Genomic DNA, 144,179 nt, shown 5'->3' on the forward strand with positions numbered 1-144,179 from the left:
AGCTAAAAGGATGACCAGGCAGAAAGAAAAATGTCCCACTAGCTGCTCAAGCTTACTGGCCAGTCAGACACACTATTAGCATAGATGATGAGCTACTCATGAAAGATGATGGCATTATCATCCCTCATGCACTACGACAGGAAGTGCTGAAACAACTTCATGTGGCACATCAGGTCATACAGCAGTCTCTGGCAGACGCTTCTACTGGACAGGACTCACTGAAGCCGTACGTAACATGGTGGAAGCCTGTAGTTGCTGTCAAGAGAGTCATCCTGAAAATCAAAAGGAGCCACTTATCTCACACCTAGTACCAAAGGGACCCTGGCAGAAAATAGCTGCTGACATTTTTGACTTTTAAGGACGTTCATTTCTTCTGATTGTGGACTACTTCTCTAAATATCCAGAAGTCCTGCAGCTGTCAGTCAAAATGTCAGGCCCACTGATAGCACAGTTGAAGGCAGTGTTTGCAAGATGCGGTGTGCCTGAGATCCTGATTGCAGATCATGTACCCTTTGCCAGTGCTGAAATGGCTTGATTTGCTGATGACTGGGGTTTCAACATCACACACTCCAGTCCAAACTTCCCTCAGCCCAACTGCATGGTAGACCGGGCCTTAAAAACTGTCAAGTCTATGCTGAAAGCTGCTGTTCTATCTGGTGCTGACCCTCACCTATAGCTTTATTGACTCTCCGTAACACTCCTGTCACTGTTCTCAAATACTCTCCAGCACAGATCCTTATGGGCAGAGTTCTACGTTCCACTTTACAGCCCGTAAAGCTGTTCTGCAACCTTCTATACCTTAACACATCCAGGAAGCGCTGCAGCATATTCAATCAAAGCAAAATAAATAAAATGATAGAACAGCAGCTCCTCTTCCGGCCTTAAAGGGGGACAGAGAGTATATATGAGAATCAAAAACACATGGAAACCAGCTACAGTTGTTATTATGTGAGATGAGCCCCGCTCATACAACTTTGTCACATCATCGGGCACAATCTACCGCAGAAACAGAAGTCACCTCAGGCCTGACAGGTCAATCAAACAGGACTTACAACCTGACTGTTCCATGTACAATGACACTGTTCCAAAACCTGCTTCAATTGAGCCACCTCAAGATGTGGAAAGGAGTGTGCAACGACCACAATGCACTAGACCTGTTTGAGTCGTGACTCACTCAGATCTTTCACCTGGATCTTTAAATTAACTCTTTCACCGCCATTGACGAGATATCTCGTCAATTAAGAGAAAACGCTTCCCCGCCAATGACGAGATTTTCCGTCTTTCCGCAATACCGCTATATACCTTCCGCAACTTTTTAAAACCGGAAGTATTGCCCTATGGCAAGCTGCTGCATGTCCGTGTCTGTTTTAAAGATCGCTCTGAATGGGATCTCTATGAAAAGTCCGTCACAAAAATGGAATTATCTCTGCTTTTTCCTCAAGATGTGGTGTTTTTGCAGAAACCTACCCATATTCAAAAGCTGATTACAAAAGAACTACTAAAGGTAGGATGAAACGGTTTTTTTGTTTGAAATATTGTATGTTAATATATTTAAAGAAGAACATTTTCTGGAAGGCATTAAACTTTGGTGAAAATCATGAAAAACGCTGGCGCTGGCTGGCAACTTTTTTTAAAAACGCTGGCAGTGAAAGAGTTAACTCATGAGTCGCGAGTCTCTAGTATCATTAACCCGGATCAGTTGAGTCCAACTACAATTCAATGTAAAACCATAAACAGCGCCACCACACACACAAACCTCTTTCAACATTATTAATGAGACTTTGCTCGCTCTACAGATCCACTCGTAACCACCTGATCTGAGCCGGAAACACTGCAGATTCGCAGATCTGCCGGAAACATTGCAGACTCGAGACTCTTCGGCTCTGACCCATAACATAGTAGGAACACTCACTATTTCAGATGTGGTATCGAAGTTTATGAAAAATAAACCCCTTTTCAATGTTTTTAAAATTGACTTAAAAAATTCTATAGATTGTATTTCTGGATTAAAGGGTAAATCAGAATCAAAATGTATGCAATACTTAACTGATTTAACTGATAAATAAAAATAAGAAATATATATATATTTCAGATGTGGTATTTTTTTGTCTGCCATGTCGCCAGCTTTACTATGACAGCAGTTTTCTGCAGTGTTTCATGAGTCCCATTGTCTGCTAACCCGGATCACTTTAGTGAGTGACTCACAATAACCCGGATCCTTAAAAGGAATTGAGTTTGCAAGGCCTACAATGCACAAGAATGCACAAGAGCCGGACGTATCGTCAGACAACCGGCACGGTTCAAGGATTATTTGGTTACTTAAGCATGCTAGTCTAGTGTTAATGTTGCTTGTTCATAGCAAATGTTTATTTTATACACTGGTGACGTTTTCAGCGTACTGTCCTTGCTTTACCTCTGATTAATACTTTGTTTAAAGCTTAAGAAGGGGGATGTAGTATATGCGGTGAATGGTATTGTCCAGGGCACCCCATACAGTGTGTGTAGTTGGTATGATCCAGGATATTTGGGTATGCTCTCAACCTGGGGTGCATTTCCCAAAAGCATCGTTGCTAACGGGAATTGCATTGCAAACAAAAAAATTGCTAACTTAGTTCAGTTCAACGATGCTTTGGGGAAATGCACCCCTCTTGAGTTGAGTTATATGCACGCTAGTAAAAAAGCTCAACGTGAATTCCTATGTGTACATGTCTTTATGTTAATCAAAGTTTAACAAAAACTACAACAATATCAGTGGTTTCTGGAATCTCTTTTCTATCATTAGAAAGTTAAAACAGACCATAATATTAAACCGCACAAGTGACAATCGGTCCAGTGCCAGGCAAGGCAGAAATATTGTGACTTTAGCTCGGTTCTTATTATCGTGCAGATCATTTTCATGTCATCTCCAAATGTCACGAACAGCTTACAATATCAGTTTTTAGCTCAACTCCAGACAAGATCACCACGACACCACCCTATTTTATATACATTTTAAAGTTATGTGTGAAAAAATGCAGTTTTCGGATGCTTGTGTTTGATGATCTCCGAGTCTGAATATGACACGCACAACCCCGTACAATGATTTAATGCACATCATATAAATAAACCTGTCTTACAAGACTTTTCAAATTTGTTTCAAACATTTCAATTTGCACAAACCTACTTTGTTTTGCAGCTATTACAGTGTTTCCTAGTGTTTGTGTGTGCTGTGTTTTATATTCAGCAGTATTAACAATGATACCTCACACAATATCTGCCTACTGTTAGCTGTACATTTTAAAACAGATACGATCATTTATAACTATAAAATACGATTTGCAATAGTTTTTCCTCTGTGTTTCATGCAGTGATGAGGTCACCTGTCAGTTTCTGATCCATCTACAGTATTACATACAGAAAACCTCAACATTCAATATCAGATCAATCAAGATCTTCACAGCAGCCCTACAGTATATGACATGACCTATTGTCCATCTGTATCTATCAACATGTCTGCTAATGTCCACATGTTCCTCATATTTTGACATGTTTCGTTTATTTACTTTACCAAATCAGAGATCCTTCCTGAAATATGTGATGCCCTCTTCTTGACATTATTAACTCATTGTTGGTATGATGTTATGTTCCTTTCAAACCAGAAGCCATTAGACATTTTCTTAAAAAAAAAACTGAACCCAGGGAGTTTGTTTAGTGGGCAGGAATATCACACACATGCGCTTTAAGCAAACTGAGTCCAATCTTTGCAGCCTTACATTCTGTCTGTCAAATAATGGCACAAAAGTATTTTTACTCCTCAACTATATTCCTCTCCAGAAAGATGGTGTCTGCGAGAACTTCCAGTCAGTTTTAGACCACATCATAGCACAGAGGAATCTGGGTGTTATATTTAACATATCATTTGAAAACCACATTTCAGCTATTTGTTCAGTTTTCATCTTAAAAATATATCTTAACTACGCCATATGCTGTGCGGTTGTTTGTGTGAATATTAAAGACGGAGTGATATGAATCCTGACGTTAACCCACAACATCAACACTGACACTTTAATTAAGAAAATCCACCATAAAAACACCCTTTAGATCCCCTCTACTCCTCTTTTCCTTTTCTCTCTCTCTTCTTCTCCTCCATCTCATCCTGTAGTTTATTTCTTCTGCAGTAAAGTACATGGCACTGGGGCATCATAACAGTGTTTGTATCATGATGGTTTGTGTTATTGTAGGGGTTTGAATGAATCTGACTGATGTTTCTCTTCTCTCTCATCCATTACTCCTGCAGAGATCTTCACAGCTGCCAAGCTGCATGCTGGGACACCACTGAGAGCCTCCAATACCAAAACACAAGTGTGGGAGAAATCTGCTGTTAGACTTAAGGACAGGTTTCTAAATGTCCTGCAGTGTATAATTATACATCATAAGACCAGAGAGAGAGGCAGACTTTGACACCTGTCACCTCATCACTGTTACCATAGAGACGCTCCTTCACCTCTCTGACTGACACACATCAGTCCTGCATCTACTCGCTCCTGACGGTTAATGGAGGGTAATTAGGCAGTTTTAATAGAAGGTTAATTGTGTATCAGAATATGATTCATGCTGCTCATTTATGTGTGTCATAAACCGAGAGGACGCATCAGAGCACCGATCAAAAAAATATTCATGGTAAAGTGAATGATTGCTTCTCAAGTATACTTGGTGGATTTTATTTCTCATGATCCTAAAAAGCATCAAGAGACAGTTCAGCATTATAAATGTCATAGTTTGAACATTCATTGGGGATAACTCTTTTTGTTATTTTGTCTTTTGTGTTAGCGTAATGGGACCATCGCAGCGTGTCGAACATTCCCGAACTTTCCCGCAGTAACACACAGCGGCGGGACGCGACCCACGCCTGTCCGCGCTCTGACGCCACCGGTAACGCGTCGCTCAGAGGAAAATGGAATTCACCTCGGACGGCAGAAGCAGATGAGACACGCGGCGGGAAAACTATCAATTTCACAGCGCTCGTGACTGACAGACACATAACGAGTTTCGCGCTGTGGAGAATTTAAACACGTTCACCTGCAGCCAACAGATCCTTCACAAAAGCAGAAGCAGGGGAATTAAACATGATAGTGTCATGCACTGGAAAATATACAAACATTCACAGTATTAAAACAAAAGTTTGACTTTGTAATATTTACACTTTCAAAGATTATAGTGATGAGTGTAAAAAGTGAACGCACTCGTCATGAAATGCCAGCAATCAGGAGACAAATCTGCTTCATTTTCTCTGATTTCAATGTAATAATTCCTATAATTGACAATTGTAAAACTTTTCATAATTTTCATAATGCAGTTTGAATGCAAACATGACAGTGAAAGACACAAAAGTGTTGCCATAGCAGATCTGAGGATGTGAAGCAGAGCTCAGAGCAGAACAACACGGGCTGTCATGTTGTAATTACCGTAATTACGGCTTCAACGTGGCCAAAATCGCTTTTACTGTGTAACCCAGCACCATCTAACCATCTCGCTACTCCAACCATTCAACTTCACTGGTCACCCCACAACCATTACACACGATCAATATCCTTTTTACAATATAGAAGAAAATCGGTTGCAAACCACAGTTTTTGGATATGAAACCAAATGGCAAACGTTTGTCACTCACGCAAACACTTCTGCTGTCAGAATGCAGATGGCAGCAGTTTTATTTTAAATTATTATTCTGTTCAACCTTCCAGAAAAACCCTGATAGAGTTCCAGCAGAGCTCCGGTATCAGCTGAAATTATGCCGAACTCCGAACGCCTCCGACTGCCACAGGAAATAAAAAGATCAGCACTTGACATCTTATTTGAATTAGAGTCTGATTCTGTCCCCGCAGGCCAGAGAAACTGTAAAGTTCCCGACTCGATTTTCCACAAGCCATTCCGGAGAATCTCAGTTTTCTCATTACAGCGGTTTGGTCACAGGCTTTTTTCAAGGCAGGCCATCAACCGAGGTGGAAGCGCGGGTCGCCGTGTTCTCGTTCTCTCCGCGTGCTCGGGCCAAACCGACTCTGGAACGCTGACTTGCCACATTTGGTCCCAGTGTAATGGATTTGCTTGCCGTTAAGAGGCAGCGGGTCTCCTGGGAAACGGGAAATAGCTTAACGCCGCTCACTTTCTGCTGGTCTGGTGATTTATTTTGATTAGGCTGATGAAGTCTTCGCCGTCGCCGGCCCGGAATATAATCGACACGTTGCGCCGGAGGTCAAAGCGAGCAGTGCCGGGTTTGTTCGGAGCGATGCGATCGGGTGTAAAGATATTTCCGCTGGGCTATTACTCAATGCTGCGGCGTCACGTGACGCTTTAATCAATCAAAGAACCCGACCCGTGTTACATTCGATCCATGAAGTGAACGTAACATCCGCATCACAGGATCTCAAACGTTTCGGTGGTGCAGGTGCCATTTTAAGGTCGATTTGAAAAACTTTCTCAAATCCCGGCTCAAGAAAGCCATTAATACTGTAAGTTGATTTCCCCAAAAATCCCAAAGTTTGTGGCTTTGCGCTGCAAGATAAAGTGCAGCCATAAAACAACATACATTTGCTTGATGCTAAAGCTAAAACTGTTCAACACAATATTAAAGCTGCACTCTACTGTAGTAAAATAAATCAATAAAAAACAATCTGTCAGATCCTGACCATGATTCACAACAGTTAGCTTCTAATACCCATTTATCATTAAAACTGTTGGGTGTGATTTCACTGAAAATCGACATCGATTCACTTCAACACAGATAAAGTCCATCAAGTCATTTGCAATTTTATGTTTCAAACAGAGAAACATCATTCAAATTTTCAAAGATGATATTATTTTGCTTACAACACTGAAATGTTTATTTACTTCTCAATTAAACTATTAATTTGTTAAAGTGTGGTAGCAGAGCGTCGGTCTATCTGTGTGGTTGACCAATAGCAGACAGCAGACGTGTTGTGATGTTGTGGAAATTAAACAGACTGAATGTAAATAAGAGTTTTAATCACACAGGCCCATGCGTCAGCAGCAAGGGATTGTGGGATTTTGGCACATGGCAGAGGTGAAGCCATTAACCTCACGTCCTCCACCTCTCTCCAACTTTCACTCAGTCTTTTAAAACTCATTTCTCTTTCATCAGCTCATTTACTGCGCCGCTCTTTCAGTTTGAGTCTCACTGACAGAAAAAATCCCACCAAGAGGAGAAATAACAGCGTGAAGTTAATCCACAAGATCTGAGAAAATCTCTTCAATTTACATCAAATATTCACATCGCTGGAGAAACTTACAGACGGCTTCATTACTGCACTCTAGAAAATCACATCAAAACAACATACTGTATATTCTTACTGTAACTTAACAAATTCAACTTGTTTCAAGTTATGTCAATGGATTTGAATTGATTGATTAAAGGTGCCAAAGAATGCATTGTAATAATCTGTTAAATTGAGCTCTGCTCTGATTGGCTGTTTCTCCTTCAGTAGCTCTGTGTGTGTGTAAACAGATCTTATGTTGGAGTCCGTATCAGACGAAGAGACAGATTTTGAGGAATAATCAATTGTTTGGAGATTGTTAATGGACGTTTCTGCAAAACGTAACTCTAACGTCAATAGTAGAACTTCAGCCTAAACACTAGCATATACAATTAACTACAATAACTAGCATATAGCATTAACTAGCCTATAGCATTAACTGTTGTGGCGTACATCTGGACTGTAACGTCACAGTTGGTGTTATGTTGAGATCGGTCTGTTTTCCAGCGCTCTTTTGCATGCACAAGGTTTACATAAGAAGGAGGAAACAATCGTGTTTGAGGCTTATGATATGTTATTATCATGTTATTATTATATCTATGTCTAGAGTAAATACAGTTTTACATTCTATGGCACCTTTAACTAACCCCAACCTGCTGCATCATTTCAAGCCCTTCACTCTACGCCAAGATTTTATGTTCTTTAAAAAAAGATACAAACAAGGATGTTTTGTGTGATTTTAAGTCTTGAGCGAGTGTCGATCATCAGAAGAGATTGAAGCGCATGTGCATAACACTTACATTTTTTAATAGAATTCATTTATAACAAATGTAACTTCAGTGTCAGTAAAGTACAGAAGGACGCTTCTCGTACAGACCAATCTTTTCACCACTGGAATCTAAGTAGGAAAATAAAAAGCACTTCATTCATTCAGAGAAAACAAAATCAAATCAAAGAACAGTTTACATTTACAACTAATCAGAGGTAATTTTATGATTTTTTTCAACAAGCCATTTTTTCTTTACAATTGAATTGAATTGAATTGAATGGATTATTTCAGTCTATGCATCCAGATGGTGAGATTAACAGGGAGCAAAGAAGTTTTGCGTTGGCGATTATTTCTTTTCTCTTCATCATCTCTTTTCGGTGTTATTTACATACACGCAATTTGAAGTTTGAAGAAGATTCGTACGGTGGGGTTCAAGTAAAATCTGTGATGGGGTGTGAAATCAGTAGGGCAGTGCATAGAGATACAGAGATAAAAAAGTGCAATTCGTCCTACTCGCCCCCACTGCAGCTGAACTCATGCATATTCAAATAAGATCCAGCAGAAGAGCAAAGAAACCGGTGAGGAGCAGAAGTGACCTCCAGGTGGCGCTGATACCTACTGTATATGAGCTACATAACAACCACACAGTTTAGTCGCTCGACGCCTGTGAGCGAATCAAAACAATTCAAACAAAATAAAACAATAAAACAAACTGAAATGAAAAGGGGAAAATGTCTGGAATGCACATCCACAAAACCAGTGAAACTTAAAAGTGTCAAAATAATACAAATATTTGCCAACATGTTGACCTCCACAGGACGATCAGGATCGAGTCGGGTTTTAAATGCATTTACTGCATCGTAATCTAAGACCCAAAGTCATTATTTCTCCAAAAACTAGCGCTGTACTCGTGCGATTTTATAAATCCAAAGTTATGAATTTCTAATAACAGTTTCAGGCCGAACAGCTTTCGTTTCTTTCAATCCATTTTCTCTGAGCCAGATTAAGGCCACAGAAAATAAAACAGAGGAACAATGGAATTACGTATTTGCATATATAATTTCATATAATATAAACCGGTACACGTGGGAAATCAACGGCTAAATGCTCGTATATGGACTAGTTAAAGTATACACGTGTTAAATGAATATCGTAAAAAAACAAGAGGCATAAATATAAGGCACTCTAAATGCAAACAAATGAAAACGTGGGATCGTCTCCGTACGCGTGGTCTAACGGACGGATAACCTTTGACCTCTCGAGCCGTCATCGGCCACACACGAGAACGAAACCCGTCGGTCTGTGAAACATCCATTTATTGCACAAGAAAAGATGCATTTACACGTGAATCTGCGTCTGTTTGTCCTGCTGATGTGCATTCCAGCGGAGAACCTCATCTATTCCCTCTTACGTCTACACATATATCCATCATTCCATATATTATAGATTTACATTTATATACTTCTTCACATAATCATCATGTAGTGTGAATATACATTTCATTCTTATATATAAATAAAGACATCATTTATTTTCATCATTTCTCTCTCTGCTCATGGAAGAACTGAGATATCTGATAACCTTTATACTCTGCCCCTCATAATTCAGCACGTGTGTGTGTATCTGTGTGTAGTGTGTGTGTGTGTGTATATTGTGTGTTTGCCACAAACTATCGGCCAAAGAAAGTGAGTCAGGTGGATGTCAGGACATCTCTAGTTTAAAAAAACAAAGACATGAGTTTAAACAAAGCACAGTCTTTTGAAAATGAAAAAAGTAAAATATGAGACATGGGTCAACAAAAAACAGATGTGTGTTGTTTTTTGTCCTGTCTAATGATGGGCGGGTGGGGAATTATTACTGTTAGCCGCATCCGATGGTTTAGTTTCTTCACTGATGATGACGATGATGAAGTTTCCTCTCTTTCCTCTCAGTGAAAAAGCTCCTTGTGCTGACTGAAAGTAAATCTCTTTACATCGAGCTCCCCGTCTCTCAGCGTCTGTGTAACTCCAGAACGTTTGTTTGTTATTTAGCTTTTGTATTCATGAATCCTCCAAGCAAAGGAAGAGACGATTAATCCACACGATGCTTCAGCAGTTCAGATTCACCTGTCTGAAATTCATTATTATTACTATTATTTATTCATTTATTTCTTTTATTGTGTTTCTTTAGATCGGATGATTTTTCTTGGTCCACCTGGATATTTGTCTGTTATTTAAGTATTTCTAGGTTGCACATCCAACACGTAATCGAGTCGTGGACGAACAGTTCTTTTCACAAGCAGGTATTTATGGCTCAGAATCGAATGACCTCTGGATGTCCGATGGCCGTTCGCGTCCCCCTGACGGCACGCCGAGGGTCTTACGTTGCATAGTGGTCGAAGCTCCCGAGGTACTCCAACCCGGCTCTGTAGCAAAACTGGTACTGGTCCTGGTAGATAGACAGACAGACAAACGATCAGACAAACAGACGGGTGATGTTGTAACGCTCCGTTATCATCATATTGAACAATCTCAAGCTAAATCAATCAATTCAGAAAGGCAACAGAGTTTCATTTGACATTACTAACCTTTATGAAGGTGCTGGTTAGTTAAAGAGAACTGATTGCTTATATTTCTACAAATATCCACTATTTAATTCTTATTTGTTTATAGATCAAAATCATGGTAACACTTTAATATTGTCTCTTGAGGAAAATCAATGCGCTCTTTTACTTAAAGATGAATTTTTAAAGATGTCAAACAAATCTTTGGTGTCTCCAGAGTACATATGTGAAGTTTTAGCTCAAAATACCCCACAGATTGTTTATTTATGTTAAATTGACACTTTGTAGGTGTGAGCCGTTTTTGGGTGTCTTTTAAAATGCAAATGAGCTGATCTCTGAACTAAATGGCAGTGCTGTGGTTGGATAGTGCAGATTAAGGGGCAGTATTATTATAATAAGATCCCCTTCTGACATCACAAGGGGAGCCAAATTTTAATGAGCTATTTTTCACATGCTTGTAGAGAATGGTTTACTAAAACTAAGTTACTGGGTTGATCTTTTTCACATTTTCTAGGTTGATAGAAGCACTGGAGCCTCAATTATAGCCTTTAAACATGGAAAAAGTCTGATTTTCATGATATCTCCCCTTTAAATGGTCAGTTTTTCAGACAGGGTTTATCCTCCTCCCATTTAAAAACATCTTGCACAAACATATCTTAACATACATCAGTGTCATTGTTTTGTCTGAAGATACACAGCAGTAATGTTTTTTATAAGGTATGTTTGTAGAAACTCTTTAAATGTTGTAATATAACTAAGGCCTAGTCCTGGATTAATCTAAACCCTGTCTAAGAAACAGACTGAAAGAGTTTACTGTATGTTGTTGTATTTGTATTTAATATGACTGATACCTCAAAAGAAAACTATTTCAAGATAAAAACAAAACAAAAAATGAAGGAATGGTTTATTCGACAGGGTTTAGATTAATCCAGGACTAGTCCTTAGCTATATTCGGACATTTAAGGAGTTTTTTTTGCAAACACACCTTACAAAAAACATTACTGGTGTTCATCTTGAGACAAAGCAATGTCACTGATATATATGTTGAAATAAATCACTGCAAGATTAATAAAGTGAGGTCAGCACTAGACTGAAACCGTCCTTAAAATCTTAAAATAAACTTTCTAACTGTTTTGATGAAATATGCTAGCTATTGTTTCCGTATAGGAGGGAGGGGCAAGAAATATACTCAGATTTAATGTGGTGTCGTTTCTAAAGCGGAGAATAAATGCACATCTCAGCGGAGAAAATGTGAAACAAGAAATCTATTGAGTACAAGCGCGTCTGTGACGTCCTGCCATCTTTTCTCAACAGGTTTTGTGGAGACGTTTACGGACGTGTGCACATCTCCATAGCAACAGAAGAGGCGACGGTGCTTGCGTGCGTACGTGCGTGTGGCTCTCGTGTGAGGTGAAGACGGGTGATTGTATTCTGCAGAGCCTCATCACCTCGCTGTCCGCATTGATCGCAGAAAATAATTTTCCCTCATTGAGGCGGGAAAGGGCCATTCTGCGGGTTAGCCGTGAAATTGCTTATCTGAGCCAATTTGCATGGCTAACCTGAAGGGTTTGTCATTATAAATGAAAATGAACGTTTGCGGGCCGAATAAGGCGGCGGCGCGTCCGACGCTTTCGTTTATTGTCATCGTCACAAATTCAATGCCTGCGTTTATTTATCACAGAGCTGCTGCATCAAAACACGCAGCGAATCTGAATGAATTACGGAAAAACTCAGCCAATCAAATTAAATGAGACTTTTTAAAGGGACACAAATGTATTATAGAAAAACAAAATGTATCATGTATTAGTATGGCTAAAGTCATCTGTTTAACGTGTGCATTATATTCTGTCTCCAAAAGACCCAAATATAAAAAGATTCATTAGATATCCATCATATGATGGGTTTGAAAGGACATGATGTTTATTTTTAAGTGATGTATAACTGATGAGCTGCTGTATGTTTATACAGTAATGCTTCATACTTCAGTTTGGACCATGGCTGGCCGTTGTGTCCGTAACATCTTGACCGTCTGGAAGATGTCCACCACACCTTCATACCTCATCCTCTCCAGAACGATACTGAGCGTGATGAAGACTCCGGTTCTGCCCACACCAGCGCTGTTACAAATACACATCATCATCATCATCATCATCATCATCATCACAGAACTGAGACGTCACACAGCACAGTTTTTACCTCCGGACAAATCACTTCTCTGTATAAACCTCTTTATTGTTTATATCGGATTATTACATCCAGTTGTTGGGTGTTTTCTTTACATTATTTGTTCTGGTTCTGCAGAAAGTGAACGCTCAAAGACTGCATGTAAATAAATAATAATATTACTCACACATCCACATAATCTCATCTATAAATTCTGTATTTGAAAGATTTGCCCAGCAACTCGCCTGGCTGTAAATCTTGAAACGTGTAAACATTTTTTTACTGCATTCAACGCATCTCCTATAATCTGACATCTTAAACCTTCTTCAGATTTGGGTAAAACGATCTTGAGATGACTTCAGTCGAAAGACAGCGCCACCTACTGGTGAAAGGTCAAGTGAGTCAGGTTTACATCTTTATCTCTCTCTCTCTCTTACCTGCAGTGGACAGAGATGGGTCCATCTTGACCAAACTGCTCTTTTGTTTTATGTACTTGGCCGATGAAGTCGATAAAACCTTCGCCTGATTTTGGCACACCCTGCTCCGGCCAATCAGTGAACTGAAACTGTCTGACGGTTCGCGATTGGCCGTCCTGAAAGCACAGACAGAAGAATATCAAACTTGACTTGTATGTACATGACAGATGTTGAAAAGAAACACTGATGCCAGCAGTACAAACACATCGACAGAAGAAACCACATCATCTGACAGAAGGAAGAAAACACGCTTAATGAATTAAATAACCATTTAATGAAAACGCCTCTCAATATTTGAAGTAAAACAACATCCACCTGAGGCTGTGCTATATTACAATTATAATGACTTCACTGCATTCAATGCCTCCATTATTAAAAAAATAACATATCAGATGATGATGGTAATAACAAGGTATTACCATAGTACATGTCTTAAATAATTAAAATAACATTTTCCTAGTGAGGTCATGTGTCATTTCATCAGAGTTCACATGACAATAACTCCTCATGTTTACCTGAATTGTTTTGTCCCATTGATCTAAAATCTTATAACCCTGAGAGAGATACAACACAGAAGAAAGAGTTTGTGTCTTACCCGAGCATCCGTCACTTTAAACTCTCTGAGGATATACTGAGGCATGTTATATTCAGCCATAGGATCCACCACAAAGTACTGATACCTGGCTGAACGCTCTGCTGGCCAATACTGATGACATTTCTCCTGACACACACACACAGAGAGAGAGAGACAGACAGACAGTTAGCTTCATTTCTCATCAGTTCTCTGTGATCCACACAGTTGTTTGTAAGTATTGCTGTATGGTTTTCATTGTCAGGAAACGTGACGTCTGAATACTCACTCTGCCCATTTCTCTGAGTTTGGTCAGCATCACCACTATGGTCGAGTTATGTTCCCATAACATCCGCCAAAAGTCTTCAGTGGTTTCAGCTAAAGGACCCTGTGTGGCGATGTAAGCCTTCTGTTGCCTGGCAACACACAAACAGAATCAACATCTACACGTTCGGACAGACGGACGGACGGACGGATCGAGGATCTTCCGCTCACCTGTATCCATCGATAAAGCTGGCGTTGATGTAGTCCGAGCCCTCCACTCCTCTGATTGGCTGCAGACAGACTCGCGTGGACTCGTAGGGCATGATGTTAACTAGTCGGTTTTTGAATTTGTTGCAGGGCAGGTTGGCACTGATGAAGCGTGAGGTGTGGGCTTTCGTGTTAGCTAACCGCTGTAGCAGAAAAATATAAGAAATATTATTCAAACCAAATCCCAATGTTTTGGCTTTTACCCTATGCTCAATGCTAAAGCGTTATGAGTCGTTGCTATAGGACATTACGTTTCTTTATGGTTGCTGAAATGTGCAATGCATTGCTAGGTGGTTACTCGTCAACCTCAAGTCTCATGACAGTTTGATCTCATACACCTCGGGTCTCTGTCAATGTCAGTGTATGATTCAGTGTCAGGATTTATTTACACACAATTTAATAGCACTGTAAAAGCACAGTAGTAAAATTGCAGCAAAAGCGCAGTAATGAAACAGTAAAAGCGCAGTAATAACAGTAAAATCACACAAAAAGTGCAGAAATAACACAGTAAAAGGCCAGTAATAACACATTAAAAAAGCAGTTATAACAGTAAAAGCACAGATATAGCGCAAAAATAGTGCAGTAATTACATTAAGCGTGCAGCAGTAGTGCAGTAATAATGCAGTAAAAGCACAGTAATAACAGTAAAAGCGCAGATACAGCGCAGTAATAACACAGTAAAAGCGCAAAAATAGTACAGATATAATACAGTAATAACAGTAAAAGTGCAGTTATAACAGTAAACAAGCACCAATAGCGCAATAATTACAGTAAAAGCGGAGATATAGTGCAGTAATAACACAGTAAAAGCGCAGAAATGGTGCAGTAATAATAATACAGTAATAACAGTAAAAGTGCAGTAATAACAGTAAACAAGCAGCAATAGCTCAGTAATAACAGTAACCGTGCAGCAATAGTGCAGTAATAATTCAGTAAAAGCTCAGTAATAACAGTAAAAGTGAAGTAATAACAGTAAGCATGCAGCAGTAGTGCAGTAATAACGCAGTTAAAGTACAGTAATAGTAGTGAAAGTGCAAAAATGGCACAGTACTAACACAGCAATAGTGCAGTAATAACAGAGAGCAATATCAGCAGAGCTCTTAGGACAGATGATTTTCAGTGCAGGACTGACTTATGCACCAATGTTTCATTCTTATGTCTAGATGCCACAGGCAACATTAAGAGCAATGGCTGACTTGTGAATGCTGTAGGAACAACTGCGTTTCACTTGACTGGATGTTTATCATCTTTATTCTCTTGAACATTCTTTGCTCATCCAACCTTCTCTTGTGGAATGTTTGATTTTGGTGCAGTTGAGTTTAGTGATAAATGTACTCAGAATATGTAAACGTGATGAAAAAGCTTAACAGAGCATAATAAAGAAGTGAAGTTAGCGTGAGAAAGGCAAAGGGTCTAGAGAAGAAACCACAGGCCCCACACTGTCTCCACAGCCATCATAAAGAGACGTCCAGCGGTGGGATGAATCCAGCCAAACCCCAGAGATGGGCAAGACTCCAGTGCTGGGCTTCTGGTTGGTGGCATGATATTTGATAACCTTCTTACTCTGGGTAAACAGATTTCTGTTTGACCGACTACAGGCCGTGTAAAATGAGGCGGTGCTGAATAACAGAAGAGAGACGGGGAGTTTCCCGCGGTGAAGCCAGCGGGTTGGCCGCAGTCATTTCTAGAAGGCGGAGTCAGAGCTAGCCATCTCCACAAACGACTTTGTTTTTTATTGACAGTTCTCATAATATTACCGTAAGAAAAGATGCTAACAGAAACGGTTGACTGCTCTTTTCATTTACAATCGACCAATTCTTTAACCTCATGGCATTATTTTGTGATGTATCCTATCACATGCTCTATACACACTACAATAAAGCCCATGAGTTTCACCCAATACTCATGAACTCTACAAATCAAATGCATACGTGCAATCTTCAACAAACAAACATTAGTATGTTAACTTACCTTAAATTCCAGCTCCATCCCGGTTACGTTCTCTCCGGACTCGATCTGTGTGAGTTTCTGGATGTAGGCGTAAAGATTCCGGGCAGGAACCTCTGTGGTGCCGCAGGTCACGGCCTCCTGAAGGGCGTCGTGAATAAAAACGTACTGATCCTCTGTCTGTACCATGTAGTTTCTCTGCGCGCGCATCAGCGTCACATGACCGTAGATGTCCACCGTTTTCTCGTGTTTAATGCGCTCCAACATGGCATCGATCACGATGAAACAGCCGGTCCGTCCGACGCCGGCACTGCAAAAAGAATCAGCGGAAAAATTAATCAGATCAGTGTGCATAACTGGGTTCATACAGGCACAACTTTATGCAACTTTACAACTAATAGCTCTATGCAGTGGTCTAGAAGACTCGTTGTCCATCAGTCCACTATGTGTGAGCATAAACTACTACTGCACATCTCTCAGCAGAATCAGACTTATGATATTCATTTGAAATTGCAAGGTTTATTTTCTCTTATGCCTTTGAGAAGCATTGCTAAATCACACAGCACAGAAATGTAGTTCTCTATATGTGTCCCGCCCTTACACGTACAAATCAAGTGAGCTGTATTTGGTTGTTTTTCATGTTAATCAAAGAGCACCGTTAAAAGTCCTTTACAAAAATGAAATAATCTCAGCTCAGCAGGACAATGATCCGAAACACACCAGCAAGTCCACCTCTGAATGGCTGAAGAAAAACAAAATGAAGACTTTGGAGTGGCCTAGTCAAAGTCCCGACCTCAATCCTATTAAGATGCTGTGCTATGACCTTAAAATGGCGGTTCATGCTCAAAAACCCTCCAATGTGGCTGAATTACAACAATTCTGCAAAGATGAGTGGACCAAAATTCCTCCACAGCGCTGTAACTCACTGCAAGTTATCACCAACGACTGATTGCAGTTGTTGCTGTTAAGGGCAGCCCAACCAATTTTAGGTTTAGGGAGCAAACACTTTTTCACACAGGGCCATGTGGGTTTGGATTTTGTTTTCCCTCCAAAATAAAAAACTTGTAAAAAAATTCTGTTCACTTGTGTTATTTTTATTAATATTTAAATTTGTTTGATGATCTAAAACATTTAAGTGTGACAAAAATGCAAAAACATAAGAAAGGGGAACTTATTTGTTCCAAAAAATGGGGAGTTTTTTTGTAATTGTTGCGGGCAAAAATCCTTGATCTTGCTGCACGTTTTCTTAAAAAATGCGATGGAATATGTGGGATATTTATGCAATTTTATGCTATGAAATTGCAGCAACTTCCAAAAGTGCGGGAACTTGCAAAAACTGCGGTTGGGGTTTGCAGCATTTCAATGATGTTCAGGTTGCATAATTACGTCACTTCATAATGTTCCCATAGCAACGATTGTGTGAAGTAAATGCAACATTTTTCAACTTTCTGCTAAGATATATGTGATTTTTTTTCTACGAAAATGTGAGGATTTTGAAATCATGCAGGCCACACGGAAATCTGCAATTTATGTGGCAAAAGTGCAGCGTATTTGAAAAAATTCGGCCCCCGCATAAATATGCGGACTTTGGCTGATTATGCATTGAATCATGCGATCGCATAATCACATTTTTCTGGAGAGACTGTTTATTGTACTTTTAAAATAATTTTCAGTATTGGTGTCATATTGTAACAGCATAACAATTCAGTGTTTCTAATGACAAGTGTCCTTTTAAACCCTGTAATAATGCTAAATGGTAACAAATAAATAAATGAACTAATGTTTGCACCATGAGAGCTGGAGTGTGTATCAGGAAAGTAAAGCATCATGACAGCCATATTATGCTTGACATTACAATCTACAGATCCTCTCTCTCTCTCTCTCTCTCTCTCTCTCTCTGTGTCCCATGTGTCATCAATCATGCAGTTGGATGGACTTTCTTTTTCTCTGCAATAACGGCTGACTGCACTCACTTCACGGTGACCCATGGGTGTAAAGGGCCAAAACCCACCTTGGAAAGACAGGAGGCACCACACTTCATCCACGAGACTCAACGAGAGCCTTCAACGAACTGTGTACCAGACACAATTAAACCCTCGCTTTTTCTGTGGCTCTTGAATAGTTTCACACCCAGAATGCATTTTAGAGGCTCATTTTCACTTCAGTTAATTACCCACGAGCGGCGAGGAGGGGCGGCTGAACCAGCGCTCTTTTGTTTTGCGTGACAAACAGCGCTATATAATCTCCTGCCCACACACGTCCCGTGACCCTTCCGGCTTAAAAAAACTTTCATTTCGAAAAGATGCGGAAACTTTCTGACATCGGCGACAGAATGAACGAGCGAGTTTTTATACCGGTCAGACGAGAGCTCTCGCAGGGCGGACGGCGTTTTCAAACGGATTAACGTCTAGCTGCCGGAGCGTTATCTGATTTCAGCCCAATGAATGATATTAATTCCCGGCATTCAGCGAGCGGGCCGGCGAGAGAGAAAAGAGAGGAAATAAGGATTTTTCAATTTCAAGCGTTCCGCTGGGAGCTCTAATTAACTGCCGTATGTGTTATTTTTAAGGGTTTACTAATCCTTGCTTTCTATCTGGCAGTTTTCCGATCGAAGCTCTAGTCTGCAGGTTTCTTTCTCTCTTATTTCTGGGTCTGTCTGCTTTTGCTTTAAGGGAAATATAACAGATGTTTTCATACAAAGGTTTACCATAAACACAACAAGCCAATCGTGTTGATTTTTTTGCGCGCACAAATTCATTCAATTAACCACATTTGTTAAGGTAAGTGGTTGCACGCAATTAAATGATCTACATTTAGATGTATGCATTTAGTTAAACCTACTCGATTGTTTTTAGTTACCGTAACACAATAAATTGAGTTGATCTGAGTAAAAATTAGTTAAATTCAGCAATGCTACTATTATCACGTTACATTAAAAAATATAAAGTTATTATATTACAGCAACAGCACACCAGTTAACCATAACTAGCACTCAACTAAAACAAAAGCTGATGATGGCATAAACATTTACAACATAAATGCTTTCAAATCAAGACCTTTACACTTACAATGTAATGCTTTCTGATCAAAACAACACTAAATAACAGATAGATGAGTCAATGAAACTGATCTCAAACAAATACTTGACTTGTCTGTACAATGGTAATCATTTAAAAACCCAACAACAAAACAGAAACTCTTTCTAATACTAATATAACAACAAACTAAACATTGATAAGTCCCACTTTTTTCTTGTCTTCATTAAAAATACATTAAATAACTCTTTATATTAATATTAAATCTCCAACACAAATTATTCATGTAGTCCCAACTTAAATAAATCATGTTCACATAGGTTGATTTAAAACACATGTGATACATCTAGAAACCACTTAATATTTTTCATTAAAACCAAAAACAATATTGTAATTGATTTTAATAATGTTAAATTTAATTAAGAGTCAGAATAATTTATGAGTATGAGTATGAGTTTTGGTTTACCCGATATCACTTTACTGATATTTATACTTCTGTTATTGTTTCTATATAACACAACAGCACTTTCAGCTGAAAGAAAATATACAGTTTTCATGAGAATAAAGCAAATCTTCCAGCATTCAGACTGTAGATTAGCTTAACTTAATGGCCTGCATGCACATTCTGTCAATACACAATTAAAAGCTGATTTGCATAACGATAATCGTACAAACGGTAAACGCTATGCACACAAACCTGCAATGCACCACCATAGGTCCCGCATCCGGAGGGTTACAGGATTTCACCCTGCGCAGGAAGGCCAGAAACGGCGTGGGATGTTCCGGAACGCCGTGATCCGGCCACGCGGTGAACTGAAACTGCCGGACCTCTCTCTTCTCGCTGGAGCCGTTCTGAATCAAAGAGTTAAACCGCATGAGGCTTCAGATCGCCGCCGATAGACTTTAATAATCATACACAGAGTTCATCCGGGTACCTTGTAAAGCGCAAACGTTCTGACGCAGTACGTGGCCAACTCCACCGTATCCAGCAGTGTGACCTGAATGAGTCCGTATGTTTCTGTTCCTCTGTTGGGCCAGTAAAGGTCACACTTCACCTTAAAAACAACAACACACCTCACCATTAAACCCACAGCACAGCAGAGAGGATTTCTGTCAGATATTATAATTACTATCTCAAACGCTCGCTCGCAAACCCGTTCAAGCTGAGCGCTTATTCCCATTATAGATGATAATAGGTTGGCGACATTCGGCGACCCTATAAAATACTGTTGCATTACTGTACAGATGCTGGCCTGTCAGAGGAAAGAGAATAAAAGCGTAACAAGACAGAAAGCTTCGTCTCACGTACGTGAACACAATCTCTTCGCCGGCATTAAACGGCGCGTGAAACCTCGAGGTTACGAGAGAAAAAAAAAGAATCAACGCCCGACTCGTATTCAATGCGGATCAGTCTGAATGCAAACACATGCAGGATATAAAAAAAAAATGATATTTGCTTAATAACATATTCATTTAGTTTTATAGCTGGGCTGTTGTGAGAGTAAATATCTCCACGTTGAACTCATTAAAATGCAGAGACGTTCACATAAACAGTTTCAGAGCCGTACGACCTCATCGAATCTTTGCTCCAGCCACAGAAATAACTCACATCACACATAATAAACACACAAACACATGCAAACATTTCAAATTGTCAAAAGAAATACACATGAAGTCATGAGAAAACTTGTTATTAGAGTAATTATTCTCCCAAAGAAATAAAGAAAACAACATTTTGGGTTAAAACAGCATGAATGAATAAGAACAGCACTGCGTGTCCGGTCCCTTTAATATCACATCTACAACTCTGTTAAAAACATATGTTGCTATAATAATAATTCATCTTATTTATCATTATCATAATGTACATTTTTGTTATAGTCTAATGATTGTTTACTCATTATGATTGTTTTGTTGTCGGACACAAATATCATTCAAAATATAAGTAGTTATATCACAAGCTGTATATTTCCTACCCTTGATCTTTCTTCCAGTTTGGTCATCATGACGATATTTGCACTCCGTTGCTCCCAGATCATCCGCCAAAAATCACCGAAAGTCTCCGGCAGCGCACCTTGTGTTGCGATATAAGCGTTTTGTTTCCGATAGCCATCAATGTAGTTGGAGTTGATGTAATCACTACCAGGAATACCTCCAGACAAAACACACAAACACATTCAACCTTCTGACATCATACTGTAATCTTAATTATTAACATCAATAAATATAATACATTAAAACCTTTTCATAGGCCATATACACATGGACTACAAGTTAATTTAATTGCTATTTTAGACATTAATGAAAAACTTATCAATTTTTACAAAGACAACTCATTTAAACATTACACTGATGCGGATTGGCTGTGATGATCAACGCTTTAAAAACTAAATAATGCAACTTAAGTAGATCTGTATGTAATGCTGTAATTACATTTTTAATTTTTCAATTTAATTGCATTGAAAGCATGCAACTTTTAAAAAACTATCCTATTAAAACATATTTATATAAAATCATTAGTTCAACGCATTTTAGCATGATATATTTGAGCTCAAAGTTTAAACCTTCATCTTTGTACACATGATAAACAGGGTTTGTGGTGGCGTTTTTAATTTGATCACATAACAAAACGCAGCACCAACGTGCACAATGATGGCACCAGCGCTGTTCTGGTTTTGTATAATTCATGAATAATTCATTGTCTCCAGAATGAAACACGTGATTAAAACAGTGAATATCTCAGACTGAAAAATTGCTGATATTTTGCCTATTAAACAAAGAAACAGATGAAAAGATGCTTCATTCATTTGAGGTTGCATGCAAAATCCACTTGGCTCAAAAATCCGAGAGGACACGTGCCCGCTCAGTTTGAATGGGCATGACGCCTCTGATAACAATCATCATTACTGAGTGTTAATATAAAAACAGAAGCAGATCTTCATATATATATATGTGAAGAGTTTTGTTGCAAAACGAGATAAATCCATTTTTTAACATTTTTGTCAAAACATGTTTATTATTATGTTATCATGTTATTATTTTGTTTTATGGTGCTACTTAGCTGTATTTTTTAAGTTAGGAAGGTTTAAATCACAACAAACCAACTGCAGATGAATTGAAATTAATTGGAATGCACAACCAAAAAACGAGATTTCTGAACAATTAACAAAACGGTGGTTATCTTGTTTTGCAATGAAACTCTTCAAATATATTAACAGTGTGAGTGAATGTGTTTAATAGTGCAGTACATCCCTGTCGCTCATCAGGAATAAAGAAATATATTCAAATCTCTGACTGACAGGACAGCAGGCCAATTCAATTTATGTCCTCTGTTCTGTCATAGACAATAAGAAATCAAATAAAAACACAGTATGTCTATTAAAGCACGAAACGTTTAATGCAATACTGAATGTGTCCATTATGAAGAACACAATCCCATAATGTAGAGTTGTACATAGTTAACTAATTCATTGAAAGTAAACTTAAAAGTATTATTGCTAATAGTTTAATATGTACCTTGTCAAAATGAACTATTTATCTACTTAGTTCTGAAGGGAAGATTTGATTTGTTGGACTGTCAGTGAATGTGTTGTTGTGTTGTGTTGAAACTAAATCACACCCATCAAGCGAGTTAAAGGCGTTTCCATCAGTGCACTATTTCTGACATATGTCAGCTGAACTCACTTTACTTTCATCCTTTATTAAGATCATTGATGCTGAAGTCAGCTCGGGCATTAATAAAACAATCTTGAGATGAAACTATCAGACATACCATCAATAGCAGACAGCAGAACTCTGGAGTGATCGTAAGCGATGACGTTGGCGTATCTGTTCTTAGGTTTGTTCACCTCCAGATTTGAATGCTCCCATGTGAACTGTTGACCGGGATCAATGGACTGAAGGAGAAATGATTGATATTAAACATTACACACACTGTACTGTGTATACTCAGATACAAGACTTCACACAGCCAATAATATTCACACTCAGAAATAGAGACGCCTGACCTACAGTACACCGCTATGTCAAACATTTCATACAGTAAAAATAGACCGACCAAACACGTCACAAGAAGAGTCACTGCTGCTCATCTAAAGATTACAGGACCAAACAAACACATTTATAAAGAAATTATACAAAAAACAACACTGAACAATTCAATGAATGAATGGCAAGGCATTATGGGTTATAAACACAGACCATATCTATTGAAATCCTCAAGAATGAACCGATGAATGAATAAATGAGCAAACAAATGAATGCAATCCATTTCCTTTGAACAAATGAATTAACTTGAGAAATGAATGAAGAAACAAATGAAGAAATGTGAATAACTTTATGTATAATGTAGGGAATACGTGAAGCTTATTGCAGTAATATTTCCTGAGGAGGCTTTTAAACGCTTAGGAACAGGTGTTCGTCTGAAAGCTGCAGAGCGTCGCTTGAATCTGTCAATGTGAAAGAGCTTTTGTGAACGATATGACCCCGACGTCAGTCTTATGTGCAGTTTGCAATTTTTCCCATTTACTTTAATAATGAAATTATTCAGTCTCCGCAGTGTCTTCTGAAAATGAAAAGATGATACGCATCTGCCTGCGAGCGGCTCTCCGCGTTGACAAATTTCAAATTACAGTTTTCAGAGGAGCCGTCGAATGAATGAAAATTGGTCCCGTAAGCGAAAAGGGGACAGTAACGTCTTCATGCCTTCAATAGATTTTAAAGGATCACGGCGAGATGTGCTCCCTTTCAAACGCCGTCTTTGTCCGCGGCCTCTCCCCTTTCAAACGACTGCAAACAAATCTGAGCAAATTACGCTCAAACAAAGCACGCCATAAACGACGTTAGACCGTGAAAACGGTGCGAGCGGATATTTCCTATACGTAAAGCACGCAGAGAGACACAGACGGTTTATAGAAAAGAATCAAACGCTGGCGTTTCAGCCGTCTCACTCGTGTGTTTGTATAACCTTTTAGCATGAGAAAACGCTCCCCGATATGAAAAATGGTAAATTGACAGCGGTGGTATTTTTCTGTGGGCGCAGAGCCGTAAGGCGTCACTAAAGATGACAAATCTGCAGTTAAGCCGCGTCGTTCTGCCCAAATCTGTTGAAACATTGCTTGTGAAGCGGCCCGCTCCATTGTGCTGCTGAAATTACTTTCTGTGGCCGTGCAAAAGCGCCTCAGAATGACAATTTGGTCTCGGCTCCGGCGGGCAGCTTGGCAGAGCTCCACGTCTGACCTCATGTTCAGTAACCGCAGACCGAGAGCCCGACGCCAGCCAACAGCTCTGAAAAGCGCAATGAACTCGCGCTCGGTCACGCTTTCTGAGACTCTCACGGTCTCTGTCGGAAGATCCGGTCCTGTCCCTGGCCCATCTGCTGCTCCAAAACACTAAATCTGTCAATCACACACGACTCCCCAATCCAACGGCCATTAGAAAAATACAAGATTTCAATTGAGAGGATGCTCACTTCACAGGATGTCCTGATGCATTTTACTTCTATGTCATTCTAAATGATTTCATGTGGAATATATTACAATACACTATTCATAAAATTATCATATTTAAACAAAGTCTGTAAAACAATCTCTACAGTAAAAACATCTACATACATTTTATCATCAAACTAAGTTATAATACTGTTGTGAATTTCTTTAACTTTGAAATGAACAGAAATAATCAAATCAAATGAATGTTGTTTACATTAATAATATAAATACTGATGACAACATTAATAATGTACTTGAATCAAAATACTTTTTCAAGGATTTCTTTTCATTGTAATTTTAATTACTCTCCAACTACACAAACTCTGCCCAATTTCAACTCAAATTCCAATTCAACATCCTGAAATTTATATCACATTTAAATGTATCATAAAGTGAGGCGTAGCCAATCAAAGAAAAGCAGTGAGCATGGCCAATGTAAGTTTAACAAGCAGGGGGAGTGGCCAAATCAAATAAAACTTAACTCATTCCCTGCCAGACTTTTTTTTCAAAAAGTTGCCTCAGCATTTTTTGTGATTTTCACAAAAGTTTCACAAAATGCCTTCCAGGAAAATTTTCTTCCATAAATATGTAAACATACAAATCTATCAAATGAAAGAACAGAAACTCTGCTTTCAAACAAACAAAAAAAAAACAACATTTCTTTCTAACTTCATTTGTTTTCTTTTTATAACCTCTTAAATATGGTGAGGTTTCTTCATAAATACCAAATTTTGGGCAAAAAGCTAAAATAATTGGATTTTCGTCAAGTAATTTTGTAAGAGATCAGATTCAGAATGATGGTCAAAACATACATAGCGTTTACAATGTTGTTGAATTAGCTGATGCTTCAGTTTTTTATAAATTGGGTAAGAGCGCCACCTAGTGGATAATAGCGAAATATAGATTACCGTAAAAACTCATCAGGGAAGCGTCATTGGCAGGGAAATGTTTTCTCATAATTGACGAGATAACTTGTCAATGGCGGAGAAAGAGTTATGTTTAACAAGCAGGGGGGTGTGGCCAATTCAATTCAAATTCCAAACATATAAGAGTTATTTCTTAACCTCAAATGTTTGTGCTCAACTCTAAAAGACAGCATGTGATACATGACCAATAGCATCACTGAACTGAGCAATGTTTTGGCTGTGTACATGTCTCTTCCATCGATAAACGGTGTACGTGACCTTTCTACAGTGCCGTGTTAAATGACATCTGATAGACAGCAGCAGATATGTGGTTGTTTTTTCTGGTGAGCTGTGTGGTATCATCGTGTTTGGCAGGTGAACACTTAATGTTTATCAGGTCAAAACCAATACAACTAATCCAGTTAAAGCAAGGATGAAAGAAGGAAGGAGATTTATAGAATTAAATGATAAATACTACAAATGTCACAAATAATGACTAAACAAATGTAATATAAGACATCTGTAAAAACACACAATGATTGTCAATGGGTTTTGCCCATTTTGTTTGGTAATGGGGTGTTTTGAGTGGTCCCTAAGAACAGCATTAAGGGGTGGTCTGCTATTTGTGTATGAAATGTCTTCATACAGGAAGAAATGCTTGACGCTTACCTCATATTCCTGTGAAAACTTCAAGTTGTCGTTTGCCTTCAGGCGCTCGATATGATCGGCTAACTCCATGACCGGAATGGGAGGGTGACTGGCCATCCCTGCAGAGAGAGGAAAAACAAACAGGGCCGACGTTAGCGCTGAAACATCTATGCGGACGCTACGACATGACCGTTATAGAGGATGGAGAATGTGAGGCTTTAATCGGCCTGTATGATTGGACGAAGCAGCCACATGCTCAGAGAGAAGAAACACTGAAGCCATTCCTAATGAAGAGAAGAATGTTATTCGCCCGAAAGCGTTAACATGGTGGAAAAACATGGCGACCAAATGGAAGATTGTTAGGGACTGGATATTACAATCTACAGGAAGTGACGTATCAAACCCCGCCTCCCGCGCTGCTGCGTAAGGCAAAGCGTCGTGAAAAATGAGCACATGAGTTGACTCAGATGATGGAAATGAACAAACACAGTGGCATATGTAGAAACAAGAGCGACTAACTTGACAAATGAAGGTTACTGGGGTAAACCGAAGCGGCTGAACCTGCGGAGGAAAAGGGGACGGGGATAAATCAAAGGTGGCTGACGTTAAAATCAAGCAAATGCGGTGATCGCTAAACTACCGAGGCAGTAGAAACAAAGGGCCAGATTTACTAACAGCTACCGTCAGCGCAAACCATCATTTCACCGTTAAATTACGACTGTTGGGATTTACTAAAGACACACAGTGCATAACTAGGACTGAAAAGGTGTGGTCTGGTTATTATTCGCATGTGCATTTCTAGGAGGACACAAAATGTATAGGAGGAGATTATTTAAATGATTCATGAAATGCGAATTACTAATGTTTGTGTGTGTGATATTACTGATATTAGTGCCATTGTTTAACAATGAAAAAATCATGTCTTAAATCTTTTTGCGCTTGAAATGTCTGCAATTGTTGGTGATAGGAGGAGACATCACAGAGATCAGAGAGCGTGTGGCACAACGTAGAGGATTTTTAACATGTAACAGTTTATTTGAAATGGCAGAGGAACATATTATTTTGAAGCCATGTCACTAGGAGAAGTCACACAATAGCAGGTGTTTCAAAACCTTTCATTTAATTTTCTAACTTACGCTGCTCTTAGTAGATTGCGTTGGTCATTATGGAAATTAGCTGTTACGTCTGTGTTATTTAATTTGTGCCTTTTTAGTAAATAACACGCAGATATTACCACTCCAACTTTTTTAAATTGCGCTTTATCGCTTATTTGCCCGTTTAGTGAATCTGGCCCTGAAATGTGGACGAACATCTTCAGATCTACTTTAATTCATTAGCAAAACAAACTGTTACATGCTAACGGATAACACGTACGATAACATGCGGAAATGAAGATGGTTGCACGAACACACAGAACACAACAGAAAAGATGTCATGCATGTTTATACGTGTTTTTGTTTTGTTTGGGTTATAAAATTCGAGAAATTTGGTAACGCGCGAGCACGTGTTGGAGAGACCGAAAAAAGTGTGCTTTTAAGTCTGTGTTTGCATTGCAGAGGACGCTTTTGAACAGATGAGAAGCAGAAGCTGCTCTCTGATAAGCGGTTTGCATAACAACAGCCTGCGTGCCGCAGAAAGAAGCCGTACGCGCGGACGCGACGCTGCAGTTCTTTCATCTCCGGGCTGATAGAAGAGGGCATTAGCTAATGGAGGCAGCGGGGGAGAGCTGCCATCCACCGCCTCTCAAGACCCATTACCAGCCACGGTGACAATGAAACTGCCATTCGGCGAAACGCGTCGATGCGACATCAAGCACCCTCAAGATGAAAATTGAGATGGGGGGGTGACCGCATGACAGGCATGGAGGGTTTGAAGAGAGACGGGCTAATGCAGAGGCCGTTCTCACTGAAGAGAGGGATCTTCACTCCACGAGAGCTCGTGTTTGGGCTGCCTGAAGGGAAAATGGAGGACGCCAAAGCTTTTCTAAGAGCTTGTTTGTGAAAGAACGAGAGACGAGAGTCTGCTAATAAAGAGGCGTGGACGGAAGGGATTGAGTGCATGAAAAATCGCTCTCTCGCACACAAACTCTTGTCATATTTACATCACGGCCCGTGAACGACACCGCGAGCTACAGCGCACGCGTGAGAATTGTACAGAATTCCTTAACTGCTTCAGTAAACTCATATGTAGACAGATCCTAAATCCAGTTTCCCATACGCTAAAGGTTACTTTAATCAACCGTGTTGAAGCGCACTTCATTTCAATACACATCTATACGCTCAATGTGATTTTTAAACTGAATATATGTTTCATGAGTATGTATGTACACTGATAATAAACCCCATGATATGCTCACGTAATGTCCTGACAACTGAACTACAGTAAGGTCAGTAGCAGAAGTAGTTTTATTTTTCCAGCAGGGTCCCTGACGTGGTCCAGGTGTTTCTGACAGACAGACTGAGTGTTTAGAGTCCATGCCACCAGCAGCAGAAACTAATGGAGCGACCCTCATTTTGCCCCTCAGAAAATAAATCTATAGGTGTTTACGGCCGACTGCTCTGGAGGTGTGTGTGTGTCTGTGTGTGTGTGTGTGTGTGAGTGTGTGTAGTTCACCTCCTTCACTGTAGGGTCAGAAGACACAACATTCACATGCTCCTCTGATACTCTTTCACACACACCACTGCTTCAAACACAACAGACCACCTCAACATTTGTGTGTGTGTGTCTGTGCATGTGCGTATCTATGTGTGTGTGCGTCTGTGTGTGTCTATGCATGTGTGTGTGTGTGTGTGTGTGTGTGTGTGTGTGTGTGTGTGTGCAGGTGCATGTGTCTCTATGTAGACGGTGCATTTGTGTCTGTTTACTGATACAATACACAATATTGTAACCCTCAGAGGTTTTAAGGGGTGTTATATGTGAATGTTGTAAATATGTTGATGCTCTAGACTGACTGTCCAGCTGGAATAAAACTGTGATGTGTGGAGTTTCTGAGTCTTAAATAACTTTGGTCCTGTGGGATTTCTTGTCTTTCCGATCAAATGTTGCACATTTCTATGTTATAGGAAAAATGGTAAAATGAAAACTTGAGGTTGGTGTTTTATGAAATAATGCAATTAAACTAAAGTCACGTATTACTGATCTCTGTTTGATGATGATGATGATGATGAAGATGAGGAGAATCTCACCGGGAGTCTGGAAGTTTAGTCGGCGTAACTCCACAGGGTCGGTGGGGTGATGGCAAGGCATTTCTTTACCGCTGGGCAAACTACCTTTCCTCGCTTCTGACTCCGCCCTTTTCCTGAAAACAAACAAAAACTGCATTCAAGTCATGAGTCGAGTCAATTTCATGAAAGTGAAGTTCAGTCGAGAGAAGAGAGCTACCGGTGGTCGAGTATTTGATGTGTATCTTGTGTGACATTTTAATGAGAATCGTTCTGGTGTATATAATGTGTCAGTGGGTTCAGACAGATATACGTCTGCTATATACAGTACTATAAATCTGTCTGTCTCTCTTACCTGTCTGGTTGACTGCTCCAGTGAAAGTGATAGGATGGAGAAGAGTGTTAGTAAAAGACAAACACATTAACAGATCAAACGCATTCACTTCTCATTCATGAACGTCTGCTGTTCACACGAGTTAAGTGTATGAACACTTATGCATGTCTGTATTTACATTTACATTTTTATACAACAACAAGATTTAAACAAAATGAAAATTCTCACATGTCAATTTCTACACTGTTTCTACCTTTTGTACAGCAGGATGGCAATGACGATGCAAATGATGAAGATTACAGCGAGCACAGGACCCACGATCCAGATCAAGCCTTCTTCTTCATCTATTATGGGCTGTGGATCGATGTCGGCAAACACCACAGGATCAGAATACGGACTCGCCGCGTACAACGTCTACAAATAAACAGAAAAAAAAAAAACATCAGAAGAAGAAGAAGAAGTGTGAGCACATCTCTCATAGAATAATACAGTCATCTGAAGGGTTTTAATGCTCAGCTTGTGTTTAAGTATCTAAATCATCCTTTATTGGATCCATTTCATTCTGTTATGCAGATGAAGTTGTTTTGTTTTAATGCAAACTGATGTACAACATATTCACAGTATTCATCAGAGTATTATTATTTCTCTCTTCTATAGACTTGCAGTGTAAATGCATGTTTACTATATACGCTTTAAATATGTTTTACTATGAGAACAAACAGGTTTAATGTGCAGTGCTGCTCAATTAAAGAAAATCATCTTAATATGATCCTATAAGAGCTTTAAAATCCTGTTATGACTGTGATTAATGCAATATTAAAGTAATCTTCATCAGTCTGTGTTTAGTCAGGCGACTTACAACTACATTAAATGATTAGAATCTCATTTAATCCAGAATCAAACACAAATTAAAACCAATGAGAGAGAGAGAGAGAGAGACACACACGTACATGCACGCACGCACATGCACCCACACACACACACACACACACACACACACACACACACACACACACACACACACACACACACACACACACACACACACACACACACACACACACACACACACACACATGCACGCACGCATAGTATTTTTGTGTTGTTTTCGGTACAAATATTTTAGAAATTCTTAGAAATACATATTTTTTCTTGAAGAGCAAGAAAATAAGTCTTTTTATACCGAAAAATATAACATTTAGATGCACTTTTGCTTAAAACAAGCAAACAAATCTGATAATGGGGTAAGAAAAACATTTCTCAAATTTCTTTTCTTAAACAAGAATTATTTTTACCCCATTGGCAGATATTTTTGCTTGTTTTAAGCAAAAATTCATTTAAATTGTTAATTTTTTGGTTTGTTTATTTTTATTTGTCTACTAACTAGATTTATTTTTTCAGGTAATTTTGCTCATCAAGAAAATGCATGTTGTTCTAAGAATTTTTAAATATTTCTACTGAAAACAAGACACAAATACTAAGTAAGAAAATATTTTTTTTTTAATCCTCTATATAGTCACAATCTCTCTACAGCACATAAACAAAGACTAAACTCATAATAGAGCGTTAGCATGTTGCTAAGCTAATAACACAATATACAAACACAACACATGAATCAGGCATCTTATGAGCGATTGATTTCAGTATGTCTATGTCTGTCTGACTGAACACCAAACAACAGATAGCTGAAGGATGATGAAACTCACATGATCAGATATCTCTAACACAGCCAGCACAAAGAAGATGTACTCCTGCCCATTTAACAGCTGCTTGTTCTCAAAGTCACCGTAGATCTTGGAGTCTCCGAGCGTAAACTCGGCGGGAAGTTCATGGAAATATGCAGCGATGTACGGCTTCAGTTCCAGCTGCCTGCGGAATCGAAGAGCGCCACTCGTTCGGTTGATTTCTCTCAATAACTGAAACAGAGAAAAGTGTTTGATAAATCCAGTAAATAATCTTAATAATCAATGTTCACGTTTGACTGATGAATGCATCTGATCAATGACTACCAACAACAAAGACAAAAGAGAAATCAAGATCAACCTATCGATTTATGAATTGGTTGCCTTTAGTTCAGTTTCTCTCATTCATACACATATATCAGGCAAACTACTGCATCAGTCACTAACACTAACTTCATATTGGTTTACAGTGACATTAACTAATGTAACTAATGTGTCATACAGCAGCACATCTGATTTTATCATGTATATCATGTTTGTGAATTAACTCTTTCTAATCTCTGGCCTATACATTTAAATTATGCAGTTAGAGAAAAATTTACCTGATATGCAAAAAAAAAATTAAACCTACAAAAGTAAATATTGAAACTGACATAATAATGTTATGATAAAATACTAAACAAACTGCTGGTTTGTCCATGTAAAGTCAGATATTGAATGTGATATTAACCACCAGGCCACACTGCAGAATGAAATGACCAAGGGGGCACGTCACATTTTTAAGGGGTCTTAACTTTAAACAAAACAAAACAAATAAAAAAAACACAGAGATGACTTGATTTGAAAGCGGGGTTCCCAAACACTTAAAGGTAAATTGCACAGCTAACTAAACAGACAAAACTAATCAAATAAAGTTAATATAATTAACTTTAACATTTAATTTGGAAAAATATACTTTTATTAATATCTCACCTGTAATCTTATTGATTTGACATTGAATTTTTAAACACAGTCTAGCTTGAATTTGCTAAACTAGTAGTGCATATCATAAGTCATAACACGGATAATAACGCTAATAATTGTTGAATAAAACCCTGTCCATACTAATTTAATTTTACAGGTTGTGTGCTTGTGCCTGTACACAAACACCTATGAGGGAAAAGGTCGCTCACTCACAAAAGATGATGATTATATTACACATATAGTAAATGTTACCATCAAGGTTACAATAGTTTTGCATTTACATTAATTTTTATGACTTTACACACTGAGCTGTGTTACATGAGAGGAACCCAACACGACACCCAGCCAATAGAAATTGTTATAAAGCCAACAGAAATCCATGTTTATCCCTTTCTGTCCAATCATCTTTTAGTGCGATTATTCATATATACTTCATTGCCAGTCAGAGACGCATAGCCACGTTGCATATTAATAATCAGAGATAACAAAACAGAAAAGGTATTTTCTTTATATTTTTAGTTTATTTCAGTTGGTCTTGTAAACACACAATGCAGTATTAATTAGTTATCTTTTTTGTAAACCCTCGTTTTTAAACCCTGCCAGAAATACCCAAATATAACCTGAGGGGACACAAATCTCGTGGCTTCAGGCCTGTTTACCACCCAACAAAATTTGAATGATGGAAAAATGCCAAGTAAATAAAATTAGTTATCAAAATCTTCTCTCAACTTTCAAATACCACTACAACCTGAATGGATGCTCGTGATTGTGTTAGGGGCGGGGCCATGTGCGGTGGCTCCAGTGAGTCATTGAGACAATGTTTTAACCACGCCCAAATAATCTTGAACTAAAAAAACTGTTTATCGATCTAACTCTGCAATGCACACAACTTACTTCTGGATTCCTGTTAAACATAGTGGATGGCTTTTGAATCTGTATCATCTACACTGACATGGTGCTGCTTTTATACATGAAGCCTTTAGGAGCAACCAAAGACGAGAATAAACAATGTCCAGTGGATATGCTCATTAACATCTTAAAGCTAAGTATAAAAAAATTACTTATTTTTTGTACACTTTATAGCTTTTGACAAATGCATTTTCTTCTGACACACATTCAGATATTAGAATTAAAAAAAAACACAACACAAATTATAATACCACAAATAACAAGCTACAATAGTACATACCGGCAACCAGAAGCAATCAACCAGTTTTCCGGTTTGGTCACGTGACGTTCAACATATATCGTATTCAGTACTACATAGTTCACAGTCTTTATTGTTCACAGTCTTTGTGGTGTATTTCAGTAATACATTTATAACAATGTGTGCAGAAACAATCATCAAGATTGACTTTACAGGGACTTCAAATATATGAGACCTTTTTACACAGTGCCTTATTTAACAATTTCTCTGTGTGTGTGTGTCTGTGTGCATGCGTGTGTGTCTGTGTGTGTGTGCTAATCCTCAGGTGTTGCCGTGAGAAGGACGGGTTCTCTGATAAAGGTTTCTATCATTCCCGCTGAAGCCGTCAAAAGTGTTTCAGTCTTTCTGCCCTTGAGTCACACTGAACAGATGACTTCAAATATTGACAGTGAAATAAATTGAGTGTGTGTTGGTGTGAACGCTGGAGGGGAAAAGACTTTTCCTCTTTACTAAAGCATTTGGAAAACAAACATTCTAGAAAATGTCTGCGTCGCTGCTTCATCAGCTCACGCTGGACAAACATTCCAGAGATTAAACATCGATCATTTCATCTCTTAATTAATTCAGCACATTAAAGGGTCAATAACCACCACGGGTCAGCTGGCAAGTAGAGGGGTGTGTCCAATGAAAGGTTGGGGTCATCCAATCAGAGAACAGATCTCTGTGTGACCTTCCTACTTTACATACAAGCCTTTTAAATATTTACTCTGCTTAAAAATAATATAACCCATGTTGAGTGTAGTCTAGTCCTCTCTGGTGATAACAACTCTTTAGAGAAAAATGTCTTTTGTACTCAATCCCATTAGCTGGAATCAACAGATTTGCATATGACTGGAAGTGATCAACTGTAATGTCTCGCTTTCCTTTCAAACCACCAGCTTCATTGAACCGCTCGTAGGGCCGCTGGGACGAATGCACTGACGTGGACTACTGCCATAATCAATAATGTTTGTAAAGCTTGGACTCATTTATTGACGGGAGTCTTGAATAAAACAGCGTTGGCTTTGAATCTGACTTCAAATCGTCTCAATCAGAGACAGATTACTTAAGTGTCCTGTCCACACAGTCCCATCTCATCTCAACCATCTGTATTTATGATCATAGTTCTCCACATCACGATTAGACTTCTTATAGCCATGTGTTATATACACTATATTTTATTAGTATCTTCTGCCATTCACTGTTTGGTCATCTGACCATAACATACCAATCAAATCTATACCATGTAATGCACAAATGTAAATGTAACATCCTACCTCTTCCAGATTCATCTCATCCGGATTGTCCCAGAGTTTGATAAACTTTCCAGGCCGCTGTTTCTTCAAAGGAACCACCACAATGTAATATCCCCTAAAGAGAGAGATGTTCGTTACAGTATGTCTTATTGTATGTTTCTTGCTTTATGTTTAATGCTTTGGTAATATATTGTAAGTGACACAATCATGCCAATAAAGTTAAATTGAGAGCAAGAGAGAGAGAAAGAGAGAGAGAGAGAGCAGATCAGTGGTTAGGTGTGACTGCCAGCAAAGGTTTTATTGACACTGTTAGGACATCCATCAAGATTAACCCCAATCAATCTGGACTTTCCAATCCACTTCAGATGACACTGGATTAACGACATGTTTGACGGAAAGAGAGTTCCTCTGTAAACACATCAATAATCTGCCAACACAAACTTCACCGCCTCACTTTTACTTCAACTCTACTGGGTTTGGTGTGGTGTTAACCCTCTCGGTGAAAGAGATATCTGAATTTAATAGACCAGAATCATAAAGACTGGACTTAAACTCAAGAGTATCATTACTTTAATAATCTCAGAGCAGACAGTACTGGTAAGTGCTGGTCAACAAGTAAGGTCATGCCATGCAGCTTAGTCTTTCTGGTTGTGACTGACACCTACTTGACTTTCTCTGTAGTCTGTACAGCGGGTAACTCCACCGTGACCGTGCCGTCAGAGCCGGTCTTGCCAATGAGGTACGGTTTGGTGCGAAGTACGTCGGGCGCCGTCATGGTGGAGACGCGGTGCTGTAGACCTCCAGCGCTGTTACCACGGTTGGTCAGCAAAAAGGAGTATTGAGTTTCTGGTTGTAAGTTGGTGATGAGCTTCTGCGTTAGCTTCCCATCCACTTCCACACTTTGGCCATTATCATACAAGATCTACAAAAAACATCCAAACCTCAAACCGCCTGTTGCTGTTGGTGTAAAAAAACATTGAAGGATGTTTTCTTTAAAAGCTGTAATCCTTCACTTTTTTAGTTATAAATAAACATAATTCATTGAGTAAGTTGAAAAGTGTCTTCTTAGCTTACAATGATTCACAAGGTTAAGCTTATAATAATGATGAAGAAGTTGAGCTGTCGGGTCAGATTATGTCAGTTGTTTATAAATACACGTACAGCTTGTAATGAACCTGCAATTTTATGTTTAAACAGAGATGGTGACGGAGAGGTAAAAAAGTTCAGTAAACAATCCCAGAATGCATCAGTGCAATCCAGCTGAAAGTCCAAGTTGTCCAAAAAAAGACTATATTGATGACATTTGTTATGTGAAATAAACTGAATTAAAAACAAACTGCAATTTGAATGATCTCTTTCATTTTTTTCTTAAACAGGACTGTACAGACAAAATTAATCTAATCAGTACCAGAAATAGTCAAAAAACATTGATTCTGAACAAAATTATTGGTATATTTATTGTAATAGATGATCATTGATTAAGCCTAATTTGCTTTGAATATACTGTTAGTGGAACTATCAAGTGTACTTTATGTGAAGAATGCTATGAAGGCAGCAGATATGGAGGCAGCTTTACAATGTTCTGGTAACACAATCTAGATGTTCAATGTTGTCTAGAATGAAATGCGGTGCATTTAAAAACAAATCTCTTACTGTAAACGGTTGCGCGGGATTGTAGTTCTCAGGAATCTCCCACGTAAGCAGCACTGAAGTCTTCATGGCAGCTTTCACGTGAAAATTTTTTGCAAACACTGCTAAAAGAAATGTGGGGCGGATGAATTAGGCAACAGTGTCAGTACAGTGTATTTAGTCAATAACAGCCTTACCTGTGACACTTTTGCCCCTTCTACCTCACGACTTAAGAGGACTATCCCAGAGCTCACATCTTACCTTTACCTTGTCATGGAGTCCCGCTGCTAAGCTTCCTTGAGGATGCTAACTCAAACACTTAACACTAAATATGCTAGGGTCTAATTTTAGATCGGCTAAATTTCAATTTCCTCCATCATACTCTCTCTGATCGTAGAAGAGGGCAAACAGGGCGATGGGGTGTTGCGAGCCTCCTACCTTGGTTGACAGGTTGTGTTCTGAACTGGACGCTAGGACTGTAAGGACCGGGGCCCTTACTGGTGAAGGCACACATTTTAATATCGTACGTCGTGTCCGCTTTAAGGCCGTCCAGGATGACGGCGGACTCGGGGGCGGTGATAAACAGTTCGGAAGGACTGCGAGGACTGTTGATGTCTTTGTACTGAAGGGCGTATTTGATAACGGCTCCGTTACGCTCCGCTAACGCCACGGGCTGCCAGCTGACCTGAATGGTAGTTGTCGTGCTACTTTCAGCAAGAATGCCTTGCGGGTAGCCAGAAGGCGTGTCCTCGTGCGTGGAGATCTCTTTGACCGTTTCCTCTCCGAATCCCACCTTGTTGCGGGCCGAGAGGCGAAACGTGTAGGTCGCACCCTTGTGGATCTCTTTGGTGGTGTAGTGGTTATCGCGCTCGGAGAACTCGATCACGGTCAGGGGTTCCACGTCTTTGCGGCCGAATCTGAGCCGGTAGCCCTGCAGAGGGCCGTACGTGTTGGGAGGAGATTGCCATTGCAACAGAGCGGTGCCCATGTTTGTCGGACTGACCATGAGACGAGGCTTTTCTGGAACTAAAAATTAAAGAGAGACGTTAATGCTGGGCCAAGCAATTCATTTAATAAACACACTTAACTTATCTTAAATTAAACCTGATGCCATTCACTTGGACTTTAGGCAAAAAGTAAATCAAGACCTTTAAGCTTCTTATTGAAAATTTGGTATACTGATTTACTTCACCACGGTCTAAACGAAAGACAATTACACTGCATCTATAAATGCACATAGATATATTTTTTTTCACGCAGCATAATATTAATAATAACATAACATAATATTTAGAGAATTTAGTCAATATAACAAGAATAAAGTCATAATATTTCAAGAATAACGTCAATATAATGAAAATAAAGTCAATATAATGAAACAAAGTAGCATTATTTGAAGAATGAACTCAATAAAGAGAATAAAGTCAATATAACAAGAATAAAGTCGTAAGATTTCGAGAAAGAAGTCAATATATTAAGAGTATAAAGTCAATATAACAAGAATAAAGTCGTAAAATTTCAAGAATAAAGTCAATATAACGAGAAGTAACTCATAATATTTCAAGAATAACATCAACATAATGAAAATAAAGTCAATATAACGAAAACAAAGTCATAATATTTCAAGAATAAAATCAATAAAGAGAATAAAGTCAATACAATGAGAACGAAAGTGTAATATTTCGAGAATAAAGTCAATATTACAAGAATAAAGTCCTAAGATTTCGTGAATAAAGCCAATATATTAAGAGAATAAAGTTAATATAATGATAATAAAATCATAATATTTCCAGAATACAGTCAATACAACAAGAATAAAGTCATAATATTAGAGAATAAGGTCAATATAACGATAATAAAATCATAATATTTCGAGATAAAAAGTCAACACAACGAGAATAAAGTCGTAATTTTCAATAATAAAGTCGTAATATTTCAAGAACAGAATCAAAATAACGATAATAAAGTCTTAATATTTCGATAATAAAGTAAATATAACTAGAACAAAGTCGTAACTTTTTGAGAGTAAAGTCAACGCTATGAGAATAAAAATTGTGAGGTTTTCGGGAATTGAGTTGTTATATTTTATGTGAATCATGTCATATTTTTACAAAGAATACAAAGAAGTACAAATAAAATTTTATTACTAAAATATTTGCTGAATTGGTGTTTTGAGCATTTTTTTCACGTTGCATTTATATTCTGAGTGAATTTCCCTGATATCGTTTTTTTTAAGAAAGCAAGTATGTCATTTGATGCTTGTTCACAAACACGTTAATGTAAAAATCTGACTTTATTCTTGAAACCTCACAACTTTATTCTTATAGTGCTGAATTTATTCACGAAATATTACAACATTTTTCCTGCAATTTAATCTGTTTTGACTTCTGTCTGGAAAACAACTAATTAAATCTTGCATTATGATGACTTTAATTTTGAGATGTTTCTATTTTTTTTATTTTTCGCTTGGTCCTAACCCTCCTTCATATAGAAGAACTGATCTAACAAACTGTAACAGTTTCTCCCAATGTTGAAGCCGTACATCTATTTTCTTCATTTCCCAGTCAGAAACGTTAAAAGTTTGACAGTTTCCAATGACACAATATCAAACAGAAATCAGCAGTGATAGCGTTTGCCTTTCACAGCCAGACACTCAAGAATAAAAGCAAAATGAAAAGCTTTTCAGCGAGCTGAATAACGCCACAATTAGAGGTACACCAGAAAGCGCCTGTACTTATAAAGCATTTCAGTGATCATCCAGATTCTTTTCTTCTGAACAAAAAAACATCTATTTTGCCATTTTCCTGACAGATTTCTCCATTATTTCTTTAACCCCTGCAAGCATTTCAAAGGCAGAGCCGTAGGCGAGTGGAATTACAATGGTCGTCGTCACCGCGAGGGCAATTACAGCCATTCACCGTTACTGGCTCCGGGCTAAAAGTCCAGACCACAGCGGCTACACGGGAACAAATGACTCTCAAACCTACCGGCTCCGGTGGTGGTGACCAGCTTGTGTTTGCTGCGCGCTCCGTCGCCTTTGGTCGTAAAAGCGGCGACGGTCACTGAATACGTGCTCTCGGCATGAAGGTCACTAAGAAGCAATTCCTAGAAAATAGACAAAAGCACAAACAACACAACTCAACACATTATAAGTACTCTTAAGAAAATAAATCAAACATTCACACAATTTCACCAATAAATCTTTTGACTTTTTCAGATAACTGAAGAAGATAGTTTTACAAAGATATTTTTATTATTAATGTGCAAACAGGGAAAACATTTCGTTTTCATGCTTGGAAATATAAATGAACCTCCTCATATTTGCTGGTTTTAAAATGATTGTGGGAACGCAAATGAGGCTATACTCATCTTCTTCTGCTGGTGAGGACAAAACAATATCAAATCTGACACAACATTAAACATCTATAGGCAAAAGTGAATGACATGTATATATTCATGAGAGCAACTGATGCCGCATACAGTGAGATCAACTGAATGTGCAAAGATGGCAAAATCAATTCAAATAGTCCAGAAAAGCTGAGGAGAGCGACTCACGTGTTCAGCAGAATCATCATATTCCCACTGAAGTCCACGCAGACACCATCAAGAGACCAACAGAAGAGAAACAAACACAAACATCTGACAAATGACCATAAACATTACACAAATGCATAGCCTTCATTTAAAGGTGCCAAAGAATGCATTGTAAGAATCTGTTCAATTCTTCTCTGATATCTACACAGAAGGTTTGGTGCTTTTTTAAGTGCAAAAATGATCCAGAGTCAGTTTTACATGTCCATTTACAACCCTTTATAATGAAATGGGCTATTATTATTATTATTATTTGAATAATAATGTTGAGCTCTGCTCTGATTGGCTGTTTCTCCTTCAGTAGCTCTGTGTGTGTGTGTGTGTAAACAGATCTTATGTTTGAGTCTGTATCAGATGAAGAGACAGATTTTGAGGAATAATCAATAGTTTGGTCTTTTGTATGCACAAGGTTTACATAAGAATGAGGAAACAAGTGTGTTTGAGGGTCATGATATGTTATAAGCATGTTATTATTCATCTATGCCTACATAAATACATTCTACAGAACCTTTAAATATAACTAATCACTCTTTTATATGAAACTGCATTAGACGGACATGTTGAGCTAAACATTCATATTAAACATTTCTTACAAACACTATTCAGGTTTAATAGAAATGTACAGTATATATAACCAGAAACATTTCTGCTGTGAATCCAGTGTTAGTTTTCAGGATTCATGATCATCTATGTAGATTATGAGCTATAACTGCTATTCGCTGATCAATAAGACTTCATTCATATTCATAATGTATTGATAATCGGCTACAACAACAATTTTTTTGACAATTAATCCAGTAATCCCCGATAATCAATGTTTATTACACCACAGACGTTTGCTTATAAATTTTTTTACAAACACAGTTTCTCTCATTGGCCTTCTCAGTTATCAAATACATTTCAATAAATATTTCTGTATTAATACAGGGTTCCCACACCTTAGTTAACTTCAAATAAATTCAAGGACCTTTCAAGGACTTTCCAGGTCCAATACCCTCAAATTTAAGGACTAAATGTGGGGACACATTTCAAGTGAGAGCAAGGTTACATCGTGTTACCTTTAAAGACACATTGTTACAGTTCCCTTTCGAGGGAACGCACGCTGTGTCACTGCAGTGACACTTTGGGGACGCCTCCAGGTATAAGTGCGTCTGAATTCAACCAATGGTGAGGCTTAACGACAAAGACAGGGTGACGCGGGAGTCAGGAAGTATATCGCTAGCTGAAATATTGCCAAAGATGGCGTTACAGGGACGCAGGAAGTATGACAAGGGAGACGCAGCGTCTCGTTCCCTTCTCAGGGAACAACAGTTACGTACATAACCCCAGAATCCTACACTACACAGGGAATAATATGGATTTTTTTTCCAGAAAACTTGTTGCATAAAATAGATTTAAGGACTTTCAATGACCTGTATCTATGTATGTATATTTTCAAAAACTTCCCAGGGCCTTGAATTCTTACCCAAATTCACAAACTTTCGAGGATTTCAAGGACCCGTGGGAACCCTGTAATATGACTGCTGTGTTGTTTAAACATAATATATCTTTCACATTTTACTACACAAATAACACTAAATAATTCAAAAGCTGACGTCGTCTTATTTCTGATATATTTTAACATGACATATCTACATTTCTAATTCATTTGTTTTTCTTTATCTCATACAGCAAACAATTGTAGTTCTCTCTCTCTTGTTGATATTGTATATTATAATCAAGAGTTTTTAAATCAAGGTCTTATATTTAAATCCTACAGTTCATACCAGTTGAACTGGTTTCTAAAAGACAATAACCAGTGACCAGTTAATATATCACACATCAATGATGACCTGACCTGATCTGTATTAAGGGGTCTCCTTACCTGAGCGTCTTCTATCAGGATGTCTTTGATGGCCGGGTGTCCGACGGGTTCACCGTTAACCATCCTGACGTAGTGCACCTGATATCCACGAATCTGTCCGTGCTGTCTGCTGGGCACCGGCGAACGCCACAACACTTTAACAGACGAAGAGTTGACAGCCTCCACCTCGACTTTACGAGGAGGGCCGCTGGGCACTGAGAGAATTATGGGATAGAAGACAAGATGGTCAAGCTCACTGAGGCCGACGGTCACCTCCCCCAAAACAAAATGGCGAGGTGGAGAAAATCTACAAAATGGGTAAATGTTGTTAACAGGTGCTGACAACACTAATATCTCAACAATGGCAAGTCAAAAAAAAGAAGAAGAATAAAAAACAAAAACAATCCCCAAAAACAGGTCATTCAGTTGACCTCATTTTTTTTTCAGAAAAATGGGCATAGTGGATTCAAGATATGAAATAAAAATATAATCGGTAAAAACGAGCACAAAAATAAGCCAAGCAGAGCGTTTCAGAGATTTGAAGCACTCTAAAGGAGCTTGGCTATGACAGAGTGATAAAAAGACAAAAAGAAAAACAAATGTCATTTTCATGGGACGTCGGCGAGAAAAAAAGCCCCATTTTTGAAGATTCACAGTCGATTCGGCCGTCTTTGTTCGTGTATGGAAATGAGTTTTACTCCATTAAAAAACCTATTTCATGTTTTATCTTAACAAGAAAATGGAGGGGAAAAAAACAAGAAGTCGTTTGGGATTGCTGAAAGCGTAAGGTCATCAGAAGAATATGCCATGTCATTGTTCAAGTCTGGATGAGGAAAAATCTCCCCAAAATTGTTGGAATGGGTCCGGATTAGTAGAGTTAACAGTGTTATGATGTTAAGACATTAGTAAAAGTGTGGGTAAAACATACCGTCCTCCTCTGTACGGATTAGTTGCGGTAAACTCTCAGGGCTTTCCCCCGCTTCGGTGTGGGCGCTCACGGTCACGCGATATTCCGCCCATTTCTCCAAGTTTTCCAACAGATACTGGAAGGTTTCCGGCGGTATATCTGTGATTCGACGTAAGGCGGTATCGTCTCCTTCGGTGGCCGAGTACTGGACGGTGTATCTGACAATAAGTCCGTTCTGGAGCTCCACTGGAGGCGGCTTCCAACTTACCAGGATACTGGTGGAGCTGGGACTAAAACACTTGACTTCCTGAGGCGGAGCTGAGGGCTCTGGTCACACGTTTGTGGGGTTCGATCGGTTTCACAGCGTGTCGTTGGAGGAGGGTTAGAGGATTTTTTTGTTTTTTGGTGGTCGAGGTGAAGATGATGGTGATGGACAAACAAACAAAAACAAACAAAAAAGAAACATAAAACGACATCAAATGAGGATGAATCATAGGGAGTGCAAAAAATGATGAAATGATTCAAAAAGGAAAAATACAACAGGACGAAACTCATAAAGGAGGTAAAAACAAACTGGCGAGAAACGGGTGTGTAGTAAAACAAACCCTAAAAATACAACGACCTACCTTTGAAATTCTACATTTCCTAAACTTTTCCTAAAGAACTAAACATACGAGTACATTTTGAGAAATCACTTAAACCTTTTTCTCATCCATGATCAAACATATCCAATCTTTAAGTTCCTCCAAGCAGTTACCATCAATCCAAAACATTAAAGGTTGATGTGTCAGCTCTGTAAAAACAGTAAAAGCGTTGCTCACCAACCTTTCCGAGGCCTGTTGGTTTGAGGTAAAAGCCTGCTTGGTCCAAGAGATCGTGACTGATGTTTGGAGACTCGTGACTCATGCAAAAACAACCCTCAGAGGTACTTACCTGCGCTATACCATAGTGCACAACCCTAAAGACCTCAGACTTATTTACATCCACAACATAAACTACAATCAGCAAACACAGTCAAGCTTGCCAGCATTAATTATGCATTAAATTCCTTGAGCTCAACTGATGGAGCGTGACACACTAACAATAGCCGGGGTCACGGGTTACACCGCACCCTATCGACCGAATAAATGCACTGTAAGTCACTTTAGATAAAAGCATCCTCCCAATGAACAAAAACAAGTATGAGGTCTTTTGGAAATGCAAGTCTGGCTGTATATCATTACATCTCAGCTTTAAACAAAGCTGCAAGAGAAATACTTTTGAAAGTCTCCAAAAACAAGCGTGAAGCCTCCACTTCATCAAGCTAACAAACACATTCAAGCTCATCGTTTGACTAGATTTCCTACGGATGGACCGTCTGGTATGACTTGCATTGAGCTGAAATCCTCCACCTCTCAAACCCGTTCAGGCCGCTGAGAAATGGAGGATGAGCGAGAGTAAAGAAAGACGACCTACGTGTCTGAGGGGTTTCAGCCGAGATCTCGTTGGTGTACGCGCCGACGCCGTGTTTGCTGCGAGCGGCCAGCTGAAAGCTGTAGGTTGTGAACGGCCTGAGATCCTTCAGTAAATATGTGGTGGTGGGTTCAAAGCTGACCCGCTTCTGTAAAAAAAACAGGAAATCCCCATGGTATAAACCACTGTACAGTGACACGCATGATGTTATGAGTGATTTCATTCTGACCTCTTCTTTGTCATCTCCGGTCTTATAGAGCAGCTCGTATCCGATGATCTGATTGTCCTGACCGCTCTGGGTTGGGGGATTCCACGATAAAAGGATGCTCGTCTCCGATTTGGCTTCACCTTTAAAGTCCGTCGGCTGAGAGGGCACTATAAAGAAGATTATTGTCCAGCAAAATTTTTTTACTCTTTGAATCACCTCTCAAATAGGGGTAGGTTTCTTAAAAAATACATTTGGAAAAAATATCAGAAATAATTGCACTTTTGTAAAGGACTTTAGTTAAAGATCAGATTCAGAGTGATCCTCAAAACATACACAGAGTTTTTACTGTTTTTGGATCAATGGATGCTTCAGTGTTTTATAGGTTGGGTAAGAGCGACACCTACTGGATAATAGTGGAAATATGGATTGCCGTAAAAACTCGGCGTTGGCAGGGAAATGTTTTCTCTTAATTGACGAGATAATTAACATATGGTGGGAAAAAGAGTTAAACAATTAGGTATAGATCACCTAAAAATAAAACTTTATTGGGCTGGTTTACCACAGAGGGATTAGCTTAAGCCAGGACCAGGCCTTACTAAAAACATTACTTGTGTGCATATTGAGGCAAAACAAAGGGCACTGATGTATTTTAAGTCAATTTTATGTCAGTGCAAGTTGTTTTCAGTTTGGACAGCTCTTTGGACTAGTCTAATCCCTGTCTGGGAAACCGCCCCTATAAAGCTTTTGTGTCCTTCTAAATTAATTTCTTTAGACATTCTATGTTTTCTACATAAACTCATCTTACATAAAGACCACAGAATGTGATATTTGATATCTTTAATATCGACTGAGTAAGATCATGTGAAATTAAACTGTGATGCTCTTAATCTCATCATTATATTATGAGACTTTAACCTGGATTTCACAAACAGGGTTACAAATACTGAGAAAATCTAGAAAGATGAGTTATTTTTTTGGTGCATTAACCATGAGGTGTGAAAACTACACCTACCTCCAGTTTTGGCTATGATCTGTAAATCAGATGAGAGAGGTCCGTCTCCTACAGAGGTAAAGGCCAGGACTTTGATGTAGTAAGTCTTATTGGGCGTTAGGCCTGGAATGGTGAGGAAGTTGGAAGTCCTAACGATCTGTTTCTCCCATTGGTTGACGTGTTGGCTGGGATCGGTGGTGAAGTAAACCCTGTAGCCTGTGATCTGTCCATTGGCCTCCTCGGGTTCATCCCAGTGGATGATGGCCGTGGTAGCGCTCAACATTCGTCCTCGGACTTGCCGCGGGGCCGTGCTCGGCGCCTGCTCCGCCGTTTTGGCCTCGATGGCTTCGCTCGGAGGTCCGCGTCCGATGTTGTTTACGGCGACCACTCTGAATTCGTAGTCGGAGTAAGGGCTCAGCCCCCCGACGCTGTATCGTGTGGTAGCGACACCGTCAATTTCTTTATAAGAGTCCTCTGAGTGTTTGGTCTTGTGCTGGATGATATAATAGGAAACGGGTTCGGGATTCCCGGAATCCCATGTGAGCGTGATGCTCGTCGCAGTCCGCTCTGTTACCTGGGGAACACCTGGTGGCTTCGGTAAAGCTGGACAAATGATAAAGACATAGGGATCGGTCAATTTTATTGATGAAACGAGCAACGTTTGTCATTGGTTTGTTGTTGAAATACATACTGTACATGTACCCCCTGCTGATGTGCACATAACACATTTTCATTTGTGCAGCCCTGGATTGACTAACGGTGTGAGTTTTTGGACGGGACTCTTGTTTGTTCGACCGATTTCAGTTTAAGAAACAATCATTATTTTTGCAGTATATTTTTTGTAGTGAAATGACACCCTTAGGTAACTCAATCTTAATGACTGCCAGAGGACGGCCTTCAAATTAATCACAGAAGTCTACACGCAATGAATGAATCACTAACACGGCGTGAAAGTAACAACTTTACTCTGGATTTATTTTATTTCAGCTTTATAGCGATGCCTTTGCTGTCTGTCTCGTTGTATGTGTGAGCTAAGTGAAGTCATTGGGCTTTATCATTAGCATTCATGGGCCATGTGCTCGATGTTCCTCTGGGATAGCAGCCGAAGGTTAAAGTGTCGGCTTAAAAACATGAACAGAAGATTCGTGTTATAGTGCTGTTTGCTGCTAATGTAGTACAGCAAAAGAGTTCAGACGACAGCTCGGCGATAAGCAGAAAAACACAGTTTCCCCGAGGTAAGCGAGACGCTCGGCTTTACTCGCACGTCTTCAATATTCTGCGGGCTGTAATTTATTGCTTTAATTCAGAGCGCATTAGGTGAGTTGGCTGATGGGACAGATAATGTTTAGTCTTTACATGCTGTCTCTTGGGGCATATTATGACTAATGTGATTTTGTTATGTCTGTTACAGACAAAGGCCTTGTGTGTGTGTAGTGTGTGTGTGTAGTGTGTGTGTGTGTGTGTGTGTGTGTGTGTGTGTGTGTGTGTGTGTGTGTGTGTGTGTGTTGTGAAAGAGCTGAAAGTGTGCCGGCCTGTTTAAATGCCAACAGTAGGAATCCGTTTCCATTTACAACTCACATTATTAACTATTGCACAATCCCCTGAATTAAGTTTTTTTTGTATCTAAGTGATTATATATTACATATAATTTCAGGAATAATTGGGATTATTATTCTTACCCAAATAACCATGATTATGATTTTTACCCAAATAATCAGGACTATGATTCTTAGCTAAATAATCGTGACTATGGTTTTTAAATCAAATAATCATGATTATGCTAAATAATAATAATACTACGAATAATAATAATAATAATACAAAATAATAATAATAATAATAATAATAATAATCGTGATGATGATTTTTTTACACCAAGTAACCATGTTTATGATTTTCCCTCTAAAAAAAAACGTGAATATGATTTTTATCCAAATGACCGTGATTATGATTCTTACATAAAATAACCGCGATCATGTAAAAATAAAACAAATAAATAAAATAATAATAATCGTGATTACAAATGTTCCCTACAAAATAAATACATAAATAAATAACCGTGATTATGATTTTTATTCAAATAACCGTGATCATGATTTTTACCCAAATAATCGGTATTATGATTCTTAACATACTAATCGGTATTATAATTCTTACCCAAATAATCGGTATTATAATTCTTACCCAAATAATCAATATTATGATTCTTACCCAACTAATCGGTAATATGATTCTTACCCAAATAATCGGTATTATGATTCTTACCCAAATAATCGGTATTATGATTCTTACACAACTAATCGGTATTATGATTCTTACCCAAATAATCGGTATTATGATTCTTACACAAATAATCAATATTATGATTCTTATCCAACTAATCGGTATTATGATTCTTACCCAAATAATCGGTATTATGATTCTTACCCAAATAATCGGTATTATGATTCTTACCCAAATAATCGGTATTATAATTCTTACCCAAATAATGAATATTATGATTCTTACCCAACTAATCGGTATTATGATTCTTACCCAAATAATCGGTATTATGATTCTTACCCAAATAATCGGTATTATAATTCTTACCCAAATAATGAATATTATGATTCTTACCCAACTAATCGGTATTATGATGCTTACCCAAATAATCAGGATTATGATTTTTACCCAAATAATCAGGATTATGATTTTTACCCAAATAATCACGATTATGATTTTTACCCCAAAAATCGGGATTATGATATTTCCCAAATAACCATGATCATGATTCTTTACCTAAATAATCGATATTATGATTCTTACCCAAATAATCGGTATTATGATTCTTACCAAAATAACCCGGATTATGACTTTTTACCAAATAATCGAGATTATGATTTTTTTTTACCAAATAACCATGAACATGATTCTTACCCAATTAATCGGTATTATGATTCTTACCCAAATAATCGGTATTATGATTCTTACCCAAATAATTGGGATTTTGATTCTTACCCAACTAATCGGTATTATGATTCTTAGCCAAATAATCGGTATTATGATTCTTACCCAAATAATTGGGATTATGATTCTTACCCAACTAATCGGTATTATGATTCTTACCCAAATAATCGGTATTATGATTCTTACCCAAATAATTGGGATTATGATTCTTACCCAACTAATCGAATTATGATTCTTACCCAAATAATCGGTATTATGATTTTTTTACCAAAATAATGGTAATTATGCTTTTTACTTACTGAATGCACTGTAGGTAACTGTGATTTTACTTTTTCCAGACAAAAACAAACTCAAACACAAAACGATTGCATTTAAAATATGATCTAGAAACAGGCCCTAAAATAAGGTAACTGCTGCAAAACCTCATAAAAAAATCCGCAACACTCTATTCTTTATATTATAATATTATTCTTTAGGCATATTTAAGACTTTGTTTTGTTCCCTCTTCATGGAAAGCTGGTAGAGTCAGAAGGTTTGGGCAGCGGTGATATAAGAGCTCAACAGAGGCTGGAATGTTAAACATGGTGTTATCGGTCAGATTCTCACCTTTGACTGTGATTTGTGCGACCGCCTCTATAACGCCCAGCGTTGACATGGCGACACACGTGTAGTTGGCCGACTGTCGGACGTCGGTGAGTTCCAGAACGTTTCGCCCGATGGGCATGTCATCCTCCGGGGTCAAATCTTCTGAGCCCAGCATCCATTTGACGTAGGGCATGGGTGACCCGACGGCCACGCAGGTAATGTTTACGCTTCCCCCAGGCATGATTTCATTGTCCGTCGGGGGAATGGAGAATCGGGGCGGAACCCGCCTCACTGTAAAAGAACATAAGCGCTGGTAACATCCCATAGAGACACAATGAGAGGGAACATTCAGAAATATTTAACAACGACAGTGAGTAACTGACATAGAAATAGCACACAAAGACCTGATGGATTTATTCGTTACATTGATGTAATAGATTTACACAGGTGCTGTCAAACGATTAATTGCGATTAATTGCATACAAAATAGTTTGTGTTTGTGTGTACCGTGTGCAATTATTTTGTATATACATATAAATGATATTATATAATATAAATATATATGTGTGTGTATTTATACATATATAATAATTACACAGTACACATGCATATATTATACAAATTCAAAGGTTTATTTTGTATGCGATTAATGGTTTGACAGCACTAGTAGACAGGGGGTGGTTTTACTCCTAATGGAGTTACTGCAGACCCGGACATTTGCACAGACACCATGCACAGGTGATCCACGTGTGACAGACGTGTCAAGACACGAGGAAACTGGAGGGACACAGCATGCGGGAGTTGACTGCTTGTACAACTACGATGCTGCGTTCTCTTCCAGTTGATGTGAAGGAATGTGGAGGATCATCACATCATCACATCATCACACACCGGCCGACGGCCAGCTAGAGGACCGCCGTTAAACTAACAATACGAAGCGGGTAGGAACCGGCTGTGACCGTCTGCACCTGCCATTCAAACAGTGGACATAAGGTGCGACAGAAACGGTGGCGTAACTGTGAGTAAAAACATTATGACAATGAAGAAACGTGAAACTGATTCAAAATGAGAATGTAAACAAATGAATAGATGATTACAAGAGAAATCCTCAGTGCAAATGGAGGGTGAGGGGGCATTCCTGAAACTGTGCCATGCAAACAAGCACATCGCTCGTTCCACAGGGAAACCGTGATTGAGAATCACAGAGGACAGAAGACGAGACGAGAGTCAGATTATCAGATTACAGGAAATCAACAGAGCTATTAAAAGCAGGAGTTGCCAAGAAACAGAGACAGACAGAAAGAGAGAGAGAGGGAAATACTGTGTGCCAGTATAAAAGCATGTCAGAGGGCTTATGGGACAGTTGGGGGGGGGGGGGTCACCGTCCAAAATAACTAATGTGATGTCAGAGATACTGCTTCCATCGTCTCACCCTTAGACAGCACGTCTAATGTATAACACGCTAAGAGTTTTCAGAAGCTCTGATTGGCTGGCGTTGCCGTGTCCATCAGCTACTACAACGTGCAGTAAGTTAGCAGCAAAAAAAAATTAATTGTTTATTCCCTTTGTATTAATGTCTTGTAAAATGGTGAAGTGTGATTGGTCGTTTATATGTCGCATCTAAAGTAGGTGGCTATTTGGCAAGAATAGCTGCCAAGTGGAGCAGATTTTATGCTGATGGTCAAGAGTTTAGTTAAGCGAAACTGCAGCTTATTCACCAAAGTGACTCAAATATAAATGGGGGGGGACTTACGTGACGTCTGATGAAACGTTAGATTTTCTTATAACCCCCCGCTAGAAACAAAGGTACAAGAAAGAGCAAGCGACTGATGGTGTGCATTCGACTGGAGATGTCGCGCCTCTCCGGAGATGAAATGTCTAATTATCGAGAACACATTTTCAATCCTATCGCAATTAATTTTCAATTGAAACGTGGTTGCAGGAGACATGATGTTTTCCTTTTCATCTGAAAATTGTTACATTGGTCGGGTCTGGAGAACGATGCACTACACGCTTCAATCTTCCTTTATTAGCGGCTCATTAAATGGAAAGAGATGTTCGAGAAAATGTCTGATCTCACGGTCTGAGCCACGCAAACCTTTCTCTACGGTCAGCGCGCCGAAGTAGGTTTCGACACGCCGTGGGACGAAGTAACGAAGCAGTAACGCTGACATCTGGGTGACGACGGACGACTCTGACAAGATCGATCTTCCATGCAAGCCCCCAACAAGCGAGGCACAACGGGACTGACATGCACCATTCTTTGGTCAAGCAGTAGAGAAGAACAGGGTCATTCGTTCAGGACACGACAAAGGGTTCATGATCATAAAACTCTGGACGTCCAAAACATAAAACATAGGGAACCAAAAGCAGATTCATAGACACGCAAATGCAGCTACATTTATTTGGATGGGTACTCTGGGGTATCGTCACTAGCCTTTCTAACGCACTTGTCTTACTTTAAAGATGGTTATGAAGAAAAAACACACCAACCTTCTCGCAGCTCTGAGGGAGGTGAGGGAATTGATGCGGAAACAAAATGAAACGAGGAGAAAAAACAAGGGAAACACAGAGAGAGTAAAACAGGCCAGAGAATTGCTGCTAGAGACTCAATGTCTAGAAGAAGAAAAGCACGCTAGATTTTACTGCCTTAATCTGCTGACTATATGAGACAGGTCCAGTTATGAGCTTTACATGCCATTACCAATCATTATGTGGTTAGGTAGTGTTGCTTTCCCATACGGTGACACACACTGATCAACCTTTCATTTATTTTACATGTAAAGCACATGACTGGGGTCTTGTATTTTAAGTGTTCGCCTCTAAAAATAAATGAAACTGACTGTGCACAATATATAAGATGTTTAAAGTCAACATGAACCCGACCCTTGTGATGTTACACACATTTCATTTCATCCACCTTGATGAATATTCAAAAATATAAAGTCTAATGGTTGTAAATGTTGTTTCATGTTGACTTTAAGCTGCTTACATGATTAAAAATACACATTTTATTCATATGGGTGATTCTTCAGTGAGGGTTACTATCTGGTCCAGAAGGCCTACAGAGTTTAGTCCTGTAAACTTTCATCAGTTTCTTTAGGTGTTGTTTTAAGGGTTGGAGTTAAACTCTTCACGAGCAGAAATGAACAGCCCCGACTTAAACACTTGAAATCTTCAACAATGAAACATTCACACTACATTGTAAAAAAAATGTTAAGTTATGTGCCTTAGTAGATTTAACCAAATAAAAAGAGAGTAAACTCTTGAATTTAATTCTTGTTTTTTTAACTAAATAATAATAATAATAATGATAAAATTTACTTTACTTAAACGTAATAAAAAATTAAAATGAAATTAATTATATTTAGTTTTTTTTCTGTGTATGCTATACTTTCTATTCCAGTGAATGTGTGACGCTATCAAATTCATAAATAATAATGGATTTAGTAATATCACCTAATAAAGCTGCTCTCAGATCAGTCTGTATTTGTCTATTTTCACTATATTGATGCTTATTATTATTTTAAACTCTACCGTATTTCTGTAAAAATGCATAATGCACACATACATTTCAAACATTAAATAAAAAATCACATCTACCTTCCTCAAAAAACATCCCACAAACAAGAGTCACCTTTAACCCTAGAAAGCGTTTTAGTGATGTTTTTATAATCATTGTGTAGAGAAAAGTTTCCCTTAACTGAAGCATCACCCAGAAATCTACATGACAGATGTTGTGTTTCTATTTTGCATTGAAAAATGTCGTTTAACAAATTGCAAGAATTGAATAAAAACTACATACTGTAGGCATATACATTAGTGTAAAATCAATGAACACGGTCAAATCAATGTTTTCTGATGAAAGTCAATCTATCATTCCTGTTAGCTGTAGGGTCAAATACACACAGCAAGCAAGTCAATAAAAGATTCAATCAAGTTAAACACATGAAACAAGCATATCCTACATAACCTTAGATTTATTTCAGATATTGTTTATATTTCTTCAGCGTTTAGCTCGTTCCTACCTCTGACATACAGGTTAGCGGGTGCAGAGTAACGCGTGCCGTCGTTGTTGGTCGCGACACATTCGTACTTCCCTTGATCCGATTCCTCGCTGGATTCGATCTGCAGCGCTCCTGTACAGCAGGACAAAAGACGCAAAAGAAATCTCAGCATCGTTCTAATAAAAGCAAAAGCCTTTCCCTTAACCACACGCTAGTCTTTCCTAACTTTACATCCCCGTACGGGTGAGGTTAAACGTACAGTACTGACTATGCTGAAGTTTAGCACGTTTGCAGGCATGGTCCACAGTAAGAGAGAGGTTCATATGGACTTTAATAGTTTATGCAAGCTAAGCTCCTGGAAGCTGGAAACGTTTCCCCTTCAAATGTCTAATGCGGTGTCTCATTCTCCGGGCCCGATGCATCACGGGAAAGCAATTTCAGCACTAAAGATGGATTTCACGCTGGATTCGCCATTATAAATGCATATTATGATTGGGTCAGGAACGGAGTAATTCCGTGTTGTATCCGGCCCGAAAACCGCTTGGCAGCGTGCAGAATAACACCGCAGTAGACATTTAGCAGGGTTAAACGGCTGGAAAAAACTTCACATGGTTAATCGTCTCTTTGACATTGTACAAGCACATTAATGGTGAGGAAACAAACAGTACAAAATACATGTTGCAGGGTTTCTCTAAAGGCACTTAATCGTAAGGCTGATTTCAATCGTACTACTGTAATAATCATAATCATAATCATAATGATGGATTATTATTGGTAAGATCTATAGAGGTGTGGGGAGGAGGCAGCCCTGCAATATTATTATTACACATCTCACAGGACTGTTCATTATGACAATGAGTGAAAACTGCAATAGTGCAGCATATGACTCAAAGAAAAAAAGGTTTACAGTATACGAAAGCAGCATAAAAAGGGGGAAGAGAACAAGTCAAAAGAAATTTGGATAATAAACTTTGTCAGAAATTCATTCCAAATCATCCAGATCAGTAAAATGGCCAACGATTTCAAGCGTTTTCTTTTTTTTAAAAAAAGGAGAAAAATCGCAGCACGTCTCAAAAAGCTTTTCAGAAAAAATGCTGCTTGAATCATCAAAAAAAATCTGTTGGGAGAATGAGCGTTACCAGTGCATAACCCTCTATCACATGCAATTCTTTCAAAGAAGAAGAAATGTGTGTCAGCACAACTTACAACCTTTCGACAACCCTTAGCTGAAAAATAAAATGCATTTGTATTAGAGCTCAAAATTCAAAACGGCTTTTGCCGACAAGAAAAACCCAATCACTGCCATAGCTTCGGTAAAGCTAATGATGACACCCATAAAAATCCACCAATGGGATCAGCAGTGTGGTGTCACATGACCCAGGGGAAAAAGTGGATTTCGTTTTTTTTTTTACAAAGCATCGAACCCCGGCCGCGGCTCGCTCGACAAAAACGTTTGACACACAAAACGGCCGTCTCGGTCGCCTCTGCCAGACTCACGCTTAGCTTTTCCCCAACCCTGAAGAATGACAAAATAAAAACGTCAAAAACAGCCTTCAACCCAAGAAGAAGCAAGAAGGAAAAATAGGTGGTAGAAGGAAAAAAGCACCGTAGAAACTTTATCAAAAAAGTAGTTGTTGGGCTTTTTTTGAGTTGGTTTTGAGAAGGTTACAGGAAGAGGAAAGCAGATGAAGAGTTTAAAAAAATAAAGAAGTTTGTAAAGATAGAAAGATGTTTTTTTGGGGGGAAAAATGGCGACAGAGAGTCTTCGGTCTCCGACGTCTGGGCTCATGTGCGTGCCGAACAAGAACAGCTAAGGGGGGAAAAATGTTTGGCTGTTTAAGTTGGACGAAAAAAGGGACACATGGTTTGCTATGGCCAAAAAGAAAATGAAATAGAAAAAAAACCACACGCATAGGATATGCTTCTTTGGGCTGCAGTAAGCATATCGCAAAAAAAACGTTTTTTTTTTTTATAACTGAAAGAAAGAAAATCAAAGTAAAGAAAAAGCGTTTAGGCAAAAGATGATGCAGGATGGATGAATGAATGAATGAAGGGAACAGAACGGACACGAAGTGAAAGTGAAAGAGAGAGAGAGCGAGAGAGAGAGATAGAGATATGATGGTGAATGACAGGAGACAGATGAAAGGACAGCAAGAATGAATTCATTTGTTCATTCTGTGAACTTGAGTTGAGCACTCTTACCTCTGATCGGTGTACCACCTGGGTGGATTATATGAATGCAAATAAGATTAAGAAAGAAGAATCGTTAGTACGAGAAGAGAGGCTGGCCGCTTTGGAAGAAGAATCAAATTAGCTTTGCTTTGCTTTCTTACACTGTGTGTGTGTGTACTGTACTGTATATCAATCAATATATAAGAATCACAGGAAAGACTTCCTCTAGTGGAAAAGGCATTGGTCACTTGAGAAGTCACACAGCAACTTTAACAGTGGATACAAAATAGCACAAGGGACACTGAGAGATCTACTGTGAGAGAGACTTCAAAGGGAATGATTTCTGTGATGTCAGTGTTGTGAGTGGGGGGGGTGGGCGGTTTGGGCGCCCCGGACCTTTTTCTGTCGGGCGCCCGTGTGGTTAAACTAGTGTGTGCTGTGTGCCGCTTTATCGACACCGTTAGTAAAATGCATGCCATGCATTTTAACAGTAGTTTGAGAAACATTAGTGGGAGACATGTGTGCTGTTTAGTACTACAAACTTACCAAAGGACTCTGGAGAATTACAAAACGGAGAGAAGAGAAACAGCATAGAAAATATCATTATATATTCCTGTACGGTTCTTTTGGTCAAACACTTAAATGACTCTATTGCACAGGAGAATCAGTTGCGTACATTCGTCACAAGGGTTAAGAGAGAAATCATAGAGAAATCAAAACAGGACGGGGGAAGAGCTCGGGGAAGACAGATCGGATCTGAGATTATCTACCATCGACAACTAGCCCGAAACATATCGACGCTATTCAACTGAACACGTTGTGATTAAATACCATTACGAGAAGAAACAACAAGCAGAGAGAAGCGAAGCAGAGAGGCGACAACATCTCAAACTTTACTGCGCCGCACAATTCGTCGGAAAAGAATCACCAACGTGTTGGACAAGTTTTGGCAAACACAAAACAGAAGTAAGACACACAGGGACTGACGTCACCAGGGTTCGGTTTAGTTTTGGTTCATACGCTGTGTGCAGCGCTTGCTATTTGCGCCAATCAACAATACAGCAAAACGACTTTGATGATTCTTTTGCTAGCACCGAATGAGCCAAATCTTCATCTTAAAGGAGGAAAAGAAAAACCACATTCATCGATTTATTATTCATGGTTCCGCTGCTACCAAAGGTGTTCGAATGGAAACCAAAGTAAAGCCCAATTAAAGCCGCTCAAAAATGCAGTGAGAGCAGTGAATCATGGGTAATAAATTAAACAGACAGGAGCACAAGACACGTCACGCACACACACACACACACACACACAGAGGGAACGTAGAGGACGATGTCGTTTCCTACAGGAAAACCAAAAGAGCTCCATGAGAAAGAAGATGAACTTAAACAGACAGAAAGAACTCGCGTGGCGTCGCTCTGGTTCTGGTTCGGCTAGAGCTCGTGATGAAAACCACATTACCTGATCGCAGCTGTTTGATTCGTCCGTTGTTGTTACTGGTGTTGACGGGGAGGAAGTCTTTGAACCAGGAGATGTCAGGATCGGGATTACCGCTGGCTGCGCACAGCATGGTGGCGGTCCGAGTCCGTTCCACCACCTTTAACTGAGGGCCCATGTCTATGGTGGGAAAACCTGCGGGCAGCTGATCCTCTGAAACACAAACACATGTGCCAATCAAATGACGGAGGAATCTTATTGCTTTTTAAACCTTGCAAAGAGGAAAAAAAAGGTTTTTCAGTTTCTGTCCGTGACATTTCAAACTCACACTATCCAAAACAAACCGTGCTGGTAACGTTTACCCCCAAAGCCCTGGCTCTTTTGACTAGTGCGATTGCTCCGTACCATCACCAGATGTGCTTTCACAAGTTCACATTAACATGTAATCAATAGGGAATGAGATGTTTGGCGTGATGTCCAAGGGGAGGGCTCAGAATATTAACCCAAACCCAGAGTACACACACACACGCACGCACGCACGCACGCACACACACACACACACACACACACGCACACACACACGTATATATTTAGAAAATATTTTATAAAAATATGTGTATATACACATGTTTATATTAACAGTATATATATATATATATATATATATATATATATATATATATATATATATATAATTTGTTTTATACATATATATAAATAGATTTTCTTCTTAAAAAAATTATACATTTGTGTGTGTGTTTATATACAGGTAATTATTATACACACAATACACACACATACATTATGTAAACAAAAACTTATTCTGCAAATGATTTGTTGCGACTAATTGTTAGGCAGCTCTAGACTTTTGGGTGCATTTTCTCTTATTAATGACAGCAAATGAATGTAAAATGATTAGTACTGGGCAAAGATTAATCTCATACAAAATAAAAGTGCATAAGGTATGAGTGTGTACTGTGTGTAATTATTATATATATACACACACACACACACACACACACACAATTTTTTTATTATTATTTATATATCAAATAGAATATATAAAAATATAAATAAATATATATACACATGTAAATGTGTTTCTTAAATGCATACATGAATGTGTGTGCATTTATAATAATTACACACAGTACAAACTCATATATTATGCAAAAAATCCCTTTTCTTTTGTATGCGATTAATCGCGATTAAAGGAGTGGATTCAGGTGTCTTGAACACAGCAATGAAACAAAAACAACATCATGTGTCAGTTTTACCATTTATTTACTGTATGTAAAATCTCATGTAGAGGATCTTCAGACAGGGTGTAACCACAACTGTACTGATAACCCATAATAATAATAATAATAACATGTTACAATAAACTGGTATAGATAGGAATATAAGACTAATAGTCCACTACATTGCCATCTTTTATATTTATTACATTTCTACAGAATTCACCTTTATCTTAATTTACATTTGATCTTTCTTCAATATCATCTTCAGACCATATTTTTCTTTTTGTCATCTTCAGCACATTAACATTTAAAAAACGACTTTTCTGCTTTGTAAAAGATTGACAATGGCTATTTTATAGGATAAAAACACACTTTTACTGACATAGAGGTTAAACTAGAGTAGCGTTACAGAGAGATGTAGCTGCTGGATTATTTCACACTTTCAGCTCATATTTTGACATTTTTTGGCCCGTGTTTCCAGGATTTGAATGAATGTCTGACAGACAGTGAATAATAACTCTGTCTAAACAACAGTGACTAAAGCCTGTGATTATAGCAATGAAACGCTTCTCATTGTCTCTGATATCATTAGATTCAATGTGAAGATGTCAACATGTGCTTCATTTATGCTAATGTATCTCAAACTGAACATCTCATTCAATGATCTCACATAATACTTCTACACAAAACCATTTTCAAATGATACTTTTCACCAAGAATGACATTTGAAAGATAAAGATTGGTTTGTAGATCCTGTAAGAACGTGATTGTATTCTTTCTGCAAATCCTCCTGTGACCTTCAGCTGTGGATGTCTAATTTTAGCTCATCTACATTGTCTGCTTAAAAGTACTGCAAACATTCAGCAGTTAAACGTACACGTCGCTCATCTTTCCTAAACGTACAGGGATAGAAAGAGCTTCAGATAGTTTTAATGTGATGGATCAGTTTAGTAATGTATCTAATACTGCTTCATTTCATTTGACAGGACGCGCACCTGAACTATTATTTGATGAATTATTTTATCTAGAGAGAAGAATGGAAAGTCATGAAAATAAATAATGCCACATTTATTCAGAGCTCAGCACAACTCTAATTGTGTATTTGTGAGTCTTTAAAGCAATGGCAAGGTCAACATTTGAGTCAAACTCTTAGTAATACGGCCTGTTGTGGTGATTTTTAGTGAAAGCGAGGCAATGCAGCTAATAATTATCTAACATGACAATCATCCGGCGGGGAAATCGATGCCTTTCACACTCCTGCATTGTTAGAAATCAAAATGTGCCTGTGAGATTATAAGTTTGTTCAGCTGAGAGAAATCGATCTTTGGTCTCGGCTGTTTCGCTCAAGTGATGAAAACCCTCTAAATTCAGCCCAATATGTTTGTCCTTTGCTATTCTCTCTTACGGGAAGGTCTTTCCTCGGGATATTTTTAGTAAAAGACTGCAGATGCAGATTGTGGGCCAGATTTACTAACAGCTTGTGCCAGCACAAACCATCATTTTGGCCATTTACTAAGGTTTGCGCGTGTGATATTACTGGTATTTGTGCCATTACTTAACGCAGAAAAAAGCATGTCTTAAATCATTTTGTACTTGAAATGACTGCAATTGTTGCTGACAGAAGGCTTGTCAGAGATCAGAGAGCGTCTGGTACAAGGCAGAGGATTTTTTAACAAATCAATGTTTATTTGTAATGCCAGAGGAACATCTTATTATAAAATATTGTTTGCCAAGCCATGTTATTTTTTATTTGTTGGAGGAAATAAAAGAGGAGTCACAAGGAGAAGTCACACAATAGCAGCTGTTTTAAAATCTTCATCTTTTTGTCCTTCAGTTGTTTTCAGTGTCGTATGGCTTCATTAGTTGTGATGTTTGTGGTGCTGAACTCAAGCTCATCAGGTGTTAGTAGATCACCTGCACCTCATCAGCTCTGATTATTTATGACCCTAAACTAATTTGTGCTTTTGTTAGTAGATTGTGTTGATCATTATGGAAATCTGCTGTTGCGATTGTATTATTTAATTTGTGCCTTTTTAGTAAATAACACGCAGATATTACCACTCCTATCTGCACTTTTTATGCGCTCTTACGCTAATTTGCCCCGTTTAGTAAATCTGACCCTTAATATGGACTTCTGCGCTCAGATGATTTTTTATTTTCAGATTCAATGCACTGAACATTTCATTTTGTAAATCTTTTGAAAAATCTTCTTCTATTTTGCAAAAAGACAATATTTCTTAAAACTTTTATTAACGTAGAATAATGAAAGTATTTATTTTCTTTCAACCATCATAAAGACAACTGTGAAGAGGACTGTAATTACCATTAAACTTAATGTATTATATTTCAAATTAAAATTCAGTTTGTTCTTTCTATTGATTTTAAGGTGAAATATGAGCCAGACAATTCTCACGAGATTCATTTAATAGGAAATCATTGTGCCACGGGATGCCATACGAAAGATTCAAAACATTTTCATCAAATTATTCCACTATATGAGCCATCTTAAAAAAATCCAAAAGGATAACCTCACACAGATTTAAAAACACATTACAAATCACACACACATGCACGCACACAAACATACCCTATATAGATTGTGTGTGTGTATAGACATAATGTTTTTTCTACAGTACACATTGTATCATTTATCCTCTTGACTTTACAGAAAGCTTTCAGTATTTTCACTGATAAATCTGCTCAGGATTTAAACATCAGCGGCATCGATGCTCCTCGACGGTCAGCACATCACCGCTGTTTATTGTTATTTCATTTCTGCTCTCAACATGAACGTAATCATTGACGGAAACATCTGAAAGCAGAAATGATTGATTTGATCTGAAGTGAAATAACTCACAGAGGACACCGAGTCAGAAAGAGATTTAGATTTAAGAACAGAATACGACTGGGAAAATTAAAAGTTAGAAACGCATGACATCATTTCTTTTCATAATATCTAGAATGGCATTTAGCACGCAGAGGGGCAAAAGACTTTAAGATGAAGGGCAAAAGCGTTCACCTGAAGTGTGATTATACACCGGAGTACAGTATATTTCTCTTGTCAGCGGGTGCAGGATAATGCCCTGTGAACAGAACCCCCCCGGTGACCATTTACCCACATTAATGATGTTCAGGTCATCAAGCACAAACCCAATCCAATGATCCCATCTCACACGAGTCCTGTCTGATCTGTAGCGATCCCTTTATCTTACGTAGCATCCCCTGAGGATATATATTCATGGTATAAACGACTCTGGTATCGCACTATCCGGTCTGTGATAAGTGTAAGGCGGCGCGGTGTGCAGTGGATAACATATTCATCTCATTACAGCAGAGGAAAAAAGGGCTAACACTCTCCTTGGGAGGACGCGCTAATTAAATAAAGCTAATTGAGTCTCTGTGGACCGAGCTAACATTCAATTGTGATTAGTTACTGTTTACCCGCTGAAGTTAGCAGGGTTTGTTTAACTGACGACGAGAGAAGCCAGAGGAGGTCGATTCTGAGCTAATACACACAAACACACGAGTGCGCCGCAGTGTAATTGATGCTCACGTTTATCTGCAGAAACGCTGCCAGCGAGATTGTGTTTGTTTTTTCTTGCTTTAAGCGTTTGCAGCGTTATTATCACTTTAAGAGACCCGCGGCCAGTTAACGGCATTCGGTTCAGAGCCGATGGCCGTCGCCTTCTCTTGATTTCCAATGACACACACATTAGATTGAGCTTTGCTTCTGCAGACACCGGATGAAGTTATTCTCTGTGAAAAATCCCCCCCCGGTCATAATAAGATATATTTGTTGGACGTTTGGAGCGGTCGCAATCTCCTTAGAGACGCTGTCACAGGTCAGCCGGCGTAAAGATGCTTTGTGCCGCGGTCATCCCTCCCGCCGAAAAAGCCCGATTACCAACGGAGACAAATAGCGGGAAACCCTTCAAGTATGACGGCTATCCCTGCCGCATTTTCCGCTTCCTTTGGCGCTTTTGTGTCGGGCGGCGGGCCGGAGCCGGTTAGGGTGGGTTTGTGTTTGCTTGGCTTCTTTCTAGATAAGTTTGCTTTGGTTTTTTCAGGCTGCTACAAAAGGGCAGAGGAGCGTTTTCTCTCCTGGACTGTGACGGGACTCGATGTCTGTGGATTCGTCCTGGATTCCCCGGAGATGGGCTTATGCTATATTGATCTGGGATTTACTTGCTCTGAAAGCAGCAGATAAAGGAGGAAGAAGCTTTAATAGAAGAGATGTTATTGAGCAGAAACACAACTGATGATCTACTCTTTCTAATGAAGGACCCATACAATACTGAGAGCCAACTGATCACAGAGAGAAACTCAATGACTGTCATAGTAAATCAATAATCATGCTTTAAAGTTGGCCATTTTTAACTCTTTATTGATTGTGAGGATGTATTGAATATATATTTATCATTATATCATTGCTAATACACACATGAGGAAAAAATCCATCACTACTGACATTATTGCAATAATTTACACACACACACACACACACAAAAAATACATTGTGTATCTTTTCTCATTTATTGTTTTCCAGTAAAATTCAACTAGACCAACAGGCTTAGGTTATGATACAGACTTCATATCTTCATAATAAATTTGACTTTAAGGTAGGCATGGGCTGGTTACCGGTTTCAAGGTATACCGAGGTTTTAAACAGTCAAGGTTTCAAAAGCACTCAAATGTTTTGTGATCCCGTCTCCAAGGTATGAGCTGTATTTATACAAAATTCTTTAAATCATTTAGTCATTTGATTGATTTGATGTTTACATTTAATATAAATTACAAAAATATTATATATTTTTTGAAAGCATATTATAATTTAAAGGCTTTATTTTTACCTGGCATTTGAAAATAACACATTTTAGTGTTGCAATTGCAAAACCGTGAAACCGTGGTATTTTTGCTAAAGGTTATCGTACCGCCAGAATCTTATACCGACCCATGCCTACTTTAAGGCAGGGCTTTAGATGAAATTTTTTAGTAGGTAGTTAGGAGCACCAGCAATAATTTAGGAGCAGATTCATGGTGGCCATATAAAAAACATTTAATGTTATTTTACACTTTTATTTTAAATTCCGTTTTTTATTTTCCCATTTTTTCTGTTTTAACTTTTCTGGATTTTGTATTTTTCACTTTTCATTTTTTTTAACGGTTAATTACATTTCACTTATCAAACAGCATATTTTATAAACCGAAATAATAAAATGTAATAATTTCTCTTTTCTAAAATAATCAAATCAAAACAAAACAAATTAATTTTTATCAAAACATTGCATTTTTATTTTTTTTGCTGCATAACAAAACTTTGTTTAAATTAAAAATGGAAGCACAAATCTTTAAAATGGTGATTATATATATATATATATATATATATATATATATATATATATATATATATATATATATATATATATATATATATATATATATATATATATATATATATATATATATATATATATATATATATATATATCATTCTTTTTATTATTTAAAGAGTAGTTTTTACTATACAATAATAATATTTTATGTCAACGTTATTACGTTGAATAGACTTTTATTTTGATGGGTTGTCAGTATGTATTTGATGATTGCATTTCTCAATGAAACAATGAATTGACTGTGAACTCTGACAGCTGCTCTGAATATGAACTGAAAACAGCACAAAACTCAGTGTCATCTGTTTAAAGTTTCATTGGTTCGGTAATTATTTCACAGTATAAGCAAAACGTGTCGTAAAGAAATAAAACAGGTTGCACTCACACAAATGCTCCAAAATATATTTTGAGGTCACATCAATTCAATTTCAAGAGCATGTGTGACCAAAATGGTGTCAGTTTTAAGATCTGCTTTAAGGAAAACTATATCTTCTGTAATGATGCAAATTTTGTATGAAATCTAAATGAAATATCTCAGTATGATAAAATGATATAAGAGTTTGTGTTTGCCTTTCTTTCTCTCTATGTGTTTGTATTTGACCTGATCCTCTCTGGTGTATGTCTTGTGTTGTTTTGGTTGAGAGTTAATTGTGTTTTTGTTATAAAGTGAAAATGTGTAAGAGAGCTCAGCTGCAGTACAACTACGTCTGCGCTTTCCTCCACTTTTCTTCTTCTTCTTCTTCTTCATGTGACACTTGTTCTGTGATAATAAAGGTTATCTTTTACATTCGGCCGCATCGTAAATGACAGGCAGCTAATCTGGCCACCGGCGTGTTTATCAGCGCGTTGCAGCCGCAGTATAATCTTCATACAGATACTCAGAGTTTTCATCCATCATTCCTCTGGTGGTGAGTCAGACATTTGACCCGTTCAGGATTGACGACCTCAGGCCGTTGGCAGAAACACCAGCACAGATTTCATCAGCGTCTATAACTGTCGGCATGTTTCTCAGGAGCTGCGCTGGATGCTTTCATGACTACCTGACTTAAATATGAAAATTATGCCTTCATGTTCTCATCCTCGTGTCGTTATAAACCCGTATGGGTTTTTTAGAAGAAGATGCTTACATTCAGCTGTGTGCTTACCATCATTGTATTCATTCATACAGATTTAAACAACATGAGGATGAGAAAATCAGCATTGAACTATCCATTTAACTGCGTACTGACTAAAACTATATAATAATGTAAAGATTGTGTTCTGGTTTTAGCAAACGCACTACATCAGCACATATACTGAGAGAAATGATTTATTTAGCTTAAAGATTTGATGGTTTTGTCTGAAGGGTTTCTTTAAAAGCAGCACATGTGATCCATACATCAGTTGTGCTAGAGAAACACATGACAGTCGTGAGCGCTGACAGATGTTATGGCCGTACATCATTATTTCTTCATGTATGTGTACAGTAAATGTGAATGTGTTTCCTGATGGCCGTGAAGCCCTTGACTGTAAACACTTATTGATCGTCTGCGCTGTCAAACTGATTAACATCTCCTCATCGCCTCTGATCTGACAACAGCCAATCCAGACTGAACTTCACACATGACACCGACGGATATCACAACCACTTACATTATTCAACAAGACTGAAAGTATTCTCAAGACATGTATAAAAAAATAAAGATCGGATTCCCATCCCAGTGAAGAAGTCATGGAGGGATTGAGAGAACGATTCCTGATGTGTGTCTGTCCCGAAACTTCAGCTTGGATACGAGTTTGTGTTGAGATGAATGAGACAACATCTGACCTTCATCAGCTGTGAACAGATTCATTTACTTCTCTTAACACTACAGCTGTTACTCAAATCACAGCCGTGTTAAAGGCCTTTGACCGAGGAATCATGGGTAATAACTCAACCAGTGACACACTCGCTGTGTGTGTGTGTGTGTGTGTGCGTGTGTAAGGAGTGGGTTTGTGTAGGGTGAACAGAGACAGACTTTCATCTTATTCCAGGTTTTACAGTGTGAGTAAATATATAAACCAGAAGGCTTTAAGCTGTATTAAGAGCGTCCAATAACATGATTCTGCTTTGAGAAGACATCTTCTAATCTATATACAGTATGAAAGATGAATCTGGTACTGCAGATAATGCTGATGAGGTTGACAGAGAGATTATAAATCCAGAGTAATCTTTCATTCTCCAGAAACACAAAGTTCATTTCAGTCAATTGCTCTGGATTGATCTGCTGGGATTGATTGTCAATGCAGATGTGTGGAGGTGAAGAGAGAAACATCAAAGCACACATCACTGAAGCTTTTGCTGACATTTGTGGGTTTATTTTGTGAGATCTCCTTCACACCTGAACGGCTTACACATTAATCATTAAAACATTGTGTGTCTGCGAGTGTGTGTTATGTAAGTGAGTGTTAAACACATTTGATGTGTTTCAGGATAAATCAGCTGTAGTTGTGTGGGTGGGGTTATAAACGGCTCTTTACAGACTCAACAGGACGTCTGCACATTTTCAATTGACTAAATGTGATGGTTTGGATTGCATTGCAACTTCACCAAACAGATGTGTACAGTCGCTTGTGTGTATATCAAATATAATATTATCACATTGAACTGTTATGTGATCACATCTTGTGTGCATATCTAAATAAAACTAAAATGTTTGACAGCATTGTGTGAAATATTAATGCTGATGTGTTTGTACAGTAAAGTGATAAATATACACACATACGCTCACTTTCCTGTGTGCTAGATGTAGAAGAGTAAAATATATGTGGTATATTATATTTGCAGATTTCTCATAAAAGCAGCGCTCTTCCTTCTAATGTCGCAGTTAAACGTTTACGGTCACAGTTTGTTCAGCACCGTGCCCTTCACCCATTCGCACTTTGCCCTGCAACGCTGCATTTGGACATAATTACACAGCGGCGTGGAGTGGTTCTCCTCTCAAGAGCATCATTAGCTAAATTAAGGGCGACCCGGAGGAGGCCGCTTCATCTAGCAGAAAATGACTCCAATATGCAGAGCATCAAAGCCATCAGATAAGAGCTCTTCACTCCCCCACCAAACCATTAGCACCTCCTCGCTCAAACGTTCACCTCCGTCTAAAGATCACGTGACGAACAGGATTTCGTTTCACAAAATTGTATTAAGCGAACACTGAGCAAATGTTAACACGGAAAACGTGGCAACCAATGTGCACCGCTTGTGTGTAATGAACGAGTCACGATTAATTCACCCTAATAATAATGTTACATCTAGCGCCACCTAGGAACAGAATTTGGCACCATGACAAAACTAATGTGAAAATTTCTGCAAAAACATTTATTTACTTCTTGTAGTCAATCACATGTCTGTTTAATCGCTCGAGCAACATTTCATAGAGCATAAAATATCAAATGAAGAAGAAACGTGAGAGGGTTGACAGAGTTCATGAAGCAAATTCATCCATGAAAGAAATACATAAATAAAGCACGAGCAGGTGCTGTCGGAGAAGAAGCTAATGAAGCGTCGATCGATATCTGCGCGTGCACTCCTCTGCCAACACACACGATCTATCAGCGTTTAAACATCTCTGCACAACGTTACGCTCCCACAACCAACTTCATCAATCTTCTCTGCGGACACTGCGATGTTTAGCTCAAGTTTTTTCTTTTTTTAAGGCATACTGTACAATTACAAGTTCCCTCGGCTCCATTAATTACTGACAGGGGAATTTTCAGCAGGCCAGATCAATAACGTCTAAGCACATTCGCTCCGTCTTTAATTATGATAATAAATAACTCGTCATTATCTGTTGTTCCATTTCTGTGATGAATGGTATCTGCGCTAATTTAAAACGGAAGGAGGGGGTCGTGCGGCACCATGGTCCCCGGAAACTTCTTCCAAAGGCGAGAATGCTTTGTGTGCTGTTTCAGCCCACGCTTGAATTTTCTCTACATTTCTATTTTTCAGCTCAAAGGAGAGTTCACCTGGGTCACGAGATAAGTCAGCACGTTTCCAAAGCGCTGGCGCGGTGAAAGGACCCTCGGAAACGTCTGAAAGCTCCGCCGGGCCGTTCGGGTCTCGGCACCTATAAGCCGGAGCCGCTAAACTAAAGCTCATTGTGCTCCGCTAGCTTTTCTGGCTTGGGCTTCCTGCGTTCATCTCAATGCGAAACAACAAGACCAGAAGCGCAGCTCGCTCAAAAGCCACGAGAGCGCTGAGACTGCGATTTCGCCGCCTTTGTTTTTGTGTCAGGACTTTAAATTGTACCTGGAGATCCCGAGCGACGGCCTCCCGAGCGACAGCCCGACGGAGACTGTTTGCTGAAGATTAGACATTCGGTCGCAGCAAAAGCACAGCGGAGTAAACTGATGTATTTCCGAGTGCTTTTAGAAAATGGGTCCGGCGTTCCGGCTTTGGCAGGGATTTTTGTGCATTATCATAAAACGGGTTTTGTCTAGACGCCTGAATGTAGAGAGAGCGTTTCCCTTCTCCACATCTCTGACAATCAGACTCACACTGTAACAGACCTCAACATTTCCCTGCACTTCTGAAAGCTTTCATTGCTAGATATCAATCTGTCCTTTAAAAGCCAGTTTCAACCGAGTAAACAAATACGTGTCTGGTTGTATAAAGACGAACGTCACAAGAGGAGTCAGTAATGATGATATTCAGATGGACATTCATTCACAGCACATTGAACTAAATGAATTCACTTCATCTCTCTGATGTTCTTCTATTCCCGGAGGTGAAATCCTGACGCTAATGTTCCTCCTGAGGCTCATTCAAAGCTTTTCCAGTCCTGTCAGACACTGAATGAGGACTCTTTAGTGATCCAGAGCTTTAATGCACACCGATTCCCCAACGACTATCAAACACCATCTTCACGCCATATTTCTGACCGTTCTTTCTTTTGTGCACCAATTTACAGTAAACTTGATCCGTCTTTACCTCAATCACACAACACGTACTGTTATTGTGTGCTACAATACTACATTAAATAAATGTTTTACCACAGAAGAGATATTCATGAATGATCACAGTTATGAAACGAATGAAATCATCTACAATCCAGTTTTACTTTCATTATATGACATACTGTACTGTTATTGTGAATAAAGCTGAACATTTAATCTGTGTTGTGACTTTTTATCCATTTGGAATTGAATTGGGTTTGTGTGAGTTTAATATTTAAGTGAACTGGTATTAAAGATTTATATTTTATAGCTGTGTTTGATATGATTTGTTTACTTTGATGCATTGTGTCTGTGACCTTGTTGGCAGATATCGGCTTGAAATTCCCAGTATGTGAAAGGAGTAAATGCACTGGTCCCGGTTCAGTGGATGCCTTAATGAATAAGACATGAAGCAAATTGGCAAAGAATGCATCATGCAGACGGAGGTTTTTATGAGATGAAAAGTGCATCAGACTGAAATCCAGCAAACACACGCTGTCATGTAAAGTCTGTATGACGCACAGCAGAAGAATATCTGTCAGCTTTATACTCAATAACTGAACGTGCTGTAATTACTGTAACCCTGATTCATTCGTATTCATAAGCAAACATTTCTTTAAGGTTTTCTGCTCATAACTTTAATTATACCACGGGTCTGATGAATGCTTTATTCTGATTGGTTGAGAAATGTTGATTATTTTTCTATAAACACACATCTGAGCTGTCAAATGTCTTAAAATAACTATCAGAGTAATGTTTGTGATAACTGTGCTATAAGAGGAATAATATGTTGAATTATTAAAAACTAGGGGTGGTTTCCCGGACAGGGATTAGCTTAAGCCAGGACTAGACCTTAGTTTTATTAACAAACATGCCTTACTAAAAACATTACTTGTGTGGATTTTGAGGTAAAACTGATGAATTTTAAGATGTATCAGTGCTAATTTTTTTCAGTTTGGACAGCTCTTACATTTATTTTAGTCTAGGACTAGTCTAATCCCTGTCTGGGAAACCGCCCCATAAGTAACTCCATTACTTGCATTACCACCTTGTGTGTGCATTATTTTAACGGCCCCTCATGAATTATTCCTTACGTAATAAGCAGACAGTTGATAAAGGTGAGAAAGTGCACGAGATACGTTTGCTTGACCTTCCCAGTGTGACAAACATACTGGAAATGACATCTGATTGGATTAAGATTAGAAAATGACTGCATGTACTTCTGATCAATGCAACTGCACAGCTTTACAAAATCAAATAAGAAAAGTGCACTGTAAAAATGTCTGTAGAAACGACAGCATTACTGCAGCCGTTTACCAGTAACTTACTGTAGATTTAAATGGATGTTATTTACTGGCAACAGTTTTTAGATGAACTGAACATTAAACATTTAAAGTCTTTATCTTTAAAGAATTCATCTAAAATATCAGCATCATGCAAAGCATTCTGGGAAACAAAATCTGAAGGAAAAAACAGAAAAAGGTTGATGAGGATTTATGGTTCCCAGAATGCTTTTTTTATAGTTTATTCTGTAAAGATAAATACTTGTTAATGTTTAATGTTGTCAGTAAATAACATTAATTTAAATCTACAGTAAGTTACTGGCAAACAGCTGCATAACTACAGCAACATTATTTTACAGTGTGAGGTCATCAGACAAAAGTGAATGAAAAGAAGCAGAATCATGGATGTGTAGTTGTTGTATTGCAAACATTGAAAGAGTTTGTTTGTGTGTCTTTGCTTTTGTATTGCAGGTTTATCAGACTGGAGCTGAAAACAGAAACATTTCCAGACTGAATCACACACTAAGTAATGTGAACTAAAACAAGAGTACATTTAACTTAATATTACTAGTAATTCCAATACAATTCAACTTTATTTTAAGTTGATTTACCTTTAAATAATGTTTAATATCAGTTGTTCTGTCCAACATCTCCACTCAGTTAATTAGGTTTTTCTATTTTTAATTCATTATAATTATATTACTTTTAGTGTTATAAATGATGTTATAACACACAATTCATGTCTGACTATAAGTTGATCATTGAGAAGACTTGATTCTTTACATAAACTGTGTTTTTGACAAATGCATTGTCAATAATGTGGACAACAAAATGTGCACGGTGACTTCACAAAATGATAATTTACAACAAAAAGTTCTTAAAGTTAAAGTTCTTATTCTTTGAAAAATAATCAAAATATTCAGGCTAATCCTCACAACATGTACTGACAATTGTCAGTTCTTTTAACTTGAATGTTTTAGTTTAATGAATTTTATATTCTCAAATGTTAAATGAACTAAGATTTTTTTAAAGGGACACTTCACCCATTTGCATTAAGGTTAGAACCCCAGTCATGTTTTTAAATGGTCATGCATCATTTTCTCAGTTTCCGCTGAGACAGGAAAAATACAGATTTCAGTGTTGCACTTACTTCTTTCAATGATGTAAAAATCATCATTTTGCATCATTGAAAGCAGGAAGTCCAATATCTTTGTTGAGGGCGTGAGACTACAAACACCCCTTTTCTCGGTCAAATAGCCACCAAATTCGGAATGTATGTTACATTAAGACTACAAATATGACACACTTTCAATAAAGATTAATGTTTCTACAGGTGAAATGCTCCTTTAAGTATATGTCCAAAAAAACTCAAAATATCAAGTGATGTTTACATGATTATGTTGGTTAAGAGTGCAAGAGAGACCCGACACGATGGAAAGGAGCAAACATAATGATAATGTTTGTAGGTGAAAATCACATTTGTATTCTTATTACTTCCACTTCAGGTCAAAACATCACAGCAGGTTGTTATATAACATCTGCTCAATGTTGTTTTTACTACCGACACAAATGTTCAGTTTGACTTTAGTGTCAGACCTTTTGGAGCAGTTACCAGGACAGGGTTTAGATTAATCCAGGACTAGGTCTTAGTTACATTAGGACATTAAAGTAGCTTTTACCAATATATCTTACAAAAAACAATATCAATGTGCATCTTGAGACAAAACAATGCCACAGATATACGTCAGTACGAGAGGTTTTTCAATTAAGACATGCACTTTAGTCTGGGATGAGGATAAGCGCCGTTTTGTTTTGGATTTAAAAATCTCTGTGATGTCTTTTAGGCATTTGTGAAATCTTCTACACACGCTCTGGCACGTCCAACAAGCCCTTACAAGGCCACTTTGTGAGAAATGTTGTAAATGTAGCATAAAATTAGAGTTATATTGATGATGGTGAAGCTAGCGAGCGGGAAAGCCCGTCTGCTAATTACAATATTAATCACCCGCTCCAAGGTCACGCCGGCCTTACAGAGCACTCGCAGACAGACTTTTCTTCAAATAAAAGGCAAGCGTGTCACTTCCACTCATACACAACGCAAACATCTGCCGCGCTGGCCAACTATTAAAACGTCAACATCCGCAAGCTGAGCAAAGGCAAATAAAAACATTTTCAGAAAGCAAACAACAATACAGACAAAAGAAGATCGACACATACCTGCAAGAGCTGGAAGGCAACGAAAAACAAATGTTAGCGCTTTTATGGTCAGTGTTTCGCCGCAGACTCACCACGTAAAACAGTGAGTCGTGTGGTGGCGCTCGTCTCCCCAACACTGTTGGAGGCGACGCACTCGTAAATGGCTTCATCACGCGGCGTCCGCAGCGGCTGGATTCTCAACACGGAGCCGGAGCCGTCATCAAACTCTATGACCTACAGGTGCGACAGACAAGATATGTTATGAGAGTTTTTTTGCTCACAGTTCACGATGGACATCCATGCACATATAGTCAATACACACAGACACACACTTAAACACACAGACACTACAATACATCCAGAAACAACCTTTACAAAACCCGATCGAGTGAAACAGTAAGAACAGCACACAGAAACAATCTGGTTAAAGAGCTCACAACAAGGCCAAATGTATGCAGACATCCCTGATCTTCACTTTAACAGGTTTGGCGTTCCCAGTAATTCCAGTATAGCACAAATTAAAACTCTTGAACCATAAAATGACATTTAGAGAATTTCTCTCCACCCGTGTTGCAAAGAACTGCTTCTCTTACTGACACTTACTAATCTTTCATCTTTAGTTTGATACAAACATGAATCTATAACAGCTTGCATTCTAAAAGACTTTAACTTCATCTGAAGAATAATATAAAAATCATCAAAACTGTTTTCAAATATAAAAACCTTTAAATTATGTATAATAATATATATTTCACAGTCATGTTTTTTTATATTTAACAAATGCTAGCATAAAATATAGTTAAAATAAAGCAATCAAATTAAGGTCCAAATTCACTAACAGCTCCAACACCCTTTTAGTCGTTTAAAACGTCATGATTTACTAAAGACACGCAGTAAAAAATCAGCTTGGACACAGTTGTTTTTGTGACTGATGTTATTCAATATGCATTTGTAGGAGTTTCCCCTTCAACGCTAAATTTATAGGATGAGAGCGTTTAAATAAATCACACAACACAATTTACTGCCTTTTGTGCTTGTCAAATGCTTAAAATAAACAAGACTTAAACCGTACTCAAATCTGTCCTGTTCTTGATAGATTGCGTTATGGAAATCAGATTCTTTCATTAATAGAAAAGTCCACTTCCATCTGTGATTTATTAAAATTAACCTCTCACACTAATCTGTTTAGTAAGTCTGGCACACATCGTTCTGTTAAATTTACAGTTATAACATTTTACTGTTATAATATATGATACAAAGTAGGTCTTTGTATGTAAAAAATGCTGTAAAAAATGTACAATGTGCAACCATAGCTGGCTGTTTTTTAAACTCATTGGAAAACAAGTCTACATGGATTTAGTTTTATGCATTTAATTCTGCCTAAACCCAAAGCACACTGAAAGCACACCATTCTCCAGATTGTCTTTGTATGGCAGAGCATCTTAAAGAAACTCCTGGAAGAGCCAAACCACTGAATTACATCCAAATGTGTTTTGTGAAAGAGCTGAAGTTTAGTAGTGTAATTCAACAGCAAACACTATAAGACAGAAGCTTGTATCCGTATCCCACTGAAAAACATTTACTCATTGAGTTTCTCTCGGGTGAAATGAACTGTCAGCTGTTCAGACCACAGAAACCTTCACAAGAATCTGTATCCACCTCACCAATCCTTAAACCTAAACTAAAACACTGATAACTAGTTATTATTAAATAAATCTCACTAATATCCTTACATGTAAATGTAGCTTTGTGCATTATGAATGTTGTTGGCTAAAGTGTTAAACGCTCGCTTATGTTTTATTGAATTGGATAAAAGCGTCAGCTATATGAATTAATGTAAACATAAACCTGTGACTTTAAATATTAACATGACATTACAGCTGATGGAAATTTATGTCTGAAATTGAAATGATCCGTTTTTAGCCAAAAGATAAAAAAGCCGAATATATGTCGCCTGTCGGCACTCAGAATTCATGATAAGAATATCCCAAACTCAGATGCTTTGATAGAGACTTTTACTTTGCTTTTGCTCTGTACATTGATTCATGTTTTTAGCCTAAATATAAGCTTGTTCTGAAATGCAGACAAAATAAAATCGGCCTCATAAATTTAAGTCAGCATATGCCATTATAATTTATTAAACACACATCACATTCAGTTACTGCAGTTCTTTATTATTTATACAAAATAAACTTACAAATAAATATAAATCGTGTAGTATATAAATCTTAAATACTAAGGTCTTCATACTGGTGCATTTACAAAGAGATGTACATCAATCTTGAAATGATAGGCTAGATATACTTATTATTGCCTAAAATATTCTCTGTTCCATTTCAATGTGCTTATTTTCATAAAAATTAGATTATTTTTTTCTTATTATTAGATTCTTTAAATTGATATATTAGTCTAATATTAATTCGATTAGTATGCTCAAAATGTTTGTTGCATAACTAATACACATTTCTGCTCTATACAACATTCATGTTAATCCAAATAATGAGGGTAAATAAAATGATTTGTGTGTAAAGTTGATTTGCCTCCCACGCCTGCTTACGTTTTGAGATGAAACGTCTCTCTATACAGTCAATCTTTTACAAAACATTTATTTTGTGTTTGAACATAAAAACACATCCCACTATGAAAGGAAAGCTCTCATGCAAGTAGAAATGCGAGAGCTGATTTTTGAAAGATCACAGTGTCAGGATCCTGCTTGAACCTTGTCTTGTTTTAATATTTAGTCAAGTATGGCAGGGTTCTTACAGTACAATGTTTTGTTTGGATAATGAATGGTCTGTAATGGTTATATACAGACTCCCTTAACTGTTATTATTTTTACCTGTTCCCTTCATTAGTTCTCTCTATTTAAAGTCCTTGTGCTCTTTGTTCTGTCTACGTTCGTTCTGATTTGTTCCTGTCAAGATATATCCAGCTAAGTTAAGTTCATTGTTTAAGTGTTAGTCTAGTCTAGTCCAGTTTACAGTTTTTGTTTAATATAGTCTAGTCTAGTCTTGTCAGTGTTCTGTTTATCCTGTTCGATGTTAGTTTTGCCCCCATGGTGGGTTTTTGTTTTCTGTTTCAGTATCAATAAAGTCTTTAGTGTTTTTCTACTTGTGTCTGCACATACTATTCCTTACAGACAGGAGGCGGAGCCTTTAGCCATTTATTCACTATCCATCCTATGACATCACACTTATGAATTCATTGGCTGATAAAATTGACAAATGTCTGTCTTATAGCATGCTCAACGACAAAGCCTTCACAATATCACGGCCACATTCAAATGTCAATATATATATATATTTTTGACATGAAATGTCTTAATTTTTAAACCAGATGTTTCAAAGCAAACCTTCTCAGTCATTTTAAGAATGGGAGGATTGTTGTGCCATCATGAGTAATCAAATGTGTTGATATAATCTCACCCACTCTTAAAGCTGACGTCCGAAACATGAAACGGTGAATGTTAACGTGAAATCACACGAACAAACGTCAGTCAGATAAACAACAGTGGACAGTTTATTAGATAAGCGTTGACATGACCGACTCACGCCAGACGAACGAGACAGACGACGTTCACAAACACGTTGGTTTAGTTGGTGGAACAGCTATCGGTAGATATATACTCACTTTTGACAGAAATACCAAGGACAGGTTCTCCGTTTTACAGATTTAAATACATCTGCGGTCATACGTTGCGTCTTTTCATTTATCGTCACTTTTCACACACACGCATACACACAAACTCTTCAAAGGCATGCGGTTTAATGCTAAGTGCATAATGCAGCTAACGTTATTAAACATTGAAATGTTTATTAGTGAATTATACAAATGAAGACATGTTTGTGTGGGTGAGTAATGGTGTTATTAGTATATTAGCCGGTGTGTTAGTAGTATATGTGATGAACGCTGATAAGATTTCATTTTAGCAGGCAAAAGACAAGGACACCCAAAAGGGTCCTTCAACTGCTAAATGTCTGTGGATTAGTGGCCAGTGCAAAACAGAAGAGAAAGATGACATCGAAATCTTATCAGGGCTCGACTGATGTGACGTGTTGATCAGTTTTGGATGAGATGGTCATTTAAAAACAGGACATGCGCTGAGAAACAAACCTATCAGAGCTAGAAGAAAATGAAACTTTTAGTTACAGTTTCAGCAATGCAAAGCAAAGTGCATGTTTGACAACTCAAATGAAGCTTGTGATCTGATGTCATGACATGAATGGTCATGCATGTTAATAATGGGAGAATATGACTGAAAACCAATGGGCTGATGAATGTAATGGGCGTGTCTATCATTTGCATTCACTTGTCGAGCATTTTACATCAGAACAATAGACCTAATACCTCAAAGCGCTGGTTGCTCACTCTCTTCCCCTTCTTGTTCCACACGATCTTGGGCCGCGGGTCGCCCGTCGCTTGGCATATGAAGGACGCAACGCCACCTTGAACACCCGTTTGATCGTTGGGTGTTCGTAAGAACTTTGGTGGTGCTGAAACAGAAAAAGGGAGGGTGAAGGTTACACGAGTGCTCTTCATAGATTCAGACGAGGTCTCAGATGAGCTTGATCATAGAGAGAGATCATCCATTCATAAAGTTGATTGATTAGAAATGCTGTATGTATTCACCGTGAACACCTTTAAATCTTCAGCCGGCAGTAAAGTCCAGTAGCTCACACATTTCATATTTCACGCAGAAAGCCATCGGTCGAGTTCAATACAATCACAGAATTTAAATCAAAATGTTGTCAAGTTCTTCTGGACTCGCCATCGATTATTGCTCGCATCTTCCCTAGCTGGAAACCCTGAGTGATTTTTTAAGATGGATACAGTGGGCCAGTTAAAACAGGATGTGACATATGTATCCCACAGTTCTCGTTTATAATTGGATCTGTGTCCGGGGTGTCACCATGACTACAAGAGGGATTTTACTGAGCGATCCAAAATATTTGCAGACGACTGCCAACACCCGACCGTCTGTGTGCTTCTCTCTCTCTCTCTCTCTCTCTCTCTCTCTCTACTTCAAAGCACAGTTTTCTCAGCATGTAAATACGTAAAATCGTATCTTCTCCGGCTGTCAGGACGGGTGTCATACATTCATCTTTACACACGCTGCGCCGTCGTGGAAAACCACATCAAAGATTCGCCTGTCAGTGAATCTGCTCTAATGGCATTTGGGGTCGGCAGTAAATCCTGCTTAAGCGCTCATGCTACACATCAGGACAAGAAGAGAGAAATTGCTTTTTGCTTAAAACAGAGAGAGAGAGAGAGAGAGAGAGAGAGAGAGAGAGAGAGAGATCTGAAATGTGTAGACATGAGTTCTTACTATAATGCAGCAGTTTTATTGTCAGCCTATCAGATGAGCAATAAATCTGAAGTGACGTCACGCGTGTCTGTCAATATACAGTAGAGCATAAAGACAGCAGATTGTATTTGATCAAGTATTACATTTGAGTGAATGATTTGACAAACAGGAATTTAGTTCAGAGAATGGACTTCAGAAAAAAGTATATTAGTGTCAGACAGATTCTGTATTTTATGTAAAAAGTTATTTCATATTGTAAGGGATTATGGGTATATTATCAGTATCACACAATGTCACGCACTCTACTTAATTCTGGCTTTAAAGGGTGGCACATGAAGTCAAATTTAAGCTTCATGATTTGTCTGACTGTCAAAAGTTAATACATTTACATATAAACCTAACTCAAGTTATTGAAGACCTGGAGGCTGTTTGAAATGTCAATCATGGAATAATGTCTACTGTTTCACTACTGTTTAAACCGGTTAGTTTTACACAATCTAATTGTACAGCATTCAGGGAAAGTTAAGAGTTCTGTGTGGAAAACAGCCAGATACTGCAGATCCAATGCATTATGGGAATTTAACATAGAAAAATACTATCATGCTGATCCCCAGACACCAAATACTTGATTTTATTAGCACACGCAACATTGTGCAAACATTTTGAACAGCAGCATAATGTGTGTGTGTGTGTGTGTGTGTGTGTTTGTGTGTGTGTGATTGTTAATTCTGTTTGAAGTGTCCTACAGGATATAGCGTCAGTTTTATCACAAGCACTAGAGCGCACCGGTGCCAGGACCACAGGTGTCACGCTACAGCACGCCTGTTGCTAGGAAACTAATAATGCCAAGTGCCGCCCACCTCACCACTCAGGTGGATCCGAGTCATGTGACTTCTGACCTCAATCTGAGATTAATCATACAGGAAACATACATACTGACAAGAGAAAAATAACACTGATGAGACCTGATAAAACCTGATCTAAAGTCATCATGAGACCTGATGAGACCTATCAAGACCTGATGAGATCTGATGAGACCTCACAAGACCTGATAAGACCTTATGAAAGTTGATGAGACCTTGCAAGATCTGATAAGACCTCACAAGACCTGATGAGATCTGATAAGACCTCACAAGACCTGATTAGATCTGATGAGACCTCGCAAGATCTGATAAGACCTCACAAGACCTGATGAGATCTGATAAGACCTCACAAGACCTGATTAGATCTGATAAGACCTCGCAAGATCTGATAAGACCTCACAAGACCTGATGAGATCTGATGAGACCTCACAAGACCTGATAAGACCTTATGAAAGTTGATGAGACCTCGCAAGATCTGATAAGACCTCACAAGACCTGAAAAGACCTTATGAAAGTTGGTGAGACCTCACAAGACCTGATGAGACCTCACAAGACTTGATGAGATCTGATGAGACCTCATAAAAGTTGATACGATCTGATAAGACCTCACAAAATCTGCAACTTATGCAACTTAAATGGGCGTGAATGCTGTGAGAAGAACAGCAGGGAGTATGCAGGGCACCTAATATAATAAGCTAGTGTAACAAATATAAAGATTAACTATGAATCGCAGTATTAGAGGAATAATTTTAACTGAATATAATATTTCATTAAAACAAAAGTTAAGTAAGACTGTTCAAGTTGAAATAAGAGCGTGTTTGAAGATAAGGAAAAGTCCTCAGGACATGGTAGCGCATGCTTGCCTAGACTCAAACTGCCTTCATGAGCAAAGTCAAAGTCCACTGGCATCTCAAAGCTTTCCTGAGGTAAATAGTAGTTAATGCGAGTCCCTGACAGGTAAAATCATCCAATGTTTTTAACACTGTTTCACCACAGAAACACCTGCGACCCATGAATGCCTCTCTTAATTATTATATGTTCTTACAGTGTAGTGTCACGGCACATTTGCATTTTACTATTCAGAATCGTATCCGAGTGCGATTGCCTCAAGCCCCCGAATACCCTGCTGGCCTTTCTTCATGTAACACTTGCATGTGCTTGCACGCGAAATGTCTTCTCATTGGATAAGAACACGCAAGCTTATAAATAATAACCAGACACTGACGCGTCATCAATGTACTACAGTCCTTTGCCATGTCACAGCATGTGATCTTTACACAAAATGGAGTTTGAAACCCGGAAGACAAAAATATCACAAAAAAGCTAAAAATTAACTAGTCTTCTCCTACTGGTAAAATTAACAGATGCTAACATTATCTTCTATGATGTGCAACACAACTAACTCTGTTAACATCTAAAAAAATGTTGGTTAGTGTTTCATGATGCTTTAAACAGTACAGTATAGGACACACACACACACACACACACACACACACACACACACACACACACACACACACACAGACACACACTGATGTGAGATCAGAATGACCTTTCACACTGCATTAATTTAATGGTGCAGGATGAGAATGTTTCAAACTCTTTTCACAGCACAGCGACTTTATAACAACCACAACAACATAAAATCTGCCCTGACAGAGGTGACCGGACCAGACCATGCACACACACACACACACACACACACACACACACACACACACACACACACACACAACGCACGCACGCACACACACACACATGGTGGTTTATGGGGACTTTCCATAGATTTAATAAACTGTAAAATTCAGCATCTAATCTTTCTGATCATAAGCCTTCATCCTCATCACAGGCCTATACAGGACAACTGCTGTATGGTCATGACTTGCAGTGCGGTGTTCACTATTCACTGGATGGGTTAAAATCAGAGATTACATGTCAAGTAGGGTAGGATACATTGTCAAATACATCACTTTCCCTTTCATTTCCTCTATAGGGCCCTGCTCTTCCTCATACTCTTCCTCCTCTTCCTCGTGGATTGTTTTCATTCATTGTTGGTATAAACAGACCACACACCTGTACACTCTGAGCTGATTTATATGGTGTACAATTGGTAAAAAATAAAAAAAAACTGCGTGAAGACTTTTATGTTGTTGTGTTTACTTGATGATAACTGTGTTGTAATTGTGCTTAATGTTTGCTGCCTGTGTTTAGAGTTTCTCACACAAACTTTGTTCAATGTTGAATTGTGTAAACTATTGCTTTTACATTTGGTATCTATTGACAAGGTTGGTAAATTGCTTGGAAACGCTTATAATGCTAATAAAGTACATTCATAGTTTATTTTGATTATGAATATTAACAAATGTAAATACTTACTGAAGATCAATACTAAGAGTTTTATGTGTAGTCTGTTTCAGTTTCTTGTTGTCTGCTGTGTTTGTGATGACCTCTGCACTTGTGTGTCTGTGTGAATGTCTGACAGCTCATGGCACCTGAGCGATGATCTCTCCTCGCAGCTTCTCCGTTTTAATGGCCAGATGACGACCTTCGATAAGAACGACATCATCTAATCGTGTGGCGTGATGCATGGGCCGACTATGCCAACATTCCTTATCACTAAATTATTGCTGACAGCCATGACCTCACAGGCGACCTACAGGATTTCCTTGGTGAGGTGTGTGTGTGAGACAGTTACAGTCTAATATTCTTCAGAGAAATTACACAATAAAACAGTTCATTCATTTGCAGAAAGATTTTGGACCTTAAAATCAGACTCATGTGGTGGACATATTGCCTGTTTTCCCAGCCAATAGCGGCTGTGACTTACTGAGCACGTTGATGTTTATGGACGTCATACATTCACATGTGTAAGCTGCGATGTGTTTAGTGCTGCAATGTGTGTTGGATATCGCCGTGTCCAATGGTGTCGTGTTCAGTATCAGAATGTCTGATGACGTTGTGTCCGATGTCTCTGTGTCCAATGGTGTCATGTTCAGTATCAGAATATCTGATGACGTTGTGTCCGATGTCTCTGTGTCCAATGGTGTCGTGTTCAGTATGCGAATGTCTGATGACGTCGTGTCCGATGTCGCGGTGTCCAATGGTGTCGTGTTCAGTATCAGAATATCTGATGACGTTGTGTCCGATGTCTCTGTGTCCAATGGTGTCGTGTTCAGTATCAGAATGTCTGATGACGTCGTGTCCGATGTCTCTGTGTCCAATGGTGTCATGTTCAGTATCAGAATATCTGATGACGTTGTGTCCGATGTCTCTGTGTCCAATGGTGTCGTGTTCAGTATCAGAATGTCTGATGACGTCGTGTCCGATGTCTCTGTGTCCAATGGTGTCGTGTTCAGTATGAGAATGTCTGATGACGTTGTGTCCGATGTCTCTGTGTCCAATGGTGTCATGTTCAGTATCAGAATATCTGATGACGTTGTGTCCGATGTCTCTGTGTCCAATGGTGTCATGTTCAGTATCAGAATATCTGATGACGTTGTGTCCGATGTCTCTGTGTCCAATGGTGTCGTGTTCAGTATGAGAATGTCTGATGACGTCGTGTCCGATGTCTCTGTGTCCAATGGTGTCGTGTTCAGTATCAGAATGTCTGCTGACGTCGTGTCCGATGTCTCTGTGTCCAATGGTGTCGTGTTCAGTATCAGAATGTCTGATCACGTCGTGTCCGATGTCTCTGTGTCCAATGGTGTCGTGTTCAGTATCAGAATGTCTGATGACGTCGTGTCCGATGTCTCTGTGTCCAATGGTGTCATGTTCAGTATCAGAATATCTGCTGACGTTGTGTCCGATGTCTCTGTGTCCAATGGTGTCGTGTTCAGTATGAGAATGTCTGATGTCGTCGTGTCCGATGTCGCGGTGTCCAATGGTGTCGTGTTCAGTATCAGAATGTCTGATGACGTCGTGTCCGATGTCGCGGTGTCCAATGGTGTCGTGTTCAGTATCAGAATATCTGATGTCGTTGTGTCCGATGTCTCTGTGTCCAATGGTGTCGTGTTCAGTATCAGAATGTCTGATGACGTTGTGTCCGATGTCGCCGTGTCCGATGTCTCTGTGTCCAATGGTGTCGTGTTCAGTATCAGAATGTCTGATGACGTCGTGTCCGATGTCTCTGTGTCCAATGGTGTCATGTTCAGTATCAGAATATCTGATGACGTTGTGTCCGATGTCTCTGTGTCCAATGGTGTCGTGTTCAGTATGAGAATGTCTGATGACGTCGTGTCCGATGTCTCTGTGTCCAATGGTGTCGTGTTCAGTATCAGAATGTCTGATGACGTCGTGTCCGATGTCTCTGTGTCCAATGGTGTCTTGTTCAGTATCAGAATGTCTGATCACGTCGTGTCCGATGTCTCTGTGTCCAATGGTGTCGTGTTCAGTATCAGAATGTCTGATGACGTCGTGTCCGATGTCTCTGTGTCCAATGGTGTCATGTTCAGTATCAGAATATCTGATGACGTTGTGTCCGATGTCTCTGTGTCCAATGGTGTCGTGTTCAGTATGAGAATGTCTGATGACGTCGTGTCCGATGTCGCGGTGTCCAATGGTGTCGTGTTCAGTATCAGAATGTCTGATGACGTCGTGTCCGATGTCGCGGTGTCCAATGGTGTCGTGTTCAGTATCAGAATATCTGATGACGTTGTGTCCGATGTCGCGGTGTCCGATGTCGCGGTGTCCGATGTCGCGGTGTCCGATGCCGCCATGTATGATGGTGTCGTGATCAGTATCACCATGTCTGATGATGTTGTGTCCGATGTCTCTGTGTCCGATGGTGTCGTGTTCAGTATTAGAATGTCTGATGACGTTGTGTCCAATGTCGCCGTGTACGATGGTAAATGGACTGCATTTATATAGTGCTTTTAACAGACCTATGGCCATCCAAAGGGCTTTACAATTTGCCTCATATTCACCCATTCAGTCACTCCTTCATAGACAGACAGCGGTGTCAGCCATGCAAGGTGCCATCCAGCTTGTCAGGAGCCGCTGGGGTTAGGTCTCTTGCTCAAGGACACCTCGAAACTTGGTCAGGTTGAGCCAGGGATTGAACTACCAACCTTCCAGTTTGTAGACAAACTACATGAACCACTGAGCAACTGCCACCCAGATGGTGTCGATGGTGTCGTGTTCAGTATCTCCATGTCCGATGTCGCCATGTTCGATGACATTGTGTCCAAAGTTGTAGTGTCTAATGTCACCATGTTTGGAGTCACCATGTCTGATAATGATGTGTTTATTGTTGCTGTATCTGATGTTGATGTGTCCGATGTCACCGTGTCCAATGTTGGTGTGTCCAATGATATTGTGTCTACAGTCGTAGTGCCCGATGACATTGTTCCAAAGTCGTAGTGTCAAATGGTGTCGTTTTCAATGTCACCGTTTTTAGAGTCACCATTTCTAATGATGATGTGTTTAATGTTGCTGTATCTGATGTCTGATGTCGCCGTGTCCGATGACATTTGTTCAATGTTCACATGTTCTGTGTCACCATGTCCGATGTCAGCGTGTCCGATGATGTTGTGTCCAAAGTCGTAGTGTCCAATGGTGTTGTGTTCAATGTCACCGTGTTTGGAGTCACCATGTCTGATGATGATGTGTTTAATGTCTTTGTGTCCAATGTCCTCATGTTGTGTGTCACCATGTCTGATGTCAGTGTGTCCGATGACGTTGTGTCCAATGTCTTTGTGTCCAATGTTGCCATTTTTGGTGTCACCATGTCTGATAATGATGTGTATAATGTTGCTGTATCTGATGTCGCCGTGTCCAATGGCGTTGTATCCGATGTTGCCATGTTCTGTGTCACCATGTCCGATGTCAGCGTGTCTGATGACGTTGTGTCCAAAGTTGTCCAATGGTGACGTGTTCAATGTGACTGTGTTTGGAGTCACCATGTCCGATGATGATGTTTTTGATGTTGCTGTATCTGATGTCTGATGTCGTTGTGTCTGATGTTGGTAGCTGACTGTTAGCTGGCTGGACAACAGCCAAAGATTCTTTAATAGAATGAACAAGAGAACTAAGGCTGGTTTACATGAAATGATCACTGTGCATTAGTCTGGGTACAGATAACTAAATGGATGTTTTAGAAAGAGATATAATTCATTATTGATTCATCGTTTCTTCTTTCTATTCACTTGTTTTCTGAGAGAAAGAGAATCACTGATTCATTTAGTCATCTTTTGTTCCTGGCAGTTTATTGGAGCTGATCATGTGGCTTTATAAAAGATGCTCTCCTCCTCATTTAGTGCACCAGTGTGTGTGTGTGTGTGTGTGTGTGTGTGTGTGTGTGTGTGTGTGTGTGTGTGTGTGTGTGTGTGTGCACGCGCGCATGTCAAGTACTTAAACAGGAAGTTGACCATCAACCAATCAGATGATGATCATGTTCTGACGCCCTGTTCTGTTATGCTGCCAAATGCTCTCAGTTTCATCGTAGTGACAATCTCTTTGATCTAGTTTATTCCGTTTAGCAGACATTTCTGGTCGTTCATCTGCATTTAAAACTCCTGTGTTAAAGAGCTGAAGATATATTCTTGTTGTGATGACACATGCGTCCTTACAACGACACGCCCCTTATGGCATTGTTTCTGCCTTTTGTTCACACAGGACGCGTTCCGTAAACGTTATGGCAATGTTACAAAGCCCCCTTCACGGGAGCGATCCCAGAAACAATTACAGGATGTGTTTCTGTTCACACAGAAGGCACGCTGGCAATTTTATGGGACTTTTCTGGCATCAACATGCTGTGTGGATGAGGTTTTTCTTTGCAGGGATGAACAGAAGCAAAGCAGGAAAAAGAAAACTAAGAACTGGACAGAGGCAGATGAAGAATTGGCTTCAATTTCTTTCTTCCCCTCATTTTCTATTTCTCTTGCTTTAGCCTACAGTCTTCACAGTTAGATGTCTGTCATTTATCACACTGACATGCTCTCTCTCTCTCTCTCTCTCTCTCTCTCTCTCTCTCTCTCTCTCTCACACACACACACACACACACACGCACGCACATACACACATAGGCGTGATGAAGAATGGTTGGTTTCTCACACACGCGCAAACAAACACACACACGCATACGCATGCGCATGCACGCACACACGCGCACACAGGCATGATGAAGAATGGTTGGTTCAGCGAGAGAAGTTTCACAGATGGCAGAGGAAGTGACTGTGTGAGATGCCACAGTGGGAAACACACAGACACACATAATACACACATATTGTTGCCAGAAGGAGAAATGTGTGTGTGTGTGTCTCAAGATGAATCTACTGTAGCATTTCAGCACAAACCCCTGTGTTTTATTCTGTATAGCTGTGAGTTCAGCGATTGTGTTGTGTGTGATTGTACAGGTAAAACCCTGCAGCACGTCACATTAAAGGGGACATTTTATGAAAATCTGACTTCATGTTTAAGTGCTATAATTGAGTACCCAGTGCTTCTATCAACCTAGAAAATGGGTAAAAGATAAACCCAGTAACTTAGTTTTGGTAAACCATTCTCTGCAAACATGTGAAAAAATAGATCACTGAAATTTGGCTCCCCTTGTGATGTCAGAAGAGGATATTATTATAATAAGATCCGCCCCTTAATCTGCACTATCCAATCATGATACTGCAACCACTGACATTTAGTGCAGAGAGAGAGAAAATAATTGACAGCACAATTGAGTTTCAATTTCAACAAACCACCATTATGGCGATCAGTGTTTGCATTTCATCAGCTCATTTGCATTTTAAAGACACAGCACATTTTTTTCTTTCACACCTACAAAGTGTCAATGTTGTCTTTGGGGTATTTTGAGCTAAAACTTTACACATACGCACTGGGACACCAAAGATTTATTTGACATCTTAAAAAAGTCTTATGAAATGTCATCTTTATAAGTCAGCAATGAACTTTAAGTGTCTGCAGAAAACTGTCATGGATTTAACTCTAAAGATGCTGCATCATTCAAACGGACCGGAGCAGATTTTTGGGCAGGTTTGTGTTTATCATCTGTCCAGCGGTCAGTAACTGGTCTGTTTGAGGACTACAGTTTTATTTGGTTTGGGATGACTGATGTAATGTATATGTAAACTCTTCAGAGATTTGGTTTGTTTGAGAATTGAAATGACCTCAGATGTCTGTAGCACAAGCACATTTCTATTTTATAAGGTGCTTTGTTAGTGCAAAACTTCAATACGTAAGGTATAATGTACAGGGAGCAGGTTATTATGGCAGAAATAAGACCCGACAGTGTGATGAGGACCCGATGTGCATTAAAGGTCTTATTTCACGTTAACAACCTGCTGTCTGTACATTATCATGCTTATTACACAGCTATTTACCTCATAAGTAAAGGAAAAAAATCTTGATTTGAAATGTTATATTTGCTCATTTTTAACCAATGCAGGCCTTCCATTATTTAAGATGAGACATGAACACACTATTTGGTTGAATCATTTGTAAATAAAATACTTTTTTATATTTAATTTTTGTGTAATATTAAACAGTACCTGTCAAAATGATTGGCAGGATCTGGGTTACCATGTGTTATTAGTTTTGAGCGGTAGTTATCGGACAAGAACGAACCTTGAAATGTTGTGACTGGCCAATCAGAATCAAGCATTTTAGAAAGCTATGTAATCAATTTCAATAAATACATGACTATCACAGGACAATGACAAAGGATTTTTTTCTCTTCTGGTTGTATTTAACAAAGTTGAAGTGATCCACAGGCTCGACACATCGACCTCCAACCCTACAGTATAGACCACACATGATTGTCCATGTCTTAATTCAACAAACCCAAGAAACGTCACTTCAGTCAAGAGCTTTAAGAAATGCAGATTCATGCAGAAGTTTCAGGACGTATTTTCCATCTCATCTGAGATCTGATGTCCGTGTCTCAGTATGATTAATGGCCCTTTAAAGTGAAGCAGCTGAAACGCTTGATCTTCTTTTATAGTGAATGTCTGATACACTGATCATTGTGTTTGTGATCTGCTCAAACGTCATGAGAGTATTTCATTTGTGATTATAAATCTATATCAAACAGAGAGAGAGAAAGTCTTTTCATTACGGTCTAATCAATACATCTTAGATGTAAGCACTAAAGGACCATACGGTACACACGTGTCCGTGAGTTTCAACAGCGATGGCCTACGTCGACCTCCGTGTGGGACGTAACGGTGAGGATTCCTCCTGCTCCGCCCAAACGGTCCCGCGTGAACGGACCGAAGACTTCAGCCAATTAAATCTGGTAATAAGCGACAGCAGTGCAGGAAGTGTGAAATTGCTGCTGAGGAGAAGAAAGAGTCGCACTCCTCGCCTTACTGATCCCTTCTTGTTTCTTTTGCCAGGCTTTTGGTTGTCAAACACGCAGGTCCGTGAACATGGTTAAGCGCTTTAGTGACTGAATGAACTATCAGTGCCATTAATATCTTTATTACATACAAAATATACATGAATACTTCTCAGGTGGGGTCAAAACATCTGAGAACGCCGAATCGATCTGAACGTTACTAAATCTGAAAATCAGCAGAAAGCGTCACAATGTAAAATAAAGATGAACTATTTCACAAAACAAACTGTAAATCTCAGATTGCTGTGCTGCATTTTTCTCATGCTGAAGTAAAGAAATGTGTTAATTCATATAAATGTAAAATAAAAGATGTTTACCCAAGTTATATGTTTACAGTGTTTCTAGCATACATATGCAATGAGGAAACATCTGAAGTCTAATTAACCGCACTCATATTCATCATGAATATTCATGAGTCATCATGCAGAGTGGACAATTAATTAGCATGCAGGTGATAATTACTATATTCAGCTAACACCCCCTTGAGAATCGTCCAATGACGTCTCAGTTCAGCCTTGATAGACGAGTTTTAGTCTTGCAGAGCTTCAGACTGATGGCAGAGAGCTAGTTTATAATAACCAAGCAGATATTTATAAACTACTAATACTCATCTCTCAGTAGAAACCCAATCAAAAGTTAGAAGAAAGTAAAGATAGGTTAAAATAAAACTTAAATGAATAGAGCCTTTTTGGGTGCCATTTTAATTCCCACATAGACGCAAAGGATTGTGGGCATTTGTAGGAATATCCATACATCTATGTTGACAGATAAAGGGATATATCAGAAAGAAAAGCAAACATCGTCTTCACACCCTCCTAACTGTGATGCAGTCGTGATTTTAGAAACTGATGAAATCTCATAGAAACTAATGAGGTTTGATCTCTTTAATTTGTTCCCGAGTGCTAGAATGTTTTGGAGTGTTTAATATTTTTCTTATTTTCCATGTGAAGAAGGATCAGTTGGGTTTGGCACGGATCTGCTGTGATGGTTTCTGAATCTTTTGCTCTGATGCTGCACTAATTAAAGCCTGAGGCTGCAAACAAGCTGACGGGATTTAACCGCGGTAAAACCTACGACCACACTAAAATTAAACACTATCACATAACCACATGTGACCCTACATACATATTTAACATTTCAACTCGCTTTTATGATCAGAGAAATAGATCATGCAATAAATACTGTGTGTGTGTGTGTGTGTGTGTGTGTACGCTAAGCAGTAGACATAGATGCATTAATTTAAATGACATTAACATACAAGCAAATTAAATGCAATGATGTTGATTTAATTGTGGCTATATAGAAAATGCAAAGTTCAACCTGCCTGCCAGCTATATGTAAACACTATTCTGACAATTAATCTTTATAAAACACAACACACATTAATCACTAAACTCAAGACATGTTATAAAACGGGCAGTTCTGGTCCTTCATTCTGATTGGTTGAAACGCATTCTAAGCTGTGATAAAATACCCCGGTAACCCCACGGTTCAGACGGCATTACACAGCTAAAGTTTACCTGCGCCAGTGTTGCTACATATACTGATTTATGAAAATAAACAACACAGTCTTTAATCATATTTTCATTGTGTCTTTGCTGCATCTGTGTTGATTGGGAACTGACTGCGCTTTGTTGCAGCCACACTTGATTCTGAGGAACTACTTTGTTTGGCGGAAGAGTAACCGTTTTATAAAATCAATAAGCCCCGCGAAGCAGTGGTGGTACAGTGCTTATTGCAGCAGATATTAAACTTTATATATAAATGTAATTAAATATAAATAAATATAATTGTAAAATATAAATGTAATGTATAATTTATATTTTAAAATTATATTTATTTATATATAAATATTAATATCTGCTGAAAAAAGATACTGAAAATAATTCATGATGAATCATTTTTGATAAATAAAACAACACTGGACTTCAGTCCTCAACAACAATGAACAAACGTACACTTACTGCATCTATTTCTCAATGACTTCAGATGGGTTTTATATCCTTAAAAAAATGATATTCTAAATTCTATACAGTTTATGCATACAATAATACTTTTCTACACCAAATTACATTTAAACTTTCTGTAGTACGCTCCTAACAAACTTTACCCATGGATGTGTGAATATTCAAGACATTTATAAATGTTTCAATCTCATAATAAGTTTGGTTGTAAAAGTTGATGATTTTAATTTCTTTAGAGTAAACACCTCAGTGTGCAAACAAACAGATTTACAGCTGTGAGATCTGGGTTTATATCTCATGTCTTTAAAATTCATTCTGGTACCTCAGCACGATTTACTGCATCATCATTTTTAAAAAACAGAATCTCAACTAAAATAACAAGTGTGTGTGTGTGTGTGTGTGTGTGTGTGTGTGTGTGTGTGTGTGTGTGTGTGTGTGTGTGTGTGTGTGACTTACACTCTGCGTTGCTGAGCAGTATGGTGGCGGTGAGCAGTAGAACTGAGTGTCTGATGGAGGGTAACGCTACACGAACATTTGGCACCGGCATGATGTTACGACTCGCCCACTGAGTGTGCCAGCTCACAACGCTCCTGCAACACTCTCACAACCTACAGACACACAAACACATAAACATTTCATATCCATCAAAGATTTCACTGCCAATCATTTCATGCACACAAAATAAGGTCTTCATCACTATTAAAGCATTATGAAGAAAGTCAAACTGAGATCACAGTGTGTCATGAGCAACATACATGAGAAACATTCATTACAAATCTTATCTATCAATTATTGCACATTATACCACATGTCTGTTGAAACCTTTATTCTGATTGGTTAAGAAGTGTTTCATGTATATGCATTGTTTTTCTATAAACACACACCTGGCCTATCAAATGTCTTAAAATAACCACCAAAGTAATATTTGTTGTAACTGTGATATAAGAGGAATAATTGACTGAAATAATTTGCTTCTTTGAAATATATGAAAATGATGCACACCCGCAGCATTAACACATTGGGTTTCCCTGTCATCAATAATTCATGAATTATTTAATAGAGAAGAAAAAATTATTATTTTAAAGTGTGTTTTGTGAATGTTTTTGGGTACATTGACCTAAACACAGATAGATTTGAATATAATAATGAGCTTTATTCAAGTCTAGAGATCCATGAGATGAGCTTTCTTTCTGTTGTAATGATGATTAATAATAATTTGCCTTCAGATATTCAAAGAGGCTCCAGATGTTTGAATGATAAATAATAACATGTGTATTCTATGTAAACAATCAATTATCTTAATTGTTAATTAATTGCAATTATGTAAATCAAGCAATGGTGTGTATGCGTTGATAATCCAGAGTATACTCATGAGAGGACCTGTTAATGTTACACAACATCTCGCTGGAAAAAAACTGCTTGGTTGTGTACAGGGTGGAGGCTCTGATCACACCTGACTTATGAAAATATTATGAACCAATCAGAGAGCTCCATTACTAGAGAGGCGTGTTCGCTCTCACATACGGAAGTTAATGTTGGCACGAGCTCGACACCTGCGGTCTGATGTCACATGCTTTCTATTTCCATCCATGATAACATTACTCACATCCATACTGAGCTCATCTCAGACACAATTATCAATCTGCTCTCTGACATGTGTGTGTGTGTGTGTGTGTGATTCATTATTAATTAACAAATATCAGCTGTGTATCACAGCAGCATGTAAATGCAGATTTATACTGTACAGAGCTCTTCTTCTACACACACAAACACGCACGCTCTCATCTGACAGATAAGTAATGCCGTGTGTCGCCCACGTTGGCAGGCGATTTGTAAATAAAGGAGAAAATGGCAGAGTGTTTTTCTCTTCTTGTTCATCATCTGTCTAACACTCATCCACAGAGAGAATTGAATATTAAATCAAATCTATTCAGACACACAATGTGTGCCAAACAAACAATAAATCTCTTTATGTGTACACACATTTCACATGAGAATATAATCTTCAGTTTAATTCTGTCCATCATTAATGTCAATCATGAGCTGTTATTTTGAGATGTTAATGCTGTTTCTATGAACACATTAGATTTCCAGTTTCTCTCAATTTTAATTTTGCTTTAGATGAATAGAAGATGTCTCCAGGTTGTGTGTCAATCACTCTACATTATTTTTTTCTGTTAAAATAATACAGGGTTTTTATGATAACACTTAGGGTTGTATTAGTAAACATTAGTAAATGCATTAACTAGCATGAACAAACAATAAGCAATATCGTTTTTTAACATGTATTAAGTCTTGTTATCTCATTCCCCGCAAGTCTTTTTTGAAAAGTTGTTTTTTTGTGATTTTCACAAAAGTTTACAAAATGTCTTTCAGGAAAGTTTTATTCTATAAATATATAAACATACAAATATATCAAATGAAAGAACAGACACTTAAACAAACAAACAAAACGTTTCATCCTATCTTCATTTGTTCTCTTTTCTCATCTCTCAAATACGGGTAGGTTTCTTCAATAATACAAAATTTTGAGCAAAAAGCTGAAATAATTGCATTTTTGTAAAGGACTTTTGTTAGAGATCAGATTCAGAGTGATGATCAAAACATACAGAGAGTTTAAAATGTTGTTGGATTAGTTGATGTTTTAGTTTTTTATAAAATTGGTAAATCACAGATTACCGTAAAAACTCATCAGGTAAGCATCATTGGCAGGGAAATGTTTTCTCTTAATTGACAAGATAACTCCTCAATGGGAGAGAAAGAGTAAAGGTTCGTTAAGGTCAATACAGTTAATTCATGTTAATTCAGGATATTGTCATTTAAAAAGTGGAGTTGCAGCCCTCAACTGATGTTTATGTTGTCATTTTGGGTATTGGCCACCAGTTTTGTGATTGCAATACCAGTTTTGGCCACAATCCTACATACTGTTCCTTTAAGTGTTACAACGCTTGTAAAGTAAAGGCTGAAATTATCATAAACTAAGATGAATAAATGTTAAACCTAGTAACAATGAATGTTTCTGTAAAACAAATATCAGTAAAAACAGAAACATAAAAGTATCCTTTTTATAGAAGACATCATGATATCTCATGCTTAACAGTCAACCCTGTTACAGTCCAACATACATTAGAGCAATTCCAGCATTATGAAGTTTGTCTCAATTGTGTTTTTATTTCTGCTCTGGTGTTGGGTTAAAAGTAAAGCTCGCAGTGGAGACGCTTCATTCAAAGGCCACTCGTAATTGAAATGCCAAGTGTCTTCTATTATCTAAATGTTAATTATGTGTGATAGAGTCGCAGTTAAATGACATTAGAGAGAGAACAGCAGGCATTTCTCTTTAGTACAGGATAAGCACTGCTGTTTACCTGCTGAAAGAAACTCAATCTGAATCTGATGAGAGACAACTGTGATGTTGCGTACTGATTTAAACATCTTATCTCATCTGAACTCATCTCATTCTCATCTCATCTGAACTCATCTCATCTCATCCTAACTCATCTGATCTCATCTGAACTCATCTCATTCTCATCTCATCTGAACTCATCTCATTCTCATCTCATCTGAACTCATCTCTTTCTCATCTCATCTGAACTCATCTCATTCTCATCTCATCTGAACTCATCTGATCTCAACTGCACTCATCTGAACTCATCTCATCTCATCCGAGCTCATCTCATCTCATCCGAACTCATCTCATCCGAACTCATCTCATCTCATCTGAACTCATCTCATCTGAACTCATCTCATCTCATCTGAATTCATCTCATTCTCATCTCATCTGTACTCATCTGAACTCATCTCATCTCATCTGTACTCATCTGAACTCATCTCATCTCATCTGTACTCATCTGAACTCATCTCATTCTCATCTCATCTGAACTCATCTCATCTCATCTGAACTCATCTCATTCTCATCTCATTCTCATCTCTTCTGAAATTATCTCATCTCATCTCATCTGAATTCATCTCATCTCATCTCATCTGAATTCATCTCATCTCATCCGAACTCATCCGAACTCATCTCATCTCATCCGAACTCATCTCATCTCATCCGAACTCATCTCATTTCATTCTCATCTCATCCGAAATCATCTCATTTCATTCTCATCTTATCTGAACTCATCTCATCTGAACTCATCTCATCTCATCTGAACTCATCTCATCCGAACTCATCTCATCTCATCTCATCTGAACTCATCTCATCTCATCTGAATTCATCTCATCTCATCTGAATTAATCTCATCTCATCTGAATTCATCTCATCTCATCTCATCTGAACTCATCTCATCTCATCTGAACTCATCTAATCTCATCTGAACTCATCTCATCTAATCTGAACTCATCTCATCTGAATTCATCTCATCTCATTTGAACTCATCTCATCTGAACTCATCTCATCTCATCTGAACTCATCTCATCTCATCTGAACTCATCTCATCTGAATTCATCTCATCTCATCTGAACTCATCTCATCTGAACTCATCTCATCCGAACTCATCTCATCTCATCTGAACTCATCTAATCTCATCTGAACTCATCTAATCTCATCTGAACTCATCTAATCTCATCTGAACTCATCTCATCTAATCTGAACTCATCTCATCTGAATTCATCTCATCTCATCTGAACTCATCTCATCTGAACTCATCTCATCCGAACTCATCTCATCTCATCTCATCTGAACTCATCTCATCTGAACTCATCTCATCTCATCTGAATTCATCTCATCTCATCTGAATTCATCTCATCTCATCTGAACTCATCTCATCTCATCTCATCTGAATTCATCTCATCTCATCTCATCTGAACTCATCTCATCTCATCTGAACTCATCTCATCTAATCTGAACTCATCTCATCTGAATTCATCTCATCTCATTTGAACTCATCTCATCTGAACTCATCTCATCTGAACTCATCTCATCTCATCTGAACTCATCTAATCTCATCTGAACTCATCTCATCTAATCTGAACTCATCTCATCTGAATTCATCTCATCTCATCTGAACTCATCTCATCTGAACTCATCTCATCCGAACTCATCTCATCTCATCTGAACTCATCTAATCTCATCTGAACTCATCTAATCTCATCTGAACTCATCTAATCTCATCTGAACTCATCTCATCTAATCTGAACTCATCTCATCTGAATTCATCTCATCTCATCTGAACTCATCTCATCTGAACTCATCTCATCCGAACTCATCTCATCTCATCTGAACTCATCTCATCCGAACTCATCTCATCTCATCTCATCTGAACTCATCTCATCTGAACTCATCTCATCTCATCTGAATTCATCTCATCTCATCTGAACTCATCTCATCTCATCTGAACTCATCTCATCTCATCTGAACTCATCTCATCTCATCTGAACTCATCTCATCTCATCTGAACTCATCTGAACTCATCTCATCTAATCTGAACTCATCTCATCTGAATTCATCTCATCTGAACTCATCTCATCTGAACTCATCTCATCCGAACTCATCTGAACTCATCTCATCCGAACTCATCCGAACTCATCTCATCCGAACTCATCCGAACTCATCTCATCTCATCTCATCTGAATTCATCTCATCTCATCTGAACTCATCTCATCTGAACTCATCTCATCCAAACTCATCTGAACTCATCTCATCCGAACTCATCCGAACTCATCTCATCCGAACTCATCCGAACTCATCTCATCTCATCTCATCTGAATTCATCTCATCTGAATTCATCTCATCTGAACTCATCTCATCTGAACTCATCTCATCCGAACTCATCTCATCCGAACTCATCTGAACTCATCTCATCCGAACTCATCCGAACTCATCTCATCCGAACTCATCCGAACTCATCTCATCTCATCTCATCTCATCTGAATTCATCTCATCTCATCTGAACTCATCTCATCTGAACTCATCTCATCCGAACTCATCTGAACTCATCTCATCCGAACTCATCTCATCTCATCTGAATTCATCTCATCTCATCTGAACTCATCTCATCTAATCTGAACTCATCTAATCTGAATTCATTTTATCTCATCTGAACTCATCTCATCTCATCTGAACTAATCTCATCTCATCTGAACTAATCTCATCTCATCTGAATTCATCTCATCTCATCTGAACTCATCTCATCTCATCTGAACTCATCTCATCTCATCTGAACTCATCTCATCTCATCTGAACTCATCTCATCTCATCTCATCTGAACTCATCTCATCTGAATTCATCTCATCTCATCTGAATTCATCTCATCTCATCTGAATTCATCTCATCTCATCTGAACTCATCTCATCTCATCTGAACTCATCTCATCTCATCTGAACTCATCTCTTCTCATCCGAACTCATCTGAACTCATCTCATCTCATCTCATCTGAATTCATCTCATCTCATCTCATCTGAATTCATCTCATCTCATCTGAACTCATCTCATCTAATCTGAACTCATCTCATCTCATCCGAACTCATCTCATCCGAACTCATCCGAACTCATCTCATCTCATCTGAACTCATCTCATCCGAACTCATCTCATCTCATCCGAACTCATCTCATCTCATCTAAACTCATCTCATCTGAATTCATCTCATCTCATTTGAACTCATTTCATCTCATCTGAATTCATCTCATCTCATCTCATTCTCATCTCATCTGAACTCATCTAATTTGATCTCATCTCATCTCATCTCATTTGATATCATCTCATCTCATCTTAATTCATCTCATCTTATCTGAACTCATCTCATCTCATCTCATCTGAACTCATCTCATTTGATCTCATCTCATTTCATCTCATTTGATCTCATCTCATCTCATCTCATCTCATTTGAACTCATCTCATCTCATCTGAACTCATCTCATCTAAACTCATCTCATCTTATCTCATCTAAACTCATCTCATCTCATTTGAACTCATCTCATCTCATCTCATCTCATCTGAACTCATCTCATCTAAACTCATCTCATCTTATCTCATCTGAACTCATCTCATCTGAACTCATCTAATCTGAACTCATCTCATCTCATCTCATCTCATCTGAACTCATCTCATCTCATCTGAACTCATCTCATCTCATCTGAACTCATCTCATCTCATCTGAACTCAAGGGTTTCGATTTTCGACTTTCAAAAGAATAAATACAAAAGATTTCACATTAGATTACTTAATATCAGGGAAATCCACCGAAACCTCCTGTCATGCAAACCAATTTATAAGGAGCCATTAAGAGTGAGATGTGTGTTTTAATGAATCCAAGATAACGAACACATGGACATGAACAAAGGCAAAAGATCAGAGCAACAACAACATTATAATTAAAAACATGAATTATACAAACATACATTACTCATGTCAACATAAAGCCAACCAATCAGATCAGAGCTTGTCATTTCACAAATTATTTATTACGTGTTCAGTTAAACTGAATTAATGAAATGTCAATTAAATTAAACTATGACAAAAAATATTTCAACGGCATTTTGTTATAACAAATATTAAATAACCAACACACATTTAGACAAATTTCTGTTGTCTTATTGCTTTTAAAATAAACTTATTGCAATAATAAAGTCTTTATGAATTCTTCTGTCAGATTCATTCTGAATTAATCACTGAGTCATTCTAATCAATTCAATAACTGATAAGATTCATCTGATCACACACTTTTCATTCTGTATGGACAAACATCTGATCTCTGGTGCTCTTTATCTCTCTCACTAAATATTCAGCAGAGCAAACAGAGATTGACAAACAGTTCCTGCTACATCCAACTAAATCTCAGAAAGAAACAAAAAAGCATCTCTCTCTCTCTCTCTCTCAGCAGTATTTAGTGATGAGTGAAGATCAGCAGTTTAAGTTTCCTCATGCTGGTTCATCAACTGAGCTGTCTGTGTGTTAGTTTTTAATGTGAATCTGTAATGTGACACACTTAACAAACGTTGTGTATGTGCAGATGTAAATCAGTAAGTGGAGAGTGACCAGAGAGAAACATTCAGCTCAGCTGCAGCTGCAGGTGTTGCACGTGTGCTCCATTTCACAGTCAAAGCAGATATGAGACGGATTTGGGTAAATACACCACAGACGCATCCACAGGTGCACAAACACACCTGAAACTAACATCAGTCTACACTCATACACACACACACACACACACACACACACACACACACATTATGAATTATTGAATTATTTAGATGTTTGTTTCTAATACATGCAAGTGATGCTACCAGATTGAACTCAGTTATCTACTCGTATGATATAAATCCCCAGATTACAGTGATGAGATCACATAACACTTCTGTAACACTGTCCAAACAACAGCAAAGAGATCAACAAACACAGTCACAAGAAAAACATCTTCCCATCAACACAAACCAACAAACTAAACTCTGAATACTGCTGCTAAACAATCACACCTGTAAAGCCATCACCTGTTTTATTATTTAACCCGGTTACATTTAACCCCCAAACATTTTGAATGTAACCAGGCTGACAAAAGGTTAGATGTCAGGGATGTTGTTTTGAATTATAATGTGTGATGTCCATAAAAACGAGGCAGAATTCATTCAGTGAGACATTCAATATTTCATCAATGATGTACTGAGCTCATGATGAACTCAAATGTTCATTTCAGTCACAGGAGAGCGTTTCTTTCTGTCAGCACACAAGACTAACAAGTTAAATGAATGAATTGGGTTTTGTTTGGCACGGCTCTGTTCGCTGTATGATATATTTCCTTTCACCTTCTCTTTTGTTTGGGCCAGTAAAGCCATTGTCGTCGAGTCGGTTCGGCTGTACGCGTTTCCTGCTGCCTCGCTGAGCAAATGAGTCTAAAACGCAGGCTAGCGCTATTGTCACAATGCAAATCCTGCCCCAATTCTGTAAACAAAAGCCAAACGCCTCCTTTCCTTCCAACCGTCTGACCTTCATATGTATGGATCTCTCCTTCTGACCTGCTGAGGTTTTCAAACCATCAACTCATGAAATGAACGCATTTGACACCGATGTGTGTGTGTGTGTTTGGTGTGCAGAGACTGACGTCAGCGTCAAATAAAAACCCCAGCAGCATGTCTGAAAGTGGAAACATTTACTAAAGGAGGAAATAATGAAGAGAAATCAGCTGTGGATTCTGGAGGTGTTATTCTAGCGTCTGCTGTTGTTTTTGGAGCTGCGCTTAGACTCGTGAAGAAAGTGACCTCATTTACCTCAATCTACTGTGGTAAACTGAGATCATGCACTCTTCACACATGACATGAGTTTCTTCTGTTCATTTATCAAGCTGAGCTCCCCATTCACAATAAATGCACAATATGTGAACTGTATGCATGTCAAACCCATATGACCTGTAGAGTTTTATAAAAATAAAAAACATACCTTACTGACATTTTACTCACAATAAATAATATTCAAAGATCATAAATCAACCTACAACACAGAGAAGATACACTCACAACAAGTGACACAAGACTAAACAACATTAACCAAATCACAAAACACGACTTAACAAGACTAATAAGCCAACCACAATAAGACACGTGCCATAACACAAACACACACAGCAGATTTAAAGTGGACCTTTTATGCAAAATGAACATTTGCATATTGTTTGAATATAAATGTGTGTCAGCAGCAGAGACAGACTGGGATATCCCAAATCCACCCGGGCCATCTGATGTGCCCAAATAAATATAGAAACCAAAGACAAGCTTATTTTCCCTCTTAATTAAATCTATTACACAGCATGACCATCATATTAAAACCTTTACAAGAAACCTTGAAGTAGAGCAGTCCTTCCTTATATCAGATAACATGCAAGCTTTATACCAGAAGTTCAAAGTGGCTATTTCCTCTTTACTTCTCACTTATAAACTGCAGAAAACTGGTTTCAGCTTAAAAAGTCTGATACAGTTAGTTAAGAAGAGAACTAATATTACTGGAAACTTAAACCAGTCATCTCAATGCCAATCATTCTTGCAAAACAACCATGTTATTGTAAATAAATATGTCTGTCTTTAATTATTTATTCATCTTAAATAATGACTTTAGATACCTAAACCTGATCAAAACAATACATTTCCTCCAATAAGTTAAAAGAAAAGATTTTTGTTTCTACTGATCTCACTCCCTGACTGAATCTGATGTGTGATCACTGCACCACAGCTTTACTCTCTCCAACTTTATGTGAAAGAAAGAAAAAGGAAAAAGTTTTAAACATCACAATTTTCTTTCTTATAAACTTGAGTACAATGATGACTACATCATGACACAATGTTTTTAGAAAAATCATATTAAAATGTTATTGCATTTTTATGAGTCATATTTGTTAATGTTTGCACTATAGCGTCTGTCTCCATGCTTTATTCCTGAAATAATCGGAGTATTCGTCTGCTAAACTGCTCATCTAACTTTACAACAAGTACTATTAATGTCTTTTAGGGGCTGCTGCTAATATTTCCTTCCAGTTCAATACTTGCAAAGAAAAAACAACAACAGAAATATTGCAATATTTCGCTGCTTCTTGATAAAGTGCTTTATTTTGCATGATGCTCTTTCTCTTTCTCTCCATCCTTGCATGTCTGTTTAATCGCTTTGGTGGAGGCACAGAGAGGATGTAAATCAGAAATGATGACTTTAGTACAATGGGTGGGGAATAATATAAAATAAAAATAATTATAAAAAAGTCTGTGTGGCAGCAGGCCAAATCAGTCACCAGGCCACCAGGAATCCTCTCGACGGTTAGTCCGGGCCTGATCGTACACAGTCACCATATTATGATGAAAAAAATCCACCAACTCTTTTTAATCACCCAAAAAACCTCAACTGTGTCACTGCTGTATGATCATATCTTCTGTCATGAGTAAGTTGAACACATTATCTTCATGCACTAGCAGCTGTAGAGACAAGAATCTCTGAAAGTGGCCATCAAAAGCACAGCAGACCACATTTATGTGCTTTATGATACATTTGTGACTTTTCAGAATCAATCCATGAGAATTTTAGCCATAAAGAGGCAGTTGTAGCCTTAAGGTTAAAGGTTAGAGAGTCAGGCTTGTAACCTGTTGGTTCTTGGTTTGAGTCTCACAGACAAGAGGTTGCTAAGTAAGGCACCTGTCCCCCAATACTCCTATGTGTGTGTGTGTTGTGTGTGTGTGTGTGTGGACCTGTGTGTGTAGTGCGTGTGTGTGCAGACACACAGAGACAAACACACATGCACACACACAGGGCATCAGTGCTGGATCAGTCGATGAGGTCTGTGACCTAAATAAGCATCATTGTGAAACAGCCGAAACACACACACACACACACACACACACACACACACAGAGAGAAAGAGATTTTTACTCTGTTAAGGAAATTTTTTAGAATTGACATCTGAACTGGAATCTGCTTAAAAATAATTCAAATGATTATAAAGTCAATGACACACTGTAGATGTGAGGTCTGGTCAGTCATAAACCAAAAGATCACTGAATGAGACAAACAATACAAACTAAATTATATAAAAATATTTAAAAGAAAAAACCCAAACAACGCCCACAGAGCAGAGTAAGGATTGTACTCAGTAATAATTAAAACACAGAAAAGAGCCTCATCTAAACAAACAAAGCTTTAAACTATCAGGAGTTCAACTCAGTCAACTGCTCTTACAACACAAAACATGCTTAACTAAACTCCAAACTCAGACAGACAGACAGACCGACCTCACCATGTACCATCAGACTCAGTGATCACAACCTCAACATAGAGATGGACGGACGGATGGACAGACATACACGAAATACAGACAAACAGACAGACAGACAGACAGAGACACAGACAGACAGAGACACAGACACACAGACAAAGACACAGACAGACAGAAATACAGACACAGAGACAGAGACACAGACACACAGACAGACAGAGACAGAGACACAGACAGACAGAGACACAGACACACAGACAAAGATACAGACAGACAGACAGACACACAGACAGAGACACAGACAGACAGACAAAGACACAGACACACAGACACAGACAGACAGAAATACAGACACAGAGACAGAGACACAGACAGACAGAGACACAGACACACAGACAAAGACACATACAGACAGACAGACAGAGACAGAGACACAGACAGACAGAGACACAGACACACAGACAAAGATACAGACAGACAGACAGACACACAGACAGAGACACAGACAGACAGACACAGACACAGACAGACACACACACAGACACACAGAAATACAGACAAATACACAGACAGAGACACAGACAGACAGAGACACAGACAAATACACAGACAGAGACACAGACAGACAGACAGACAGAAATACAGACACACAGACAGACAGAGACACAGACACACAGACAAAGACACAGACAGACAGACAGACAGACAGACAGAGAGACAGACAGACACACACACACACACACACACACACAGACAGACACACAGAAAGAGACACGGACAGACAGACAGAGAGAGACACAGACAGACAGAGACACATACAGACAGACAGTCAGACAGACAGAGACACAGAAAGACAGAGACACAGACAGACAGAGACACATACAGACAGACAGACAGACAGACAGACAGACAGAGACACAGACAGACAGAGACACACAGACAAAGACACAAACAGACAGACAGACAGAGACACAGACAGAAAGAGACACGGACAGACAGACAGAGACGCAGACAGAGACACAGACAGACAGACAGAGACACAGACAGACAGACAGAGACACAGACACAGACAGACAGACAGACAGACAGACAGACTTGACCATGTAAAGACTCAGTGATTATTACGTCACTAAAGTAAAATGCAATGTTAAAGAGAGATTATAGAATGGCAATCTATCTGTAAACAGTGACAAATAAAACACTGAGATCCATCTCGATGATCAGATCCAGACTCAATAGACTCAAACTCACTATAGAGACGGACAGACACAGAAAAACATGACGGACCAAATCCAGACAGAGCTGCACTTTCAGTACACATGTATACAGACAATCTGCTACACAAAAATAAACTACATAAGCAAAACATTAAACGCCTTTCAAACAATGAGAAACTGATCTTTCTGTTAGGAGAACACAAGAACTGCTGTGTGTTAGCAGCACAATATCATAATATAAGAAAAAATCTGACCTGACCTCATTATATGCACATACTTCATGTATATTACTGCTCTATTCCATTTTTTTACTTTGTCTTTAGCTTTTTGTTCTTATTCTTTATTATATTTATAACTTGCTATTCTACTTTTAATTTTGCACTACATACTTTGTTTTATTTTTATTTGTACACAATTGAGAGGAACTCCCCTGAGGAGTGTGCTGACATTGCCTTAACTTAGCACCCTCTTACATAAGCTACATTTTTACTACGCTCGCTAGTATGGTTAATCTTAACCGCTGTATTCTGCTGCTTATGTTTTATGATTTGTCTGTTTTTTCCTGCATCTATTAATGTAAAACATGACTGTTTTCTGTAATGTTAAAACATTTAAACAATTGTGAAATGCGCTATATTAATAAAAATGAATTGAATTTTCTGCTGTTTTTAAAACAGATAGTTACATGTATGACTCTTCACTTCATTAAATAATGAACAAACCCAGTTAACCCAGTTAGGATTCACAGAAGCAAATGACCTCTGACCAACCACAGTGTGTGAGTGTTTTCATGACTACTTAATATTTCCCTCATCAGTGTTTGCCATTTAAGTAAGGGCGGAAAAGACACTGGCATCTGATTGGCTGTTGGGTGAGATCCAGTGTTCATTCTCTCCCATGGTGTTTCTCATTTTTATGTAAATGTGAGAGTTGAGAGAAAAACAGAGCATTAATACTCAACTCATTAATCAGTTTATCTAAACAAACAGATGAAAGTGGTCAAAGTCTCTAGAAAATAAATACAAGATTTACTCCAAACTCACTAAACACAAACAGACATGTGGTTGATCCATAGAAATGTGAATTCTGTCAACTGACAATAAATACACCTTATATAGAAACTGATGGTGCTTTCAAACTACAAAAAGAACAAAAATATACACAAATGTATGAAAAGTAAGATTTATTAAGAATAGTAACAGCGGTATTACAGAAAAAATTCATGCAGCATACTTACACCCTTACACCATAAAAATCTTACTAGGGATGCACCGAATATTCGGCCACCGAAAATTTTCGGCCGATAAGACTTTTATCACCGGAACAATACGGCCGAAATGTTGTGATGACGTAAACAGAAACCGCGACCTGCACGTGCTTGTCTGAAGCAACATGTCTGCGGTGTGCATGTATTTAACCCCAAAAAGGCACTTAAGTGAGCATTTTTCTGTACGCACAGAGGCACACGCGGTTGAATGTGTCCGGTCCAGACTCAAAGATCAGGGCTGCGTTCCCCGAAACCTTCTTAGCTCTACGTCGTTCTTAAGTTGTACCTTAAGCTGTCTCTTATCGTTAATACGTGTTTCCCGAAACGTTCTTAGTTACGCATCACTTCTGTAAGTCGTTCGTTCGGAAGGTTGGTCTGGAGCACTCTTAGCTATACCTTATCCCACTTGACTCCGCTAGGGGCCATCACTTTGATAAAAGCTTGTGTGGATTGCAGTCTATATAACTAAATATTTGTAAAAAAAAAAAAAAAAGTTGAAGTACACTCCGTGCTAAATTATTACGCTGATGGTTGTTAGATTTTTTAATATTTTTTTCCAAAGGAACATCAGCTTCGAACTATTATTACAGGCTTAAGAAACTATTAAAAAAAGAGTTTGGGTGGAGGAGTTGGTGAAACTATGGCAGGCAGCTACACAGCGAATCTTACTAGTTCATTTGTGCATTTCAAATCCGTTAAATCTTTAGTTTACCGGCTATTTTGCTGCAAAAAAAAAATCAAGTAAAATCGCAGACCACGGGAGCACATTCATAACGAAATCATAATTGTTGATTTTCCTAAATATTATTATTGATGTTAAGTCGACTTTGCATCGAAGTTTTTTAATGTTTTCTAAGTTTGAGGCAGCTGCATGCCATATTCTCTATAAACACTCAAAAGAAAATGCTCCACTTGATTATTGCTTATAAGGTCAACAAATTTTCCACATTAAAACTAATCAAAGCTAAAACCTAAAACAATCATAATATATATTTATACATTATAATATATATATTTTTTTATGTTATGTTTAAGGTAAACAGACAGGCGCGGCTCCAGAAATGCGTACATTAAGCATTATCCGCATTGTAAACGCGCTGCTTGCGCAGTGTCCAAGCACATAAACGCGTGAACTAATGAACAACAATTTGTTTTTATATATTTTAAGTGTAATGCCAAGCCAGGTGACTTGCACGACCCACCTTATTTCCCTGTGCAACGCATTTATTGGGAACCCCTAATATCAATTATCCTTTAAAGTGAAGGAATAATGGATGCATTGGAGCAGTTTATGCATGATACTTTTGGACATGAAGTTGTGAGTTTTGCATGGGTTCGATATAAAATAAAATATACAAGGTTTATATTTAGTTGTTTGCAATTTGAATTTTTTTTACCAGATATTCCTAATAAATGTAACTTGAACTATTTCTGAAATGTTTCTTTAATAAATAACACCGCTCTCTCATAACGCAGCGAAGTACATAAAGTGAACAATTGATTGTCGAGCAATCGATATCAACCTAAGCACCATCGCCATGGACAGCACCTGGTAACGTCGTACGTAAGAAAGTATACCTTAAGAAACCCGCTAAGGTACAGTTCGGGAAACACGCCTAGAAAAGGTAAACCTGTAGTTAAGGTTTAACTTAAGAGTCTTCGTAGCGCAAACTTAAGAGAGAGTCGCGCAAATGTGTCTCATACTGTAGTCCATTAACATACATTTGCTGAATAAAGCAATGAAAAACAATGTAACGTTTTTATGCTGTGCTGTTTGGTATTCGCCCTCGGTCTCTGTGTGCGCACGCGCTTAAGTGCCCTCAATAGTGCACACACACGAGTGAGACGCAAACAAGCAAACGTAAAATCTTTCTATTATTGACAGGACACATATAAACAAAATTATCTCCACAGTTTTCTTTTTAAAATAAAAACATTTGTTTATGTCTTAAGTGCATGTATAGATTACAGTCAGAAACCAGTCTCTGCTTATTTGGTCTTAAAGAGACAGTAACCTCAATTAACCTAGTCTGTGTCATTAATGTTAACCAAACAACCCAAGACAAAGAGAAAATCACTTCTGTAGCTCTAAAAATAATAATATATTTAATTTATACAAAGACAGTGTTATGACTAATTTAATTTGATTTCTGTAACTAATGCTAATGTTAGCCCTTATTAATGTACAACTTTGTTCTTTTTTAAAAACTGTAACGTGATCCGAACCGTGAGTTTTGTAATCCGTCACACACCCCTAGTAAAGTTAGTACGCAGTGATAGCCATAAATGCATTTGTACTAATAATTGGCATAATAATTTATTTCGGTGTTTCGGTTTTTCGGCCTTGGTTTCCTCTTTTCCGGTTTCGGACAAGAATTTTCATTTCGGTGCATCCCTAGTACTTACACTCTTACACCACAAAATCATGCAGCGTACTTACAATCTTACGCCACAAAATCATGCAGCGTAATTACACTCTTATGTCGCAAAATCAGGCATCATACTTACAACACAACATCATGCAGCGTACTTACACTCTTACACCACAAAATCATACAGTGTACTTACACTCTTATGCCGCAAAATCACGCAGCGTACTTATACTCTTACATTGCAAAATCACGCATCATACTTACAACACAAAATCATGCAGCGTACTAGGGCTGCACGATAAATCGCATGTGTTTGTCACGCGCATCACGTCAGTAATGCCGGTTCCTTGATTAGTATTAAATCGCCATCAGCTGTTTTCAGATGGAGCAGCTTTAACTGCACAGAGCCGTAGTTCCCTGACAATCGGGGCAATTTCGCATTAATTATCGCGGACGTATCGCCTGCGATATGGCCCAAATTGTCAGGGAACTACGGCTCTGAGCAGTTAATGTCGCGCCATCTGAAAACAGCTGATGGCGATTTAATACTAATCAAGGAACCGGCATTACTGACGTGATGCGCGTGGTATCGCATGCGATTTATCGTGCAGCCCTACAGCGTACTTACACTTTTACGCCATGAAATCATGCAGTGTACTTACACCACAAAGTCACACAGCACAAAAACACTTGCAAGCCATAAACGCCTCTCTTAACTACTATGTGATCTTGCGATGTGTCTTCTCATTGGTTAAGAACGCACCGCCTCATGAAAAATTATAGGGCAACCAACACAACAATGATGTACTACAATACATCACCACGTCATGCCATGTGATGTCAACATGATGTAGACTTAAGATGCTGAAAACTACATAGTTTTTTCCTAGTGTTTAAACAGATGCTAGCATTGCCTTTTATTTTCCTTTCTATTGTTTGTGACCTAATGGTTAGAGAGTCGGGACTGTAACCCAAGAGTTGCCGGTTCAAGTCTCACAATTGTCAGGTTGCAACTGAGGTGCTCTTCAGCTGAGGTGCCTGACAACATTCTCTCTCTGTGTGTGTGTTCAATGTTCAGGGTCATGAACGAGTGTCCAACAGCACAACACACACACAACACACACACACACACACACACACACACACACACACACACACACACACACAACACATCTTTTTTTCAGTGATTTTTTGTGTGCTGTTTATATGTTCAGAGCTGACTATTGTTGACATCTAACATTTATATATTTCTATATTTCTATTTATATATTAGATAAGGCATGAGTTAAAGAGCTGTCAGTGTTGCAAACTAGTTTGTAGTTTTAATTTTATTATATTTAACTTAAAGTGTATTAACTTGACAGGCTTTTGTTCATATGGATTAAAAATCACAGTATGTCATTGTTTATCAGTAACTGAGTTACATTACAGCTTGAGCGCTTATTCAAATTGATCAGGCACAAATCTCACACAAACATCTCTGTTATTGAGTTCTGCTGTGTGGGACTTTCTCGTATTTTCTGTAAAGCTGTAAATTGATCCTTGAACACACACCTTCTGCATTACACACTGATTCATTTATTCATTTGTTGATTTGTTTGTTCATTCATTAATCAGTCAATCTGTGTGCGCATCCATGATAAAACACTACAGAATGATTCAATTCAAAAATCATTTTAACTGATCAGATCAGATTCACTGACTGTAAACACACCAACACACGAAAACAGCAACAAAGCCTTCAATACAGTCAAATAAAACCAACAGGCTAACCTCCAAACACACAGTATTAGTATTATGTCCCGTGTTATCTATTCAAACAATCATTTATTAAATATTAGATTAATAAAGTAATACCTTCTCTCAGATGATAAAATCATTTAAGAAATTAAAACCACTTGGCTTGGGTACAATACAGTCCAACCCCTGGTTTAGATGAACCCAGAAAATCAACCCATAGTTTTTAAACAAGAATAGCCCATAATAATGTAACGCACACAGAAGATATCCAATCCATGAATATGGAACATACATCATCAACACAAGTTCAGCTCATGTCTGTGCTTGTGATTCAAGTTCAGGGATATTTTGGGTGTAAACGGTGCTGTAACATTCAGACGTGTTCAGTGACATGAGGAAATCTGAGAACGTCTCAACACACACAAGTGCTCACAGCAGACACAACTCATGAGCAGGTGTGACAGCCATGTGTCTCGCCAAGACACATGTCATCACATCTCTTCTGATAAACCTAGAAAACTATTCAATGAATGTGCTCATATCATCTGATCTGAAACCAGAGGAGATAAACAGAAGATCATAGGGACTTTTCCTCAGAAAAAACACCAGAAGACAAGTTGTGTTTAAAAGAAACAACTGAGATAATAAAGAGAGCCCCTCAGTCATTTAATAATAGAAAGCGTGTAGAGAAGAAAGAAATACTGCAGGGAATTGTGGGTAATGCTCTCTCGATTCTCCATGCAAATGTCCCAGTGCGAGCGTGCGCATGTGTGTGTGAGTGTGTGTGTGTGTGTGTGTGTGTGTGTGTGTGTGTGTGTGTTCTCCTCAAGGGGAAGAGAATCTGACACAATCTGCTGTGGTGTCAATCTAGTGTTGGTGTCAAGATGCTGCTCATACAGATGGCACAGCTCATAGTAGAGAGACAGACAGACAGAAAACACAGACAGACAGAGAGAGAGAGAGAGAGAGAGAGATGCAGGGGAGTTTTTTATATTTTTACACTGACATTTGATACATTGATTCTAATGATGTACACCAGTAGCAGTGTTTCACGGGTATGACATATCATTTTCTCTGCCCATATGACATTCCCAAATAACTGAACCATAAAACCAAATAATATTTAAAGGTGCTGTAGAATATAAAACTGTATTTATAGGCATAGATGAATAATAAGAGTTGTTTACATGGTAATGACATATCATGAGACTCAAACATGATTGTTTTCTCCTTCTTATGTAAACTTCATGAATGCTAAAGAGCGCTGGGAACCAGACCAATCTCAACATAACACCAACTGTGACGTTACAGACGAGATATACACCCACAACATTAAATTAAGTACAATGTTGTTACAATAATAAAAAACTAAGCTGTAACTGCTGAGTTAGCGCTATATGCTAGTTCATGTTATATGCTAGTTAATGCTATATGTAGGGCTGTGCCGGTTTCAGAATTGGTGATGACGGTTATGAAGTGAGTCAAATGTGACGGTTCGTCACATAACCGTCTGGGGGGGGGGGGGGGTTCTTGTTTAAATGCTCGTGGATTGACGCGAAAGTGTCATTTTTCCATAAAATCATGAATGTGATGCCAAGTGTGTTTTAAACAGTAATGACTTTGAGAAATTTAACAGAAAGCAATTAAATATTTAAAAAACACACTGTTGCCAGAAGACTGCGCTGTCACTCTCTGGCCATCTATCATTATCCTAATAATCTTCAGAGAAACAGATTTGTGCCATGGGCTTTTAATGTCTATAATCTATATCTGTCATTACACGGACCAGAACAGCACGAAAACAATGTGGATTAAAAAGCGTCTTGAAGAGGTTTTGCTCACAAATGCATGTAAAATAAAGTAATGTGAACTTGAGATTGTTATACTGTTATTAAACTGCGCCATATGCATGTAAAAGCACAATGGCCACGCGCAGCAAACGCTCTCCGCATACGCGCTGCTCAGTGCTCATGCTTGCGATGTGAACCAGCATTTGAATAAACTAGACACTGATTAGCTACTTGCTCTACATTTATTTAAAATTAACAGCAAGACAACTAGCAGTGAATGTGCTTTCAGGAGAGTAAGTAGATTAACATGGGAGGATTTGAACTTGAAAAGCGGGGCGGAGCCTTTCCGCGGTTAAAACATCTTATGGTCGTTCATGTTTATTTGATTTTATAAATTAAATAGAAGGAAGAGATGATTTGAAAGGTGAGACTTTGTTTAATATGTTTAATCTCAAAAGTTACCAAAAAGTGCCCTGGTGTCTCCTGTATGTCAGCGCATTGTCAGTGTCTGCTCCGCTCTGTATTTTTTGCACTTAATAAACCACAAACCTTCTGTGTAGAACAATTTAACAGATTATTAACATGCATTCTTTGGCACCTTTAAACAAAAATGTGCCAAAAAATCTACTTTCTTGTACAAAATCTACCATACTAAAAGAACTGACAGAAATACACATGGATAACAACAACACAAACTGCAACAGATCTACTAAAACTGTACTATTATTATGATCAACACAAAACATTTCAGCATTGTAACAAATTGCTGTTTGCTATATAATAGAAGCCACATATGAAAACAAGTCATGGCTTTTGTCATTGTGTAGTTTGTAATTGCAGAACTGGCCATCATTTTACAAAAGATGCAAAGATGATTTTTAATTAATCTTCATTATAACTTGTATTACAAGTTAACAATAATGTGCTGTATCTGGCTCGAGCGTGACTGAGAAGAACCGTGAGACAATTACACAAAAATGACTGAAGTAGCAAAAACAGGTAAAGAACGACACTACCCGCAATCCTAAAGTGAGATCCAATCAGGATCATAAGAGCAGCGCTCATCACAACACCTCCTGCAGGGGGAATCCCACTATTATAAATCATCACGTAATCTTCACATCTCTTCTAATAAAAATATATCAAATGATTTTTAATGAGCATCATCTTTTCTTTCTGCCGTTTTGTTTAGATGCCAGGACATGGTGAGTGCCATACGCAAATGCCCACCCTTGATGCTGTATTACTGCAAAAGAGAAACAAACCATGCAGCGACATGAAATGATGATCTCGGCAGTATCAGACTTGTGTTTTAATAGCAGTGAAAATGATATGACGTCTCAATGACAATGATGAAAACTGACTAACGTGAAATCTAGCAATGTTTCCATTTACACAAGAGGATTTAAAAAAACTCAGTCATGTCTCATCTCACCTCTCAGATATTGCTTTTCTTAGCTTCTGATTTTTAGCTTTAGATTTTGTTTGCATTATATATCATCTCTGATTTATTACAAAAATCCTCTCCCAGGATCTGCTAACATTTTAAAAGTATACACTACTGTTGTGAAGATTCATTTTAATTCATTGGAAACATATACAAAGCAAATCAAAGTGAAATAATTTAAAGTCTCTTTCATTAAGAAAATAACAATCTAATCTAGAAACACTGAAATGTGTGTGTCGTGATGAATTGACACCCTCTGGAATGCTGGACATTTCTGGAATATTCCTGCAGGCCATTCCATCTGTTTGCGGAATGACTCCACAGGGACGCGTTCCGGTCACGGATTACAGGCCAGATATTACATTCTCTCATTCCTGTCTGAATCACTGCGTTACCGCCACTCAACACGCTGGAAATAAAACAACTTCTCCTAAACGAAGAAACATTGAGTTCATCTGACACATTTACACACACGCTCATTTAATCTGGAGAAATATTACAGAAAAATGCTTTATGCAAGTCAAACTAATATCTGATAGTTCTTTTTATTACCTTACAAATCTATACTTGTGAACATTTTTAGGCAAAACAAAGGGCACTGATGTATTTTAAGATATGACTAGTTGTTTTTAGTTTGGACAGCTCTTACATTTATTTTAGTCTAGGACTAGTCTAATATGTGGGAAACGTGTTTAGCAGAACAAAGAAATGAATACAGGCTTGAAACAGCTTGAGATTAAGTAAATGATTTTTTTTATTTTAATCAATAGTTCATGATGAAGTTAATGGATTACATGAACATCCTGAAGTTTTAAAGTGTGATTCCTGATGATAAACTGCACTACCCATGATCCTGTGGGATTACCGCACTACACATAATCCAGCCAATCAGAGATAAGCAGCAAAAACAAGTCAATCTTCATATACACTCCAACTACTAAAGGAAATAAAGACTGACATGTTGTGGAGTTGTCTAGTATAACTTCTATCATAAATATATTCTGTTTCTTTCCTTGAAATCCATCATGTTTTATTTGATTATGTCGTTTGCACTATTTCAAAGAATCATTTATTCCCTCAGTAAAGACTTTGAATACACTTTCCTTCATCTTTATCTTTTTTTTTCAGATGCTTTATCTCTTTTAATCATAAGTCTGTAGTCTGGTAATTTATTTCTGAGCTGACTGTTAGGCTTCATGTCTGTAAATCTCTATAGGAAATATTTCTGCTAGTGTCAAACATTTCACTTCATAACACTAATAAATCTATAATATAATCATTATAATGGAAATAATGCACATGAAGTGTTTATAAATTAATCAGTTATGATTGTTTGTCTAAAAGACCTTCTGGAATGAGTAATTCATTAAATAAGATTAGCACTGAAGAATTATTAATGCAGCGTTAAAACATATTTCAGTAAAGCTGGAGAAGAGAAACTAAAAGACTGAAGAGTGGAATAAATATAAGCGCTCGTATTATCTGCTTCCAGCAGAGTGTTCCAGAAATAAAGCCTGCATTCCCATCATGCATTGCAAATGAGTCTCCCACAACTTTATATATATATATATACATAATGAGAATATTTAGCTCTATTGTTTTTCTATGAATAATTATCAAAGTGTTAGTTAAATAGGGTGACTACTCTGATTTAATTTGATAAAGATCAAATGACTAATTTAATATTCTTATCTTTATCTACTCTTATGTTGTTCTGTCTGTAATTTTTTTATATTATTACTATTATTACTATTATTATTATTATTATTATTATTATTATTATTATTATTATGGTGCTCAGGTTTATATGTGTATGCTTTTGTGTGGTTTGATGTGTTGTCTGGATTAGAGTTCCTGTATCCTCAATAATCCATCAAATACATACACAGCCAGAGAGATTACAAGAAAATTGTGTGTATGTGTGTGTGTGCTAAAATCTTACAGAAACACACACACACACACATAGATAAGTGCAGGTGTGTGTCAGTGTGATTTGTGTGTTTTAAGTGAAGTCTCTTGAGTCAGATGTATGTGTGTATGTGTATGTGTGCTGTTCATGCGTGTATAAGTGTGGTCATATGTGCCTGTTAATGGATCTCATTCTTCATTTCACACTGAGAACCCTGATTCCCATGAGAAACATTAATCATTGTGTGTGTGTGTGTGTGTGTGTGTGTGTGTGTGTGTGTGTGTGTGTGTGTGTTGTATCAGAGGGTCACAGTGTTGAATTGAACTGCTCTAGGATTCACATCAGCTTTGACTCTCACAGTTCTGGAGAACCAAATCACTGTTTCTAATGTGAACGACTATTACTAAAAGACAGAAAGGACCGCCAAAATTTAGACAACATAATAATAATAATAATAATAAAACAATGCTAGCAGAAATTGTTTTGGCTAATTCTGTCCAGCTCTAGTAATAAGACAAATATAACAGTAAGAGTCGTATGATTTAGAAGATCAAATCTTTAAATATATTTTAATCATCTTGTCTTCATGTGTTTTTATTTCTTTATTCATTGCTGTCATTTCTTCATTCCTAACAGTGCCTACAATAACAGCTGCATTCATCTGTCTGAAGTCACTTTTCACTTGTGTGGTTCAACACGGCTCGGCACCACACGACTCGCATCGCTTTACTTTTACAGTGCCGCTTCACAGTGGGTGGGATTAAAGACTTATCGTTACAGTGGCTCCGCCTCTACTGCATGACATCATCGTAAATGCAAACGCAATACAGAGAAATGCTCAACACTGGAGCGACGGAGTATGTTGATGGAATGGTGTTCTTGATTCTCGCATGTGGATGTTTTCACCGCTAAAAGAGGACTCGTACAACAAAGCACAGATGATGACATCACTTGGTTTACTCGACAGAGTAAACTAATCCACGAGGGGAAGCTAATCTGGCATTTAGCAATGATGATGGTAGTAACGATTTTCTCTGACCAACACGTAATGTTTTAGTATCAGTACGACTCTCTTGGAACCTCAACCGAGGTGGTCCTAAAAACCTATCAGGTACTAGAGGGCTGTAGACAGTGGAAACCCCACCCCAAAAGTGAGACGTACCGCGCCATACCAGGCCGTATCCATCAAACGGAAAAGCACCATCATTTTAAATACATATAGATTTCATCCTATCCTGAAAAATATCAAATAAAAACAATTTGAACCAAGAAGGAAGTGATAATTTTCCCCACTGGATCTTATGACACTATCAGATCAGATCAGTAACATGGAAACACTGCGGCGGATGAAGAGCTGACCGACCGCTTCATGTGTTACGACACCGCCTCGGAAAGAAACTGCATTCAGCAGCGAGGGTTCAGATCGGAGACGGAGCGTCTTTACGTCTTCATTGAGCTCGACAAAATCACTTTATATCGACTCTCTTACCAATAAACCGGATTTATAGGAGCCATAACCTTCTCCAGTCACTCTTCTTTCTTTCTCCTGATGTCTTTATCTGAAGTTTCTCCTTTACCATCACACAAATCTGACTTCTTTCAGGGTTTAAATGCGAGACTTGAGCTGATCTGAGGTCAGCGGTGGTTCAGATAAGCAGACTGTTCCTGCCACGATTATTTCCAGAACCTTTGGCACCCCGTTTCTTTCAAGATTTGTTTTTCAAATAAGTTGGCGCCCTGTAATTGCAGCCTTTTTTATAGATTTCTCTCTGTCTTTGTCTCGGGTCTCTCATGTGGAATTTTCCCTCTAAACCTTGACATTCCTGAGGATTCAGTCATAGACTTCTGAAAATATTTCTCTTTTTCCCCCCTGTACTTCCGCCCCTCTTCTATTTTCCCTTCATGTTGGGAATCGAGCGCTCGACAACTGTATCGACACGGCTGAGGAATATTTCCTTCGTCTAAGCCAGATTCGGTATTCCCGCAGAGGTCATGGAAAGTCTGTGGGAAATAATATAACATGAACGAAAGACCGGCATCCTGAACAAACACGCAAAGAATCCGACAAATCTGACCTCTGGAAGAAATTAGTCTTCGAGTTGAGATTTACCTTCAGAAATCCTCAAGCAAATGCTTTCTCATTTCAATACCACAGAGGCAGACGGCCCCTCAACTCACACACAGCAGCCGTTTAACCGCATATGTGTGTGTGTGTGTCTGTGTGTGTGTGTGTGTGTGTGTGTGTCTGTGTGTGAGTGGCAGGGGTATGACTGGATCGCATTTCACCCAAATATGCGGTGCTCGGGCGTCACATCCACGCCGAAACCCTCAGCCCGACGTTCACAACACGTCTGCGACCGTGAGCACAAACTCTGCTACAAACAGCAAATTATTTTGTCTTCAGTCGCAAACGTTTTTCGTCCGGTTGTTGCAGCAAAATTGGAAATCGAAGGCGTTTCCACGGCGTTAATTGTGGGATGTCGGACTGCAGTGGCAAGCACTGATTGCTTGGGCATGTGTGTATGAAGCACACACACACACACACATTAGCAACACAAAGATATCTGGAACCAATGGAGTGTAAGTGCTGATCGACTGCAACACACGCGCACACACACACGCACACACTTCAGGCTCATTTTCATCACCTCACTGACTTTATCTGTGTTTTTATCGTACACTATTAACCCTTTCCTAGACATCGAGCAGCACTGACTGGCTCCTGATGAGATTCATGCTGAATTCAGTGGCTCATGCGGGGACATCAGGGGCCCCTAGCGGCTGCACACGAGCACCAACCCATCACAAAACACACGCAGACACCCAAAACATGTCAGATCAAATTAGATCTATACATTTAAAGTCTGCCTTGTGTTCATTTTCCATTTCCTTTTTTTTTACGTACAATACCCATGATATTATTTGAGAATAACCTAAAATCTAAAACAAATCTTTTAGACATTCATAAGCCTGAATTAAAATACACCATAAAGAAAGGCTTTTATAAAACCAAATAAAGATCTGAATATCTTGACAAAACAAACGCAGAATTCACACACAACTTACTGCTTGAATGATGCTTTAGTTCACGTGAAGAATATAAAATAAAATAAAAAACTATCAAGATCAGCGACACAAAAGGGACGGAGTTCAATCTACAACAAACGCTTTTCAATAATATGACATGAAAAATATGATGTTTGTGTAATCCAGTAGCAAGACGAGGTTTTATCAACTCACACAAACTCTTATATACTCACAAATCACTCCATATTATCAACCAAAATGATCAGACCCATCAGTCATATATGTGACATCAGACTCCTCCAACTATATATCACACACAATCCTGAATTGCCATATATTTTCATACACACACGGTTGTAAACCCTCATAAATTCATATGTGCTCATATTTACTACCCAATTATAATCTCTCAATGTAAAGCACAAAAAAACCCTCTGAACCATCATTTAAATATACCTATATATTTAAATGCCTATATGTTTGAATGCTGGTACACACACACAATCTCACACACACACGACTCAGTCTTCTATACTCCTGACCTGTCCTCACACACTTTCACCTAAATTCATATAGTACTGTCTATATATAGTTGTGCTGTCCCACACTTGTTCTGATGTGATGATAAAAGTCTTACCTGCTCATCATCATCATCATCTTCTTCATCATCATCATTATTATTTTACGAGCAGTGAGTTGATAAGAGACTTTAGTAACATCCAGTGATAATCCAAAAGGGGCTCTCGCGTTTCTCCCCCGCGTCTCGGTCTCGTCGCGCGGCTTCTCAAACACACATGATCTCCTCACGAGCTGTGAACGCGTGCGACGCGCGGCGGGTCTGTGCGGATCATCGCGGAGCGCACGGGAGCAAAGCGGAGAGCGCGTGGCGTCCGGGAGGCGCGTGCGGCCGGGACTGCGCGCTCGGGCTCGAGCAGCACCGAAGAGGGACGGAGAGAGCAGTGACGTCACCCGCCCGCACCGAGTCCCAGCGCTTTAAAGACACACGAGCCTCGGTAACACTTTAAGGAAGTTCTTTTATCAAAGTAAATAGACTTAAATTAATACAAAACTAATTTAACTTTATAAAGAACAGATTTAGTCGTTCTTGTTGTGGGTTCACGTGCAGAGGCAAGTGATCTTTCTAAAGCACAGCTGACAAACTACTTCATAAAGTATTATAGAAGTTAATATTGAAGTGTTTAAAAGTGAAATGATTCGTGTTGTAAGTGACAGAAAAGTAAATGTGACATCACTCGCTGGAGCGCGGTGTTGCTATGGTAACCTATGGACGCTATGGTGTTATTACGCGCTCTGACTGATCTGTAATCAGGCCTTCACAGTAATGTAGTAAGGTAATTATTAGGTACAAAATGAAAAAATAAAAGCTGCCCATTCTTTACCATTGTTTTTTCAGTCATGTGACCTACTGTAGCCTACCAGGGGGTTTGGAGGTCAAGAAAGAATTTTCAAGCCATAACTATACATTAAAGATTTGTATTATCTTGCTTTATGTTAAGGATATTATGCTTAAATATTTAAATACATTTATATGTGCCATGTGACTTTGAGAGTTGTGTAGGCAGAATAGTTATGAAGTAGAAGCAGACAGTCTTTTGACCGTGGAAATTACTATTTATCATTTTGGAACTTGACAAAAGTCTTTTTTTTCATCATTTGTATTTTGACAACAAGAAAAGTCTTTTTTTTGCAACACCCTTGTGTAAATGGTGAATAACAGAAAATAGTTTGGATTGCCATTACACCACATATATGTTTTAAATCACCTCTCAGCAGAAGAAAAATAAGATATAAACTACGAGTGATCCCTACACAGCACCTGATTCTATATTTTATAGTCACTAAAACTGCCAGATTCCTGTCAGACCTCCACTCTGGTGATGTTTACATCTATGTCATGGATAATTTCAGCAGTAACAACATACACAAATGACTTTAGTGGACCAAATGTAACTTCCGGTAAACTTCCACAAAGAATCAATAACAAGTCTCTCTAGAGTAGATTATTTCTGATAACAACCAGTAAATTATCTTAGTTCACATCATAGCTAAAGCGTATCAATCTTTACACTGAGCTAATCTTAGGGGGCGCGTGCACACCAAAGCTTTTATGCCCGCGGCCGGCGTATGTTTTCAATTGTTCCAATGAAAGCTCAGCGTTTTTTTCGAGGTCAGCACTGAGCGCCGAAAGTTGAAAAAGATTCAACTTTGGGTGAAAGCTCTGCTCGTTAATGTCAGTTCTCACACAGCCGTCCAATCACAGTGGAGGAGGGGCGGGACAAGTATCACAGCTACCAACCTGTACATCATACAATGTGATAAACAAAGCAGAATTATCACAGCTACTAAAGCACTCAGCTGAAGAAAGCTGGCGCTCAGCTAAAAAACAGCTGACATTCGGCGTCCTCCAGGAGTTTTCAGCCGCTTTTAAAAGCTTTGGTGTGCACGCCCCCTTACTGTGTAAAATTAATGTAAATAATGTTAACTACAAATCCTTCAATTCTTTCTTGGCTGCCAAATCCACACAGCAGTGATCCATACTCGCTGTCTTTAGGAAACTAAAACATGTTTTTCCACAAGGTATTTGTACCAGAGGTCAGTTTAGTAGCCTGACCGATAAACAAGCACAGACCGGAAGTTAACTTTGAGCCAGACGCGTAACCGCGGCAACATCCATGCGTCCGATGAAACGTCTATACTGCCACCAGGATTATATTAATATTATATCGTATTGTATTATATTATAATACATTAAATCCTATTAAAGGTGGGGTGCATGATCTCTGAAAGCCAATGTTGACATTTGAAATCACCTAAAACGCCCCTATCCCAATAGAATCTGGACCTTCTGTTGATAGACCCGCCCCACACATACACAACCCAGACAACGATGTCGGTTAGTAGAAACGCCCCTTACTGCTGATTGGCTACAAGTGTGTTTGGTACCCGGCCCGACTCCCTTTTCCCAAGTGTTTCTCAAAAATCATGCACCCCACCATTAATGAAAAGTAATAAAGTTCAGTCTTAGCACAACTTTAATACTCTTAAATGATCTAATATACATGCAAGCAAACACATGAAAACTCTTTAGTTAACTTTAGCAGTTAGTGGAACTAATCAATGTACTTGGTTGCAGAGATTTATGTTTAAAATACACTGATTAATATATCCAGTGTTTACGTGAGGTTACCTTTGATGAAGTGGTCACTGTAAATATGACTGTCAATGTTTCCCCTCACTGGGGACAGAAGCACATACATTTATGACACACATACATTCCTCTTTTCTGGGTTTTTGTCTCTGATGGCATTCTTTAGAAGCACATCACAAGATTGTCTCCTCATTATTTTATTGCACAACAACTATTCAAGTATTTAGGCTAAACTACAGAGTTTACTCACTTTTCAACCCGCGGACAACAGCATGCAGCGCTCTCTTGCCCACCAGAGGGGCGTTGACCTAAATGCCTGACCACACATGAAACTATCAATAAATACCACGTTCCAGTTTGAAACATCCCAATCTCCAGTCAGTAACACTTTACATCATTTGCATGTTTACCATGATGTCACGATGATATGCTAAGACAATTTTGTGTTCTTGTGCCAATTATAGCAAAACAGTTGTTCATGGTTCACATAAGATTGTGAAGAGCTGGCCAACATCTTGTCTATAAGGTCAAATAAAGCGTCTCTCTGACGTTGTTGTTGATCGATCTGCCCTGAGTTCAGAGGTCGGATATCCGACTTCGTTTACCGTTCCAAACATTTACTTCCACATTTGAGGAGGGGAATATCCAATATCCGCAGCAATAGCATGCAGCAGGGATGATATATTTTGTAGACCAACCCGGAAGTTAGGGGACAATGGTTCCAAAAAGCCCATTCATTTTTTCTTTTGTATTATATAAAAAATATGCCCTGTGTTTGCAAAAGTTTGTGACCCTTACGTGTTTTGTCCAACAAATAACTCTTCTAAGATGAACACAACTTTTATCAATTTTAAAGACTAAATGCGTTTACTAAAAGTAAAAATCTAACCTTATGCTACAAGCGAACTACACCACAGTCTCTCAACATCAACGTCATCACCATCAAGTCTTTTTCAAACTTTATTAAACACATTTAAAAACATGTTTCATGATAAGGATTTACTCTGTAGATGAATGTTTGTTGGGAATTGTGCCCATGTTTTTTTTTAGATTTAAAGTCCATAGTCCCACTGTTTAAAAGACATGTAAAAGCTTTAAAAAGTCATGAGTGGGGGTGTTACTGGTGTGTTTTATGTCGTGAATAAAACCGAGGGGCAACTTTTCGATCTCTCTGATAAAGCCAATACAGAAGTGAATAAAAGAGCAGTTCATCGACTGGCCGCTAGAGGCTCCAAAAGAGAGTCAATTCCCATAGACCTCCATGTTAAAATGCCATCTTTAGAGCAGAAAATAATATGTTTACAGCCTGATACAAAAAGTGTTTTTGGTCTATAGACCATTTCATCGGACGCATTACACGAATGGTCGGAACTTCCAGTTTCTGTTTGTTTAATGGTCTGACTAGTTGCTGAAAGTGAACTCTTAAACAAATAGCTCGTCGAAAATAACAAATGTTTTGGTTTCCTAGGTAATCTGCGTATTGTTTGTTTTGCTTGTTATATAAATAAACTACTTTAAACGGATTTTGTTGTTATTTATTCTTAGCAGAGTTTACCGGAAGTTACGCGTTTTCCTGAAAAGCCGCTTGTTTATGTTGTTACTGCTGAAACCATCTGTATGACAACTGTGAAGGGGTGTTTTTTGTAACTCATTTGTTTAAATGATATAAAACCTTAAAGTTTTGCATAATTAAGGGCGTGGCCACTTGAATGACAGTTGAACAGCCACTGCTGTCACTAGAGTTGAGCTAGGTGGGCGTGGTTTCAGCAAGCAGCCACATCAGCTTTAGCCACGTCCCGCCTCTTTATCTGTTTTCAGATAACTGCGAGTGATGTGCAGTGATGTGCAGCCAATATAGCGACGTCACTTTAAGCTTCAAAAACGATTGTCAGAAACCTAATCAGAAACTACGTCCATCTTTTTTAAAGACTATGATTAAAACGTAAAAATATCTTGGGCTTGTGTTAACCCAAGATCTTATTTAAGGTGTTTAATTCTTCTAGCATGTATAATATGTAATGGATAATGTAGCATACAGTACATCTAACGAATGTTATTGCAGATTAAACCATGCTGCTGCTGAATGCTTTAATATGATTGGTTGAGAAATGATTCACGGGTGTTGATTATTTTTCTATAAACGTACACCTGACCTGTCAAAAGTCTTAAAATAACCACCAGAGCAATGTTTGTTGTATCCGTGGTATAAGAGGAATAATTAGCTCCGCTCCTTTAAATATTTTAAAACATAATGCACACCCATGTGGCATCGTGCTGCATTACCACCTTAGGTGTGCATTATTTTTTAAAATATTCAACGCCCCTACATGCATACAGACAAAGCGGAGGATTATACGTTTTTTAAGTATTAAACTGCACCTGTCAAGATGACTCACAGTACCCAGATGACGCTGTTATCAGCAGACCTAGAAATAACAAACCTTGCACTCTGTTGGAGTAAAAATATTTTAGACGGCCCGGTTCATCACTAAAGACAAAAGTTATTTTTAGAAAGAGTCACAGGTAACGCAATAACTACTGTTTACTTTTGTGTTTGGTTGCAAATGGCTTCAAAGGTTTATAGCATTCAGAAAAGCAGAGCATTATTTTTATGATCTGTACATTCATATAGATAGGAAATATGTATTTATTATTAATTACCTGAGAGGACAAACTATGTGAAGTGACTCTTAGTTGTGTCAGATATTAGATGTGTGAGCGTCAGTACCGCTGGTGTCCTGATGGGTGCAGCACAGATAATTTGTGTCTTTACTGCCACAATTGTTATGTTCTGTGGTACTTCTGACCCAGTTTTAATACCATCTCACATGTTATTTTTTATAAAAGTGCTGTTAAATAAGACATTTAGGTGTATGATGGGTTGAAGTGTGTGTGTGTGTGTGTGTGTGTGTGATTTGACTGCATCATTAAACATACTGAAGATCTTGTGAATCCAGCAGCTGAAGCTCTGAGCCTCAGGCACTGAAGGTGTTCTGCTGAAGCTCGCCCGCCTGCCAGCGTCCACAAACAATCTGTGCAGCCTCGCTTCAGGACACCACGAGAGCAGACGGGCGGTCTGTCGGTGCAGAGACTCTCAGCAGTCACCTGTGCTGATGCCATCGCATTCATATCAGGGTCCTATCAATTACTTTCCATTACTTCATATACATTACTTGGAATCTGTAAAACACAGTAGACTTTTAAAATGTGCAGTTTATTCCATCACTTTATAGTTTCTCTCTGTTTTAAGTCCCATGAAATCAAAATGGAAGATTTATGGTTATTATAAATAGTTCAGTATGAATATTTTAGCCTTAAGGATATCTATAAACCACTGAAAAACATTGAAAATGTACAGTCTTTTATTTCTATCAATATAGATCAATGATTCTGCAGCTTTGATTTTTCTGATGCACACTTCGGGAAGCGGATGCTGCTTAACAGTGTCATTATAAATATAGTGAAAATGACGTTGGCTATGTCTGAAAGCTTATGCAGCTGACTTGTTGCCTTGCTGTCTCATGTGGCAATGACTTCGGCAGCATGAACGCAGCTCTGGGAAACACATTTAGGCAGCCTTCATAGGCAGCTTAATGAAATTTAGTTTGAAATATAAACAGAGAGCCTTTATGATGATAACTAAACCTATATTTGAAAACTACAATACTAATTTCTCACTAGAAATGCAATCAAAAGGTGTAAATTGAAAATATAACTTTATTGAAACTAAATTTCATTTTTTCAAATTCAACCAGACTCAATCAATCACATTCCACGCGCACACACACACATAGAATTGTGGAAAAAAACAATGAAGGTATCTCAGGAGACATGAAACCTAACATTGAATTCGAACGTGCCTTGATGCCTTTATGCCTCTGGAGGCAGCATTTTAGAGATTTCGAATGCAGCCGTTGTTTTCACCAGGTGTATTATCAACTCTTTCCCCCGCATTGACCAATTTAACTCATCAATTAAGAGAAAACGCTACCCTGCCAATGACGCGTTTTTACTGCAATCCATGTTTCCGCTATTATCCACTAGGTGTCGCTCTTACTCAACTTATAAAACACTGAAGCATCAACTGATCTAAAAACAGTAAAATCTCTGTGTATGTTTTGATCATTGATTTGAATTAGTGATGCGCGGGTCGGCGTTTTTTCCAACCTGCGGGTCCCGCTTTTATGAGATATTTGGCCAGCCCCGTAACACTGTATCTATTTTTACAACCTGCACCGCCCCGCGACCATTAAAATAGACATACTAGGCATTCGTAATGTAATTAAAAAGAGGCTTTATTTCATCCTAAAAGTGCTTGGAAACAGCCATTAGATTACATCGATATGCACCAACATACGCGAATAAACCATAGAAACCAGCATGGTCATATTAATATAGAGATAGGATAATGATAAAAATTTTCAACATTTACAAAGCAGCGTTTGTATTATCTATTCACAAATTCCCTACCTTCATTTCTCCTGCAGATCGTCTTTCATCTTTTAATTCTCCATTTGTTTTGTTGTTGTGGCTGGCAGCGGGAGCTACTTGGCGCTTCCTTGACGTGACGCCAAAGGTTTGGTGATATTAAGTTACGTTGTGGAAGTTACGTTGCCATGTAGGCCTACTAGATGCTATAGGGAATTAGACGCAACATATCTGTTTTTTTAATTTTGTTTTTAATGACGCGCCCCAACCCGCCTCGCATTAAAAATACAATTTCTTTACCCAACCCGACCCGCGGGTTACCCACGGGGCCCGCGAATTACGAGACGACCCACGCATTACTAATTTGAATCTAATCTCTAACAAAAGTCCTTTGCAAATTCAATTAGAAAAATTTGATATTTTTGAAGAAACCTACCCATATTTTAGAGGTAATAAAAAAAGTAGAAATGAAAAGCAGAGGGGCTTTTCTTTCATTTGATATATTGTATGTTTATATATTTATAAAGGAAATTTATCTGGAAGGCATTAAACTTTTGTGAAAACGATAAAAAATGCTGACGCTGGCTGGCAAACTCTTTAAAACAAGAAAAATATTGTACATGTTGTACATAAATTTGCCTCAAAATGTATCTTGTTTAGATAGTTGGGTTGGATAAAAGGCAAAAGACTGATTAAGAGAGCGAGAGCGTGTCACCAGTGGAGACGTCACATTGAATCCATGCATTAGGCCTTGAAGTGTGTAAACACTGCCTCAGTCACCGTAGTAAATTCACAGTGGGATCAGCGTAGATGTCTGGAGATCTTTACTGCGGTAGCTGCTAAAATCCCCCATGAAGTCTGATAGCTGCGCGAGTCTTCCTCTCCTCTGACTGTAATAGAAATACAGACGCCAGTGGATTTACAGTGGGAATTCGGGACTAAGCGCGTGTCCGGGCTAATACGGCAGCGGCCGTCTGATGAACGGATAAGAGCCGGAATCTATCAGGCACCGATATTATCTATCAGGAACGGACTCTGTCATTCACCGACTCTCGGAGGTCAATAAATGAGCCGTCTGTTGGGGTGATGGATGGAGGTCAGGCGTCGATACGAAAACTTGGCTTTGATTCCAAGGAGAGAGGCTGCGTTTGTGTGTTTTTATTTATTGCGATGTTTACCAGAGGCTGAAGCGTTAGCAGTAAAATCAGCAGGTGTTAAATCAACACCTGAACAGGAATATTTGAATCTGTGGGGATTAATGTAATCCTGGAGGAACAAGATGGATTGAGTAGAGCCGGTGCTCAAATGCAAAAGCAGGAACGGATGCGACGGTGGCAGGTTCGAGCCTCTCTCGCGACCCAACAATCACCAAACAAATGTTGGCTGACACGTTTGGGGAAATATCTGAATGCATTCTTTTGATGGATAGGTTATTTAAATATCATGTATGTTGATAAATTAACATCTTCTGATGTTAATCTAAAGGGTTTGAAAGTCTCCGATATCCGCATAGCATGTCTGACTCTTCCCGAAGGATTTTAAGAGCAAAGCGGCCTCAAGGTTGATGTGCGGCCATGAAGTATCACACCCACCGGGAGACTAATAGCTCCAATAATGAAGCGTCGTTTGACTGCGTGATTCATTCAAACAGCCAAATCTTTATTGCTGTGTTTGTAAAGACAGGCTGTATATTAGAGTCGCTCAGCATGGCCTTGTTTTCTCTCTCTCTCAAGGGCTCAAGACAACAGAACAAAGTTGATATGCACAAACCCAAAAAGCCACAGTTGTATGTGATTCAGCTTAAATGCACCCCAACACCAGGGGCGAAATCGGCTCATTTTACACCTTCAGCAATGTCACGAGCTACACGGGTGTTCATCTCACAGAATCAGACCACAGATCAAGAGTGGACTGTTTTTAACATCCCTTATATCTAGGAAGAGATATAATGAGATCCAAGTCATTCAGGCTTGATAAAATGAATTTGACCCAGAACGTGTCGCCACCTGGATCCAGATCTCATGAGGATGAGAGGCGTGTCAGTGCTGGCGTGTTGCCCCGGTCAGAGAAAAGCCTTCAAGCTCTCAATCCATCAGATGATTTAAGAAGAAACTGACAGGAGTCTCATGTACGGTCCTGCAGGACCATATCAAATGTGCTATCTAAAGTTATTCACTACAGAAGCTCTTTTCATACAGAAAGATGACACATCTCTGATTCATAACAGGTCTGTACTGATGCTGCTGGATGTCATTTACTTGCACTTAGGCATAATCATGTAATCGTGAAGTATTGAAAAATAAACTATTATAAGGTTTGGGTAGCCAGACTTCAGTACACATTCACACAGTTTCTGTCAAAGACATATTTTGTCCATCTGACTAAATTTATTCTGATTGTAGGTTATAGCAGTACAGTTTATTTGTACCCTAAACAGATTCAAATGTTAGTTTACATGTACATTCTGAACCAAACATCTGTGCAAGCACACAGCCAAGGTTGCCAGATTCGCGTATTAAAACCAGCTCAACTCTGTAAAAAATTCTGTAGAAATTACAATGTTATTGCAGCTGGGTTGCCGGTAATTTACCGTACATTTAAATTTATGTTATTTACTGGCAAGAGTTTGTTCAATAAGTTAAATACATTTGAAATATTTACAAGTCTTTATCTGTACAGAATAAAACTATACAATAACAGCCTCATGCAAAGCATTCTGGGAACCAGAAATCATCATCAACCTTTTTCTGTTTTTTTGCTTCAGATTTTGTTTCCCAGAATGTTTTGCTTGATGCTGTTTTACTCTGTAAAGACAAAGACTTGTAAATGTTAAATGTTCATTTAACTTTGAACAAAATGTTGCCAGTAAAAAACATACATTTAAATCTACGGTAAGTTACCGGCAACCCAGCTGCAATTTCTACAGATTTTTAGCGCAAAAGCATCCCAAAGACTATTCACAGCCCAAATACCAATAACAAATCAACAAAATCCTTTCATCTTTAACTCGCAGAAAAACAAACAACTGGTGGAAACAGTTTAAACACTAACCCAAATTTGAAGTCTGCAAAAAAGTGGAGTACTTGGCAACGCAGCGCACAGCATCTCTTATCGAGTCAACGCTTTATCTCTGGATAAATATACAAAGTTGAGTTGGAGAAAGTTGTTTTTAAGAAGTTTTCAGATATAGGCAATGAAAACACACTTTTTGAAAGGCACAACTCTAGTTTTTTTCTTTATGTATTAATGAAAGACATGAACATTGCAGAATTTACAGCACACGATCCCATTACCTTAATAATGTGTGTTTGGATAATAATGTGCTATTGCATGTTTCTGTGACGAGAATCACGTAAAAGACGTAAATAACAGAGTAAATATAAGACGTGAACTTAAGCACAATTCTTTTGCACAAAGGTATTTTTGCATCAGACTGACAAAACACTACAATTCACGTGTTTACATGCATACTTTTCTCCTGATAATCAGATCACAGATCAGACTACACCACCACCTTCAATATGATTGAAATTTGCATCCAATCGACATGAAGGCTTTTCAATCCGATTGAGCCATCAAAACGATTACAAACGGATTATTTGGTTGCATGTAAACTTACCTATTTTAATTACTTACAGTATGATTTAAATTTATTACATGTAGGTTATTTATTTCAATGAATTATATTTGAACAATGTCAGGCAGATTAAGTTATCATTTAACATTTCCCTTCACTTTTGTATGCCATGTTTTGTAGTGGGTCACCACTTGATGTTTACTGTAAAAGTCCATATAAAAAGTTTATGAGTAAACAACACTGAGGGGTGCTTTCCCGGACAGGATTAGACTAGTCCTAGACTAAACTAAATATAAGAGCTCTACAAACTGAAAACAACTTTCAATGAAATATCTTAAAATACATCAGCGCCCTTTGTTTTGCCTCAAAATGCACCCAAGTAATGTTTTTAGTAAGGCATGTTTGTTAAAACTAGTTATATTTCATAATTAAACTAAGGCCTAGTCCTGGTTTAAGATAATCATTGTCCGGGAAAGTTCAGCATGAGAGCACTGCCCATATCAACAATGAAGTGTTAGAAATAAGTCTGAAAATGTCTTGGGCGATAACAAATACATTAGCATTAAATCTGATCAGGCTTTACGATTACAGTTTACAATAATTTACTGTTTGTCTGAGAAACATTTAAATGAATCTGATGAGGCAGAATGGAAAGATTTTATCTGATGAAACTAATATTAATACCTCAACATCCCATACAAATCTTGCATAATATTAAAGTGAGGCTTAATGTGAAAGATTGATCAAACAACACTTTTCAAAGTTTTTTCATTAAAGCAGATGAGTCAAGATTTAAGATAAGATTCAATGAATAAAACCGCCTCGCGTAATCGTTGTGTTTCTGAAAGAAAGGTAAGTCTTATAAACTCTAGGGCGCGGAAATCACGCATTTCATTTCCACCTTAAAAGCCTTTTTAATCCAGCAGCAGAGCCGAAAACAGGGTCCAGGAACAGATTGTTACGGACCAGAAAATTGGCTTCGGACAGTCCCGAAAACACATCGGTGTCCAGCTACACAAGATCGCTCCCATTATGACCAATGAAGCTGCCCACACTGATGTGTCCTGTTTTCAGACGGACATGTTGTGCTCACATGTACTCTCCCATTTCTTCTTGTCTGTCTTAAACTAAACGATTTTATTCACGGAAATCACATGCACAAAGTGACATCGGTTGGTTAAAAGCTGGTATATAGATGACACGTCAACACGGGTCAGTTCTGAGGTTCATGAGGATCCAGAGCATCACCTGCTCGTCTGTAGTTTGCATGGCTCTCTTCAACTGTGGATGTGATTGATTGACAGTTGCCACAGTGACAGCAGCAGTCGTCGAGGAGACAGAATCGCCATGCATAACGAGAGACGGTCGCTTGTCGTCGTGGAGACAGAAATTCAGGAGAAAGAGTCAGGCCGGCGCTGACAGTTTTCAGCACCGCGGTGACGGCTCGATCCGACCCAAAGAGCAGGAAAGATGGAGAAATTAAGATCGGAAGGGAAGCTGGTCGTGTCACTGTCGACAGACTTAAGGGAAACACTAATGCTAAAAACATCCACTGTTATTTCTGGAACACATCGGCCCTTTCAACAAAACCTAAATCCAAGTCTATAGTGTGTTGAGATAAATCAATCAGCAGTTGATTGTCAGATTAGATCTGAATGTGTGTTTCTGTGAAGATCTTTGGACTGTGAGAGTAAAGCCACACTGACACAGGAGAAGATGCAAACCCTCACAGTGATACCCACTCCTAAAACTTATTCAGTGTGGCATTTTTAGGTAAACAACTTTTCCCTTGTTGACTAAGAATGATTAAAAACAAGTCATCTGTCTGTCTGAGTGAATCTTCATAATTCAAACATAAATTGGGCGTATTGAAATCAAACGCACAGAGCCGATCACCCGACACCCCAAACAATCACCTGATTTCTGCTCTGTAAACACAAATCACTTTCAAATAAAAATCAACAAGCATTCAACAGATAAACAATCTGATTGAAATCATAATGAGATGAAGGCAACGCTATATTGGAGAGTTTCCATACGTCACTCTGAGTTTCTACTGGTGAACGCTCAGACGGCAGAATAAATCAATGATTTCTACCTCTAAAGGCTTGTCAGAAATATGCTGAGGTGTAGAAATGCTTTGAAAAGTGGAGGCACATAATATAAACCTTATCAATGAGGCTTATGAATAATGATTTCTCACAGGCACATGTACAGATGAGACTCACATTTACTGTACTGACAGCTACTCAAAATATGCCATCAGAAATTTTGATGATTTTTGGTGGTAGTCCAAAAAATCTATGATATGTTACCATAGTGAATGAACTTCATTATAAAAACACAAACGTCTATTAACAAATGATCACTAAAACACTGATGACAAACTGAATTTATACTTCAAAATCAACACAGTGATGAAAGATTCATATTTCACTATAACAGACTTTCTGCCCAGAGACTTTATTCAATATAACATGTGCTTACTCCATACTTCAGTTTAGCTTTCTAATACAAAACACACTTTATAAAAAATAAAAACATTTATTTACAGAGACATCCAATAAAGTGTGGCTAAAAATGACCTGAGTATTTCCATTTCAACCTTTACTAATGTTTTCCATAAACAAGACTTAATATTTCTTTTAATTATCTATAAAATGAGATAAAGTTACTTTTGAAGTGAATTTTTTGAGAAATCCCATTATGTATTTTTTACTCTTTATTCAAAAATGTCTCTTTGAAAGCATAAACTTTAGTAAATGACATTTGAATTTACCTTTAAAACAGCCAACAGTGTAAAAAAGTTAAATATTATATAGTTATCTGTGTTTGTTCATTTTCTGCTAGGTCAGATGGTCTCCCAGCCTGAACAGCTAAAAAAGCATGCAAAACCACTCTTAAACCAGCCTGCTTACCCAGCTAAAACCAGGCCGCTACATATCTAACCCAACAAAAACCAGCCTTCCGATGCTGTCTCACCCGGCTACAGCTGTCTCATTTGGCTTAAACCAGCCCGCTACATCATCTCACCCAGCTTAAACCAGCCTGCTACACAGTCTTACCAATCTAAAATCAGCCCGCTACACCTTCTTACCCGGCTAAAACCAGCACACTACATCATCTTACCCAGCTTTTTTTGTGATTAATTTTTTATTATTTTCCAATATTGCATAACAATAACCAAACAGACACAACCAAATACACCAGGGTTTGTTAAAAATAAAAGATAAATAAATAATTAAATAAAGGAAAGGGGAGACATACATTTACACATCGTCCAAAGAAGGAAAAAAGAAAAAAAAGAGAGAGAAAAAGTACCTCATCTAACCCAGCTTAATCCAGCCCACTACATGGTTTTACCCAGCTAAAACCAGCCCATTACGCCCTCTCACCCAGCTAAAACCAGCCCGTTACACCTTCTCATCCAGCTAAAACCAGCCCGCTACACTGTCTAACCTGGCTAAAACCAGCCCGCTGTATCATCTCACCCAGCTTAAACCAGCCCGCTACACAGTCTTACCAATCTAAAATCAGCCCGATACACCTTCTTACCCGGCTAAAACCAGCACACTACATCATCTCACCCAGCTAAAACCAGCCCGCTACACCGTCTCATACAGCTAATACCAGCCCGTTACACCTTCTCATCCAGCTAAAACCAGTCCGCTACACCGTCTCACCTGGCTAGAACCACCCCGTTACACCATCTCACCCAGCTAATACCAACCCGTTACACCGTCTCATCCAGCACACTACATCATCTTAACCAGCCTAAACCAGCCCGCTACACCGTCTCACTCGGCTAAAACCAGCCCGTTACACCATCTCACCCAGCTAATACCAGCCCGCTACACCGTCTCATCCAGCTAATACCAGCCCGTTACACCGTCTCATCCAGCTAATACCAGCCCATTACACCGTCTCATCCAGCTAATACCAGCCCGTTACACTGTCTCATCCAGCTAATACCAGCCCGTTACACCGTCTCATCCAGCTAAAACCAGTCCGCTACACTGTCTCACCTGGCTAGAACCACCCCGTTACACCATCTCACCCAGCTAATACCAGCCCGCTACACCGTCTCATCCAGCTAATACCAGCCCGCTACACCGTCTCATCCAGCTAATACCAACCCGTTACACCGTCTCATCCAGGTAAAACCAGTCTGCTACACCGTCTCACCTGGCTAGAACCACCCCGTTACACCATCTCACCCAGCTAATACCAGCCCGTTACACCGTCTCACTCAGCTAAAACCAGCCCGCTACACTATCTCATCCAGCTAATACCAGCCCGTTACACCATCTGATCCAGCTAAAACCAGCCCGCTACAACAACTCACCCAGCCAAAACCAGCCCATTACATCACCTCACCCAGCCAAAACCAGCCCGCTACACTGGCTTACCCGACTAAAACCAGCCCGCTACATCATCTTACCCGGCTAAAACCAGCCCGCTACAACGTCTTATCCAGCCAACCAGGTTAAGAGTTTTAATCCTTGTAAAGTGAATGAATGTCAAGAGTCAGAATGATTGTGAGATATAAAGCCACAGATCTGTAAGCAGGTGAGAAATGATCTGATGATGAGTTCTTCTCATCTGATGGTTGTAATGCAGGTGTATTAAACACTCCCTTTGTTTTTTTCTCTCTCTCTCTTATACTCTCTGTCTTCTGTTCAGTGTTTGTATTAATGACATGCCAGCATCTCAGCGTTCCCATCATGCTTTGCTCTTGCTAACAGAGCCGATAGGAGCGGGGTGGGCATTTATCACTGTCAGTCACAGCTCAGCGATGGTTCTGATTGGATGGTCAAGATTTAGAGAGAACAAAACTCAGCAAAATGATTTAAGCACGGTGAAGAAGTCGACGTGTCTCTGTGTGTGTGTGTGTGTTTTTGTTGTGAAGTGTCTACACCTGCACATTGTCAGCACATCACTACACACTCATACAGTAATGCTGTATATTCTAATAGTGTGTGTGTGTTACCTCTAAAAGTCCCGCTGAAGATCCTGAGGACTCTGAGCTACAACACAAAGAGAAAACAACACAGTCAATTAACAACTACACAAACATACACAACACATGTGATAGACGCTTCTCATTCTAATCAGAGGAAGCAGGCGCTCTATAGTTCATCATAGCTTCAGCGAGCGGTTGAACGCGGGACATGTTCGCTCCTGGCAAAATGAAGCTGCAGGCGGCTGAAAGGTCAGAGATTATTGGACAGCTGCCGGTTGAGGAAAAGCTGGTGATTAATGTAGAGACAGAAAGAGAGCGATTCCAATGATGCCAAACCGCTAATTTAAGACATAATCAAGTTTAGAAAAGCAGAACTTTATTTAAATGACTTCCTCGTGGGTTTCAATGGATCAATAGGCCAACAAACGGTACTGAGACAGAGATTACTGTTGTCTCAGGTCAATGTTAAAAGGGCAGATGAGTCCCAAATAATGTTGACAGAAGAGTAAATAAACCTTTAAGAAAATGGCCAAAAATGACATAATAAATGCTTTATAAATGACTATAATGCATGCAAAAAAAACTTAATTGAACTGAGTCCAAATCCACTCCACCACAAATCTGAATTCAGTCCACATCTGCTCCGTCCAATCTGTTTTAACTAAATTCAATTCAGGGGTGCGTTTCCACCACGTAACACTCTGCTTAACTACAACAGTATAATGCATCATTAGCAATGGTAACTAATTAACTAGTCATGACTGTTTCCTGAAATCAGAGTAACTTTTTCTCACATCCGTCAATCGAACCATGTTTGTTTAACAACATAGTTAATGATGTCACATACATGTTAGAGCCAACTAATGAAGCGTTTAAGATCAAATAAATGTCACATGCTGTCAATAACGAGCATTTCAGCCACTCAGGTTTACGATGATCCGCACCACAATTTGGAGTGAATGTTTGTTGGAACAATGGTTTAGTTTCGGGAAATTTTGTAATGGCAGAACTTAATATCAATTCTTTACTGTCATTGTAAGAAGGGCATGTACAACACATTTAAATGAGTATGTACTCACAGTGGGGAAAAATATGAAATAAACTACACACAGATATTTACACTTGAGCACCACAGAAATATTGCACAGGGAATGCAGATGAACAGATTCACGAGAGAGTATTGCACACATCAAATATTGCACAGTTCTTGATTCTTGATACAAACACTGTGTCATTCGGCATTTAAAGATTGTATGGCTACTGGATTATTTTAATTTATGGAGAAGTACAGATCTGTAATATCAGATGATAATTCACTTCTGGCTATTTTAGGTTGAAGACACATTTAATTGGGTTGTGAGTTGCTATTAAATCCTCAACATTATGACTACTGCTTCATGAACAACTCCAGGCTCTACACACACGCACACACGCACACACACACACACACACACACACACGCGCACACACACACACACACACACACACACACACACACACACACACACACATTCTGACAAAGTCTCAAGAGCAGATATACCATCAGATGGAAAAAGGAAAAAATAGCATAATCTCTGTCTGGTTTGTGGATGGCGCTTCAGTTGTGTGGAAATGATACTGAAAGAAGAGGATTAGAGATTCAGATGGGCTGAAAGTGAACAAGTGTGTGTTTGTGTATGTGTTTTTGTGTGTGTGTGCGTGCTAATATCTGCTCTCTTAAAGGAATAGTCTACCCTTTTGCCATATTAAACTATGTTATTACCTCAACTTAGACAAATTAATACATGCCTATATTTATTCAACGCGTGCACTGTACACACCCATGCATTCCTATGGTACCAAAAAACGTTTTATTTGTGGCACCATACTTACTGGTATAACTTCTCATGTAACAGTCTTTAAATAGGGAAAACACGGAAGAGTTTGGTGGCTTCCCTGTTTGCTACCATAGGAATGAATGGGGCTAGGCTAAATGCAAACACATTCACGACGCGCTGTACAGTGCACGCATTAAAAAAAGATAGATATGTATTAATTCGTCTAAGTTGAGGTAATAACATAGTTTAATATGGCAAAAGGGTAGACTATTCCTTTAAAGTTGATGAGTATTTGGCCTCTAATGCTAGCGTGATGTGTGTCATTTTATCAGACATAAATGAGCACAAGTACTCGAATGTGACATCAATGATTAATGATGAAAACAATGATAATGTGTGGGTTTATTTATTTTTTGTGGTAGTTTTGTGAGTGGTTAATGTCTGTGGTCCATAGTAAAGATTGGGGGCATGTTTTACAAGTGATTTAAAAGCATTCAGAGAAGTCCGCTCTCAAAGTGCACCCGCTAACACCCCATCTGGCCCGCGCAACACTCGCCGTACACACCTCACATCACTGACACACTATATGGTTTCAAAAGGGCGCAGTGATTTTCAGCTTTACTTTGATAAGACAAAAATACAGTCAGTCAGGTGCAAAATGTACACGGCCGTCACAAGTTGAATGCGTTATCATCTCATATTTAGAGAAAGTCTGCAGACTGTTCTTCTTCCTTTATTTGTACAAATTAAAAGTGAAGAAAAGATCTTCATCAGGCTTTCTGATGGAAACACTGGCACTTTTATTTGTTCAAATAAAGGGAGAAGAACAGTGCTCGTTTTTCTCTTTATAATGTGATATAGACATTTTGATCCAGCACCTGGCAAAATATAGCCGATGTGAATCCTTTAAATTACTCTATCATCTCATATTTAAACCTCAAATGTCAAGAGAGCCATACGAACATAACAGCTTGACTGAGAGCAGGTGAGAGCACGACACAGCTAGTCGCTAAAATGATAGCAAAAAAAACTGCTTAATGTTATGAATCCTTAACTGAACGTGTTTTAAAGCACACTGTTATGATGGTGCACATCCACAACAGGAGTTAAAGCTCCCATCTAGCGGTGAAATTCTATATGACAACCAACTGAATATTACTTTCTAGCCCCCCCCACTCAGAGTGCGTTTTAACTTGTACGGTGGCTGTGTCATACCAAGGTTAACATGGCTTCCAGTAGCTACAAAGCAAAAGCAATGAAAAATAATGAACAATTTGCAATGTCCTTTGTCTGTGATCCATCAAAGCACACAGATTTATGTTTAACATGGAAAAAGTCTGATTTTTCATGATATGTCCGCTTAAAATCACATACAAAAAGCAACCATATACGTAGCTAAGACACTCCTTTTTTATCGACGCGAGGAAAATATCCCAGGGGCTGTTACACTTGGTATTCGGATCACAAGTGGACAAGAGAGACACATCACGTTTACTCTTGGTGTTTAAATCCGTCTCTTTTTGTTCATTTTGACCGCTTCTCTCCAGATTACTGAGGAGATGGTCTGTGGACGAGTCCCTCTCCTGTCATTTAATCATGAGCTAGAGTAATGACGGGTTTAAATGGACGCGAACTAATATTATGTCAGAGTTCAATGCTTATGTTTTAAGTAAACGTTACATGTCCGTGTATATGTAAGAGCTTTCTCTGATATTGGTGAAATAAGATCGCTCAACTTTCACACGCTTGTACATGAAATGAAAGACGCGCAGATCAGATGCTTTAATCAATGACAGGTTAAAAATAACGCTGTCACCGTGTGTTTGTGTTAGAGGTCAGAAAAGATGAAAAACATTTATCTCAGTACCTCAGATTACATAAATGGGCGGAGAGACGGCGTGTGGCTGTTCGAACACATTAAACCACATGCGTGTTTACACTAACTGCATAACCATGCTATAGTTAGCCAAGGAACTATAAAACTTCAAGTTTACAACATAGACTGTATAGATGTAAACGAATATGCTGAATTACCTGTGGTGAAAATAGAAAGTAGGCAACTTCGGTGTCCCTTGAGCCTCATCTTGGAAAACTAACATTACTCCAATATTGACTTTGGTCTTGTTGTTTTTCCTGTTGTGTTGTCGTTTTAAATCCCCGTTTCGCTTCCTTGGCGACTTGTTTTAATGTCCTCGAGAATAGTTCTTCAACAGCCTTTCAAATCTGCCTCAAATCAAAGCATTAGATCGCGGGATCATCACGGTGTGCGGCTGTTGTAAAATCCGAAGGATTCAGTCTACGCAGGTCGCAGGCTGCATACGTCATCAAGCCTGGTTTATTTAAATTAACTGAGCCTTTCATTCGCAGGTCATAAGCATATTACATCAATTTACAATTAACTAAGAATAATTGTCAGCTTTATAATTGTTAATATATTGAAATAAGACTGTCTCGATGACGTATAGCACCTACAAATGCAACCCCCAGAGGCTTCAGCTAGCGGCCAGCGTGAGTGCAGTCTGAAAGCGCGAAAGGCGGAGCTTGAATTTCCGGAATGTCCCTCGTCGGTGAATGTATTTTAAAGATGGAGGCACAACATGGATTCAGCCAGTCGAGCGACTCGACCGTATGTATTTTAAATAGCAGATTCTACACTTACGAGAATACTTTGATTAGTGGGGTGGAAGTAATAACACATAAATGAGCACATACTTTTGAAAGAACACATGGGTTTTTGCTAAGAATTAACTCAAAAAAGTACACAGTGGAGCGAGTACTTGTATTTCAGACCTATAGATTAATAAAAGAAAATTGCAAAAATGCACATCCCTAACATGAATAGGTTGAAGTTTATTTCCAACAACACTGTGATTTTCAAACATTGCTTTTTTGTCCTTGACCAATAGCGTGAGATTGACAGACTGAGAAACGTATTCAAAAATGTTTGCAACACTCTCACCTTTCACACATAAATGACCAAGAAGAGATGATGTGTGAACAGGACCTTTAAAAAAATACAGTGGCAAGAAAAAGTGTGTGAAGCTTTTGGAATTTTGGAGTTGGGTTTTCTGAATAAATTTGTCATAAAATGTGATCTGATCTTCATCTATGTCAAGGGTATTGACAAACATAATGTGTCTAAAAATAATTAAACAAAAAATTCTGATCTTTCATGTCTTTATTGAATACACTCATTCAACATTAAAAACGGCAGTGGAAAAAGTAAATGAACCCTTAGAAGTAATAACTGGTTGACCGGCAGCAATAACCTCAACCTCAGACCTGCACATCGTTGAGAAGGAATTTTATCCCATTCTTCCTGGCAGACCTGCTTTAGCTCTGTCATCATGTGAATGGCCTTCTTCAAGTCAATCCATAGCATCTCTATTGGGTTGAGGTCTGGGCTCTGACTTGTCCACTCCAGAAGGCAGATTTAGTTTTTCTGAAGCCATTCTGTTGTGGACTTGCGCTGGTGTTTTGGGTCATTGTCCTGTTGCATCACCCACCTTCTACACAGTCTAACATTATCCTGAAGAATTGTCTGATATTTGGTAATTCATCTTCCCCTCTATGATTCCAAGCTGGCCAGGCCCCGATGCAGCAAAGTAAGCCCAAATCATGTTTCCTCCACCACACTTTAAAGTTGGGATGATGTTTTCAAGATGTTATGCCGTGCCTTTTCTACGCCAGATGTAGCGCTGTTTTTTTCAAGTAGTTCAATGTAATTTTCATCAGTCCACAAAACATTTTTCCAATACCACCGTGGAGTGTTAATAAGCGTGTTCTTGTGCAGAGCAAACTCCAAAAGTTTAAAGGTGTTTTTATCAGTCAAAGTAGCTGTAGTCCACACCTCCAAAGGTATTATCTGAACCAGACTCCAGGTGTGCTAAAACCTGTCTCCAGTAAGCTGTTTCGAGGTCATTAACTCCAGCAAGGGTTCACATACTTTTTCCACTTGTTCTCAATAAAGACATGAAAATCGGAATTATTTTGTGTTATTATTTTTAGACACGTGGGCCCTATTTTAATGATCTAAGTGCATGGTCTAAAGTGCACAGCGCAAGTTTAAACAGGCGTGTCTGAATCCAATTTTGCTAGTTTAACGACGGGAAAAATGGTTTGTGTGCCTAGCACACAGTCTAAAAGTGTTCTAATAATTCTATTCCTATTCTATAATTCCTATTCTCATAATGAGTAATGGGTGTGTTTTGGGCGTAACGTGCAATAAATCAATGAGAGTCTCATCACCAATCTCTTTTAAAAGCCAGTTGCGCTCACGCCATGCTGATTCCCTATTTAGATGGTGAAAAGTTGTAAACTGAAAAACTGAATGAAGGAAGAAGAACACCAGTTTAAGATTGATGAAAAATAGCATTGTTTTATTGAATTTGTTTTTGTATTAAAACCTCTTTCAGTAAAATGAACAGGCTTTTAATTGCTGTAAATGAATGGATAACCTACAATAATCGGTGTTATCTCAAAAAATAATTTACAAATATCCAAGAAAAGGTTTGTACTCTAAAAATACTTTATTTATAACAAACAAGAGATAAAAAAAAATGTACAAACGTGTGGAGAGCGTTTAGCACTGGACAGCGCCATGAGTGCTTTTAAAAGCATTGCATAAAAACGGTACCATGCCATCATATCCACAGGTTCAAAGTCATCATATACAATTAATCCATGGGGTAGCATTTAAAAAAAAACAGCATTTAAAAATATATTCAATATTTGCAACATTCAATTACTTACCAGGCTACAGGTGAACTTCTAAAGTCAATGGCCCGTCGTCAATTTTTCCTTACGTAATCGATCCTCATTTATGTCCAAGAGACTCAATAATAATCATTTACATTTTAATCCTTTAATTTTTATATTTAAAAATGTCTGTATGCTGCTGCGCATCCATGTGTGTAATAAGGAAACAGATGTTGTCGTCCCGTTAATAGGCGCATATTACTAATGCTCTCATTAAATAACAAAAACAATATTGCGGCATTGACTTTAGAGCAGGTTTTTGTTGGTCAATGGTGTAGTCTATTTTAGTTTAACAATGCGCCTGAAAACACCTCATTTTCAGTCCAGAACGCCCATGGGCACAAAATTGGGCACAAATGCATTTAAACGACGTGGCACTAAACGTGAAAATTATCATTGTGATCAGGTTGAACTAGCAAAAGACACATGCATTGTGCTGAATTGCACCGGGTGTAAAGCCCTTTATGTTTGTCAATTCCCTTGTCTTTTATTACAAATGTATTCAGAAAACTTTGAAATTCTTGCCACTGTGTCTGTTAGGTGTGTTAGATTTGTACAGTTTTAGATACACACACATACATGTAAGACATTGAAACAGTGCTGTATAAACATTAATATATACGGTCTGATCTTTTTCTAGAGCTGCTGGACAGACAGCGGAAAAAACATCATTCACTCCATTGTGAATTTACACTAAACCCCACTCATCTGTTAGAAAAGACACACACATGCACACACACAGACACACACAGTGGAGTGCAGTGGAGGGTTGTGATGATTTATTCTGTTATAAAACTTTAGCGCTGGTCGTTGGCAGTGAGTTTATGCTGCTAGAAGCTCCTGAGGTCAGATGAAGATGTTTCAGTGCTTGTTAGGAGAGAATAAAAGCAAACGTTCACAAGCATCAGGTTACTGTTGGCTGTTATATCACTGACCTGCGGTCAGTCCAGCACAACCTTCACCAGGTCATCATCACTGCGTGTGTGTGTGTTACATGACTGATCTAATGTTGTGACAAACTGGACACAAATGTAAGGAGTTACACTTCATGAATTAATAATCAGATGCTAATGAGATGTTCACATCCGCAGGGAAACATGAAGTTATTCAGAATATTAATTACACGAGAACAACACCAGAGCAATAACAGAAACATAAAATGAGGATGTCCTTCATACACACACACACACGAGATAATTCATAAATAATACGATTTATTAATGGTAATAATGACTATAGATCATCAGTATAACTTGCATTTGTATTCTTTGAAAGCGTTTGTTGATATTATAAAGCGTAGACGAGGTCTGCGTCAGACACCTGTGATGTGACAGCACAGATGCTGTAAAACACTTGCGTGATCTCCTGCTCATAATTCCAGAACATCTAACAGTGCTGAGGAATGGATGTGTCACGCAGCTGTTAGATCTGCCCTGCGCCGTTACTATTAGAAGCAGATAAAGCAAACCAAAGCGTACGGGAGGGAATTAGAGCACAAGACGAGCAAACCAGCGAATCTCGGCCCCAGGCGGAGAACAAATGAGGATCCACCCGTGTGGAAGTTTCCCGCTAAATATTCAGCACAATGAAGAAGCTCTGAAGATGCACAAACTTTGATGAAATCAAGTGTTAAGAAACAGCTGAGATCACAGGAGCCATCTGGAGTTATTTATAGGCTTTACATTCATTTAGACTTTAATAAAGTCTGCCCGCAACATCCACACAGTTTTCCGGCCTGATCAAAAGAGTCTCCGAGGGCTTTTCTTCCCGACGCTTTTTATAATGAACGGCGTCAGACCGTAACGCCGTTTCCGCCAATTGCGCGCATTAACTTTAAATACGAAGCATTCCTTTAATTGCAGAATTTGATCGACTAGAGAAATGCAAGTCATTTAAAATCAGATTCCTGCTGTATCACGTGTCACGCTGCAAAAAAATTTTTTCTTACTTCGTTAAATCAAGATGCATTTTCTTGATGAGCAAAATGACAAAAGAAAACAAGTTGTGTTTAGGCAAAAAATATACAATTTAAGTGAATTTGTGCTTAAAACAAGTTTGTCTTGAATTTCAAGTTCAAGATTCTTGTCTTACCCCATTGGCTGATTTTTTATGATATCTTGGCACCTGGCAGCACTGTGTGATAGTTTGGTATTCATCAGTATTCTGTGCTACTGTATATACATTAAGACATCTTCTGAAATAAGTCAATTAAAGCTCTTACTTGATTTGTTAAGTATTAACTGTGAAACCGGAAAGGGAATTTACACGTTTTAGTCATTCAGTAACACAGTCATGTGACTTTTTCTTGTGAACATATATTTTATGCTGCATTACTGGTCACATATACAGTATATATGTTTTCTAGCACTTATGAATCAAATGTGTTTTGAAACAGCCAGTGATGGGTTAATACACCATACTAGTGTTAAAAACATCCTAGCGCTCATCTCGATGGACAGATGACGTTATGTCTGAAAAAGGTTGAGCGATCACAGATGGATCTCTGTTTTATGATGGAAACACTGCGCGGTTCCTCTCGTGTAATTATTCAGACCGAACGTCGACCCACACACGGAGGAGGCCGGACGCTTAAAAAAGTGATGTTTATTCATGAAATTTAAGAGGGCGCAATTATGTGAGTCTGATACAGGAGGTGATTGGCTTCATTTGCATAGAGAGCAGCAGACCGTGTATTATTCACATTATTATTATTATTGCGTTTATTTCTTCTTCAGTTCACATTCAAGATGCTTTGTTGTCTTTAATATTACTGTCAACACAACAGAGACAGAAACACAGATCTGTGTGTGGATTACAGCAGGAATAACATTAGATACTTTACTGTATGTGAGGACACAGAGAAAGTCAGCTTTAGACAGAAGAGCGTTTCTAAGAGTATTCACTTTGATTTACAATTTACACATTGTCTCTCTCTCTCTCTCTCTCTCTCTCTGTCATTGATACAGCTGTCAGAAACAGATGCAGTGTTTCCTCTCAAGTGAACAGAACACACACACACACACACAACACAGTCTTGTCTGGCTAATGCTAATAGTGTGACAAGAGAGCTGAACAATTCAGTCCGAAAGCTTCCATCAGCCGTAACTAACACACACGCACACGCAAAAAAACACACACGTACACACACGCAAACACACACACACACACACACACACACACACACACACACACACACACACACACACACACACACACACACACACACACACACACACACACACACACATAACCACTAACATAACCATTTCAGTGTTTGTTAAATGTATGTGTTACAGTGTATGTGCTTTCATGAATTGAGTTGAGCTTAATAACTATACGTTATGAGAAGCTTGTAACTTAACAATCTAAAGTTTCAAAGTAATTTTCCCAATACTGATCTTTTAACTAATGACTTCATCTGGAAATTTTGATTCAGATTTGACACGAGTTTCTCAAATATCACAAAAGCGCCGGCTGATATTTTTAATGGTTTCTGTCATTATTCATAATCAGGCTCTCATGTGAAGCTCCTCAGAGAGACCTCATTTAGCCTGATACTGCTACCTCATTATGTCGAGGTCCTCAAACGTTTGAAATATCAGATTTGAAGATGAGAGAGGTTGACTCGTGCCCGCTCCTGTCAGAACTAATAGAACAGAAAACATTAACAGAGAAAATTAAAAGGGCTTTGTGATAGAAATGCATAACTCTTTATGGCTCCCTGTTGTCAGAAATCTTGATCGTCGATGATTACGGCTTTATTAACATGTCTGACCTCCAGCTAGTTTGCAAACCACAGTTTGTGTCTGTGCATCAAATGAACAAACAACAGGACACTGGAGAGCGACAGCTGAGTAACACTAAATGAGATGGGACGCTGAAAGAAACAGGAAGCTGAGTTTACAATAAAGCTGAGAAAACAGGAAATTAAAAGAGAAACAGAACGCTGACAAGAAAGCACTACGAGAAAGGGAGAGAGAGAGAGAGAGAGAGAGAGAGACAGAGAGAGAGAGAGAGAGAGAGAGAGGAAGTTAAGAAACTGAGTGAGACATGAAGGTGAGACAGACAGGAAGCTAAAAACAGACTGGAAGTCAAAGAGGTGAATGACACAGGAAGATAAGACAGACAGGAAGTTGAGGAAGACAGGGGGCTTAGGGAGACGGAAAGATGAGAGAGACAGGGAACTGAGTGAGACATGAAGGTGAGACAGACAGGAAGTTGAGGGACACCGGGAGCTAAGTGAGACAGGAAGTTGAGGGAGACAGGAAATAGTGAGAGACAGGAAAATGAGTGAGACATGAAGATGAGACAGACAGGAAGCTAAAAACATTCTGGAAGTTAATGAGGTGAATGACACAGGAAGTTGAGTGAGACAGGAAGTTGAGGAAGACAGGGAGCTTAGGGAGAAGGAAAGTTGAGAGAGACAGGGAACTGAGTGAGACATGAAGGTGAGACCAACAGGAAGCTGAGAGAGACAGGAAGTTGAGAGACTACGGGAACTGAGCGAGACAGGAAGTTGAGGGAGCAAAGAGGTGGGGAGATATAGGAAGCTGAGAGAGACAGGAAATTGTAAAGGACAGGGAAGGTGAGACCGAAGGTGTTTCTCAATGTCAAGGAAGGATCCTCGAAAGCCAGAATTTCAAGGATGCTATGTCATCGACATCCGTCAAAGGACTGTTCCAATGTCGAGGATCCTCGGAGTCCTTCATTCGAAAAATATCCCATATACAGGAAAGGACGCATATGTGTAGCCTTCGCGCTCTCAAATCACCCACAATCCTATGCGCGCAGCGCCAAAAGCAGACCTTTCACTGACATAATGACACAATGATGTGAACTTGCTAGCCAGTTCCATTTACGTGTTCTCCGAATGCTAAAGAGGAGCCTCGCCTAGCCTCTGAAGGAAGTGACTTGAAAGGACCAGTCCTGCCAAGGAAGTATTCTTGACATTGAGAAACACCTAGGGCCCTATTTTAACGATCTGAAACGCAAGTTCGAAGCGCAAAGCTTCGAACTTGCGCCGGGCGCAAATCAATAAGGGGTTGGTCTGAAGTAGGTTCATTATTCATAGGTGTGGTTTGGGCGTAACCAATAAACCAATCAGAATGCTATATAACATTCCCTTTAAATGCAAGGCCGCAAGTTCCATGGCGGGTTGCTATTATTATGACGGATTTGACAGGCGCACGCCAGGAGCGGTTCACAGCCGAGGAGACCGACGTTCTTGTAAGAGCAGTCAAAGACAGAGAAGTTGTTTTGTATGGGGATGGGAGAAACCCGCCCAAATCAGCGTCGGTTAAACAGGCGTGAGAGGAAATAGCCGCACTTGTCTCATCAGCTGCGCCAAGCACTACAATGATGTCAGGAGACGGGGGGATCCCAAGCTTGCCAGCATAAAACGGGCACGCCGGGCACACAGGAGGACATCGCTGCGTCCACCTTCACCACTGAAAGGGTTTGGGGGCTTTGAAATCGGACACAAGAAACGCAAGCAAGGTTCAACCCCAAAGTACACTTACAAATCAAGTTCACATACATTAAGGTTTCCTATAAAAACATTTTAATTATTATTTAGATAAAATAAACGTAATACAGCCACACAACAAACTTATGAAAATATTTTAATCGTTATTTGCATGATAATTGTTTAAAGCTGCCACACAAAATAAATAAAAACTATCACCACAATGCTCACCACAATGATTTCCCTTATCTCATGTATTAATATTTTTTTGTTGTAACAATTTATGATTTAATGATTTCCCTTATCTTATATTTTTTATTGTAACAATTTATGAT

At 38.6% G+C, this 144,179-nt stretch overlaps 1 protein-coding gene across 40 annotated transcripts; it reads right to left on the minus strand.

Annotated features, from left to right (window-relative positions):
- Window positions 1-8,036: 8,036 nt before the first annotated feature.
- Window positions 8,037-116,595, minus strand: ptprda (protein tyrosine phosphatase receptor type Da). Of its 40 annotated transcripts, none has more exons than XM_073859116.1 (38): window positions 116,306-116,595; window positions 89,674-89,825; window positions 76,087-76,232; window positions 71,832-71,973; window positions 56,701-56,889; window positions 55,786-55,794; window positions 55,270-55,287; window positions 53,089-53,199; window positions 51,554-51,565; window positions 49,082-49,351; window positions 45,551-46,132; window positions 44,560-44,705; window positions 44,334-44,478; window positions 42,900-43,205; window positions 41,993-42,186; window positions 40,093-40,119; window positions 39,525-39,642; window positions 36,976-37,563; window positions 36,562-36,659; window positions 35,574-35,830; window positions 34,930-35,023; window positions 31,528-31,737; window positions 30,075-30,235; window positions 29,843-29,854; window positions 29,512-29,624; window positions 26,846-26,887; window positions 26,348-26,445; window positions 23,057-23,180; window positions 21,261-21,436; window positions 20,220-20,339; window positions 19,982-20,136; window positions 16,274-16,559; window positions 14,267-14,445; window positions 14,061-14,187; window positions 13,796-13,921; window positions 13,162-13,316; window positions 12,543-12,678; window positions 8,037-10,446 (listed from the first exon to the last, which is right to left on the minus strand). In XM_073859116.1, exons 2-38 carry the CDS (start codon window positions 89,762-89,764, stop codon window positions 10,378-10,380), a joined length of 5,832 nt encoding a protein of 1,943 aa, XP_073715217.1. In that variant the 5' UTR covers window positions 89,765-89,825; window positions 116,306-116,595; the 3' UTR covers window positions 8,037-10,377. The 40 variants fall into 40 exon arrangements, with proteins under 40 accessions (XP_073715217.1, XP_073715215.1, XP_073715216.1 ...); XM_073859114.1 differs by having other exon boundaries at window positions 29,843-29,857; XM_073859115.1 differs by having other exon boundaries at window positions 36,562-36,662.
- Between the last annotated feature and the right edge of the window lie 27,584 nt (window positions 116,596-144,179).

The sequence above is a fragment of the Misgurnus anguillicaudatus genome, chromosome 21 (assembly GCF_027580225.2).
Source record: "Misgurnus anguillicaudatus chromosome 21, ASM2758022v2, whole genome shotgun sequence".
Taxonomy (NCBI): Eukaryota; Metazoa; Chordata; class Actinopteri; order Cypriniformes; family Cobitidae; genus Misgurnus; species Misgurnus anguillicaudatus.

Excerpts from the sequence above, each read along its gene's own strand:
- ptprda (XM_055215180.2), bottom strand. The coding sequence starts at position 89,764 with ATGCCGGTGCCAAATGTTCGTGTAGCGTTACCCTCCATCAGACACTCA. Across the intron at positions 37,564-39,524 it reads GGTCACCACCACCGGAGCCG|TTCCAGAAAAGCCTCGTCTC; the intron begins GTAGGTTTGAGA and ends TTTAATTTTTAG. Across the intron at positions 20,137-20,219 it reads GAACGTTTGCGCTTTACAAG|AACGGCTCCAGCGAGAAGAG; the intron begins GTACCCGGATGA and ends TCTTTGATTCAG.